The sequence below is a fragment of the Ambystoma mexicanum genome, chromosome 3p (genome assembly GCF_040938575.1).
Source record: "Ambystoma mexicanum isolate Mex_15411 chromosome 3p, UKY_AmexF1_1, whole genome shotgun sequence".
Taxonomy (NCBI): domain Eukaryota; kingdom Metazoa; phylum Chordata; class Amphibia; order Caudata; family Ambystomatidae; genus Ambystoma; species Ambystoma mexicanum.
In genome coordinates, this window is record NC_090925.1 from 595,160,229 (window position 1) to 595,304,407 (window position 144,179).

The 144,179-nt window shown below is 47.7% G+C and overlaps 1 protein-coding gene across 2 annotated transcripts; it reads left to right on the forward strand.

Annotated features, from left to right (window-relative positions):
* Positions 1 to 2,035: 2,035 nt before the first annotated feature.
* YWHAB (tyrosine 3-monooxygenase/tryptophan 5-monooxygenase activation protein beta) lies at positions 2,036 to 116,390 on the forward strand. 2 transcript variants are annotated; one of them, XM_069651350.1, is made up of 6 exons: positions 2,036 to 2,198; positions 24,575 to 24,876; positions 25,965 to 26,088; positions 67,661 to 67,824; positions 89,190 to 89,285; positions 114,069 to 116,390. In XM_069651350.1, the coding sequence occupies exons 2-6, from the start codon at positions 24,583 to 24,585 to the stop codon at positions 114,123 to 114,125; spliced, it is 735 nt and encodes a 244-aa protein (XP_069507451.1). In that variant the 5' UTR covers positions 2,036 to 2,198; positions 24,575 to 24,582; the 3' UTR covers positions 114,126 to 116,390. The 2 variants fall into 2 exon arrangements, with proteins under 2 accessions (XP_069507451.1, XP_069507452.1); XM_069651351.1 differs by lacking the exon at positions 2,036 to 2,198 and adding an exon at positions 2,291 to 2,398.
* The last annotated feature ends 27,789 nt before the right edge of the window (positions 116,391 to 144,179 follow it).

Genomic DNA, 144,179 nt, shown 5'->3' on the forward strand with positions numbered 1-144,179 from the left:
CAAGGAATATGGGCATCAGATGATGAAGTGTCAGATTTTTAACATACAGACATTTGGAGCAATACCCTATTTTCCGCTACTACCCCCCAGAACATACCACTGAGTCTTAACACCTCTTAAAATGTGCACAGAAAAATCACAGGAATAATCATATTATTTATATAATTTTGACAATTTTGTACTATGAGTTATCCATCTTTTTAAAATTATGCTCTAGCCCAGATGGGTGTGGTTAAGTCCCAAAGCACATGGGGGAATTTCTGATTTGTCCACTTCCTCCAAGCTCAGCTGGCTCACAGAGGCAGTGCCCCTCCCAGTTCCTTCCAAGAGGAAGCCATTTACGACCTCCTGATTTAGCAATTGCTTTGAGGCAAGGGAAGGTTATTGTTCTGTTTCCCTGCAGTCCCAGGAACCCCTCCCCTGATTCAATCAGAGAGGTGTAATCTCCTTTTGGTGGGGGCAGCAGAAGGCAGATCAGGCCTGTGAATGCAGTTGCTAGGCAAGTTTCAACTCCTGTCGGGGGTAGTTGCCGGGCAGAATTCAATCCCTTTAAGCCAGGCTTCAGCCAAAGGTCACTTTTGTTCCAATTTTATTTCATTCAAATCAAACTTACAATTTGTACACATGCAGCTAGAACGCTGATTCTAAGTTCAAAACTATGACATTTAAACAGCTACAACCTATGTGACACTCAAAAGTAGGTCACTCATTTATTTTAAACATTTTGATTTTTGTGGCTTTACATCCAATTTCACTTGAGCTGCTGACATCCACAGCTCAGCCATTTTTGTTATGAACATTATTTTAGGCTTTTAATCTTTCCAGATTTTGTATGCACACAAGACTTCATTCTACCAGACGTCTGCTGGTGTTCAGTAAGATTTTTGAATATCTTGCAATGTTTGAAATAGGCATTTTGAGCTTGCATTCAGAGAAACAAAAGGTGATTTCAAAGTGCTTTTTGACCTAACAGGCACTGCTGTTTTTCCTTTGGCACCACGTTTCACTCATGGCGCTTCTGGCCCATCACGCTCGCACTGGTGGGTGGCAGGTCAGGCGACCATTTTGGTGTGCGCAAAAACTGCGCGGTTTTCCTGGATTCTGGCGCAAATGTGGGCTTTTCAGCCATCTTGGATTTTCTAAGCCCGCAGCACCAAATGTTGCAGCATAATAACTCGAACATGGGTCAATACACCTGACAGTACTATCATCCAGAACGTTACCTACATTTTACAACAAATTGAATGTTTTCAATTGCAACCTGACGTAATGTGTACTCTTTTCATGCACTATGCCCTATGATATCCCATGCCCGCAGGGCCGGCCTTAAGGGCAGCAGCGCCCTGGGCGAATTGGCGCCCCCCCTCACCCACCACACCCCCCATGGTTAACAGGGGGTGGGGCGGAAGGGGGCGGGGCCAGGAAGGGCAACTTTTTTTTTTTTAACCTCTTACCGTTAGTACCCCATTGTCATTGAATGAGCCCGCTGCCGCAGGTTCATTCAATGACAATGAGGCGCCTGCCACTACACCAGCTCAGGGGAGCCCTTGAAAGACTCCCCCGAGCTGGCGTGGCGGGGCAAAAGGCGCCCTTGGGGGGCGTGGTGCCCAGGGCGGTCGCCCGTCTCGCCCCCCTAAGGACGGCTCTGCATGCCCGAACAAAAAAAAAATGTGTTGGTTTTGCCAATGCGTGTTATAAATTTCGTTTCCTTTTCATGGTATTCCATGTAACTCCATACCAAAACGTTTAGCTATTTAATAACACATCCACAAAGGATATCAGTTAGCTCCCCACAGCGAAATAAGCAAGACACTCGTAGCTTCGGAATGGCGCATGCGCTGCGGCAGTCACCAGACTCAAAATGTTACCTGAAGTACTGGGCTCCGTGCACATCAATGTACAGGCTGCTGCAACCCACTACTGGGGGATGAAGGATGGTGAGGACCCTCACATCTAACATGGCCGCCTCTGCTGTTATGGACCTGCGTCTGTTTCACGAGTCCCTTTTTTGTGTCACTACGTTCTTAGAACAGTCAGTTTCTCTTACTGTGGCAGGGCTCTGGGTGGAGTTTTCCGGAAGCGGAAGTGACGAGCTTAACGGAAGTAAGAAAACGACCGTAAGGCTGCCCGAGGACGGAAAGGCTACGGCTGTTTTTTTTGGGCGATTTGCCGTGAGGATTGTTAAACCGACTGCCGCGGTGAGTGTCGCTTTTTAACGCTGGGGCCTACAGATCAACTTGGGGTGACAGGTTTGGCGAGGTAGTTAGACCCGTGTGTATGCAGCGACATGTAAGATGCAAATTGGGAGGGGTGCGGCTAGAGGCGCGGCCGGTGCTGTGCGGGGGCGTGTGGCCTAGCCCAGTCTCTGAGCGCCATTAAAGCTGACGGTAACTGTGGGGTGAGCGTACATGTCTTTTAATAAAAGAAATCCTAGCTATTCTAAGACCTTGGATCTCGATTTCCACGGAGGGGTGGGGTGACATAGTGGTAGGCCCTGAGAGTAGTTTCTTTCTTTCCTTTATGCGCCTCCTCTCTATATGCCCGAATCTCTTTAGGCTGCTGATAATATCGATTTCAGTGTATTTGATCCAGTTTTCTGTGCGTTCCGAGAAACGAAGACTATTTTCTTATTTTTTTTTTTTTGAATGAACGCTCAGCTCGCAAACGTGCTCTATAGATGCGCCGCCCCACGCTGTCGATCTCCCTGATAATGATCGGCATTTCTTAAGCTTGTTTGCCGTTCAGACCGTTTTTGTCTACCACGAAAGGATTTTCATCTCTGGTCTCACATTCGTGCGTGATTTCCTATCAGCTTGCGGAACACAATGTGTCCTTTGTTGGGAATAGATTTTTGCTGTAAGGGTCTACGACATGGAAGCTTTGCTCCAGATCAATGATTTCGTTGTGAAGACTTGATTAACACTTGCTACCAGAAGATCTTGCCTTAAGTAAACCTCCACCAGAAGTCTTTTTTCTCTATTACGAAACAAACTGATTCCAACCTACAATTATACAGTCCCCCACACGCTTCCCTTAGAAAGATGTTCATTTTTTAAGCTGATAAACTTAATGTTTCGTCACGCACAACTGGAATCTTTAGCCATCGTCTTCAAACCAAAGCGCACCCCGCCCCCCTTTCCCCCTACTTATATTAGCGAGGGACGGTGGCGAGAAGTGTCCAGTTATATTTCGACTGCTGACTACTGGAAGCTTTTCTATCACTCGCCTCTTAACACTTTCCCAAACCCATTCTACACAAACATAGTGACCAGAATTGTTAAGCCCCAATGTATCCCTGGACCCCATGGGGTTTCACGGTAACCTATCCATTGCATAGTACAACTATGCTCACTTACATATTTGCGTTTTTTGACCCACACTTTTGTTACTGTGTTCACGTCATTTCTTTGATCAATGAAGATGCCTTATACATTATCTTTTGTCTAAGTTTGGTGTGCTTGTATAACGCATGCGGCAATCCTTTCCATTCTTCACTTTAATTTAATGTATGTACTTGTTTGGTTTATGGTTAGTATACTGAGGAAGGGGCTATTTTGAAACGGAGTTATACCGATTTGACCTGAGACAGATGGTGCATCAATTTTTTTTGTGTTTTTTTTACTTTCTCCTCACTGCAGCCCACCACTGAGGTAGCACATTTTCTGCTCACTGTCATCCATAACCGCCCATATTTTAATGGGTGTATGTAATTTAGTCCAAGAGTAATATTTTCATGGTGCCAATATGGTACGTGAGTAACTTGTAATATCTGATTAACAATTCAGTCAACATTTCTCACGGTCTGCAAAATCGTGGCGAGTGGTCGCAATAGATTTTCCTGAGGGCAATCCTCTCATTTTGAAACTAGGAATGTGTGAAAGGGAGAATTTAAATGCCTCGAAAAACAATTTTAAACCAATGGGATTTATATATAATGTGAAATATTGCAACTCATGTAGGACATGCATCTGCAGCAAGCTATGACTAACTCATTGTTTACCTTCAGAAGTTCCAGCTTACTGTATGATGCTGGATACCTAAAATCTGTCGTACTTTTACCCATGACCGACTATTTCGGTAATTGACACACCTGATGGGTGAGTGCCTGTGGTTTTGCTTACGTTGGCTGGCTCCCTGTTTTCTACGCTATAGTCCGGAGTTTAATCGCTGTGTAAACATTTCTCCCCCCCCCCCACCTCCCTCCAGTGGATCACCCAACTGTGGTAACCAGTCTTTATGGTCCGAGCAATGGACCAAAGGTGCTGGGGCCTTCCAATCGTACCTTAATTTTTTCTGGTTTGTTGGATGCAGGGAGCATGCTTAGTCTAGTTCGATTAGTACTGATAAGGAGTTCCATGTGATAATGGAGTCGTTTTTTGTGGCAACATTATCATAGGGAACCTGCGGACGACACCCCTGCTTCCATTTACCCCATATATGATGTGCTCAAAAACAAATGAGCAATGACATTGAACCCAAAGACACTCACTCCTATTATTGATTACCACATGGTGACAATGATTGCTGTTTGGCAAGTTTAATACACAAAAAAGCATTGATTATCAATTCACAATGTTACACAATGATACTCAACAACTTACATACAATATCTATACATGATATGTTTAGTGCTCAACCAGCTGGTCAAGTGGCACAGCGAGTAGAGCGCCCGCTTGGACATCCGTGCAGAGCCTGCTGACGCAGGTTCGAATCCCGGCAGGGCCAAACTCAGCCTTTCATCCTTCCGAGGTCGATAAATGAGCATCACACACCAGCCAGTATTTTGAATTCTGATTCTCTGCAGTCCTATCGGGATTAACAGTACAATTTTTTTGGCACTAATCTGCACAATGCGTAAATGGGGCACTGGCACTTAAGTCATATTGTCAACACGACTGTTTCGGCCTACGAGAGCTGGGTTAGTAAAGCTGCTGTTGGGTCGGCCTTCATCAGGACAGGGTACCTTTACTGTGGGAGTATCTTGTGGACTTGCATTTAGTTGATATAACTGTATGGAGGTAAGGGGGGGCGTGGCTTGGAAGCCATGTGAGAGGACGCGCTCTTGGAAGAGCTCCTGAAGATCCTGCATTTATCCTGTGTAAAAGTGCATTGAGACTAACTTTCGCGAGTCAGGAACGAAGGAACCCGTCCATGAATGTATGCTGCATAAATATTGAGGAGCTGAATCCTTCGTAAGCCCGGCAACAACAGAAAAATTGCGATCGAAGATCCGGGAGTCACGGCCCGGACGGAGGGAAGATGGCGGCCATGCCGGACAACGGAGGAGATACATGCGGGGCGATGAAGAGGCATTCTCGTAGTGATCGGTGGCAAAGTAAGCTGTGAAGTGTGAGAATGGCCTCTAGGAGAGAACCGGCGAGTCTCGGTGGGCACCGATTACTTATCACGGGCTTTGGACAGTGACGGTCAGTGGTCGGCACTAGGACCCACCCGAGCTGACCACCCGCCTTGGGTGCCGGAGCATCGCGTGCTGGTCAAGCGGCAGCCTTGGGACGGAGGGCCCACATTGTGTAGGAACTCGCTGGTAGGGACCCAGTCGAGTGGCGGAAGGAGTGACTGCGGAGGTACACTTGGTGCGGGAGAAGCGACTCGCTCCATTGCGAGCGGAAGGTGGGCTCCTCTCTCCCGGGGTGGGGGTGAGGCGGGAGTGTACGGGCCCGCGACATACAGTGGTGGTGGAATGGCGAATAAATCCGTCAGACAGAAAGTGAAACAACCCACATTGGATGAGTTTACCAAGACACCACCAGGCCCAGAAAGTGCTCGGAGCAAGGAGAAGCCATCTGCAGGCGGCATGGCCGCCGCTAGCCCAAATCAGGACGTGTTAGTTGCGCTCGCAGAATTGAAAGCGGATTTGAAAACCGCTTGGGAAGCCAAGCTCGAAATGGTGGTGGCGGACCTGAAAACAGTGCTTGACCTCAAAGTGGGAGAAGTTCGGGAGGAGGTGAACCTACTTCGACAAGATGTGAGGACTCTGTCGGAGCGCACGGAGAGCCTGGAAAAGGAGGGGAGCGCCAACACGGCAGATTGCGCCTCACACAAGGCCGACCTGCATGTCTTGGAACAGAAAGTGCGCAACCTGGAGAACAGGGCCGAAGAAGCAGAAGGGCGCGCCCGGAGGAATAATATCCGTGTAGTGGGCATCCCGGAAGGATTGGAGGGTCACAACCCCACGGACTTCATTGAGAATATGTTGCTCCAAGAGATCACTGGGGGAGTGCTGTCGCAGGGTTTTGCGGTGGAGCGAGCGCATAGAGCATTGGCCAGGAGGCCTCCGCCGGGCGGTCCGCCCAGGCCAATGATAGCCAAAATCCTTAACTACCGAGACAGAGAGAGGATTTTGGAGCATTTTCGCAAAGGAGGAACCATCAAGAGGGGGGAGGCCACCATAACGGCCTACCCAGACTACACCATGATGGTGCAGAGGAGTCGGATGAACTTTGCAGCGGTCAAAAGGAGACTTAGAGAGGCGGGGAAGAAGTATATGCTCCTCTACCCGGCCAAATTGAAGGTGATCCACAACAACAGATCCTTGTTTTTCGAGTCGCCTGAGGAAGCCATGGGTTGGTTGGACATGCAGGGCAGCCCCCAGGAGCCGGAGGTCCAGGCTGATGAAGGTGGCAATAAGAGTTAAGTGCGCTACGACGATAAAGAGTGCAGCCAGAAGACTATGGGACTTGAATATAGTTACTGTTATGGCCGGGGGAGGTCGGGCCTGGAACTGAATGATCAATGCACTGTTTGCACCGTACCTGTGGTTATACGAAGGAGCCTTTCGGGGCTAGTCCATTCACCCCCATTTAGTGTTTTTTAGTTAAGTGGCCGTTAGGGCGACTTTACCCTACTGGGCTCTGTGTGTAACAGCCAGAACTAGATGTGGGGGGGCCTGAGTTCCCGAGGTGGAGCTGGGCAACAGTTGGGGAGGGTGTTGGGGGGACGGGTGGGGGGAATGGGGGGTGCGGGGAAAGTTGGGGTGTACATAGCGTTGGGGAGTTTAAGTTTGACCGCGAGCCCTGGGAGTACATTTTGGATGAGATATCTGGACGGCACGGATGAGCGGGGTGGGTTGGGGGGGAGTGGGCAGGATACCAGTGAATTATGGGGGAGCTAAAATTGCTAACATGGAACGTCAGGGGTCTCAATAGCTATCTAAAACGGAATAAAGTCATGCTATACTTGAGAAGGCAAAAGATAGACATCGCATTGTTGCAAGAAACGCATTTGACCCGAGATAAACTGGAGCTGGTAAAGAAAAAGTGGGGTGGAACGGTGGTGGGATCCACGTACTCGGCTTATGCCAGAGGTGTACTGATCTGGGTGGCGCCACATGTCCCGTTTCAACTGAGGCAGGAAATCTTGGATACTGAGGGGCGCCTGGCTATGGTAAGAGGGGCAATCGAGAATAAAGAGATGTGTGTAGTGAACACGTATGCCCCGAACCAGGGCACGGCAGAGTACTATCGGACTATGAGTGCCAGCCTGAGCTGGTGTGTTGGGAGTGCGGTGTTCTGGGGAGGGGATTTTAACTGTGTGTTGGAGCCGGGGATGGATAGATCCGACGATAAAGTGACTAGGCCCGCCCCGGCAGCCCGGGCGCTGCGGACGCTGCTGCGAGACTTCGAGCTCGAGGATGTGTGGAGGACTAAGCACCCCAATGTGAGACAGTACTCACACTACTCGGCCCCGCAGCAGTTGCACACCAGGCTTGATTATATCTTTGCCACATCGGATGTCTTGACAGAGGTGTCCAGGGCGGAATATAAAGCGAGGGTCCTATCGGACCACTCGCCATTGGTGGTGGGTTGGCAATATGGCCGCCCCAGAGCGCGGATCCCGACGTGGCGTCTGCGCGCAGAGGCGCTTAAAGACCAGGTTTTCAGGGAAGATATGCGGGAGGAAATAGCTAGTTATTTCGATACCAATACTGGCAGCGTTGATTCGGCGGGAACTCTGTGGGAGGCTTTTAAGGTTGTGATGCGAGGGGTGGCGATTGCCAAATCGAAAGGCTTGCAGAATGGGGTCCTGGTTGATTTACAGAGGGCAGAAAGCCAGTTGGAACGGGCGTTGAAGAGCGAGCCCATAGACAACGAGCTGGTGCTTAAACTGCAACAGCAGTGTACGGAACATTGGGGGAGGCTCTGTAACCTAAACTATAAAAAATATATTGAGAGACAACACGCGGGAGGAGACAAAACGGGCCGTCTCCTGGCATGGCTATATAAGAAAGAAACCCCGAGACCCCCGATTAGGACGATTACTAGAGAGGATGGGAAGCAGATAGATACCCAAGAGGGCATAAACGAACAATTTGTGAATTACTATAGGGAATTGTACGGGGATCCGGGTGGCGGTGACCGGGAGGATATGCTGGAGACCCTGCAAGATATTGGGCTGCCCAGGATAAGCACGGAAGAAAGAGAGGAATTAGATGCCCCGATAACATTGGAGGAGTTGGAGGCGGTTGTCCGGCAACTACCCACTAGTAAGACCCCAGGGACGGACGGCCTGCCCAGCGAATTTTACAAAACCTTTGGAGCGGAAGTGCTCCCCCCGATGCTTGATATGCTCAATGAGGCGTTCGAGACGGGGAGGTTGCCGGAATCGCTCAGAGAGGCGGTCATTGTACCGCTCCCTAAGCCCAATAAACCCAGGCATAGTTGTGGGTCGTACAGGCCAGTATCTATGCTGAATCAGGACAGCAAGATACTAACGGCTGTCCTGGCAAACAGACTGCGGAGGGTGATAGGTAAACTGGTACACCCGGACCAAACAGGGTATGTCCCGGGGAGGAATATCACCCAAAACCACAGACGCCTCCACCGGGTGATAGAGATGGGATCCATTAGCGACGGGGAAATGGCGATAGTGTCGTTGGATGCTGTAAAGGCCTTCGATTCGGTTAATTGGGGGTGGCTGCTGACGGCCTTGAGAGAATACGGACTGGGTCCAAGATACGTTAGATGGGCGGAGCTGCTGTATAGTGCTCCACTGGCCAGGGTCCGGACGGGGGCAATCATATCCGAGAGATGGCAACTCAGCAGAGGCACTAGACAGGGGTGTCCTTGGTCCCCGATGCTGTATATCCTGGCCCTGGAACCCCTGGCACTGTACCTGCGGCAGCAGTACGACATTGTGGGTATTGAGATTGGGAGGGAAAAGCATCTGATATCCCTGTATGCGGACGACTTGTTATTGTACCTGAGTCATCCGGAGGAGAATTTACAGTATATCCTGGACGTGATGGGGAGATATGCGAGGTTGTCAGGCATAGCGGTCAACCCCCAGAAGTCGAACATTTTCCCATTGGGCTGCTATACGGGTGTCCCCATAGAGAGGCTGCCGGTGCTACAGGTGCCCTGGGCAGTTAACACGTTTCGTTACCTGGGAATAGATGTCTACCACACGGTAGAGAAAGAACATAAGTGTAACACTGAGATGGCTGTTGAGAAGATACGCGCATGCATGAGTTTCTGGCAGAAGTTGCCCCTGGCGATGATGGGGCGTGGAGCAATGATTAAAATGGTGGTTCTGCCTAGGCTGCTACACTACTTTAGTAACATCCCATATATGATCCCTAAGGGTTTTTTTGCTAAAATAAATGGGGTTTGCAGAGAGTTCCTGTGGCATGGCACTCGAAACAGGGTAGCACTCTGGAAGTTGCAGAACTCTCATGAAAAAGGGGGAGTTAGACTCCCAAACTTTGAGGCTTATTACATAGCGAGCCAACTACAGTTTGTATCCAAATGGCTTTCCGACGAAGAGACCCCAGAACTTAGATTATTCGGGCATGATTGTGCCCCATTTTTCCTGAAGGAAGTCATTTGGTTGCCAGAAACTGTTACGAGAAAGTACCCGGCGATGGTGAGGCTGGGATGGAAGATGTGGAGACGAGCATGCAAACTGATGGGAGACCCACTCCCGTGTTCTCCGCAGATTCCACTAGTTGCCCTGGCGGGGGTAGACGGACAGCTGAGGGGGATTATTAGGACCTATTGGGAATCTGTGGGGTTGGTGACATTGGGTGATGTGTGGCAGGAGGGTGCCATCAGAGCGTTTGAGGAACTTAGCGGGGAGGTTGGATTACATGGAGGCCAATATGTAACATACCACAGATTGGGGAGGAAAATTCGGGAACTATGGCCTGAATTTACCTTGGCAGACGAATCGGAGGTTATGCTGGAAGGGATATACGACACGACGGAAGGGGGACATGAGATCTCTAGGTTGTATGAGATGGTGATGTTGAAGGTTGGGAAGGAATTGACAGGCCTACGATCGGAATGGGAGTGCGAGGTGGGGACCCAGATGGGAGATGGGATGTGGGAACGGGCTCTAAGATACCACAGGAAAGTATCTCGAAATGCCAGACTGCAGCAGGTACAGCTATATGTCACGCACAGAGCGTATATGACCCCACTGCGGATATCCAAATTCCGGAATGCGGGCAGACAGGCGTGCCCTAAATGCGACGAAGAAAATGCGGACATGACGCATATGTTCTGGGCATGCCCAGTGATCGAGGGGTTCTGGAGGGAGGTGGCGCGCAAGCTAGGAGAGAAAGGGGTCACGCTTGCCATAGACACCGCCTGGGCATGCCTGCTGGGTGGGTTTTCCAGACCTAGGAAGCAGAAACATGTGTGTAAACTGAAAGACTTGGCGTATGTGCTGGCCAAACGGAGAATAGCCATGGGCTGGAAAAAATGTAGCAAGCCACGGGTTGAGGTGTGGTGGAATGACCTACAGAAATGGGCGGAGGCCGAGACAGCAGTGTGGCAGGAGGCGAGTTGTATGTCTTGGGAGGAGGAACTGGCCTCTTGGATGGCATGGAGGACTTTGATATCTTGCATATTTGGGACAGGGATGGCTTCGGGAGGGTCGGATGACAACGAGGCCCGCTCATGTGCGGCAGATACGGAATGTGACATGGAAACTGGCTCGCGAGGGGGGAGGGATCAGGGAGGTAGTGCGCACTAATGATTAAATGCTTTATTGTAATATTGTTAATTGCACTACGGTTTGGTTTGTATTGTTGTTTGTGTTGAAAAATCAATAAACTTTTTTAAAAAAAAAAAAAAAAAACTGTATGGAGGTAAGGTCTGGGTGTCCATATCGTCCGGACTGGGGGATGTAGGATTCGGTTACCCGATATGGGTCCAATCCGCTCTTCTGTCGACTGGATGAGTCGGTGTTACAGCATCAAGGTGCTGATTAGTCCAGAATGGATTGGTGCAACGTCCACATGGGATTGTCGGTACTGAAAAACGGGGGGGGCGGGCGTGGTAAGACTCCAGACCGCAGCATAGCCTGCAGTCGTGTGCCGAGTACACCAGGAGCCCCGTATTTTATAATATACCACGTATACAATGTGGCCTATGCCGTTTCCTGGCAACTATTTGTATGGGGACAATATCACCCGGGCGCTTGAGAAACTTGCTGCATAAACCTCTGTCAGATGACTGTTTTGTGTCAAATAAAAATGTATCTCCATATTATAGTTATCTTATGATGAATTGGGGGAATTTTGATATGTTCCAGCACTTTGGGTTGTAGAGGCGTTTATGCAGTGTACACAACTTTTACTCCTTTATGTGTACCTCATTTCATTTTTGCAATACTCATTTGGTATTGGATCCCTCACATGTCTTATGTTTTTATGTTTAATCCAGTGAAAACTGTTCATTCTGAATTGCTTAGACTGTTGTGCGCTTTTATTATAATTATGTTGATATTTTGCAGAATTCCCTGTCCTGGCTTTGTCTATCTCCGAGGCCCTTTTTGAATTGAAGTTATATACGTTTTGTCTGAATTTGCAGAGGTCCTTCACCTCCAGCGGGGTTCTGGCTACAAGTGCAGCAGGCAGATCTTGCTCCAGTAGCAGTTATGTGCCCAATGGATGGCTAGGGAGCAGTGCTTGTCCTCTTGGAGCTCTCATTTGCTTCACTGGCTGTGGACTTGATAAATGCTACCTCTCCCAAACTGTCCATATTCTTGAAATCCAGGAAGAAATTCAATCAAGGGAAGCCCCCCCCCCCCCCCCCCACCTCTCTTATAAAAGTCAGAGCCACTGGCGATAACCAGTCTAATACTTGTTGAGAACCTGTGATTGTTTGCATCACACCCAAAGTACTTTTCTGTGGCTTTTCCTTCCTCTCTCCTACCACTTCCTGCAATCTAAATGGATCCATTTTCCCTTGTGCAATGCCTGACTGCATAAACTCGCCCCTTCTCTAGCCTTGTAATTCAAAATCCCTTTGTGAAGGCCTCCGCAGTTATGTAATGGCCTCTTTGAAACCAGGATGCCAGGAGATCTGTTGAGTCGCTGGGAGTGAGGAGTTACCCATCCTCCCAATACCAAAGGGCGCAGGCATTCTGTCCTTTGTCCCATTCACTGGACTGCAGGCATGCAGGTGCTTGGAATCCTCATTGCCTGAGCTTACGGGGTTGGCAATTGAAATCAGATGGGGCTTGGATTGTGAGCCAATAGACCACCATACTAAACCCTAGGTATGGCTTATATTTCCAGATATCATGATTGTTTAGCAAAACTTAGATTTTTATGACAGAGATGCAGCTTTAAATACAGCCTCAGAGGTACAGGGCAGTTGTGATCTCTGAACATGGTATTTTCCACAGGAGAGCAAGAGCTGTACATGCGCTAGAGCACAGGTGCACACTTTCTATGGAGTTTCATTAGATGTGGTTCTGGTTAAGTGTACCCTTCCTTCCAGAGATGGACTACCTGCTTCGTTTTTTACTGTCACATTAACAAAAAAAGCCAGTTTCCCTGCCCCCACGAGGCGGCAATTGTTCTAAAAGGCTCTTGAACAAGTTAAAACTAAAAACATTGCATGTGGTGCAAAAGGAGGCTGACTTGTGTAATGTAGTGAAACGGCGCAGCGCTGTTCAAGGTTACATGTGGCAGAGGATAGGAATATACCTGCACTAGACTGGTGGATTTGTGATTCGCACTGCTCTTTTACAGAGTCCACAGTTACAAGTTAATGATCTGGCTTTTCTTGTCTAACAGTCAAAACCTGCAGGGACTTGTTATCCCTGGCTAACAACTATTTGTACTGTGCCGTTGGCAGGATTGTTCCACGCCCATGTTAACATTGTATGGCTCCAACTGACAAAAGACCCCCCCCTCCACTTACTACATTGTCTGGCGGTTTTTACTCTGGAGAAACTCTTACATTTCTGGTTAATAGCGATTGTACCATCCTGTAACACTCATTCTTCTTCTGGCTTAGAGTATTTACTGAAATAAAAGTACTATTTGGAAGCAATGCATTTACCATTGTGATGCATCTTCTGTGCAGGGCAGTCACAGCTATAGAAAATAATTACTTCTAGTTTCTAGTCTGACTGTTCTCAAAATTCTGAACTTGCACAAAGTTAATTTGTGGGAGTGTGACCTTGCTTTGACAGTGCTCTTGGGTTTTTAAAAATGACAGACGGGTGCATGTTTTCAAAATGTGTAGTTTCTGATCAGACCTATCCTTTTTGGCCAAAGGCTGTTTAAACGGGAGGGTCATCCAAGTGGAGTTTGACCCCTTTCCACCTGTTACTATTATATGGAGTCAGTTCAACAGTCAGCTTTGTCTGTTAAAACGTGTCCGTCAATGCTTGCTCTCCGGGTGGTATACTTCCTACTGTGACCACCTTCATAAAGCAATCCAATGGCTGACAGTTATGACGCTCCTACAGCTGTAAAATATCAGGAAGCTTGACCATTTCATGTGAAATTAATTTTGTTTTGTTTAATGCAATGTTTGCAGTTAAGGTGTACGCTAAAGTTTCACCATCACATTCTTAGCCATTCCCCTGCTTGAGACGGCATTGAAGCTACCACAAGAATGTTAACAAAACCCAGTGAGGTACACGATTTTTATTTGTGCTTCCTCCTAACAAAGCTGTACAAAATACACTTGGCTTTCTTTAACATTTATATTGATATTCTTTGGAAATGCAAGTGTCCCTCATTACAGTGGTATCTTTGGGTCTTATACCAAGGTGCCCTATCTAAATACCATACTAGTGGTGTTGCAGCGTAATGTGTTCATTTTAGTTGAAAGCATTCGACTGTTGAAAGTGGCATGCCCGTTAATGTGGTTAACAGTGCAGTTTGAATTGGCTTGACAGTGTAGTTGGTAGCATGGCCATCCAACATTGTTGTATGTCTGTATCTGGCAAAACTGTGTGATAATAAAACGCCTCCAAAAAAATCTGGTTTTGTTTTATATTTTAGTGCTAATTATGGAGCCCACATATAACTAGTGTACTGAGACCATTGTAGAAAGCTCACCCTGCAGAACCCACAGCACTATTTGATCAAACAAATTCTGCCACAAACTTACAACAAATGTGCGTGTGCATGTTTCCATTGGGCTTTGACTGATGTGTAACAACCCTTTTATTAAATCCAATGATGCAGGTAATTCTGTTTGAGGGGATCTGCTTATCGGGATCCAGCCCCAACTGCTCATAAATGCAATGCTCCCTGCTAACATTTATAGTGAATGCCTATGCATTTGCTGACACCCCAAGATGCTTGCCTGCCGTGTCACACCACAAGTTGTCGTATATGCAGTTCTCATAGCTGCAGGGACCGAATGTAAATACATCTAAATCAAATTAGAATTGTCTAACTGACTCAGTCTGGTGGTACATTGAACTTCACATGTACGTTTATGCTTTGTTGTGGCAAGGTGGCTGCTAGTGTCGCACAATTATACATCCACAGCAATTTAATCTAGTGTTCGATTTGTGAACACGGTTAGGCTGTCATGGGGTGGTGTGTGAGAGCTGTCTGGCCTGGATGACTCCAACTTCCACGTAGCACAATGGAAAGGAAGCTGCCTCTTTGATCCTCAGGTGTAAAGTGTAACACCTTCAATAGGAATCAGTTTTTCAAATGCAGCACTGAGATAACAAAGCCACGCGTGTACCATGGTGCAGGCCACTGGAGTTGATTTGAAGTCTGCAGACACCGGGAGGGGCAGAGAATAGCAAGGCGTGGAAGGTAGGCTGGGAGCGGGGTTCCACACTTCTTCCAGGTCTCTGTGAGACTTGTCTTCCCCATTAATCCCCCAATTTCCTGTAGGACACGCCACACTGATTATGTCTGAAAGCCAAAAGCTTTTGTTATAACACAAGACAGAATTACTTTGTCCCAATCGCTTGTGATATTGTGCCTTTAAGGGGGAGGTGGGGGTTCTTCAGTGATTTGTTTGGATTCTCAAGACGGGGAACTCTGGGGGTGCTACTACCTATTGCAAAGTCCTATGCTGTAGAGGTGAAGGCAGAGGGGTACTCTGCTCCTGGCCATCACCAGGGGACAGTGTTGATGTGGGACCACGGCCTCTGCTAGCTGAGCAATTATAACCAGCATCTCCTTAACCATTGGCAAATCACTGAGGGTGCAGGACCGAAGACTTTCCTGCACCCTCCATGTTGGCTAGCTTGAAGAACCATGCTAATACAAAATTCCACACGGGTGGTCCGCCTGACTATATACAGTATTCATGCTTGCATGTTGGTTAATTTACACTCAGCTCGCCTGCTCAAAATCAGAGACTGTCCTCAACTGGATCACTTCCTTGCTGTATGCCTATCTTCCTTCGATTTAATCCTCTCGCCTGTTGGTATCCGAGCCAGGCTGTCGCCAATTTAGGTTCTATTCCACACCTCCTGCCGAGTAAGGTTTTGCTATACACTAGTGGGAACTGGATTACCAAACAGCACTGCCAGCATGGAATACACATGGTCAACACATGATATGGTCTGTGGCGGTTGTTGGTCTCAGTAGAACACGTTGTCTTAAATTGTGTTTTTATGCCATCATACATCAGATTGAGGTATAGCTTGTTGGTCATATGGAACCACAAAGAAACCAGGGCTCAATGGTCACCTCCTGAACGGAAGGACACGTTGTAATGTATATGGTTGAAAGCTTTCACTGAGTTCTTTCTAATTTTCGTGTAAATAGTCTTAATTGGCTTTATTCTTTATATTCTGAGTAAGGCATGGTTTAGGCCTGGGTAAGGTATGATTTAGACCTTGAAAAAGCATTATTGTATTTGTCATTTATGTTGGCCCGTTTACCCGTTTGTATGGCCTCCATGCGCTGTGTGGTTGGAACTCCATCAGGGACCTAAGGCCACGTGGAGCAGATGAGTTAATTTCTAGATGCATGTGTGCATTTTACTAGGTTAGAACTTGGGTGGGCTGCCTAGGCTACAGTAAGCAGCCCAGAGGTCAGGCATGTGGGCTGGTGCTGTTGGTTGTTTACGGTGCTAATGCCAGTGCGTGTATGCTAATGGCAGAAGTGTTGTGATCCGTCGGGGGGTTTCAGTGTGGATGGCTGTGAGTGGCTAGCCTAAAATTCCATAGCCATAGCTGCATTCTATGGTACGTGGATGGGTTGCCGTGCCTGCGGCCTGTGTCCACGGACGTGGTGCAGGGTATGCATATCTTAAAACTTGGTTGGAGTTTATCTTCAATGCTGTTTTCCTAGGTCCCATGCGATTGGCTGGTCTCGCCAGCCGTGGTCTCCCTAGATTGAGAGCCTGAGCAGTGGAAGAGGTCCCTGGATGGATGGGGTGAGGGGGTAACACCTAGAAACGCCTAAAATGGGCACCCAGGAGTTATTGTAATGGTGCTTAATGGTTGAAGTGCAGCAGTGAGGGGGCTATTACTAGCAGGCCTTGATAAGCTATGTTATGAAGGTGAGAGTGGTGGGGGTGGGGGGGTTCTGGAATACAGTAATTGTATTCCCCACCCACCCAGGCCACTCTTAGTGTCAGTTGCTGCTGGCTGACGGCAGGCTTCCCTGGTCAGCACGGTCTGGGGCGGCTTCTACAGGAGCTGCCCTTCGCTGATGGGCTGTCCTATGTGGTTTAGCCAAGTGGATCTCTTCAACCAATCTGGGTGGGTTGGGAAGCAGGTCAGTAGGCAGGAGAAGAAATCGGGAGAAGAAAGCAGTTAACTATGGGGGCAACACACGGAGCGCAGAAGTGGGAAAATAAATCGCACAAAAACAAATTGGTACCAGGCATATACAAATGTCAGCTGCTTACTTGACATAGCAAGTTAAGTTGTTGTAGATAGGCATTATGCACACATTTACTTTTTTTGGGCTGTTGAAAACACTGCTACCCAGCCATCAGAAGTGCGTGACACTACCACGGACTGAGTAAGTCCCAGGCCATCATTTAGGCAAGATCATCCTGGCAATGTTCACCCCATATCTTTACCACTAGTACAGTGGTAATGATTTTTCATTACAGTATGGGCTTTGAAATTACTGCATTTAAATTTGTGAAGCATACCTCCATTTGACCATCAGTAGAGCAGAATGTTGCCATGTTTTTACCACTTATAGTAATGTAGAGATTTTTTTAAAAATAATTTGAACGGTTTATCGATACCCACCTGCATTCCTGTTATGTACTGCACACATCGCCACCTTAGGCACAGAACAGGCTATGTAGAGGAAGCCATTGACCACGTTCTTAGTGGCAACTGAGACTGGTGAGTGGGGGGCAGAGAGGAACTAGGCCATAGAGTGGGAAATGTCAGGGGGGGGGGCAAGCATTCAGATGTACCTTTTAACGTGTAGGGAAACGGCAACCTATGGGTGATTGTTTGTGAATGTATACTTTAGTGTTTTGAAACAGAAGAAAATATAATGGGGCGGTATTTAAGTCTTCATGGAGATCAGACTTGTGTGTTGGTGGTAAAACGTCGTATTGTAGGTGTGACCTGCTTAAAAGTATTCGTGGCTACATGCATGACAATCCTGTTTGATTGCGCCCTGATGACTAGATGGGGGTTCTAGTAAAGCCTAGCCTGCAGGTGGCGGTGTCGAAACCAGTGATTTGATGGGGGGAAGAATCACAAAGGGAGTTTTACAAGTATCCACTGCAGCTGTGCCATAGCAGATTGGCATCGGATGGGGAATAGTGAACGTTATTCACCTTGTATACGGTGAATTAATAAACAAGCCCCTGGAATGCAGTATTAAAAATGAGGTAACGTTTAAAAATCAAATCGTTCATATTTGGGACAATCCATATCAAAGGAGCACTTGCTTTCTGGGTGGTGGTGGACTGGAAAGCTGGGAGGCACTTCGGACACTCTTAAATGAGTGGGTCTAGGTCTGTTTTGCTGGGATCAACCAGACTGCCTGTAAGTACTTGGCGCTTCTAGAAGCGTTATGGGGATTGGGGATGTTGGTGGGGGTGTGCGTTTGGATTCCTTTTGGCTTGAGGTTTTCTTGGAACTAATCTGCAGAATCGAATCTTATCTGGCCACCACAAACTGGGCTGCAATTCCCGTGTCCTTTTCTTTAAGAAAAGGAAGCTGGGTATTGGTTCAGAAGCATTAGTCTGCTTTTTGTTTTTTTGGGCGGGGGAGGAGGGGGTGAAGGGTGGCTGCTTATGACCTTCCAGTTGCTTACAGCCTTTGTCAGCCTTGTACAAAACCACGATCATAATTTTCTTGTTTAACAAAACGGACATGGTGTCCAGCAATTGAAGTGCCGCTAGTTATGCAGACTAATGAGAAATGAGCGCCACTCCCATTAAAAAAAAAAAGTCCTTTGGTAAAAAATGAAATATGGAAGGTATTATTGAAATACAGGGACGGCAAGAAGTCCAGTCCGGAGCAGGGGGTTACACCCCTATCAAAGACGACCAGTGTACTCCATAAAATGGGAGAGAAGGATTAGGCATCGCACTCTATCAAATGCAGGACTGCAAGACGATGGAAAATCTTAATTTCCTCCACACCAAACTCTGAGGCTACGGTACTCCAGCAACCGAATAAATGGTGGCATTTGGAAGTAAATGGGGAGGTAAATCCAAAGTGGGAAGTCCGTTCATTTACTCCAACCTGGATCCTCAGAATGGGCATTTTTTTTGTTACGTGCGGATTCATTTAAAATATTTCCCAATACCCCTCCCCTTTGTTGGGGGTGGGGGGCGGGAGAGGTCGGATCGTGTGTCGAAGGCAGTCGGGGACTCATCCTTCCTTTTAATGTGACTCTTGTTCCTCGCGCATTAGTGCTTGAAATGGCCTTTTAAAATACTACTTTGTTGTGCATGTATTAGATTTGGTGTGCTGAAGACTAACATGGATGACCTGAGATTGGAGTCTGTTCCTTGAGGCCCAACTATCCTATTGGACCACTCGCTTTCTAATAACTCTCACTTGGATTCACTGTATTCAAATGCATTTTGTGTGGATATCATGAATTCTTGAGGGAATTGGCTCTTGAACTGGACTTGGTGACTCCTGCTCTAAAGCATGGACAGTGTGGGTCCAAGGTCTTGTCCTGCCATAGTTGGTGTTAAACTATTTACTGCTCGATTCCCTCAGTTTCTTTCAATGCACATAGCGGTCATGTGTACTTGAAAGCTTTGGGAAGCACCGTGGGGCCTTTGAAACGTGAAGGGGGTCTTAAACTGCCTCATTTTACGCGAACTGGCCCATCGATGCTGCCAAGTGGAGCGGGGGATAGGGAATATATATATTTAAAGGACCCGGTGGCGTCGGCACCGCCCCATGTAAGTGGGAAGAACTGTCGCTGCAGGTCTACAGGACGCCATACAGTGTGTTGCAGTACAGGTAAGTGGGGTGGTGGGTTGTAGTGTTGCAGGGCATGTGGGCAAACGTGATCTGATCCCTTTGCTGTGTCGTCATTGGCGTAGATGCTTTCTGCGGCGCGGTGATCACGTGGATTTGTCTTGAGTTCAGGGAGTTTTCCCGGGGATGCACCAAGTTACTACTGCTCAGGTGAGGTGCTGTTGGAGCCAATCTTAATCCCGCTGTATGCTACAGCAGGGGTGCCCTAGCGTTTTGTAGGCCCTGAGCAATACTCAAGAAATGAGCTGTATTTGAACCTCAGTAGAACATATCCACGTTCAGGTGTTAAAATGATTGCAATGCATTTTTGAAATATGGTACTAATGCAAATATTGATTCAGTTATAATTTCGATGCATTGAACCAGTTTCCAATTCATATTCAAAGCACGCCTTTTGCAGTTTACACGTGTTCGTGTAGCAATTCTGTAGGTTTGCTAATTAAATTTGCACGTGTATCAAACCTAGCTATTTAAGTTACCGTTTTCAATAAAAGCACAGATCGCCCTGCATTCCTCTTGCCTTTTTAGGGCTTCCCCCACCCTCCTTTCTCTGTTCGCTGCAAATTGAAAAGGGCACATGTAGAGAGAATGCAGCAGTCTCCTCCACCCATATGAGCCAAAGGCCCGTGTGAGTATGCTAGCAGGAATTGTGTTGCAAACCAGAAGTAATCGGGATAAAAATCTTTATTAAACTAAGCATATCCTGTGTGCCAAATAGTATGTGTTAACCTGTTACACTAACCTACACTTCGCTTTAAAGCAGTGTTTTGTATCGAAATATCAGCCAACTATATTGTGGAAGATCGATCATATTGACAAGTGGACACTTTTGAAAATGTACGATGACAAACCTAGTTCTGTAACATGTTCGTTACATGCAGCTTGCAACTTGTGCTAGTCTCGCAGCTGATCCCATACTCCTTGACATTCATGCATACGACAGAATTTGGTTTGAACATGGATCATGAAATGGGTTCTTTTATATAAGGCACTTCACAGAACAAAACATTTGAGGAGCTAACTCTGGCAGCAAGTACTTTCTGTAATTTCTTAGTGTGAGAACCTCTAAAATAAGCTTTAATTGTAATTTGAAAAAGCAATGCATAACTTCTTGACCCTAAACAAAAGGTCAGATGTCTAAATAATATCAAAAAACAGCAGTGGTAGCTAGACCTATGTAGGGACCATCGAACGAAGTTCCAAAAAGAAATCTTAAATGGTAGTTGGACCTACAATGAACTTAGTCTTTTCGCGCAGGATCTTTTAAGCATCAAAGTAGTTACCATGCACTATTACCTAATTGGGAATATTATTTTAGACAAATTATGGTGCATTGTTAGACAAAATTAAATAATATTTAAAATTCTTTTCCCCAACTTTATTTACGAAATGGCGATTTATAAACACCATAATTATGAATAAACCCACATTTGCTAATATTGGGACATGTTAGGGGGGGGGGGATTTCTAGGTATTTAGAGCTGCAGAAACTTGCTGAATCGACTCGTGAATGGTGACGTGTCACATGAGACATACCAGAAATATAAAAGGGAATTAACAAATGGTGACCGCATTGGAATTTAGACTCGTGCCACTAATAGGACTGGGCGTGAAGGCAAGATGCGCGTATTGGTCATTTTAAATAACAAATTAAACATGTGAGAAGGGCAATTGATACACTCAGCCAGTAAAGTATAGTGCAAGATGCATGCCGTTATATAGAGATTGTAATCTATTTTGAATTTAACAACTTGCTGACAGACAGGAGAAGCTGACCCTAAGAACCGTAGTTTACTGAATGCTATTTATACTAAACTCATGTACTAATTTGAATAATTAAGGTTTTTACTATGTATGGCTTTTTAATGAATTGACAAAACTGATGCGGACATGTTGTCGCTAACATGTTCGCAACATTGCTTTGATATAAGCAACGACTTTTTTGTATAAATATATAGATGGTAACTTATAAGTACGTCGACTACAATGTGAGTACTATACGGATAGTTTATTGATTAAACAATATATACAATGGAGAAATTGAGTGAATAATGGGAATTAAATTACACAAGCAGTGAGATCTAATGAATATAGAGATCATATTTTTTCAATGACTTACCATTGAAAATATTAAACTAATACGATATCGGCCCTTTGTCTCTTCCCTTATCAATCCTACCCACCACCAACCCCAACTTTCTGTTCATTTGATTTATGACGAACGTTTAAAAACTACCTGCACTTTTGGGCCTGCTGGCTGACGTGTAAACTGCAAAGGGCATGCTTTTAATATGAATTGGGTTCAATTAATCGAAACTGAAGAAACACATTTTTGAATTGGGGCCACGATACATTTTGGTTGGTGTCCGGTGCTACCTCAGAATACCAACACTGCTGAAATTTGACACACTAATGATGGGGCAATCCTTTTGTGTTTTGAAGTGCAACGGCCATCACTTATCTTCGGTCCTGGTCGCGGGGTGCCACTCTTTATATCCCACTACGAATCTCGTATCGGTTATTCTCAGACCTTCAGTACAATCCAAAACCACTAACTTGGCAAATGTATTGAGTAGCCTTCACCTAATTACTATATAACGAATACAAGCCTAACCCAACATACCATATATTACTGCCTAGCTAAAAGGATCACAAATTCATATCCTTAATGTCAAGGTTAATGGCTATGAGCCATACTAAAGCGTTTTAAGCAGTATTTGGGCTCCAATCTAGTAATGACCCAACTTTGTAAGTATTGCTCTGGATAAGATTTTCAATATTTTACTCCGTTTTTACTCCAATTCCCAATGGGCATATTTATAAGCGAATACACGTTTTTGTACTTTTTCACCTAGTAATTCTTACACATTATACTACTTCCAATCGGGCTGTAATGATAGTTTTAGTTTCTTCTTGTGGTACCATGCGAACTACTGGCCCACACATTTCCACCAGTGTGTGGGGGTGAAAGCAGGCACACACGGACCCACCAGATGTGTCAATTTACTGTATTTTGTAGGGAGTATTTTTACTGGTTTCATTTTTGTGAGCGTTTGCCAATTTTTAGTGAGCAAAAGTGGCCGATACACCCTTTATCTGTAGGGCTGATTGGAAGATGCATTTTGGGACCCAGCGAGGTGATCAATCCAGTTCATCCCAAAACTGATTTCCCTCAAGCTCACCCAAAACTAGCCCCCTTGATATCTTGGTATGAGATCAGTAGCTGGTGTAACGTCTTCACTACTTTTTAGCCTACATTGCTGGCATTCTTTTGCGATCAACATGTTCTGTTTCCAGCAAGGTCAAACTAATTTCATGAAACTTTTAACTCTACAGGGTAAAATGGTCCTGTATAGTTGTGGCTTCTGAATAGATAAACCCTCATGCTATCATGCAACAACGCGACACCAGACGTAGATTGGTTTATTTCTAAGATTTTTGCTATGCCAGTGTTCACTTTTTAAAAAATGGCATTCAATTTTTAGCCTCACATATCTTAATAAAAATACATTGCCTTTATGCAAATTTCACTCATGTAATTCCCTCCACATGGTGTCCCTATCTTTTTTTTCTTTGTGGGATGGACTTGCTATGAACAGTTATTATACAATAAGGTTATTAAGGGAAGGGAGATTCAGCCAAGTAATGTCCTTATGAGTTGCATCGCTGTGCCTTTTGCAGGACCCAAAACGCACTGACAAAATTGATCTTCCAGTTCAACCAGCGAAGTAATTAACACCAAATGGAGGCGAGCATTTGTCGCCATACAAAATAAACTGATACAATCTTTGCTTTATTTGGTGCCTATGTGCCGTTGGAGAAAATAACCCTCTTCTCCAAAAAACCTGCACTATGCGGTAAATGATGATCTTTGAAACTCTGCCGCTGTTGGTTTTTTCTAGCAACATAATATTATACTCCCAAATTAATGGAATCGAGCACCCGGGCATTTTAAGTGATCTTGGGAGTTTCCTGTAATCTGCAAGATGTCAATCTAACCAGGCTCTTCTAGGCTAAAGCAGTAGTTAAATGGCTCCCAGCTCCCCCCTCCATTTCGAACCCTGCCATGGAAATAAGGCCCCCCGCCCTCAAATCTGGCACTCATTTAGCTTTTAGCTTTTTCCAGAGATTAATCAGGATACCCCTGAGGTTGGGGGGGGGGGGGGGGGGAGATTAGGCCATTGTGCACAAGCGCTGGTACACTGAAACCACTACAGTGGTTATTTGGTGCAGCATAAAAGCATGTTCACCTAACATACCTCTATTTTATGGTGATATATTTTTGGCTGTAATTACACCTTTTGAAACCTTGACTCTAAATGGTAATAGAATGGTGCATGCCTGGGCCACTACTTTTTTCCTATATTTTTTTAGGTTGTTGCGGGGGGGGGGGGCGGTGTGTAACGTTTACTCTGATTCAGACTAGTTGGTGGAGCCCTGGGTTAAGTTTACCATGGTCCATTACTAAAGTTTGGTTGTCTGCTTGGCCAGCACTACCAGTGCTAGGCTTGTTGCATTAGTTTAAACAGTGAAAATCTAGTGTTCGCATTTTACCAATTGCAATTTCAAATCCCATCTCTGCAGGTATGTACAGACGGTGATGGTTAATTTATGATCAGTAAATAATTGACCATAGGGCAAAAGGAAATAAACGGGTACTGATCACAAGATACATATGCTCAGCCGCCACTCTTGGGTGTTTCTCCATGGTTCTTCAGCTTGCGTCAACAGAGCATATTCGTTTAATAAAGGTGTTTCTCAAGTTGGAAATGTAGTGAGTTTGCTGTATTTGAATTAGTGTGTTAATGGTTTCAACGTACAACTAGCAAAACTGTTATGAATAAATTCAGGAAGCCAGTTCATTTTTTACTTTTTTTTTTTTTTTTTCCTCTCCTTCCCTTCCTAGCTATCAATATGGACACAAGTGATCTCGTGCAGAAGGCCAAGCTTGCTGAACAGGCAGAGCGGTATGATGACATGGCTGCTGCGATGAAGCAGGTTACTGAATTTGGAAATGAACTCACAAACGAAGAAAGAAATCTCCTCTCAGTAGCTTATAAGAATGTTGTCGGGGCCCGTCGTTCTTCCTGGCGTGTCATCTCCAGCATTGAGCAAAAAACTGAGGGGAATGAGAAAAAACAGCAGATGTCTAGGGAATACCGAGATAAAATTGAAGTCGAATTGCAGGAGATATGCAAAGACGTTTTGGTAACTCACAATTTTCTTTTCTTGTTGCCTAGTAAATGCCAGTACATGTATAACTTACCCGTTTGTATAGAATGGCATTATAATGGTCCCTAACATTTGAATCTCAAACATTTTGCCATAACTTCGTTTTTGTAAATGTTTTAAGAAGTAACATTTTTAATGCTGTAATGAATAACTGCATGTTGGAGTTCTTGCAGCGTTTGCTTCTTTGAACCGTGAACTGATAGTGTTGTACGAGCAAAGTGCCCTAAACTTAAATTTGATTTGAGAACTTCGGATAAAGTTCGTGTGCTGTGAAAAGACCCTACTAGTTTTAGATTTGATATTTCTACAAATATTTGTGGGTGAAATTAAACATTAAATTAGCTCATGATGCTTTTGATCAATCTTTCACTGAGAGCCCATTCATTATCTGAAAGATAAAACTCCACCACAACTTTACTTCGGCTCAAAATGCTAGTGCATAAACAAATATTCGCTTTATTAGAAAATGTGGAGGTGGTGACACTTGATGAAATCAATTATGACAAATTAGATGTTGGAAACGAGCAAAGCTCCTTTTGCCTCTGAGACACGACCTGTATAATGCATCACCTCTGTGGTTTACTTGCTGTGCCTGGCCTGAGGGATAATGTGATGGTAAATACTAGACCTGCCTTTGGATGGCTGAAATGTTTATGGTGTTTGGATGCATGATGTGCTTAGGCAGACTGCCAGCTTGCCATGTAAGAAAGCATCACTATTCAGGAAGAGCAAGCTGTGCAGATGTCGATGCAACGATTTTGAGGATGTGATATATTGGTGTGATAGGCCAGGAGGAAACCATGCTAGACAGGAGTCCCGGTATGTTCAATTCGATAAGCATTGATCAACTCATGTTCAGAAGGCCCCTCTGAAGTTGCCGACTGTGCCTGTATTGCTGTCTCCTGTTAAATGATGTGGGCATTTTGCAGGTACATTTGGTCAGCATGCTCTTGAAGCACCTAACCAATTAATAAGATATTTGAAAAAATGGGAGACCATCCTGAATATCACGTGCAATAGGTTAAAATAACTTGTTTGCTTGACTGTTGGATTTTTCTTTTTAGTGCCTGCTTGATGATTATCTCATTAAAAATGCTACACAGCCAGAAAGCAAAGTGTTTTACTTGAAAATGAAAGGGGATTATTTCCGATATCTCTCTGAAGTAGCGGCAGGAGATAAAAAGAAAGGTACGTTTTACAATATATTGGCTTTATGCGACAAAAGTTTCAAATCAAGATCTCCATTTCAGGGTGCCTTTACACAGGTTCAATGATTACATGCTGTAGGTGGGCCAGGTAATGCATAGATGTGCAAGGGGGCGCTTGAGTGAGATATAAATACTGTTTATTTTGCCCATGAACATACAGCTCCTGAAATGTAAGTGGCAGTAATTTATTTTGGAGGTTTTTTGTTGCTTTAGTAGGAGTAATTTCCATTACAATAAGTATTAAGGGGCGTACATTGGATGTTGCCTAAAATACTGTAACCATACTACTTTGCAACTAGTAACTCCTGAGTATTGAAAGATAACTTTTCTTCTTTTTTACTTTACTTCGCATTTTCAATATAACAAAATTCAAGTAGGGGCACCACAAGCCTACAATTATATTCAGACCAAATCCTGACTGTATATTCAGCATGGTCAAGATTTAAATAACCGGCTGTGTCGGTTACCCACTTTCAGTCAGTTCACAATTCCCCATTGTATTATGCCCTTTGTGTTCGACTGGAATCCCTTCTCCACCCGCTTAGTTTATTCTTTTTAACTGGTGCCTTGTCCCCTACGCTTCAGTTGTCTGTTAGAATGAGATCTCTCTGGGTCTGTGGCTTGTTGGGTGCAGGGACAGATATCTAGTGTCATTGCTGTATCTCGCCCAGGGGAGCCATTGTCTTTGGGTAGGGTATTGTTTATGGTCGCCATGTTTTTTCCAACGCCCATATTTCCCAAACCTTGTGCCACCAGCAATTACTGGATTTCCATGTGTGTGCCAATGTTAGCCAGGCTGCTTGAAGCATGTGCATAATGATGGGTGTGAATCACCCCCACAATGTCAGAAGGGCCTTCCTGATCCATGTCCAAGTATAACTGTAAACGGTGTACCTATGGATTTGCACCCTCCTGTGGATGGGTGTCTTCTGTTTAGTTTATGCAAACTCTGCGTTGTAATATTACTTTGTAGGAGTTTTCTTTGGGTGTGCATCTGGAGCTTGTATGTGCCCTCGCCTAGTTATGCGTCCAAGATTCAAAAGGTATCATGTTGGAGGTCCCTGTCCCATGCCAATATATAGGAGTTGTCTGGATTGGGTCTATCCAGAATTCGGTCTGCTATACTCTGGCCTGGTAGACAGATGTATAGAAGGCCAACCTAGTTTAGTGACTGGTGACCTACGACTATTGACAACCGTAGCATCTGTAGCTAAATCGGTTCAAGGTAGCAAAGTGAGTGGTATTGGCTAAGTCTCAGGAGGGTTGAGCCTGGTAAGGGGTCCCAATGAGTACACAGTGAAAAGTCAAGGAGCACACTTGGGCAGTTATAAATATACGTATTTTTTACGTCCATAGAACAATATGAAAAATGTGTAATATTACGCAAGACTAAAAGATGCATACAATCACTGGAGTAGGGCAAAATACATAGACCCCTGCAACGGATGGTAAGTATTAGTATTGTTCACTTGTACAGGAAGTAAATACTATTTTAAATCACCCACAAAGCAACAGGGAATGGAAAGGGGATGAGAAACCTACTATGCCTCGAGTGTTCAGACAGTGCAAGTGCAGAAGGGAGAGGGCATGGGATAGGTGCTCATGGGTGCGCAACTGGTGAAGGACAGTGTAAGCTAAGTGCATGCCTCCAGGAGTGTAGGGTGCGCCAAGGCAAGTGCTGAGGATAGCCAGAAGCTGGCGCTATTCAGTGTAGGCCAGGGACTCGAGGATGAATAAGGGCCCTGAACACCAAACACACAGCTGAGATGAGCAGAGGAGGAAGGAAGGAGATCGAGGAGTCTTGAGGATCTTGAGTCCTGCTCAAGACAGAGGGCCGTTCCAAAGAAGGGATCCAGCTGAGGAAAGTGATCAGCCTCCTGCCCTCTGTTTGGCTGACAAGGAGTTGGTGCCAGAGCAGCATAGAGGCCGAAATGGGGAATATTTAGTAAGAGTTGCATATGGTGTCCCCTGACCCAGAAAGCCTTGTGGATGATGGAGGGATTTGAATTTAATCCATGAACTGGGAGCTAGTGAAGACTTTTGGGCAGGGGAGATGCAGTACCTGGGCTTGAGGCGACAGATAAGTAGGCAGCACTACAGGTCCACAGAGATGCAACACTAAAAAAGTCCATCCTTAAGAGGTATGGGGCCTTGTGCCCAAAAGTTCTTCCCAGTTTTGTCTGGGCTATTTGAGTAGCTAGAAGTTAATGTTTGCACGTTGGGGAACCCCTAGTTCACCCATGGCGGTGGAAAGATAAGGACCTTACAGAATATCTAGGGTATTTTTCTCTGCAAATTAAGTATTTTGTTGGATTCTCATTTGGATCGGGAAGCTATTGAACGTGTGTGTGTGTGAACCTGGGTAGTACTTCATGTCTGTGCTAATTCCTTCAACCTTAGAGACCCCCAGCTCTTTGTTGGACTTTGTTTAACCCCGGAGAGAGCCCATTCTCTCTCGTGGTCTGACCTGATTTGGATTGTTTCCTTTGTTTTTGCAGTCTGACAAAACTCTATAGGCACCTACTTTTTGTATGGTGACCCACTGCACCATCAGTGCAGTGTCACAGAGAAATCCTTTAGATTTCTCATACGGTTTAAATACCTTTTTTATTTTTGTGTGTACTACTCTTCCCAAGAATAGTAAAGTGAAACTGACTTACCTCTTCTCTTTGTAGGTCCAGCACACACCATCGTATGTAGCCCCTTATCCTGCCTACTCATGTATTTTTGTTACCCTCACTACTTTAAATGGCTGGTGGCAGTGGTTTAATTCTCCTACCATTGTGCTTTTCTACCGCAGGCTGAATCCTCTGGTGCATTATAGCACCCATGGGTGACTATTTTGTCGAAGGGCCCCTGCCTTCTTTATTAACCATTTTCTGTTTGTAGGATCCTTCTTGGTTTTATTCAGTGCGCCAAGCCAGGTTTCAGCCCTTTGTTCGTTTTGCCTTTGGCAGACCCGAGTACTGAAACCTTCCTCCGCGCTCCAGTGTGTCTGGGAGGGAGGTTTATGAAAATCCCCCCCCCAGTCCTTTGTCTTTAGGAATGCCTGAATGCACCCAGTCCTTACTGCCACCCTGCTGTTTGTTACAGCTTAGGCTGTGCATGAATGGGAGAGACATGCTTAAAAAGCGAGGGGTTTGGGACTGTAGAGGCAGTCGACCACTGCGAGGAACACCCAACGAAGAGACCATGAACGAAGCTTGCTGCATCCTCCTGAGCGATAAGATGCTCCGGAATGGTCGACTTGTTCCCTTTGGTTAGTGGGACCAACTCACCCAGAGACTAACTCCACTGCACCATCTTCCCTGACTGGCTGTACTTGCTTGCTGCTGCAGGAACCAAGTGCCAGTGGTCGAGAAATCCAGTCTAGTATGTTGTCTGCAATACAGCTGTAAGCTCCTGGAGTCTCCTAAGGACCCTCCAGAAGTGGGACAACCAGAGATCAGTCCCCTCATCAGAGTGCAGGACTAGAGGCCCAACCTGTCCCAAGATCCACGGTGGTGCCGTTTACTGAGCGCTGAAACCGCAAAGTGCTGCTGTTCTGAAAAGAGCCTGTAGCTGCCACCAACCTATGAATTGCTGCTGCATGGGGTCCTCACTCTTGCCCCCACGATTGAGGCCCAGGAACCCAGGATCTGCATTGCTGCAACCAGACAGAAGCCAGCTGGGCCACTCTTCTAACCAAAGGTACTGTTCTGACTTGGGGTTCTTACCTTAGTGTTGGCTCCGCTCTTCTCCATTGACACTGCAGTAGCTACTTTGCTAGAGTTGATTTTCAGCTCTACCCTGCACAAGTGTTGCTTGTAACCCTACAGTGATTTTTCTTCAACAAACTAACTTTTTGCAAGACTGTTATCTAATAAGTCTCTGCTCCATAAGCTGTGCTCCATTTTACTTTGGCTGTCCTGGCTTCCTGCAGACTCCTCGTCTACTTGACTGATATTTACTGTCCCTCGGAGGTGATAACATGGCTTTAAACTACTATTGCTGGGAAAGGTTTTTGTCTAGACTTCATTGGAACATTTAAGTGCTCACATAGCCTTGAGAACCTGTTTCCTTCCTGCTCAAATCCTGGCTCTTCACTTTGTAACTAGAAGACTGCCCATGTGGGTGGGGGGGGGCGGGGTCGGCACACGCACACACCCCCTCGGATTCCCACCAAGCAATCGACAACTGAAAAAGGAATCTAAGGAAGACACTCAATGACATACTGAATGACTAACCGAGAGAGCCATGATAGGACACTAATGACCGAATACATAGCCAGACCAAGACGGAAGTACTAGGATGATTCAATAGCACCCTGGCCCTAAACCACACCCAAGCTCCAACAGACCCATGTCACGATGGATAGCAAGGGAACAGATAAAAAACGACCCTCGGCTCCAACACCAGAGAAATGGACAAACCCAATCCTATAAGGCTCATTGGGATACAGCAGGGAGCGTGCCGCGCCATCACTACAGTCATAAAATCTGCAACAACCCCACCAACAGATACTCAAATGGAACAAGATGTATTAGAACCAGGATACAAACCAACTTTCAAATCTCTACTTACCCAAAAAATTCACAACCATCTCTCGCCCAGCAAACCACACGCACTTTACCACACTGCATCAACGATTAACACAAACCGCACCTACAGCACTCTCTCACCTGGTCAGATAATTGCACCAAAGCTCAGCGCACGGTGTATACCGAACTGAAGCCACTAACAGCACACGCCTTCACTCTCCCCACCCCCCCTCCCTCCCCCTCCTAGTTTATTTGTATAGCGCAGCCAAACCCTGGGGTAACTGGGTTACAGATGTTACATAGGTTATACATGTAGTACATAACAGTAGTACATAACAGAGGACAGGAAATAAATGCCAAAAATAGACCAGGTTACAGAATGGTTAGTCCAAAGGTAGCACAATTATGGTATTGGAGCGAGTAGCCAATTATTGCTGAGATGTGAGCAAAGCCTTCACCTTAGTTCTGAATGACCAGAATGAGGAATCTGATCAGATTTCCATAGGGAGTGTGTTGCAATGTTTTGCGGCTAGTACAGGGAAGCTTGCTCCCCCTGCTATTTTCAGGTTGAACCTAGGGATGTTTAGTTGGTGCAGGTATGGAGATCTAGTCGGTCTGGATGTGCTGTATCTAGTAAATTTGTCTGATAAGTAACGTGGGGCTGTCAGGGATAGGAATTTATCTCCCTCCACCCGACTAACCCTACCCACCCTCCTTGCCTACAGATCCGCCTGAGTGCCTGGGGACCAACTCTGTTGGTGACAGGATCTACAAAGTGTACTAGTGATATATAAATGCCATTAATGTCCTAGTTGGTGAAGTAACCTCAGGGTGTAGGAAATGTGTAAAAAGCATCTCTAAAGAGTATCTACTAGATTTGTGTTCTGGAAAAGTATTTTAAAGTAGATTTTACCTATATTCTCCTTTTTGGAGAATGCTCATTTAAAAACCGATAAATAAAACTATTTAACTAAAACCATGAGTGTAAGTGTTGGTTACTTGTATTTGTGAATTTCATTGCTACCGCTCACATTTACCCCTCTTAAGATGAGCCTGCCTGCGCAGTCACACTACCAACTTGTGTAGTACAGGCTATACCAAAAGGTGGGTTACCTAATCCCAATAGGACTAGTGTTGTGTACCACAGGGTTACATCAATTCTTGCCTAACACTCCCCAACTCAGTGCTCTAGTGGGAGCCATCTGGTTAGGTCCACTGTCAGCATTTTCAAGAGGGGAGGAATATTGTCTGAACAGGTTGCTGTGTCTCGGGGTTAGTGAGATGCTCAAGAATGCAATTGCCTTGGCAGACCACTGACAGGGATATTTTCTTCCACCTTGTGAATAGTGGGTCCTGAGATATTTAGGCCTTGTGATTTTCCTTAATTAACGCTGACACTTTGAATGCATTAAGTCCCCAGAGTGCTGTTGGTAATGAGTGCTCAGTCTCATAGAGAAGATAACTTCTCTGGGTACAGGGCTATCTTGTGCTGCTAGGATACTCCATACCCTCAAACCCCTGGTTAGTCCTGATGTGGCACGCTGTGGCTCCATGACTCAAGCGAATGGGGGAGGGAGAGCGGCAGCGACTGCCTGGAAGGGTCCCTTTCGTCCTATATGTTGGGATACTTAACCCATATCTTGGTATTTGGGGCTGCCCGAACATCCTGTGGTCAAGTTTTAATTTTGGGCCCGAACCCAAAAATCGTGCATACATCACATGTCGGCCACTTGTTTTGTCGGCCACTTGTTTTTGTTCACTAACGGCCATGTGGTTTTGTATACTGACAGTCAAAATGTTAAAATTGAAAAGGTGCTATATATCTAAACGTTAATCTTATCATATTATGTTGTACTTTCCTTACGGTTTGGTCTCAGCTCATGGTGCATACATGGGGGTGGCGGGGGCGGGGGGTGAGCAGGCCTTAAACACACAATTCATTTGTATACATGAAGATAAAGTTTAATGTTAACGTTTTCTGATGCAGTTTATTCCTTTCGTTTCCCTGTATGTGCCTCTGATTACTTTGCATTGTGGTTCTTCGGATGTATTGTTTGTACTACCACAAGTGTTAAGTCTTGAATTGTTAGCTAGTTATTACATGTTTAACATTAATCAAAGCTCTAAGGTAGCATTCACTATTGTACTATCTGAAATGACTAGATTATAAATATTGTACTTCTATGGTGCATTCCGCAGTCATTGCCTATGTTCATATATGATTAGGTTTCTGTATAACATTCCAATGATTTTAGAGTACATTCTTTAATAAAGTAGTTCATGATAGGTCTCCCGATCACCCCTGACGTCTTGTTACTTGTTACCAACAATATAAACACAACCCCTTGTAGGGACTTCATCAAAATGAATTTCACATGATGTCATCAATGACATTTGTGATGTCATCTTTGATGTCCTGGCTGCTAATCTTAGCAGTGCAGAGTGATGGCGTGAGTTATGGTTGCTTGGCTTACCATATCTGGCGCATTTCCAGGGTTTTTCAGTTTTGCTTGTAACCATAATGTCCCTTTACGTTTTTTTCATTGAATTTCATAGGTTATTTGCATTTTTAAAGCGCTCACACAGCCCACGGGCATCGAGGCGCTGTTACAGGAATTGTTTTGGTTGCATAGTTTGCCTTAGTTGCATATTTATAACGCGCTTAAATACCCAGAGCTTTCTAAGCGCGGACCCGGGGATCGAACCGGTGTTGCTTCGCGTCTTGCTTCCAAGGTGAGCACGTTGCCGCTGAGCTACTCTCCTGGGTGCAACTTATCCAGAACGTCCCTTTAAAAACCCATGAAATTCACTGAAAAAATTGTTAGCAGTACGTGCTATTTTCCTACTAATATACTTGCCCAATCTAGCACTAATTATGTCCAATTTACAAAGTATCACATTAAAACTCGGCCATTTTCCACTTTTTTGCAACCATTTCAACTGATTTTTGCATCCGTAGACTTCTACAAACGTCTGACTTCATTGTGTACTTTCCAGGCAGTGCCACATGGCCATATGCTGGCGTGCGGCATGACGTGTCTGAGAACCAGTCTGCACTTTGCGATAAGATTTGCTTCGTGGACAGTTCGGAACTGCATTTTCTACTGATGTAGGAACTTTGAACTTCAACATTTCCTTTGCTTCTACACCTATTCCTACTCATTATCCATTAACAATCATAGTACACAGTACATAAATGTTAACAAAACTGCGATTCATCTTAAAAATGGCATCCGCTAATGCCATCCCTCCTCCCCAAGAGCCACCACCAGCTGGAGGACCTTCAAAACAAAAAAAGTGCATGACTTTGTAGACCGTGAAGATGCGGTTGAGGAAGTGCCTACCTCTAGCCCCCAGAGAATCATGGGTGTGGCTGTTATTTACCACTGTTGGAATGTACCAAAGGCAAAAGCTACCAAAATAAAATGCACTGAGTGCAACTTTGTTTTCAGTCGCGGACTCCCCGGACAGTAATCCTACGGGACCACGTCCATGTGCTGCCACACCAAATCCAATGACTGCAATGCTCTCCGGAAGGCTGTCCCTTTCTTAGCAAGTAGGAGGCTGTCTTCCTCCACCTCATCTTCCTCAACCAATACTGTAACTACACAGCCTAAATCCCACCAGCTACCTTGCAAGCAACAAAAGAGGCTCTTGATCCATTTTTTTTTCGAAGACCACAGTCCTCTGTACATGCAACAAAATATTCTGCAGAGAGAAGCACTTTCAAAGTGCTTTTGAAGCTGTAATCAAGGAGCATGAGAAACTGTCCCCTACCTTAGAAATGACACCCACAGCATTTTCCACTGTCCACCCGTCACTCCATATTAGTGTTTGGTGCCTCTTTCCTCATTTCCCTCCCCACCTTTCGTTCTAAGCGCTCCTGCTAAAAAAAAAATGCATCCAAAAACAACAAAAGAAATGTTACTTTAGGAACCACCGTTCAGTTAAAAACATAGAACTAAAAAAACTTAGCCTCCATCTACTTTATATTTCTCAGTAAAGTACATAGACTCAATAAGATTTTACAATATTTCCATTTTGTTATGCTAATGGAAATATTGTGGCGTTCATCCCCTGTTCCAGGGACTGGAACGGTGGATACCGGCCCAGCAGCCCAATGTTATCATCCCAAGCGAAGCAAGGGTGGATAACTAGGTGGTCTGACCATTATTTCACACCCCCACCCCAATTCGAGCCCCTGTAATGAAGGATGAATGCCATTGGCACCCTAAGTTCCCAAAGCGGGTTCCATACAGGGCCCCTCTTTGCTTTCCATGGCAGTCTGCAGAAGGCGAAGAGAACCCTATGACCATAATATTACTAATGGCACCCTACAGTGATTTTTCTTCAACAAACTAACTTTTTGCAAGACTTATCTAATAAGTCTCGGCTCCATAAGCTGTGCTCCATTTTACTTTGGCTGTCCTGGCTTCCTGCAGACTCCTCGTCTACTTGACTGATATTTACTGTCCCTCGGAGATGATAACGTGGCTTTAAACTACTATTGCTGAGAGGTTTGTCTAGACTTCATTGGAACATTTAAGTGCTCACATACCCTTGAGAACCTGTTTCCTGCCTGCTCAAATCCTGGTTCTTCACTTTGTAACTAGAAGACTGCCCACGGGGGTGGGGGGCGGGGTCGGCACACGCACACACCCCCTCTGATTCCCACCAAGCAATCGACAACTGAAAAAGGAATCTAAGGAAGACACTCGATGACATACTGAATGACTAACCGAGAGCCATGATAGGACACTAATGACCAAATACATAGCCAGACCAAGACGGAAGTACTAGGATGATTCAATAGCACCCTGGCCCTAAACCACACCCAAGCTCCAACAGACCCTTCAAACCTATCCCAATTTTGAACGCCTTTACCACAAAGGCGCTCCCATGTGGACATGGCCACTTTGACCCAATGTGTTGTCCCTCGTGGTCATGGCCAGTTGCCAGATTGTCCGGATCATGACCTGGGCATTCTGGCCACTGCCCTTGGCTACCGGCTATACCGTGACATCACTATTTTGTACCTACATTATTGTTCAAAAATAAAACACAGGCACATTTGCAAAACCATGCTTTCATATCCTTGCCAAGGCTCCTTGGGAAATCCACCCATGTTTTAATGTATGCACATACAATAGTCAAATAACCTAGCCCCCACTTGACAAAACCATTCAGACTTAATTTATATCTAGATCTTAAATATTTTAGCAAACCTTCGTGTAGATTCGTCAAATGGCACCTAATTTATAAGCCTTTATAATAATTTGGGACCCCATCTAATTTCACCCCCCCTTGACAGAATCCCACCAAACTTTGCAGACTCATTCGGAATTGGGTCAAGAATAGAAGTGCAACATTTAATGCACTTTAAGTGCCGCCAATGTTATAAGCCATCCAAGAACTGTTTTTCACCAACCCTGTAATGCAGCGGTCTCTGAACTTCACAGGACTGTTTGCGAACATCCAAACTGTTTGCAGACTTTTACGACGAAAAACACCTGTTTTTTTTTTTTGCTTCTTGCAGCCATATCCATCCTCATCACCACTCGCCTCCCCAGAGATTATTTGATTTATGCCTTTTTTTTTTTAAACCCACAACATAATGGACTTCGTTGTGTGCAAATCAATGGTCTAGTCACAAGTAGGTCCGTCTGTACCACACTTGTGAGTGTATTGTGTATGGATGTTGGTCAGCATCCTTGAGTGACTTTGGATGTTAAATAAATGGCTTTTTCGGTGGCTCTGAAACAGAAACTTAAAGGTATGATTACTGCGTGCTGCTGTGGCTTATAAGTGAAATGGTGTAGTAGGCTGAGTTTTGTGTAATATTGTTATGTGTAAGTATATACATAGTCAAGGAAAAAACAATTTGCAGGGATGTTAATGAGCAATACATTTTAACCCGAAACTTGAAATTCAAGGGGAAAACCTGCAATTCAGCTTAAGTCATCTAAACTTTGTGCCCCCTTTTGTGCAGCCTATGAACACAATGATTTTACAGATTATCACTAATTACATTACAATTTAAATGGGCAGCTGGAAGAGTTGAAGTAGCGGAAGATGCAATTTCTTAGCTAGTAGCTGGCTCAGCCATAGTTGGATTTAAAAGGTCAGTGAAAACCAGTGCAGGCTATGCACCAAGAAGTAGCTGGTGTGCTGACTATGGTAGGAAGTACTTGGTACATGTAGCTGGTGTATAGTGTCCAGTCTGTATAAGGAGTAATGTGACTGGTTTGACATGGACCAGGGGGTGGCTTATAATTTTGGAATAGTGAGCGGTATGGTGCTTACAGAAAATGTAGGTTGATCCTGTTTGTGGTGGCAGTGATTTAGTTTGTCAGAAAATCCCAGGGTTGCAAGATCTGGATTTCTGAAACCATATCAACTTAACATTACCTTGAATGAGAATTTATGGTAGGAGTATTAGTGTTGGTGTAAAATTGATTTGGGGGAGGAAGGGCTTGGGCATTCATTTTAAACATTGCTAACACTTCTTGCAGTCCTCAAATGCATCTAAATTTGTGTATAAAGTGCTTCTTCAGACTGGTTGTATTGATGCTCATTGCTCTGGGTGCTTTGCTTGTACCCCTGATGGGAAAAAAAGAAATCGATTTGTGGCCCGAAGCATGTGTGCGCGTTCTCGTGATTTTTTTCATTTTTTATTGGCTTTACACATCCCCCTCCTATAATACAAGAGTTCAAATCTTCAAGGACCCATGGAAAATACCTAGGATAATTGCAGGAATGTTCGCTCACCAACCTGCAACCGCATGTGTGGATACGCCAGTGGTTACAACGGTTGAGAATGCACACTGTTTGGTAAGATTCTCATCTTTATAATGGATCTTCTAACCTGTGTCAACCCCAGAAAAATTGTTTTGCCTGGAGTTGCTAATTATGTCCCTAGGTGAGTGGGACTTTTGCATTTTATTTTTATTTCCCCTTTCTCTGACCTAGTTTTGTACTTTATTTTTATGGGTGACCTTATGTCTCTCCATAGAGTGAGATTGGAGTTTGGACTGGCTAATGAACTGTGGCATCGCACTGAATTTTAAATGCAGTGGATTCCTTTTAATTCTGAGTTCCCGGGTGAACTACTGTGCCCAAGAGGAAAAGTGGGATTCACATCCCCATTAAGTTAATTTAGTGAGACCGCACACCCCACCTTATGTGCTGGGGATACAACATGTCCTCTTTCTTATCTGGTAACATTGTTGTAACTATTTCCAGTTTACTTGAATGGCTGGTGGCAGTGTTTTACTTGGTCATAATTTGCAGTCTGTCGCTTCAGCCTCTGTAATGCACAGCAGGGCCCCTAATCTGCTTGAATGGTGGGCTCCTTTTTTTGGCAATTTCTCATTTGCTTGTTTCCTACGTCTTCTGCTGTTTCAGGCAGGAACGACCTTAGTTGAAGTTTTGTCTTTGGCAGGAATCATTTACCAGCCGAGGCTGGAGTGTCTGAGAAGGCAGAAGGCGAGGGAGGAGTCAAACACTGCAGCCCTTTGTCTTTTTCATTGCTTGAAAGGAACCAGTTCCGAATGGGGAGCTGGCTGTTCGGCCAGACCACCCCTCGAGTTTGCAGAAGTTGTGCTGTAGTTACTGATACTCCGAACCTGGAAGCTGCTGACAAGTTGACCACTGGAGTTTAATCCAAAGAGAAAGATGAACAATGGGCGTCTAGCGATTTCTAGCGACCGGAGAGCCTGCTGTGTAACCGGAGCCTGATGCCTTCCTTCCAATCAACCTGTGGATACTGAATGCGACAACTCCTACCAGAGGCTGATTAGATTCACTAGTCTCAAGACCGGCATTTTGATCATTCCATGGCCTGCTGGGATTCAAACCGGTATTGGGCTGTTTTTAAATAGTCACTGTAGTGACTACCTTACTCCTAGTCCATAGTCCCCTTTCCTTCATACTTGTGGGACATCCCGTCCTTCGGGCGGTACCGGAGCACTTTTGTAAAAAAAAAAGCAATAACTTGTTTTGTCCTTATTTTTACACAGGGCACCACAAGCCCGCCCTCCTGAGCTCCGCATCACCCTTCAGCCCTTTTCTATCGCCAGGTTTGAGACCATTAAGCAAGAATAGAGGGTACTTTTTAGAGGGGACGGCGGGCCGCACGGTAGTCACTACGGTGAGTAACTTTGTTATACTCCTACTCCCCTTGCCTCATACTTGTGGGAGATTTCCAAGCACACCTCACAGGTAATACAGGTGGATGGAAATTACTGGAATAGGTTCTTAACAGCCTGGCAGAATTGGGCATCAGCCCTGGAGCTCAGGTCCAAGCAGTAATGCTTACAAAAAGCTAATGGGGAAGCCCACGTAGCCGCCTTGGCAAAGGTTTCCCATGGGACATACTTTTGGAAGGCAGCAGCAGCCTCTTTGCCACATATATAAGATGAGCATGGATGCCTTTCGGAGGTTGAAGGCCCTGAATGCTGTAGGCTTCTGAAATGCAGGAGGCAATCAATCGGGAGATAGTTTCTTTGGAAGCCGGTTAACCCTTGTTCTCCGAATGTGACCGTTGTGAGGAGCCCCTGAGTTCACTCATTCTATCAAGGTAGAACTTCAGTGCTTGCCGAATGTCCTAGTTGTGTAAAAAGCTCTCGCATCAGATGCCGGATTAGGAAAAAAGGCAGGTTAAGAGATCGATTGGTTCAAGTGAAAATCTGTAACCACCTTAGGCAGGAAGGAAGTGCGAAGCACAACCTTATCTTATTGAAAGTGAGGAGCAGATGTTCCACAGAGCTTGAGCTTACTTACTCGTGTCGCCGATGTTACTGCGATCAGAAAGGCGACTTTCCGAGAAAAGAATTTCAAATCTGTAGTAGCCATGGGTTCAAAGGGTTTATGGCATAATGTGGTGATCACCACATTCAAATTCGATTTGGGATGAAGGGTGCGCACCTGCAGGAAGATGCGCAAAATGTCTTTTAATTACCTGGTTAGACAATGACCAAGAACAGTTGTCTGTGGGCATGTAGGCCGCAATGGCAGATGCTAAAGTTGCAAGGAGCTATGCAGAGGAGTGCCATTTGATGTTTCTGAGCTTGCAGAGTGACAGATGAATCTGAGGCAATGGAGGAAAAGCGTAAGCCTTGATGTTGTGCCACAAAATCCAATTTCTAGTGCCTCTCCCAAGGAGGACACCCCAAGGCCATCCCTTGATGCATAAAGAGGAAGTTTCCGGTTGGTAAATGTCGCAAATAGGTACACTTCTAGAGTGCCCATTGGTGGAAAATTTTGGAGAAACATTGTTCAATTCCCACTCGTAACTGCCAGCCGACTGAGTGAGTTGGCAGTTACATTGTAACCCGGGATGTGTACAGCCTGGGGCCAAACCTTGTGTTGAATGGCCCAGTCCCAAATTTGTATGGCTAGGGGCACCAGGAGAGGTGACTTGGTGCCATCCTGTTTAAACATTGCAAAATAATTGTCTGTGCGAATACGGACTACCTTGTTGGCAGAAAGCCAGGAGCTCCAGATAATTGATGTGGAACTGCATGTCCTGAAGCGTCCATGGGTTGAATACTTTGAGGTGACCAGCGTCGCTCCCCACCCCAGATAGGAGTCTGTGGTAACCATCTCTTGTGGGCAGGGCTCCCAAAAGGAGGCCACTAAAAGGTTGCTGGTTGAGGACCACCATTGCAGATCAGTCATCATGCAGGATGGAACTAGGATCATCTTGGCATCCGGATCCAAAGAGCCAGCTGAGGACGCCTCCTCTTCAGACGTGCAATTGGCAGGGCTAGCACGCAAGAAGCCATGAGACACGTCTTTGTAACCACCAAGCAGTCATGCGCGAGGACTGGGGAAGAGCTGACACTTGGTCGTTAGGTCTGCAATCCTGTCTGTCGTTGGGAACACCTGGTACTGTCGGGTCTTGTGACCATCATGGAAGAGTTCCACCAGCTCGACAGCCCAAGATGGAACCGGAGCTGAAGGCGAGACCGAAGATTGGCCGTGGCTGTCTCTGCGCAAGGACTGTGCGATAGCCAATCGTCCAGATATGGGTATACATGAATCCCCTGCAGTCTGAGGAAAGCTGCAATGACCGTTGCTGAGACCAAAAGGAGCATTCCTCTCCCAGGGAGAACCGCAGATATTTCCGATGATGGCTCCATATCGGAATGTGCATGTATGCGTCCTAAAGGTCCACTACGTTGAGCCAGTCTCTCTTCTGAAGAGAGGCTTTTATTTGGCAAGACATGATAATCTAATTTCTCTTGGGAAAGATTGATCGTAGTGCGCAGGCCAGCCTGGGTGGGTTTGGGCACCGTGAACAGACGGGAATAGTAGCCCTCTCTTGCTCACTGAGGGGAACATGCTCCACCGCTCTTGAGGTCTAGACGTTTCTGTACCTCTGCTCTGAGAAAGGGCGACCCAGTCTGCTGGAAGGGAGGGTTGAAGGGTGTGGTACATGGGAGGGGCAAGCAGAAGCTCGCCTGAGCGATGGACAAAACCCACTGGTCTTTGGTGATCTGCCAAGTCTCCAGATGAGATTCACCCTCCCACCTGAGTCTTGTGCGATAAATTATCATTTGGTTGATTTGTTGGCAGGGAGACTACCTGCCCCTGGAGAGGAGGCTAATGGGCGAGAGAAAAATCTGCCCCATGGTGCTGTTGCTTACAGCGGGGCCTGCCAACCGGAGCTTCAGATCAGCATGCACGGCAATCCTGATCCACCCCCCACCCATCCCCCTGAACCCAAATAAGAGTTTGGGACCCTGACCTCTGTGAATAAGGGACCTTAGCTGGAGCTTTCGCCAGGACTGAGTACTCGCCTTAGTCTTTGTGGGATCCTCATATGTGGAGGAATGGAACAACTTGCCATCAAGAGGAAGGTCTGGAACTTTGTCCCGCTCTTCTTTTGAAAATGTCACATGGAGCCACGCTTTGCGGGAGATGTCGACCCCGCCATAACACCTTGATCTTCGGTATCTACATGGTGTGCCGCAGATTCCAGTAGATCCTTTTGCATCCGACAAACCGGGTTTGAAGTCTAGCTTGTCTCCAATCGACTAGCTCCTTCCACAGCCTAATATTGGCTGCTGCCAGGATGAACTCAGTGTTAGCTTGACAAAGTTGGGGCGCCGAATTGGAATATACTTTCTTGCCAATGGTGTAAGAAGCTTGGAGAGGATTTGGGCTGCGGTGGATGCCGATGCCGGCTTGGACTGCAGAGTGGCAGCTGCCACTACCATGGACGATGGGAGCAGGCAAGCCGACAAGACTATCTTCCGAGGTGTGAAACTTGTATCGAGCATCTCCTTGAGATGCAGCCCGGTATGGGGTTTGTCCCAGACTTTACGTGCTCAGCCAAGATGGCCTTCTGGAGGAACATGCCGGTGCACTCCTGTAGCAATAGGGTAAAGGCTCCCAAAAGGACCACCCCACCCCTCCCCTCCCTGCGGAGCGGGGACCTACAGTACAGGCGGCACACACTGAGTCAACTAACCCAGACATTCCCACCAACACTTTCGTCCATCCGCCCTGTAATTTAATTACTGCCAGATACCACGTTGGTGTGGAATTATCGAGACATTGGCAATCTCCCCACTACCTGAGAGGTTGTCATTGGCAGATGCACTGGTCACTAGAGTCTAACTGGAGCATAAGGGGAGCTATGAGAGAGCATGTTAGAGGCGAGGACTAGAGGAGTATGGAACCTGTATGCCAGTCAGACCCAGATCAGGACAGAGCCACAAGAGGGGAGAATATGCAAGCCGAGCGCTTCAATTCAGGATAGTTGCAAATTAACCAACCCTACTAACAATTTTCCCTTTCTGCATACACCTCTCAAACTCCAAACCAAAACCTACAGCACAACAAACCGCACAAACTTCACTACATTGCAACAACCAAACAAACACACATAGCCTTGCACAACAGTACACGACTACCGGCTGCAAACACCCGAGGCCCAGCCAACGGACCCACCTCCTGCTTCCTCCCACTAACTCAACCTCCCCTCTTTCAGAGCTGCCAGAGCGCCGAGGGACCACTACGGTGGTGATAGTGCGCGGTACAAATGTCCTTCAACATTAACCTATCCAGCACCCAGTCATGGAATGCTCGGATAGAGCTGGGCTGTTCATTGCTGTCCTGGTCCGCCTAGTCCTCCAGTGAAGCGGGAACATGGGGCTGATCCGCTGCACGTGGTGCTGCAAGTTTTGACGTGTTGTCTAGGGGCGCACCCAATGTTTTCTTTATCCGGGATAGCAGAGGAGGTGGTGTGATGGGTGGAAGGAGGTGGCACCACCGGGACCAGACTGGGGTACAGTTCCTAAGGCCCTTAAAGTATGCCCTCATGGGATCAGAGTGCACGAGTGTCTGAAAATCTCCCAAAAACATCCTGACTAAGGTCTAGGCGCTGGAGTAGGTAGAGGAAGCTCTTGAGGGACATAACCCTGTGAGCGCAATGGGGGTGGACGGGCCAGCGCAGGCTGGGTCCATGTAAATCGGTGTTGCGGAACCAGGAGGAAGCAAGACTGTATGAGGCAGCGGTGCCCGAGCACACCAATCTGTAAAAGGGCGTGACAAGTTTTTGGTGTCCATGTGGCATGGAAAAAACTGCTCAGCCCCAAAGGGAATGCTCCCAGCACCTGTCGTGAACGCTAGTGTAAGAGGTATCCAAAATGGCCAGCGTGGACCATGGAGGTTGAGCTACCATTTTGACACCTGAGAACTGTCACAGGAAAGTGAGGCGACCGTCTCCTCGGGTCTAGAGTGGCATTTTAGCCTTGAAACAAGGATCCTCTAGGATGTTTACTGGACAACCTCAATACTGTCGCAGGATTAGACTCCAGTGGCAGAACCTCAGCAGAACAGCTAAGGCCTGTGGCGCGTGACCACCTTCTTTGCCCCCTCGACAGAATCAATACTCGCACGCCGAGCGTGGGAAGGGCGAGTAATAAACCTCGCCGTCCGGACCTTCAAAGAAGGTCCCTCTTTTCTGCCGGTACTCTATTTAGCCCCAAGAAGAGGAACCTCTATTTTTAATCTCGGACGTATAGCTCCTTAACAGGGGCCGCTAGTCGTGACTCGGTATGGAAAGCTCCAGAAATGGAGACCTCGGGGCGAACCCCGGTATCCAGAGCCACAGAAAAACTGGGCTGAACTTTAGGGGAACCTCGGAAGAATGTCCGGTTTCTGGCAGGCCTGCTACGGGATCCCTCAGGGATGTCCCCGGTAGAAGAGCTACACAAGCTCCTTCCGGCCCCTGAAGACCACGGGAAGGAGTCACCATGCTGGGATGTCCTAAGAAGTAACTTACCAGGCGTTTCTTCATTTCATCGATTAAGAGCTGCAAATGCAGTGGAGGAACGTGTTACACCACCTCCCACTGAAGAAGACACTGGAGTACCCAGACGGGACAGGAAGTTGCAATGAAGACAGTCCCCGCGATGTTTCGGGCCTAGGCACTCAAGGCCCGAAACAGGATGAGGATCCACCCCTGCGAAATAACGTTTGCATAAACAGGACATGAACCCCAGGCGCACTGGCATAGAGTGCAGACCGGACGACTGGGGAACCGGAGCAAGAAGTAAGGACAACAGGACTAAACTCCCAGAGATGCAAGTGCAGCCATCCCCGACCACGTGGAGAAAAGTCTGAAGGGCGATGGAGGGCAGGGTCATGGCCGCGTGTGGTGCCCCATGGAAAAATTAAAAGGACAAAGTTTGATTGGGTGCTCCCATCGCAAAGGACAGAATGTCCCACAAGTATGGAGGAAAGGGGAACGTATGAGTATTTGATTTGTCTTCCATTGTGAGCGTGTGCAGGTGAGTTTCCTTGGCCAGCAACACTCCTGGGCCTCGCTGTGGTGCCTCTGGCCCAGCCCGCACCCCTCACTTTCCCCAGCTCCTCCACGTCCCTCTCCCAGCCCGCCCCAGACCCTGATTGCCCAGTTCGGGACTCAATACACACCTTTCCAGGGCAGCCCCAGCAGCTAGCAGCTAGGTGCCCTGGGGCAAAGGGTGGCACCAACCGAGGAGTCTCCAGTAGGTGTATGCACGGGAAGCCAATGGCCAGCCATCAGCCAGCAACGACTAGTATGGTAGGACTGGCCTGAGTGAGGAGTAGAGCAATTACTCTACCCTTGAAGCCCAGCCACTCAGCAAACTTACCTACACCTGTACAATACTCTGCCTCCCTCTCTACCACTATGCAGGACCCTCAAATCTAGCTGTTTAGTCCTGTAATCAAACTGCATTGCTAGATGTAGGTCTCTCTACCAGATTCTCAAATAGAGCCGTCTTGTACTCCACGCCATCTTTGTTTAATATATGCAGATACCTGCTATAGTATTAAAGCTAGGCCCATTGGTATAGGACTCAATTCTAGACCTGGAATCTTGCCCCAGCCGCGCAATCTCGCAGCCTATGCTACGTATATCTCTCACCATAGTGTGGACACATCCGGTCTAGTTTCATACCGAACCATCCAGACTGAACTACCGAAAACACCACTGCCACTAGCATTTGGTCCACCACCCGAAAGGAAACCATATTGTTGAGTTTGTGCGGCCTGCTATACTATATCCAACCCTTAACAGCACCCACCATGTGCCTGACCCCTCTTGGATTCTTAGTTGAGCCTTGCCATTCGGCCAAGTCTTAGAACAGCAACATGCATCTCCTCGGCTAAACTCCCTAGAATCTCCGACCACGTAGACTATGGTCACCGTGGGTGCTCCAAACGAGGAAAAAGCACATTTAGCCACACAAGTGGGGAAAAGGCACTATATAAATAAACCCAATACAATGTCGTAGTACTTAATTCCCCAAGATATATCTGGGCCTACTGGATTGTAAATCCTTTATTTACAATACATATCAGTGTTGCTTTGGACCATATGTATGCTACATACTGCCCACTCTCTCATATAAAATGAGCCTGGACTTGTCCTTAGGCTGGATTTATGTAGTTTAATTTGTGCAAAAAAAACTTGCTCCCAAATTTAAGTACTGCCAAACATAAATGCCATCTTTAATGCTTCCCATGACTGATTGGGGAATTGAGCATTGTCCTGAGACTGATGGAAGGCTAATAAAGGCATATCTCTGTACTTATTTTTGAGGGCACTACAGCATTGAAGTTCAATCACTTCCAGTTCATTTTGCACACTGAACATCAGCAGACAATGGGTCTGCAAAAAGATTAAAAGACTCGGTTTTATTTGAATTGTGTGGAACGATTATCAAACATTTTGCAGTTCCTTCACATGCCGATACAATCCTACGTACTTGTCATGGGGGGGACAACCTCTGCACATGCGGGGTAGTGTACAAGCATCCCTTTCTCCAGTTGGGCTGTCAGAAGCCTTAACTTTGTTTCAAAGGCTCAAACGGATCCAATATTAAATTTTGGCTTCCTTTCAACTTTAAATTTAAATAATTCAAATGGCGGTCAGTCAGAAAAGCAGTCGGCTACCCAGCCAATATCTTGCATGAGTGTCCATTCCCTTTTCATCATGGAATGCGTGCCGTAAAGCAAAGAATCGCTTTTACCTCTTCTAAAAACGCCTGAAGCAATCTGATTTAAAGAGCGTGCAGACAAAATGCGAATTTCAAATATTTTGCACATAATGCCTCTGGTATATGATGCAGTGTCCAACATCCTTCTCGCCCAAATTTCTTTTCAAGCTGCCAATAAGTTTTCCAACCATGGCTGGCGCCCCATCAGTCATTAGGCCTATCGGAGTATCCCATGGCAAATTTTAAAGTTGACCTTTTGAAAGGCATTAAAAATGTCAGCACCAGTAGTCCTGCCATGCAAAGGTACCAGGGAAGCCAGTGCCTGAAATACTTTGCATTCGTTATTGACCCAATCCCCACCCCCCTAAATGAAAGAGTTGGGCTGTGTCACTCGCATCTGTGCTCAAGGGCATGTTCAGTTGGCTGTAACAAATGTCAGCCAACTCTACAATAAGTCGCTGGATACTGTGAAAGGGGAACATTATGTAAAGCATTTTTTTTTTCTTTACAGACTGCCTCACAAATCTCCATCAGGCAGTCTTTTACAAAATCCCCATCTGTGAAAGGACGTGCTGACCTTGCAATAAGCTGTGCAACCGTAACTCACAAAAAGGTGACACTAAACAAAAAAACAAAGCTCAAAACCTTCTACATACTTATCTCACTCAAACTAACACAACCACCTCTTGCACTGATCTGCATGCGCTTCACCACACTGCTACAACACATAAAGCGCACCAACAGCACACGAGGACTGACATCAACCCGCTACTTGCACCAAAAGCTCAGCACCTGGTGTATAACAAGTTGAAGCTGCCAACAGAACACAACTCCTCTCACTATCATACTCCCTCTTCACCCTACTAACCCATCCCACCTTCTCGTTTGCAGATCCGCCAGAGTGCCTTGGGACCAACGCCATTGGTGACGGTGCGCGGCACAAATATCTTTAACAATCGATTCTTTTTTTTCCTGGGCAAAAACACCCTGTTGCTTAGGCTGCTGTGTTTAACTCCCCATCTTTCTTAATTCTCGCTTCCCCACTCAACCCCCTTTCAAATCGTTATATTGTGAATGTTTCGTTTCACAATCACGCCAGATATTCTATTCCTTGGAGTGCTATGCGTTCAAGACAAATGAGACACAAGTACACATTCGGTTTGGACTCAATGAAAAAAGGCTTAAGTCCACTCATCCTTAAATTGACGGTGCTCCTGGTCAATCTTTCTTGTAACTGCAATGGACATTGTGCTCCAACAATGTCCCTGCCAAACAGTGATGCAATGCACCCTGGGGCATGTGTACTGAGATAACCAATGCTAAAGGGCAGGTTCAAAAGTACCTCGGGGAAGATGCAAACTCCACTGTTGTATGCTCCCACTACGACGGTCCAAGTCTAGAGTATATGCAAATGATATACTTTTTAGAAGCCTACAAGTGACAAAGAAGACCTAACCTTGCCAGCATACCTTTTTCATGCACTTATTGATGGATACTTGCTTCAGTAATAACGGGCTGCAAAGCTTATCAAACTGCTATGCTTGATGAAGGTGGTAAATGCAGGGATTGGCTGGCCCTACTACAGTAGCCATTTGAAATTGTGGCAGAGCTGCACCGTACACATCCCACATTCAGAACATTCAGCCAGAGCACAAAATATAGAAACGGGCACAATCTAGAAAAGTCATTTTTGCAAAACTAAAACTGCCATAAGATGTACACTGGAAAGTTAGTGCTCAATGTAGTAGGGCAGTGGCGGGACAGTATTTTGGACTGCTATACTGCTGTTTGGGTCGGCCATACTCTTGGGACTATAGCCTTCGTTGGGTCATGTTTCAACAAAAGGTGAAGGATTCTGATTCTAATTGTCTGGAGAGGCAATAGAGCAGGGCTTCCTCCCTGCTGCACACAGGTCACTGGAAAGGCTCCACTAATCCAGCACTCGCTTCTGCCGTTCAAGCTGTCTGAGGAGGCCAAACTGAGCAATGGACGCTTACTATGAGGGTCAACAGAGAGACTGTGTCTGCACAATTATTATTCTGGAGTACCCCAAACATGTCGCAAGCATGTCCAATCTTAAATAGCTTCACATTCTGCAAACATACAAATTAAGTGATTTGGCCAGGATCAGTGTGGTTGTAAGGGGAAGCCGCGATTAGAATGTACATCTTGTGCTTCCAAGATGGATAATTTAGGCAAAATTGAACCACTCACCCCTGAGATTCATAGGTGGGAGTCAAATGGATGTGAGTGATGGGTGGGGCCAGGACAGCAAGAAGACCCAAACATGTACGTACCCAAAGAATTTCTGGATGTTTTATGTACAGATCTCAAGGAACAGTGGAGTGACAGAGCCCTGGTAATGTGGCTGGAAGGCAGCACCAGATCCCAAGTTATTCTTTAGAAATCTGTGTAACCTGCTACAAATGCAGACTTAATAATTCCGCCCTGGATATATTGAGTTGGGTAGTAATAGAAGCCATCAAAGTGCTTAGAAGCCGGGAGAATCCACCCTCTATTATATATTCTGTATTAAGTGCTGGGGGGGTCCCTGTGGAGACCAGCTACCCATTCCATAACTGCCCAACTTTGACTGTACATTCTCCACTGCCTAACCACCTCGACTCCCCCAAAAACTCAATTTTGTGAAGGTGCATACTTTGCTTTTCTTAAGTGCTAATGCTGGATATTTATGAAGGTGCTTTATACAAACTCTCGTAAACATTAAGAGCTATATTAATCCTGGATCCTGTATTGCACGAGGCCGATGTTAGAAAGCAGGCGAAGTGGCACGAGAGGCTCTTAACCCTACCGCTGCTCATTATCGAAGTTACTTGCATACATTGCTTTTGTTGCTGTTTGTGCATAAGTGAATGAGGCAAGCACGCAGCGATTGGTTTTCAGAGTTGCACCCATCACCCCCCACCTGCATCGCCACACAAACGAACATGCAGGCAGACCCGACACATCTCCCCCAGACGTGCTGGAACGCTGGTGAGGTTTCTGGTACTATGGCTGGTGTGGCAAGGCTGAAATGCCCTTCGGCATCAAGCCTTATTGACCATGCCAGCCGTAGTGCTGGACCTCCATTGGTGCAGCACACATGCAGACTGCATGGTGCGTCTGCACTGAGCCAATGAGGGCTGGTGTTTTGTCCGTGCCGGGAGACGGACAAAGACTTTCCTTATGGAGGGCGGCTAATGTTGCTTACGGGCCGCACTCCGTTAGGATAATCTTTGTTGCTGGTGGACTGGACAAAACCGCATGTTGGCTGCAACTGGCCCGCGTGCCGTAGTTGTGCACCCATGCCCTACGAGCTCCCCTTTAACGTCTCTGGCTAACCTTGTAAAAACTACTGTTCCCAAGGGTAGAAAGGATCTTTGGGTCACTTTGACATTTTATGAGGTGAGACCAGCACCGCCCACCTTACGTGGAGTGCTGGGGAGATGCTGAGTATCCTTTCTCATTTTTAAATGTAACATTTGTTACAAGGACAAACTTCTATTTAATGGCTGGTGGCTGTGGACCTTTTTTAATAATTTGGTCCACCTTTACCACGGGCGGTTTGCACAGCCCTAGTTAAGGCACCCTTTTTACTAAAATGGCCCCTGTATCCTTTCCCTTTTTAGTTTGTCTGTTCTTGTGCCTTCCCCTGGCCTCAAGGCAGGAAATTTCCTTTGTGGTTTTATCTACAGCGGGAGCCCCATGCTTGCTCCAGACTTCCAGACTATCTGAAGACTGGGTGAGGGACGTGTCGAACTCTGCATTCCTGAAAGGATTGCCAACCCCCCAAGTTTCAATGTTGCATGGCTGTTTGGTCGCTGGAAATAGTTTCAACCATGAATCTTCCTCTTTGGTTCCAGTGGTCTACTACCGCCTCAGACTTTTATGCGGGAACCCAGCCAATCGGAGAGCCTGCTTCCAAACGACGACCTCCCTATCCCACCCCAAACCAGAATCTCGTGAGACCCACTAGACCAGTGGTCTTTTTTTTTTTGGCCTGCACCCCACTTGACAGAATTTGGGCAGGCTGGTCCCCCCAAAATGCCAAATGGACAGTATGTATTGCGTGCTGTCACTGCACCCTACTCCTAGAGTCCCTGGGCTCCCACACCTGCTCCCATCAGTTGCTGGGCTCCCTCATCCCACTCTTACCCAGACCATGGGCTCTACCCACCCCATCGCACACCCTGGGCTCTCCCCACCCTGGTCCGACCACTATCCCATGGTTCCTGCCCATCCTGTTCCCAACACAGCCCATAGGCTCCCCCATCCCATTCCCAACAGTCCAAGGGCCAGTGGAAGCTGGTGAATTTTTAAGTGGAGGGGCATAACTTTTTCCCCCAAAAATGGCATGGGGACCAAGCACAGTGAGCTCTAACCAATCGGGGGGGGGGGGGGTCCCCCCATGATTTCTTTATTAAATGGGATAAAATGTTGCATTGTAGAGCATACTGGGTGAATGGTCAAATGGTGAATGGTCAAACAGTTTACAATTAGTGCTCCCCCTCCTGCCCACCCACACAATCAACATGATTTGTAGGCACTGGGGTGCAAAGGGGAAAGCATGGTATTTTTTTTGACTGGACATCTGATAGAAATCCAGTTAAAAAACATCCCTGTCCCCTTGGCTCCACAGCGCCTCAGGAGAGCTGATTTTGGCAGGTGGGTAGGGGATTGTGCACTCACCACAAGCATACACAGATCCATACACACGTTTAAATAAAAAAAGAACATAAACTGTCCATTGGGGTGCTGAAACGCCCTGCTCCAGGCTACTCTGTCTGCGATCAGGCGCAGGAGCTCCCCCAAGCACATAGACATGCAGTGCCTCAGCCAGCATTTCCAATGAGCTAAGCAATGCTGGCGAAGCAAAACCCCCAGCCTTGCATAGCTCAGTGGGCATGCGCAACTGGGGAACTGAACTGTCAACAAGATAGTGTTTCCCTTTGACAGTTCCGCCAGCCGAGGAGCACTCCCTCAGCTGGAAAAAGCAGCTGAAGGAGTGCTCATTGTTTCACTGGGCTGGCTCCTCCATAATGGGTGAGTGGGCCACTGGGTGTGCATCCCCTCGTCATTATGGATGAGACGCCAGACTCGGACTGGCCGATAGGGCAATGCATGTAACAAAAATGCTAGTGTGGGCCAGTCAAAATGGGCCAGAGTTCCTTTGCTATGCGGTTAGTAATTTTGACCATTGTGGCTGAATAAAAGTTCTTTAAATATCACAATTTATTTTTAACACTACTCAGTCTCTGACTAAAGGAATGAATATCCATTTACAATTGCAGGCCACTTTTTCATTCATTGGCGCCGGAGTTTCATGCTTCAGCCCGACCATGTGAGCCGGCCGAGCCCATTTCTTCTATTTTTATTTCATGCTGGGTTCTCGCAGCCCCCTGCGGGGGCGTGCCCACTATTTGAATACCACAGCACTAGACTAATTACCTGGTTGGTCAATGCTAATGTGCGGTGCAGTCTTCCGAATCTTTGTGGGCATCCTGCTGGACCCCCAGACACGTGAATCGAGTGAGTCCCCTCACCAGGGTGCTGGGCCTTGCAAACGATATTGTCGTCTTTGCTCCTGAAAATGCGCCAAATCCCCAGGGCTGCATCCAGCTGTGAGGAAAACCTTGTCTAGAAACTTCCCTGTGATCCTTGCTGCAAAAGTCCTTCCAGTGGCATTCAGTCTTCTTAATTAAAGAATTCAACGACTGTTTTTGGCTGCAGATCCTGAAGTCCTCTACCTGCAAAATCTCCTGTACCGAGGTACTGTGCTGGCTTGGGTATTTTCTTACCATAAGTCTCTTGCGATTCCTGTGTAGTTTTGGTGTTTTCTGTGATTGGGAGGTCTACACCCAGGCGCACTGCTGGAATCCTAGGTTGTCTTCTCTGAAGTCCCTGAACCCTCTGTTCAAACTAAGTACTTTATTTTAGATTGAGTCTTTCTTTGGAACTCTGAACTTTGCCTGCAACTGGGCCCTATCTCACCCTGCCTACAGCTGGCTCCTAACTGGGGTCCTTCTGCCTCTGAGAACTCATGTACTACAATTGGGAAGGGCTGCATACTTTAAGGGGTGTATCTTTACTTGTGAAGGAATTGATTGGTAACTCTTCTGTGTATAGTAAAAGTTATTACTTGGCGTAGATTTACTAAGCCGTGTGCCTTCTTAAATTCGCCAGCATGGGGTCTTGCATGGATTTGCATGCTTCTCCTAATAACCAATAGCTGATCTCTGGGCCATACTGCCCCATCCAATGACTGCCCGCTACGGCAGCCATCGTCAGATTTTTACTACCCGGTGCAAGTGTCGGAAGTCCTCGTGCTTAGCTCTCAGGCTTTTACTGCGTTTTACGCTTTTTCTAAGAGCTTTACTCCATTTCTTCTTCGCTCAATCGAGCCTCAAGCTCCATCGATCTACCTCTGATTAACAGACCCGTTTTCGGATTCTTCAGCGCACCTCAAGGGCGAATTTCATCAAGTTTACTACTGGACGATTCCAGAAGCTTCTTCAAGGCCTACGTCGCGTGGGCATGGCGGATGAGGACTCGGCACCCCTGTTCAAGATTTGTCCATGCTGTGGCCTGCCAAACACCTTTTCGCAGGGCGGTCATTCCCTGCGCCTCTACTCCCAGCACTTGGACCTGAAGCATGTGGATGATTGTTTTTTGTCGCTCCTCCCACGGAGGCCCAGCATAAGGCTAAGCACTGCAAGTCCGCTGTCACCGGCAGCACTGTTGGGACTGGGTCTTTGGTGGCCAGATCAGTACAGCAGTCCCAACTGCTTCTACCACGAGCCAACGCTCAGGATCTTCAAAGAGAAGTCGGACTGTCCGGGCAAGCTCTTGGAGAAGACCCATACAGGCCCTGTGGAGAAGGCCAAGGCTGACCAAGGTTCAGACATCACTCTAAGGTGAAGGCTGTGGGCTCAACCAAGGCCGTTCAGGCCCAGGTACATCTGACGAAGGCCCAACCTTCCATCGAAAGAATTGTGGCTTCCTCGCCAAACTGCCCTGGCGGATCCACAGGGCGCAGCCCCAAAGGCAAGAGTATCAATGCCTATCGGTCAGGGCTAAGGACTCCCTCGAGAAATCCATGGAGTTTTGGAGTAGACTTGCGCTCTGTGGCCGGAAGGGCAGGCCTCCTCAAGATGGTGGCACTCCCCCCGCCTCTTACATTACTTCACTAACGTCCCCTTTAACATGTCCCCTCATTCTTCAAAAACATTAATAAACTTTGCAGGAGAGTCCCATGGCTGAGCGGTAGGCACAAAGTAGCGTTAGAAACGCTCTAAAGACCCTACGAGAGAGGAGGAATGAAAGTCCCCAACTTTGAGGTATACTACCTTGCTAGCCAGCTTAGGCACGTGATGCAATGGATGGCCGACGGGAGTACAGCAGACTCTCCTCCAACCCGCCCTGCCTCACCTGCTACTGAGACCTGCTCTGGACCGAAGAGAGCACTACGCGACACTGCCCATACATGGCCAAGCTGGGAATCCGGCTCTGGAAACGAGCCTGCAAAACAGTCGGAGCAATAGACCCATACTCACCACAAATTCCCATAGCAGCGATTATGACAAAACTAGCATGGGGACACATAGAAGTTCGTACCCAAGGGGTAGCTACGCTGGGAGACTTGGTTCATGAACAAGAGATCTTAACGTTGCCTGAAAAGTGAGGCCACAGGGCTACCTTCAGGACAGTTCTTGCTCCATAGGGCAGTAATGCTGGCCATGCAGGGAAGATGACCTGAAGCCACTAACCCCGTTATAGAACACGAGACCATCGAAACTATGCTAAATGCTGCTGAAGGAGGCCACGAAACTTCATGCCTCTACGAGGCCTTGATGCAAAGTACGACCAGAAATGAGCTCAAATGCAAGGTTAAATGGGAAGGAGAATTGGGACTGCAATTTGGAGATGAGGAATGGGAAGAGATAACCCACTACCACAAGATCATCTCCAGGAATGCCCACCTACAACTCATCCAATTATACATTATTAATGGGGCCTACCTCACGCCAGAAGCCACTTCAAAGTTCAAGGGCGCAAAAACCCAAGTGTGCCCCAAATGCAACAAGCCCAATGCAGGAATGACTCGCATGTTCTGGGGCTGCCCAGTAATATTAGATTTCTGGACCCGAATAAGAGTTGCTGAGGCGGACATTGAAGTGGAAGTACACAGGCCAGCGGCTTCTATATTGGGCAATAACAGGCGCAGCAGGAAAAACAAACCTCTCAATAGACTTAAAGACCTAATATATATCACAGCGAAAAGACGTATAGGAAAAGCCCAAAAGGTGGGGAGATCTTAGTAAGTGGATAACAGCTCAGACTGGAGCTTGGGGGAACGGCAATACAAGAACAAAGACTTGACTGTAGTGAAGAAGTACAGCGTTGGGTAGCGCTGCCGGTACCGTTGCTACTGCTACACCCCAGAACACCTGATGGCGCCTCAGACGGAAGCAACAGCACCGGCTCGTAAGCTGATATGAAGGTCACTGATGCTTTTCCCGTGGTCTTGAGAGGGGGGGAGGGGGGAAAGGCGGGAGGAAGGGGAAGAACAGACACCAGATATACAATTGTGAATGTCTTATTGATTATGAGGTGCCTTGTTTATTTTGTTCAAAACCAACAGTTATTCAAAAAAATAAAATAAATCATCGATGCCTATCGGGGGGGGGGGCACAGTAGCCCTCCAGAGGAGGAGCTTACCAACCTCCAGACCTTCCAGGAGGAACGATCCGTCAAGCAGACCCTACGGGAAGGATCTGGACTAGGGCGACTACGAGACCGACTAGAAGCAGCAGGGCGTTGAGGGTTTGGGAACAGCCTAAGCTGCAAATGCCCTTACCTCTGTCGCCTCTGCAACCACCCAGGGATATCCCAGACATTCTTGCTGCTCTGCATACCCTATGCTCGTAGATCCGGGCGAGGATGCCTCTTTTCGCTGGCGGCCCCTCCCATGGCGCCAGTACCATCGGGGGGAACCACCATCCAAGGAGATTTTACCCTACGGATTCGGGGGAACCACCATCCAAGGAGATTTTACCCTACGGATCCTGGCATAACGGGCACTGGCGACAGCGGGTTGGGAGATCCCCCGTCTTCCCCCCTCCCAAATCTTCGACACCCGACGAGATTCCATACCATGATCTCCAGGGCATCGGAGCTGTTCCAGCTTGTCCCTGAGGAGAAGAGGGTTTCCAGCGAGACGAAGAGGAAGACAGCACTTTTCCGTTGTGGGATGACATTTGGGACGAGGGGTTGTCCCTCATGAAGTACCCTTCCCCGGCAAAGAGGGACGGTTATGAGATGGTATACAGGGTGCTGGACTCTGCACCCAAGTGCTTGCATTCCCAACTGTGTCTGGACTCGGTGCAGCGGCCAAGAAGAAATCTTCGGGATCCTCCTTTGGCCGCCCCAACCCCCCCGCCCCAACTGCACAGTGAGCGGAAGACGTTGGATAACTTTGGGCGAAGAGTCAGCAGTGAATTCCATCAAGGCCACAATGCCCTCGCCATTGTGGCACAACGGGGAGCTCTGGTTCGCTTCCCTGCTGGACTTCCTGACAAGAGGGCGGAATCTTTGAAGGCAAGGTGGCATCGGACCATGCTATTACAGTGGTCAGACATTGCCGACATGGGGTTCTGCCAAATGGGCAACTGCGTTTGCCTTCAGTGGGGCTAGCTGAGGGCCACTAATGTTCGCCAGGATGTTTAGTCGAGGGTGTTGGGCAGGCCCTTAGGCAGGGACAATTTGTTGGGAAGACTGTGGATGAGTCTCTTCAGGCCATCAAGGCGGACACTGACGGCTTGTGCCTTGGGTGAGGTGCTTCGTCCTACCATCAACCCCCTCCTGCCCACCCACAGTTCACCCCCCACCAAAAAAATCCCACCCACCCATCATCCTCCTCCTTCTGCTGCTGCTGGAGGTGTGGGCCATGCTACGAAAGGGCATGCTAGAGCTCGTCCCAAGGGTCTAGGGTTCCGAAGTGTACTCTTGTTAGTTCCTCATCAAAGACTGTCGGATGGAGGCCCATCCTAGACCTTTTACTTTGGCCCTTTGAACCATAGGAAGGCCTTCTCCAAGTTTTCCATTTCCAGATGGCTCTCGGGCTGCATCATCCATTGTCACCAGTTGTCAAACTGACTGTTGCCTGACCTTCCGAGAGCCCATTCGCCAGAGTAATCGCTGCAACTATGGTGTTCGTCTATGCCTCTGATTTACATTTGCAGGGCTGCTACATGGAGGTCGATGCACACCTTCACAAGTTCTACTGCGTCGACAGGGATTCCAGGGAGGAGCCCAGAGTCAGCCAGGCAGTGCTGCACAACCTGTTTGATAGAAGGCGAGTCTGGTGAGGAGGTAAGAGATACTTAATGCTGAGATGCTTAATGTTCAGCCTTGCTACCTCCCTTGGTTGCTTGTGTGTACTGCCATGTGAATCCATGCCAGACCCCATGCTGGAGAAGGAACAAGTTACCTACCTGTAACTTTTCTCCGGCATGGATTAACATGCAAACCCTCCCGCCTACCCCTTTTGCGACTACATTTCCCCCCCTCCCCCCCCCTTTGGTCCTACTGCCACTTAACGTGCTACCAAATCTGAAGATGGCTGCCAGGGGGGCTTCGGTAGAGGGCAGTCATTGGCTGTGGGCAGTATGATCCATCGATCAGTGATTGGTTGTTAGAAGACTGTTCAGAAATTAAATCTTTTTACGAGGATTTTCAGCCTGGTGACTGATAATATTCATGAGCATGTGAATCCATGCCAGACCCATGCTGGAGAACAGTTACAAACTTGTTCCTTATTTTACTTAAACTGTTTTGTCATTCTAACAGAGTAGGTAAAGGGTTAACTTACCTGTGAATTGGGTTCCCCAATGCTGTTGGTTTTCATTTTATTATTCCTGTTAGGATAATTGATTGAGTGTCCCCAATTGGGTCTTGCTTCCTTGGACTTGCTGTTGGCCTGTCCAGAATGTCTGCCTAGGTCATACTTAGGTTGATGGTAGCACCTTACTCAAAGTAAACCCTTTATCCTTTTGTATGCTTTCCTTAATCTGGGAACTGAAAAGCAACTAATTGAAAATGACAGCCGAAGGGCCAACTCCCCTAAAATATCCTGAATCGGAGTTCTAGGTGTTTACTAGAATAAGTGTTCCACTATTCTGAAAGGTATATTGGCCAGTCAGTTTACTAAGTGATTGCTTGATCAGTGTCACGGTATAACTGAAGGGGTCTACTACGCTTGTATTACTTTAAAGTAAGAATAGGTGTGCCCTATACTGAACTTGTATACAAAGGTCTGACTTACCTTAAGATTGTTGGAGAAGGTGTATGCTTTGGTCTATGTACTTAAAAGCATAGTGTTGTGTTTTTAGAATTGTGCTTATTTATAATGTGATGGTGCTTATTTCACTCAAGATTTATCTGGGTCTACTTGCATAGTGTTTCTTTGTACCATTTGTTTTACTTTCTTGATTCTACAGCCATTTCTCCCTCCTATGATGAGCTTGGCTGCTCTGTCTATGCTACCTTAAACTTCAGTAATAGCCTTATATTGAGTGGAGTCTTGTACTGCCTCAATTGAATGATATATGATTGGTTATTTATAACGCGCTTAATACCCAGAGGTTTGTAAGCCCGGACCCGGGGTTCGAGCGTGTGTTGCTCTGTCGTCTTGCTTCCAAGGCGAGCACGTTGCCCCTGAGCTATCCCCCTTTACTGGGCTTAAGAGAAACTGTCCTAACTCCACCGTTTAGTGCCGTCATTTATTTTCTCAGCATAAAGGTTTTTGACTCTGGGTCCAAGGACTTGAAATTGCATATGAGGTGCGTGGATTAAGCAGGTGCTAATAATGAACCTATACAGCCGTTGGGCCATGCAGAGAGAATCCAGACTTTCCTTTTGCAGGAAAGGATGGACGCTTTAAGGGTGATGGATCACCAATGGGCGATTTTCAACCTTCAGTTCAATCCTTTCAGGTGGAGGAAGATGTGATTTTGGGGTTTGGGAGATCTGGTGGCTCTGCACCCTAAGAGGAAGTATAAAATTGCACATAGTAGTGAGCTTGATCACGTCGCCTAGCTTGAGGGCACCCTCTGGCCGACTCTGGCCAATTCCACAGCGACTAAAACATTGAATGCTTGCAATCGCAGCAGCCTGATGGACTATGTACTAGTGAATCTGGAGAAATGGGCATTACTTTGTAGTGCTACCCAGACCTGCGTGACCACTAGCTAGTAACGGCAACTGCAGCTAGTGCCTTATTGGAAGTAGTTAAGGAGACACTGGAGAGCTCTACAGCTGCCATATCCCTTACAGGCCACTCCAGATGCTGAGAACATGAACCTCTGAACTACAGACAGACCCATAAGAGCGATACACAAACCAAATCACCATTCCTAAGACCCTGAGGACTTGCGCTGGAGGACCTAGCTTCCCTGTCATTTCTGCAACCCACTGGAACGCCATTCCACTGCACCTGAGAAGCATTGAATTGCACACAGTCTTCCCTGAAAGCCATCAGAACTGTTTGTATAAATTGTCCCTTGGTGCCTTCTAGTTTTGTATGCTACCTCTAACCATGCTTTGAAACCCTGTCTGCTAAGGTATATGTATGATATATGTAACCACGCAACCACCGAAGCACTTGCCTCACTTTATTCTGTTAGGCTTTCGCTCTCTGCAATCCTGAGCCAAAGCCTTCTTACCTGTGACGACTTTCTTGCAACAGTGCCTCGCTGCCCCTGTGTTGTAGTGTGCTTTACAAATTCAAAAATAAAATTCTTCCAGCAATATGTATTGGCATCTTGGCTACTTTAGAGGTTTTTTTCTATAGATAAAGGGAATGGCATGGAGATGCCAGCTGCCAATGAGGATCGGACTACCGACTCCCGGTTTTTCACTAAAACCAAGAGTACGTAGGTTGCACTGGTAGGGTGGGATGGTCGTCATGCTAAAGGTAGTCTGATCAGATAAGCTATACTGGTGGCTGTAGCAGTGTTGCATGAGGCCAGGAAAAACTGTTGTGCGATAATTACGGCTAAAACTGACCTATATGGAGGTCCTCTGGGGCTCATTGCTATTGGTGATCAATAACAAGGATTACAAAAAAGTTGGGCAATTATGGGATGGGTCGACCAGTGGATCAGAGCTCCATACCAGGCCCTAGCCCTGAATCCAGACGGACAGAGTATTTTGCGAATCTAACCTGAAACCAGGGATTTTGGTGGTTCTGGTGCAGAAAGCCAGAGGTGATGAAGGCACCCTGGTTGATTACCTGCTTTTGTTGCTGGGCGTGGGTGAAGTCAGGCTAGCCTTTCAGAATCAAACTGGTCAGGCAGCAGGCCCTGACAGTATTACCAATAGATAAGTATACCACATAGCTAGAGGCCCAATATTTGTGGCACTAGAATTCGACATGGGTTCCTGCCTCCTGGAACCAAGCTGTGAATGCTTATTTTTAAAGGGGATGGGTGGGGAGAGATGGGGAGCAAACCTTTAACTATAGGCTGATGTCCCTGCTGGATGCAGGAGCTACAACCTTTGCTATGGCGGTCCTGGCTAACTGGGTCATGGAATCAGGACAATGGGATTTTGAGCCACCTGCAAGCATGTTTTCAGAGCGCTGCCAGCACCTTGAATATCGTACGTGAGGCTCTGATCCAAACTTTTTTCATAGCTGGTTTTCCTCCCAACACTGAAAAGCATGCCACTCTGGTGGATGGGCTGCTCTACCAATTTGAAGGCTGGACCAAATTAATTTTTCTTCATCCATTCAACCCCAAATTTCCTAATTGAGGATCTAATGTCGTGGTCTTCAAACTCTGGTGTGGTCCTCCTAAGGAAGGATATCCAGGGGGGCCTCTGACTCATCAAAGCTATTAAGATGTGCAAGTTTGATATAAAATGAACTGGTATCACTCTCTATGGAACGGTAGGCACGCCTTCAAAACAATAAACATCCACACTGACCTGTTTACCTTTCACAATCTCTACTCTGACATGCACCCATAACATACACCTCCATCTAGAATACAACTGAGACCATGTAAAAATTTAGACCAACAGTTCACATAATCTGACCCACTCTATCTCACTAAGTCTCCACCTTGACAATTTGTCACAGCACCCTTTCTCTCACTGGAGAACTGCGGGTAGCCAACATGGACCTAGCCATCCAGACCCACCCTTGTGCAGGCTAATAATGGCACACGTGTTTTAGAATCCCTTCCTGCACCTCTAGTATATGCCAGGACAGTCTTTCAAAGGGCGTCAAATCCCACAGCGCTTCAAGGCCATTCCAATGGCAGTAGGGGGTGTTAAAGATTTCTCTTCCATTCTTTCATTACATTGCTATGGACCCACAAACATTTAGGTTCTATGTTTGAATCTAACCTGCTCTTTTTGCAGTGAAGCCTTCAACTTCACTACACTGGCTTTTGCTCATTTTGTCGTGGGTAAACACGTCCTTCCAGTTCAGTACTGGGAAACATTGTTTCCCTTAGTCTTGTTACTTTGCCACTTTGTGTTACCTTGTTATCACTTAAAATGCAGTACATTGGGGAACACTTGTGTTAGCCGTAACTAACATTCAGCAGATTTTTGGTTACTATAGGTATGCATAAAACAAGCGAGTTCTTTTGCAGTTAATTTTGCAAATTTGTAATTTACGTTAGCCGTAATGCGTTGGGAATACTAACTGTGGCTACTGCCCAAACATGGCCATGCCACAATGTTTTTCATTTGTTCCATGGCCATCTTGCCTTTAAGCCAGGAAAATCCTTGACTTGGCAGCCTACTGAAGGGCCAAGGGTGTTTGCTGCTTGGAAGTGGGTTGGGACTGTCTGGGCCCAATTCACAAACTGGTTTCGGTGTATCTGTGGTATTCATGAGTTGTGCCACCAGTGGTCCTGATTGGATCACTGCTTGTGGGTGTGTGGACCAAATCTGTAATTGGCTAATAGTTTCAGCATTGATGAAAGGACCCCTTCACCCACTCTGGAGATCTGGACCGCAAGGACCCTTTGGAATAAGGCCTGCTGACCAACTTCTGCAGCTGTCCTAGAAAAGACCTGTCTTTTGAAGATCTCCAGCAGTCATGTGAAGGAGCTGCAACCCTTGGAATAGAGGGAGCATTCATTGCTGACTTCCGCTCAAGAGTCCTGTGAAGAGCCTTCGATCGCCCAGTGGCTGACGAGCTCCATTTGGCCTACCATGCTGCAGACATCACCATTATGAGTTGAAGCCTGGAATTTGGGGGATCGCCAGCTTGTGCTATGAGACCCGCCTCTGCTAAATTTTGCGGTCCTAGCTTCAAGGTGGGGCCTGAGATGGGAGGCAAAGTCCGACTGTGGGAACCTGCATCGCCATGCCTCAGTGGTTGTCCGGCTTTCCTGCATGCACTTCAACTAGAAAAAAAACACACATAGCCTCGCACAACAGCACGCGATAACTACCGACCGAACTGATGCTGCCAACAGCACATTGTCTTGTGCTTTTTTTTTTCGCTCCGTCCCACTAACTTACCATGCCCTTTTGCTTTTCAGATCCACCAGAGGACCACTCCGGTGATAGTGCGCAGTATAAATATCCTTTAACATCACCTCCAGTGCTGGCCTGAGGGGCCCTACATCGAGACCTTGCATCAGCATTAGTCGCCAATTGGAGAAGTGCTTGACCCTGAAGCCTATGGGCATCAAGGGCTGAAGCTGATAAGTGACACTGGACCTTCTTCGGCAGACCTGCAAAGTCCTAAGAATCTGAGTATTGGGGGGGGGTGAGTTGTAATAATTACCTGAGCCCCTAACTACCTTTAAACATTCTAATAACTTTTAGAAACTATAATAGTTTGGCTTTGATATTGCTTGTACAAACATGCCAAAAGTTGGACAATTTAGTTAGTTGGAACAACTTATCCTCTACCACTTGGAACTGTTGATGGATCTCAGACCCTACACATTTATTCCAGCATCACAAAACTGTATGGAACTTGGTTAACTTTTGGGCACAAGGTACCATGCGTCTTAGGGATGGACTTCTGAAGTTAGTGCTGTCTCTCAGTGGACCGGTTCGGCTTCATACTATATTGCCCAACTCCAATGATTGTATATCTTTTATTTAGTGTTGTGATATTACATGCTAGTGGTCTTTTTTTTTCTCAGTGTTGTGGCCATAAAGAAATATGTATTTTTAAAACTAATTGTCGAAGTGTAATCCCTGACTTTGCGTTGTGTACTCATGCGCAACACCTCTTGAGACTTGGCCTAGACCACTCTCCTTGCTATCTTGAACTGGTTTGGCTACAGCTTCCAGGGTTGTCCCTGTCACTACACATCTGTCTACCAGACCATCAGTCCTGTGCTATACATGTAACGTAAAGCATTTAGGTGAATGCTTGTGAGCCATAGAACATATGCATATATTTTTGAGCCTGGATTTCCTTTGAGGTCAGGGACCATTTTGCCAGAAACAATAGTTTTACTTAAGGGGAGGGCTCGATGTGAATGTTTTCAATACCACTGAAGGAAAAGGAAAGTCTGCATTAGTCAACAATTAACTCTGGAAACAAATATTTCCAGAGATGTGCTAATAAGAATTGTATCAGAGAAATTGTAATGTATATTTGATTCAGATTGGAGTATGGGAGAGGTCCCCTCTAATCACCACGTGTTTTGTTGCATTCCTTTGAAAATGAACCCCATATTTACCTTTCTGTTAACTTCCCCATTAAATCTGGGTCTCCTATAGTGGCCTTAAGCATATTTACAATGTTTAGGCAGTTGGAACTAAGTCCCCTCCCCCAATTATAATTTCACTCAGTAAACCACTCGCTGAATACTCGTTACATCCGGGTGTAACGTTGTTCTTTCAACACTAGTGATATTGGACTATTGGTGCATAAGAAATGGTTTGCTGTGTATGTATAGAATGGAGCGGGCTACAGCAAAATGAGGTGATGGCTGGAAGGTTTAGAATTTAACCTCTGGCATTAATCTGGGCAACCCTCCAGCCCATCGTTTTTGGTCTGCCAAGCAATTTCAAAAGGGGAGACCTATACAAATCGGGCATGGTCCCACCACAAAAGGGGCGGTCCAGTCGGCTTGGTCACATCCCTTCTGCACAAGACCCCCAGCATCCCCAACATGTTGCAGCCTTGTTGTGCCTCATCAGTGAGGAGTAGCTTTTGTCTCCAGGCTCAGCAGGCTTGGGTTGTCTGGGCATACCTGTCCTACCTACTATGGGTGCCTATAGCAAAAGAGGTGATGGCTGGAAGGTTCAGAATTAATCTTAACCTCTGGCATTGCTCTGGGCAACCCTCAGACAATCTTTGTTTGCTTGCCAAAGCCAAAATCGGAACGAAATGAAATAATTTGGAGAAACCCGTGTCGAGGGTTTGCCTTTTTTCAATGTGATCAATTGAAGTGACCTTAATGTGAAATCGACCAAGTCTGCATTTTAACCAAAAGGTCTTTACATTATTTTGATGTGAACCAACATCCTGTTCAGTTTTTACTTTGAACCAAATGAAAAATATACTTGTTTCTTACTCAACCAGCTCAAGTCTCTTTAATTTTGGACCAACCATTCATCATTTGGAGGGCGCAGAATCTGTAAGTGTCTTCATTCAATTCAGTCAATGTTTAGAAGTCTTTGTACAATAAGAAGAAATCAAAGTAGGGCCACAAGCTGATTAGGCTTGTGAGGTAAAGGAGCTAAAGTATCCAAGGCAAGTCTCCAACGAGGACAAGTTACACAACTAAAGGTACGTTCTATTAGACTGTACAGTACATTTAGGTTGAAGAAAAGTTCAGCAGGTGGCTTCTGTTACTGTGCAGCTGTGCAGATCCTGGTGTTCCTGTACCTCAGTCGTAAGGAGGATTTCTGGGGACTCCCGCACTGCAACGCGACGGTCACTGACTGCAACCGGCAATCTTCAAACAAGTGGCACTTCGGTGTTTCCGCTCTGTGTCTACCGCAAATAGCAACACTGCGGTTCCTGGCTGTCGAGATGGGCTTTCCTTGCATCTGGGGTCCAGCACTCTGCTCAGGTGGCTCCTGCTCGGTCAGTCCTGCTTCCTGGGAGTCCGGAGGATCTTCCTGGAACTCTTGGCCAGCTTAAAAGCAACACACGGGATCTGTTCCTCTCCCTGGCTATTCGGTTCCAGCAGCGACTGCAGTGGAAATTCAACCAGCTTCGAGAGGATGTCTGGGTGGCTTACTTTGGAGTTGATTGGTACCACCAACTCAAGGGGAGAAGTCCTTGTGGGCTTCTTTAGTCTAGACTAATTTGGAGCTTCAGCACAGCATCAGGGCTTCACCGGGCGAACCAACGTTCCAGGTGTTGCCGCAGGCGCCTCTTCAAAGTTCTTCGGATTCCTTCGACTGGTGGTCGACACTGCCTTCCAAGGCAAAAATCCTCACCTTTTATGCAGCTTGCTCCCATTCCAGCCTAGCTGTGTCACTAAGCAGGGTGGCTGTCCTTGCCGGACATCCAGCTGGCCAATCACCTAAGTGCATTTCTGTCTGCTAGGAGACTAAGCACAGGGCGTTTCAAGCACCTCCTTCGCTTCCTGGCCCCGCCAGACACCCTGGAGCCAGAGGCGGGCTTCACTCGTGAAGACAAGTTGACCACTGGAACAGAGCATCTGCTGAAGAGATGCTTGCTGTGTAACTGCTGCTGGCCCCTTCTCTGAAGCCACAGAGGAGCCCCCAATACTCTGACCGAGAGACTGTTGAGACACTCATTCTTGAGACGATGTGAAGTTAGAGCCATCCACGGCAAGCTGTGCTGCAAACCGCCAATACCCTGGAACCTCGAGCCAGAGTGCTGTACAGTCTTCCCAAGAACGAATACTGCTGAAACTTGACTTGTGCTGGTCCTCCATTGATTCCCACTCTAAGTCCCCTCACCAAAGTCCTGGACGAAGGATTGGTGCAAATCTGGTTGACCGGCCTTCATCTGGTACCTTGAAAAGGATGCCAAATCCAAAGCGGCAAGAAGTGCAGTGGAGTCATGTGCTGCTCCATCGTGAAGGCATTGTCTGAAAGCTCTTCACTGCTGAGGTAGTCGGGCTGAGGGTAGTATTTAAATTCTTGTATTGCTCCGGTGTAGGTGAGTGGGTGTTTCGTTTGCTGGAATGCATCTAGGAGTGTTCTACGAATTCCCTGAACGCTTTCCAATAACTGGAACTCTGACTTTACTGCATCTGAGCCCTATCCTGACCTGCCTACTGTTGGCCTTTGGAACACCTGTGTCCCTCTTCTGGCTCTGAGATCGTACGGGGACAACTTGCCTTGGTTGTTGCCTGATTGCTACCAACTCTAGATTATTTTGCTTATTCTGTAGCTGTTTCTGATGTCCACACACCTGCCCAATCATGTTGGGTGTCCGTTTCTGAGGCATGGGCTCTGGATTCCTCCATAGGGAGGTCTAATCTGACACCCCAGTCCAACCTGCAGTTCTAATAAATAGTGCTGCCTCACTCTTTTAATATTCAGCACTGCAACGTTCTTTAAGGGCTGCAGCTTGCAAGCACTATTGTGTATATGGATACATTTTCAAAATGCTCATCTTCTGCAGTGTCGGACCTTGCGGGGCAGATTAGCATCGCTAAAGGCTTTACTCAACTGGTGAGAATACTTGCAGACTAACAAATGGCAGGATTCAAAGTCTTCACCCCTTCAAGTTGTGAAATGTGTAATTGGTGCCACCAGCACATAATCGCAACCTTGTGTGCCAGTGATGGGGGTTCAGGGGGGCAACATCTGGGGAACTCATTGAGCAGTCACCAATTGTCCCTCGGAGTAGCTCAGCGTTTGAATTTGGGAATTGTCAGTTACACATTAACCCCGCTATGCAACTAAAAATGTCCTTTCACATTATGCTGCAACGTTTCACTAGATTGCCACCTTCTGGAGAAAGCTATAGGTTTGTCTCACTTCATCAATGTATACTGCATTCGCCCATTGCTGAATTAGATGGTATGGAACCAGATGCCCTCTCATTAAGTAATTTACACCGAGGTAACCAGGACTATATATGAGTTTAGACCAATACCTTAGGGTATATATATTTTGTCTTCGCATGCCTTCTGCAAACATTACTTGCATTTTTTTTGGTTGCTGACGGGGCGGAGCGAGGGCTTCTTGCCTCAGACCTGTTCGATCCAACGTTTGTGAATTTCTTGCACCTTGCACTGATTCCCCTAGTTTAGATAGGAGTCCACATGACCCCAGTTCATTGTGCCTGATTTCCCGCACGGGTAGGGGGGGGGTCCAGATTTGATATACTATTTAGGTGCATCTTGCCTGCCCACATGCCAAATCACTTCCGCTGCACCCCCCACCACCCCTTGCTGTCATACATATTTGTTTGCCTTTTGGGAGGTTTTCCTGTTGCAGTGTTAGGGATGATTCCCTTTAACATTAGAGACCCCAAGCTCTTTTGCTGGACTCTGGGCTTTTGAATTTTTGCTCCTGAGTGGGACTCATTTCTTCTCCCCGCCACTACTCCATGTGTTTTTCTGACTAGGATTGTGTCTCGCTGTAGTCTGGTAAACTCCCTAGGCATCTGCTTATGCATGGTGACGCAGCACCTTTTGTGCAGTGCCACTGATGTTTAAATACATTTTCTTGGGCAGACTACTGTTCCCAAGAATAGAAATTTTTTTTTTTGTTCTGGCTCCATCACACCACCTAATATGAAGTGCTGGGGGAGGGTTACAGAATAGGGTGAGCACCACGTGTGTAAAGCTAAATAGTAATTAAATTTGCTGTGTTAATCAGAGCTTGCTTTGAAGCCTTGGTAAAAGGTAACATAATTCACAGAAGGATAACTAGAGGGGATTCCAGTTCAAGGTATGCTTGCTCTGCGCTCTTATAGAAAAGCTGCAATGTTAATTTAGGGTGGTGAGAACACAACCCCTAAGACGACTTGACCTTTAGAAGGACAATTTTCTTTGTCCCGATATGTTAACCGGTTTCATACATGTTAATGTTACGGTATGGTTTATCCTCAGTGTCCATTTTTGTTCAGCTTTTTCATTTCGAGTCTAGTGTATCACCCCTCCACCCTGTGTTAACCAGTTTCATACTTTTATCTAGGAACACCAAGCTAGACTTGTTTAGGAATACCATTTAGAAGCTAATTTGTGAAGCTTCTAAACCTTCACGACTGACCTTGTAGGCGGTGTGTTGCACAATACACAAGTTGCCCCATACACAAGTTGCCCCACTTAGTCTTGGCTGGGAAGGGGTTGAGAACTACAAATTGGTTGATGCAATGATCTGAATCTAGTTTTACCAAAGCAGCATAGCGTGTTCACCTTTTAGCATCAAAATAATTTGCTTTTCATTATAGCACTCTGTTGATGCTAATCTTTGTTCTGGTGAATTGATAATCTTATGTCGCCAGATTTTCTTTTTAGCACACTGTTTTCTATGCGCTTGTTCTGATAACAGTTTTGTGTATTTTGTGCACTTAATGATCCGTCTGTTCTATTTTTATTTTCCCCCCCCCCAGAAACTGTAGCAAGTTCCCAGGAGGCCTATCAGGCAGCATTTGAAATCAGCAAGCAGGAAATGCAGCCAACTCATCCCATTCGACTCGGATTGGCTCTAAATTTTTCTGTTTTTTACTATGAAATTCTTAATTCTCCCGAGAGAGCATGTCACCTCGCGAAAACGGTGAGTTTGTTGTAACATGTGCAACTGCCCACTTGTATGCTGCTTGGCCTACCATGCTGATTTTCTTCATAACCTTGGTGCGTTGGTCACCTCGAAGGAGCAATCACTTATCAAAAACCTATGCAAAGCCATAACATAGCCACCCAGAAGCCACTTTTCACAGCCTCTAAATAGTCTACTTTTCCTGGTTTTCTAGGTACCTCCATCCGTCCTCTTCCTTTGTCTTCTGAGTGTTTGCGTGCCCAAGAACACATTTTTGACATCTTGCATGTTTAGATGTGTGTTGTAATGGCTGGTTGCAACGATTTGTCAATTCCGACAAGTCTGGTGGGGCGTGAACGGAGCACAGATGTTAAAGTATTTGGTCATAGCCACTACCTCATAAGGGTTGCCGATCATGGCTAGATCTGTACAGCTGTCTGAATGGTACCTCACTTAAGCAGAATTTGCATTTTTGCCAAAGCCTAGTAGTGTTAATCTGGTGATCTTCTTTCAAAAGTGTGTACTGGACCCCCAATTGACATATTTAACCTGTGCATGCTTTCCTTTTCTATCAGTTGTAACAGAAGTTGGAGAGCACCCTTTGCAATGCAGTCTAGGCACCTAGAATCTGGGTACCACAAAGTGCTTGCTAAGAAGTTTGACTCTGCAAATCTCTGGACACTTGTCTGTATCCCAAGGTTCTAAACTTCGCTGCTTGTCACAAAGTGAAACCAGGCGCAGGAGTGTGGGGGAGGGCATTGCTTAGTCCCTAGTATGGACTGCATCTGACTTATTAAAAATGCCAAGAGTCCAAGAACATGAACTGTCTATTGTCTCATCTAGGGCAGCACTTTATTCAGTGCCTCTTAAGTAGTTTTGCTTGCCTGGGTGTGGTCACTGTAAGCTTTGCTGCCCAACTGGACACCTGGACTTCCATGGTAGCACTTTGCTGGCTGTGTAAGTTCCACACAGTCTGGACAAAACAAGCTTGCATTACTGCTGCCCGGCAAGATTTGGGCAGATCTTTGACATAGGTTTTCTAGGTTGGAGGGGATGGCAAGTCACAGCCTTATGGCCACATCCGGCTCAGTCCTAGAAGTTTAATCCCCAGAATCCAGTCTGTTCCGTCTATACATATACATTCTTATGAAACTACATATTGAGCAGGTACAGGAACCAAGGGTTGCCTTCATATCTTGGTATCGAAACTATTGGACAGTCTTAGTGACACTAACTTGTAGAATCACTACCCTGAGAAGTCTTGCTAGTTTAAATACCTACTAACTGCAAAACGTTTGAAGGCCCTCTTGAAGGAATAGGTTCTTAGTTATCAGACATACTATTAAGATTCTAGAGTTGGGGATAAGGGTGTAACAACTTAAATCTCAAACTTATTAGACTAAACCTAACTAAAGAGGCTTGCTGTGGGCAACAATGAGCCAAGTAAATTACTGAGGCACCCATTCCAGCTGCCTGCTGATCATGTGACTTCTCCAGCATGGGGTCTGTCATGGATTCACATGCTCAGCCATATTCCCCATCGTCTGGCTCGTAATCCTCGGTAAAACAAAAAATCAGTTTCAGTTCTGAACTGTCTTTCTAACAGCCAATCGCTGAGCTCGGGATCATACAACCTCCAGCCAATGACTAGCCTCTACCTAAGCCCCTCCTCGGGCAGCCATCTTCAGATTTATTCAGCACGTTCAAGTGTTGGGAGGCCTTGTTTAGCTCTCAAGCTTTTACTGCGTATTTTTATGGAGGAGTTTACTCAAGGTACTTCCTCGTACGAAAGGACTGGGGGCTGGAGGCCCATCCTCAACCTGCGAAGACTGAACAAATGCATAAAGTCCCAGAAGATCTGAATGGTCACTTTTAACACTTGCTCGGACAGCTGGAAGAGGGACTTCCTATTGAATCTATGATGCGTACTTCCACATCCCCATTCACAAAGGACACTTAGTTTCTGCGCTTTGTCGTTCAAGGCAACCACTACCAGTTCAAGGCCCTTCCCTTCGGACTGAAGTCGGCGCCCAGATTCTTCAGCAAGTGCCTGGCACCTGTGGCGACCCATCTACGACTACAAGGGATTCAGGTCTGCCCTCACTTGAACGACTGGCTCATCCAGGCCAGATCAAGAAAAATCGCTGTCGACCACACAGCGAGGACCGTCCACCATCTGATGGATCTGGGGTTCTCACTGAACTATGCAAAGTCCTGCTTGACTCCATCGCAGGACGCGTTGTTCCTGGGGTTGCGACTGAACACTGTGGCATGCCTGGCATCACCGTTGGAAAAAAATAGCAGCCATCCTGGGCAAGGTGCAGCGGCTGCTAGCACTGAAGATCGCAATGAGGGCCATCAAGTCTTTGCTCTGCCTGTCGTGCATTTACCTCCTCTGACTCTGCAGGGTACAGATGCACCCTCTGCAGGAGTTCCTCAATACCCGTTGGGTCCAAGTGTCGAAGTTTCCAAGACCGGATCGCGCTCAACAAGTGGTTTTGTCAAGCTATAGTGGGGCGTGCACGCTCATCTGACCGGAGGAGTGGGTTTCCAGGCCCCACCGCACCAGGAGACGGTCATAATGGAAGCTTCCCTGGAAGGATGGGGAGCCCACACCGAAGTTTTCACGGGCTGCCGGAGGAGAATACATTGCACATCAATTATCTGGAGCTGCGGGCAGTGTGGTGCGGGTCTTCAGACACTACCGCCACAATGTTTTACATCAGGAAACTGGGTGGCGCGGGGGTGCACCAGATCCCGAGCTCTCTACAAAGAGGCCCAGGGGATGTTCCTCATTCAGTTCCTCTGGCAGGGGTAAAGAACACGGTCGCCGACTCTCTGAGCAGGGAGCTTCGCTCTAGCCACAAGTGAGAACTTCGGCAGGACCTTGTGGAGAACCTTTTTGTCAAATGGGGGCAAACCCCAGATCGACTTGTTTGCGACGAACACCACGTGCCAGAGGTTTGCCAGCAGGGCAGCATGGGAGACTCCTTCTCATTCCCTTGGGAAGGCCTCTTTTTGTATGTGCTCCCTCCGTTGCCGTTACTTCGAATGGTGCTGGATGAACCTCGTCGCACCAGCATTGCCAAGGCAGATCTGGTACCCTGACTTTCTCAGCATGTCAGTCCCCACCAAGCTGCCAGTGTTTGCAGATCTTCTCGCCAGGGAAGGAGGCACCATTCTTCACCAGTCTCAACCTGAAGGCATGGCTCCTGCATTACTAGAATTTGGGGCTACAATCTCCCGCCGGACTGCAAGGAAGTTCTCACCAAGGCTAGAGCATAGTCTACTCTGAAATGCTACGGACACAAATGGAATTGTTTTGCAATTTGGTGCCCGTCTCAGAAGATTAACCCCTTTGCGGGTCACAGCTCTGCAAGTACTTCGATATTTGTTGTCATTGGCCAAATCGGAAATGGCCCATGCCTCCATTAAGGTACATCTGGCGGTTATATTCCACTACACCAGATCTCCAGGACTGTCTTTGTGGTTGCACCATTTGGTGAAGGAGTTTGTCAAAGGACTGCTGCCACTGGTGAAGGCTCCGGCCCCGGTGTGGGAACCCCATTTGAGCCTATGCATTCAGCTCTGCTTAAATTTCTGTTGTGGAATACAGCTTTTCCCATGGCCATCCCCTCTGCACAACGAGTGGATGAGATCCAGGCCCCATCATGCAAGCAGCCTTAACTTTTCACAAGACGAGGGTGGTGCTGCGGACGCACCCCTCCTTCATGCCAAAGGTTCCGTCGGAATTTAACATCAACGAGCCCTTGGTGTTGCCTGTATTTTTTTCCGACGCCTTTGTCGCCGGATTAAAGGGCTTTGCACTCGCTGGATGTGGCTAGAGTGCTTAAGTTTTGTGGCCCGCACAAACTGTTTCCGGAAATTGCTTTTTGTGCACTTTGGTCCTGCAAACCATGGGAAGGCCCTGTCGGGCTTCCATATCGCCTACTGTCAACAGTTGGCAAACCGACCGTTGCCTGACCGTCCGAGAGCCCATTCTACTAGAGCGAATCCTGCTACCAAGGTGTTCTTGTCTGGTGTGCCCCTGCTGGACATTTGCAGGGCTGCTATGTGGAGATTGACGCACACCTTCATGAAGGTCTACTGCGTCGACATGTATTCCAGGGATAAGTCGAGAGTCAGCCAAGCACTGCTGCGCAACCTGTTTGCTTAAGGAGCTAAGAGATTGCTTCTGTTGAGCCTTGCCACCTCCTGTGGTTGTGCGTGTACTGCTGCCTTTATTCATGAGCCTGTGAATCCATGCTAGACCCATGCTGGAGAAGAGTAAAGTAACTTGTTCCTTCTTTAACTGATCTGGCATTTATAACGCGCATATACACGTGTTTCAAGGTGCGACGATGCAAGGGAGGGGGAACCGAGGGGAGACAAACAATGATCCTGCTAGGCCAGGTGTCATTCAGATTGTGCAAGTGCATGGGGAGGGGCAGTGCAGTACATGGGATAAAAGAAAAAATAAACGAAGTACGGCCAGCTAGTGGCAAGTGCAGACATCAGGCGCTGGTAGTGGGACTGTGGGATACAGAAAAAAGTCCCCAAATGCGGGGGTTGCCAGGAAGGCAGTGCAGGTGTGCGACTGGCAGGAGAGGACCTGGGCCTGAGATCAGAGGGTGGCCAGGTAACCAGTGCAGTTTCAGCCACAAGTCAGCAGGGGAGAGGAGAAAAGGCAGAAGCAAAGAGAAAGGTTTCCCAGCCTGACGGACTATTCATGAGCATGGGAATGTATGCTGGGGAATAGTTACAAGTAATTTACTTGTCCTTTGTTCCATTCTTAAAGATCTACTCGGGAATATTGAATTCTTTAATTTAGACTTGCTGTGCCTGGTTTGTTTCCTTATAAGGTGTATGGTGTGGTTCAATCCTTATTTTTGAGATGTGCCTTGCTCTCTTGGTAGTTTCCACTGTTGACATCTCAACTGCTTAGGTTACTGCTATGATTGATAAATGGTTTACCAAGTATCGATGGACGAGTGCCTTCACTATCTGGGTTATTAGAGGACCTATCCAACTGCTATGATCCGAAGGGAGTCCATTCATAAAAACATGAGCATGTTGATTCTCCCAAAGATAATTTTTGATTGTCCTCCCACGTATTCCTCATTTTAGATATATCCTTACCTTTAGGTTTCGCCTCAGAATTTTTTTTTCCTCCAGCAGAGGGCGCTCCACTCGAGGCCACGACGTTGGTGGCCCTCGGCGGCATCCGTCGAGCACTGACTTCATCCACTGTAAAAGCCTTGGGCACGCCCGTTGGCTTTTTTCGTTAGCTTCGCTTCAGATCGAAATTAAACCGCTTCAGTCTTTACTGTGAAAAAAGCGATGTCGTCTTCAAACCCTTCCACACCGAAGACGGGCTTTAAAAAATGCCTAAAATGTGGAGATGTCCTTGACGGACCCACATAAATTGTCTTTGGTGCCTCTGGTCCGACCACCGTACTGAAGATTGTGGTTCGTGCCAGTCGATGACCCACAAAGCCTTAAAAGAGCGTAGAGGTAAACTGGCAATGGGGGAGGGTTTATCGAAGTCTAATTTACAAAAAGACTCAGCCGAGTCTTCAAAAAAGTATTATAAAAATTAGTTCGAGGAGTATTTTGAGAGTCTTCTTCGTCATCTAAAAAGGCTAAGACAACATCGATCTCCCTCCGACTTCTTCAGAGGAGGTTATAGCACGTCTATCAAAGCATGACTCTCAGAGTAAATGGGAAGCTTTTCGAGTTTCCATGCAAACATTTTTTGAGGAAGTGACCCAGACCCCCCTCTCCCCCCTAAAAAAAAAAAGAAAAGCTAAAGACCATGCTCCTGGTCACAAGAAAGTGACAGAGGTCCAAAACAAGGAAGGCTGATAAAGACGTCGAGAGCGTCATCGAGACTCTTCTCGATCACCTCGTAAAACAGATCCTTCGGTGCATAAATTGAAGGCAGAGGGAAACAAAATGGCGTCGAAAGAACATATGCCATTGCAGTCATCGAAGAATTCGAAGGTCCTCAAGTCGACGACTCCCTCGAAGGAAGCTGCGTCGAGTTTCCGCTCAAACCACGAAAGCTCCTTAGACGGTTTCCACGGCTCCCTCAACGATTGCATCGAGGTCGTCGAAAGCTCACTCAACGATGTCTTAAGGATGTGATTAAAACGTCAGCGCCATCGATGTTTTCGTCGACGCCCAAGCCTTTAATAAGGGAAAAACCTGTATTGCCTGAAAAGGTTTTTCACCCTGAGAGTCGACGTGATTTTTTCAGAACCATGTCATCCATCTGGGGAGATTCATCAGAAGAGGAATAAGTCACCTCTGCTGGTGTCAAATTTGGCACAGGATCTGTTCCAGAGGAGTTAATTAACCCTCAATCAAGAATACAAGATCTGCAAGAATGTTTGCAAACAGCAAGTGGCCTGGACACTTCTCCAGAGTATGAATTTGACAAACCAGATCCATCAGAACAGGTTGATATGAGTTATAGAAAACTCATGAGCAGGGTTACAGAATGTATGGGGTGGGGTAGGAGTTCACCAGTCTGTCAAGATGATGACATGACAGATATATATTATCTGGACACACCCCAACAAGACCCCATTCTACCCTTTCATATTGCCTTACAGAGAAGGGTAAATAGAAAGTTTGTGGCAAAATATAGACCCTGCACATCTGATCCAGAATACCTCAGCAAACGCCCAACTCCGGAAAGTTTGGTAGTACAGGTAGCCACTTCCGCAAAGAATGCAGCATACCTTACAGCATACCTTACAATCCCTCCAGATGGGGACGATGAAGAGGTGGATGCATGGTCTAGAAAAATCTTTACGTCTGGCAGTATGGCTTTGAAGTCTACTAATGTAACTTGTACCTTGGCATGGTTCACATATTCCCTGTGGGACTGCATGTCAGCGGAACACATCCCGGAAGGTGAAGAACGTGGTGGCTTTCTAGCTATTATAAGGGATGGAAAAAAAGCGTTGGGAGAATGCCTTCAATCAGGTTTGGACACAGCTGACAGTGTCAGCAGGTCCATGGCGACTAGCACAGTGTTACGTAGATTTGCATGGCTAAGAAAGTCTGGGTGCTCTTGATGTGCAGTCCAGGCTTCTTAATATGCCCTTTGATGGCTCGAGGTTGTTTGGTAGCAAGGCGGATGAAAGTTTGGAAAAGCTAGACCTCCAAAGCGGCGGCAAAATCTCAGTGCCGCTATAAAACCACCTCGGTAACGCCCCTACACAAGCTCATTTTCCTGGAGGGGTCGTCCTTTTCGCTATTATTCCTCAATTGGAAAAGGAAGAGGGCAGGCCAATCGGAGATAAGAAAATGTCCTCGGGGCGAGGAAAAGGTGCTAGATCTACCCCAGCAACGGCATCTGTACCTGCAGCTGCCGCAAAACCACTGAGGTTTTGACCCACAAGACCCTGGTGGTAGGCAGGATCTCGCAGCATCTAGAAGAATGACGGGGCATTACTTCAGATGGTTGGGCACTGGAAGCAGTATCCCAAGGTTACTGCCTTACGTTTCTAAAGAAACCTCAGAATCACCCCCCGGAATACAACTGCCAAACATCCGGATCCGCTCCTGTTGCGGGAAGTTTTGACCCTGCTACAGAAAGGTGCAATAGAACATGTGCCTGTAGCGGAGAGGAACAAGGGTTGGTATTCCCCATATTTCCTTATTGCAAAGAAAGACGGAGGACTGAAACCCATCTTGGACTTGAGAAACTTGAAGGACAAATTCAAGATGGTCACACACTCAGATCTTTCTCCAACTCCAGGATTGGTTGGTATCATTGGACCTTCAGGATGCTTACTTTTATGTGCCAAGCCATAACAAGCACAGAAAGTACCTGAGGTTAGCGATTGGCAATTCTCATTTTCAGTTTCGGGTTCTGCCATTCAGGATAACCTCCGCCCCAAGAGTTTTCACCAAGTTGGTGGTGGTGACAGCGAGTCTCAGAAGTGGGGGGGTTCATGTCTACCCCTGTCTAGACGATTGGATGATCAGGGCGCGTTCTCCAGAACAAGCCCTAGATCGTCTGTCCAAGACTTGTCATTTCCTTCACAAACTAGGTTTTTCTCTGAACTTAAAGTCAAACATGATACCATCCCAGAAACTCTAGTTTATAGGAGCAGTCCTGGATACTTACTCGGGCAAAGCTTCGCCTCCTGAAGAGAGCTCACCACATTCTGCAGATGGTAACAAAATTCCAGAATGCCCAGTATCTTCCGGCCTTCGATTTTTCAGGTTGCTCGGTCTGTTGGCATCCTGCATTTTTCTGGTGCCGGAAGCCAGATTGAGATCTCTTCAATGAGCTCTCAGAACTCAATGGTCTCAATTCTCAGGGGAAATGTCAGATCTGCTGCAGGTTCCAGCCAATGTAGCACAGGATCTGCAATGGTGGGCTTGCAGACATCATACCTTCAGAGGAGAATCTTTTTGGCAGCCATGGCCAGAGATGACAGTAGTGACGGATGCCTCACTCACGGGGGTGGGGAGCCCATATCAACGATCTGACAATCAGCGGACGTTGGTCTCCATCGGAGTCCAAACTACACATCAATCTTTTGGAGTTGAGGGCAATCAGACCAGCGCTGAAGGCCTTCCTGCCCTCTGCATGGGGAAAGAATGTTCTGATAATGACACAACACAGTGGCCATGTACTACCTCAAGAGTGGAGTGGGGTCACTGCCGCTGTGCAGAGAGGCGATGCAACTCTGGTTCTGGGCAATACAAGAAGGGATCTCAATCGGCAATTCATCTAGCCGGAGAGAAACACAACAGCGGACACTTTGAGCAGGCAGAGCACAGTCTTTCATGAGTGGGAGATAGCTCAGGAAGTCATTCAAGAGATCTTCACCCTTTGGGGAACCCCTCAAGTGGATCTGTTTGCGACAGGGGCCAACCGGAAGTGCGAACTGTACTGCTCAAGGGAATTTCCCCCGAGAGGAGCTCTAGGAGACGCGTTCTTGGTGGAATGGGAGTTTCCACTTCTGTATGAGTTCTTCCAATCCCTGTGATCCCTCAAGTAATCGGGAGGTTGAGAAAGTTCGGAAAACATGATCCTAATTGCCCCGGATTGGGCCAGGAGAATGTGGTACCCGGACCTTCTGGACATGTCCATCTGCCCTCCAATACGTCTTCCAAGAATATCTTCTCTCGTGACAGGAAGGTCATGTTCTCCATCTGGAGGTCAACACACTCAAACTTCACGCATGGCTGCTGAAAGGCTGAGATGCAAGGATTGGGATTTTCCGGATGACGTGATGGAGATTTTGCTTTCGGCCAGACGGCCAGCAACCAAATCTCTGTATCTGTGTCGTTGGTACCAGTTCAGTAACTGGTGCAGAGAAAAGAATGTGTATCCATTTCAAGTAATATCCCCACAATTTTCTCTTTTCTGTTACATTTAGCCAATCTGGGGCTCCATGTTGGGACGATGAAGGGATACTTGGCAGCGCTATCCATCTTTAAACGCTCTTCTGAAGAAGAATCTTATTTCAAAATACCCTTGATTCAATTCCTAAAAGGTTTAAATGTTTTTCCTCATACCTTTCCAGGTTCCAGTGTGGGATCTGAATTTGGTTCTAAAGTTTCTCACATGTATTCTGTTTGAGCCTTTACATTCTTGTCCACGAAGGCTCCTTACTTTGAAAACAATACTCCTTGTAGCATTGACATCAGCCCGCAGTGTAAGTGAGTTGCAGGTGCTTTCGAGCGGTACTCCTCACACCATCTTTTATAAGGACAAAGTAGTTCTTACGGTTAAACCTTCTTTTTTGCCAAGAATTGTTTCGGATTTTCATCTGTCACAGAAAATAACTTTACCTACTTTTTACCCTCCTCCGCATGCAAGCAAGAGGAGCAGCTTCATAGACTAGATCCCAGGAGAGCTCCTAGTTTTTACATCTCAAGATTGGCAAAAATTTGTCAGTGTGAGCAACTTTTCGTGGGATACACTGATGCAAACTGGGCCTTCCGGTAACTAAACAAACATTATCCGGATGGATAATTTTAGCCATAACGTTAGATCGGCTGGGAAAGAACCACCTGATGGACTGAGAGCTCATTCAACCAGGTGCGTGGCAACTTCAGCAGCACTAAAAAGGGGTGTCCCTGTACAAGATATTTGTGCAGCAGCCACATGATCATTCATCCATGCTCACCTTTATAAAACATTATGCACTGGACTCGACTTCTCAAGGAAGTCTGTTTGCTAAATCTGTTCCCATTCTGTACACGATTAAAAAAAATACTGTACTCAAACTGCTTTGGAAGTCTATCTAAGGTGAGGACTACGTGGGAGCACACAATCCATTCGAAGAACAAGTAACCTTCTTTCGATTGGATGTTCATCCCACGTATTCCTCATCGATCCTCCCAACCAACCCCACAGTACAGTTACGTGAATTACACAACTCTTTTGGCTTGGGTCAAAAGAAGCACGCCATTAACTAATTAAAATATGTGGACTATAATATACGAAAAAACAGAACTGAAGCCAACGTGCGCGCTCGAGGCTCTTATACAGTGGATGACGTCGGTGCTCGACGGATGCTGCCGAGGGACATAGACGTTACGGCCTCGAGTGGAGCGCCCTCTGCTGGAAAGAAACATTTTTCCGGGACGAAACCTAAAAGTAAGGATATATCTAAGATGAGGAATACGTGGGAGGAACATCCAATCGAAAACGTTACATTTGGTAAGTAACTTGTTCATCTAGGGCAGGGGTGCTCAACTGATTTTGAGGGCTGAATGTACCTTACATGATGGCTATAGTGGGCCGAAAAGTAAATGTGGGTAAGGCGGTAGGCACGGTGGAGCGCTGCAGGAGGCTTTTTCAACCCCAATTCTTATTAAAACATGGAAAGAATATTTTTGAGGTGTAATGATTTTATTTGTATTTCAAACTTATATTTTGTACTACACATTTTCCATTGTTTTATTTCTATTTAGTTATTGAATATAGTCTGTTTAATTGATATATATTTTTATTGAAACTTGGACATTCCATTATTTTGCACTGCTATACTTTGCTGTTTGGATTGCCCAAGAGGAGGATGGCCTTCGTTGAGTCAGGTTTTCACAAAAAGCAAAGGATGTAAATCTGCTAACTGTGCCTGCTTTAGCTTTATTTTTGGGTTCACTCTTGGAGTGCGACACTATGCCCCATAGCCCCCACCCCTCAAGCAAACACTATGCCCCAAGGCATCCACCCCTCAAGCAAACACTATGCCCCAAGGCATCCACCCCTCAAGCAAACACTATGCCCCAAGGCGAACACCAGTGTTAATCTGGGGATTACTCCTCAGTCAGTGCAGGAGGTTAATCTGATCTTCATTTTGTGTCAGTACTTGGATATTTCTTTCCCTCCCTGATCCATTTTTGGATTATACTTTATGCAATATAAAGTAAGTGCATGAATATGGATGCACTGAATTACTGATCTATTAGAATAGAACACTGAATTTGTATTCTGCTTGTATAATTGTATACATGTTTCTTGTAAATGTTGTAAATCTTAATAGATATGATTATAGAAGCTTATTTATTTGCAGTCGTCAGTAAACACTGGGCATTAAACATTGGACCAATCTTTTTTGTTTTAGCTTTAATTGGATTAATGTGTTGTGCTTTGGTGTCAAGTAACTGCACAAGTTATGATTTGCCCCGGATCACAAGATTTTACTGAGTACAGAATTTGATCTTGTGGTTGTGCCTATTTCAGAATTAGAAATCTCCACCAGCGTATTGCATGTGTTGCAAGTGACTTGTGTGGCAGTGTCTTTCAGCTTGAAATGTAGCACCCTGCCTAGTTTCATCATAGTACCCAAGTTTTACGTGCTTTGTGGTAGCAAAGTACTTTCCCCATGTTGGAGAATTCTCAAAAGTGCTATTTCCCTTCACCTTGGAGACCCCCAGCAACTTTGCTGGATTTTGAGGACTTGATTTTTTTTCCCCACTCGTGTTTTGAAATGTGTTTTACTCTTGTGTTTCTTTGGTTAGGGAGTTTTAGACCACTCCCTAGGCATCTTCATTTGTCACACCACACCCTCAGTGCAGTGAGACAGGAACCTTTTCAGGCTCCCAAGGTTTAAATACCTTCTCTGGGACAAACTACTGCTGGAGGGTTACTTAGTATGCGTTGTGTCTAGATACTCATGTAGCAGTCAAATGCTAGCCTTTCATCTCAAAATGGCTGGTGGCAGTGGTTTTACGACCTACCATGATTTTTCCCCAACTGCAAACACTGGTAGCGTTAAATCGCCAGTCATGTTTTTCAAGATGGGGTGTCTGGTCCCGGTCTTTTTTCTGCATTTCTTTGTGGAAAGATCCTTCTAGAGTTTTGCTCTGCATGCCACTCCGGGGTTGGTTCCTTTGTTCATTAGCCTTACCTCTGGCGCCCAAGTGTTTGGGGTGGGCAGGAAGTGAGGTAGGTGCCTGAAACTCCCTCTGCTTGGTCTCCTAGGAGACCAAAATTCACTCTGTGGTGATTGGCTGACTGTCTGGCAAGGACAGCCAACCTGCTGGGTGAGCGACAGCTAGGCTGGAATGAATGGGAGAGAACTGAATAAAAGGCTAGTCCCTTGGCTTGGAAGGCAGTCGAACACTGGAACGAAAGAACCAAAGACGAGCTTGAAGAGGACAGCTGCTGCAACTCCTGGACCGTTTGTTTGCCCGGTGAAGCATTGCTGCAGGTCCGAATCGCTAAGTCCATCTCGATAGAGAAGCCCAGCAAGGATGACTTCTCCCTTTGAGTTGATGAGACCAATCTTCTCGACACTAAGCCACCTGGATACCATTCTCAGAGCTGGTTGTACTTTCCTCAGAGTACTGCAGGAAACAAATAACCAGGAAGAGGGACACCAGCTTGTGCTTGACTACAGCTACCGGAATTGAAGATTTGCCAGTTGCCAGATTTTTGACCAGTCCCAGTGCAGGAGTCCCCTGACGTCCTTCCTCTTGTCCCCATGACTAAGGCCCAGGAACAGCGAGATCTGCAGGAACAGAGTTCACCAGCTGCATCTTTCTTCATTTGTAAAGGTACTATACAACCAGACTGACTACTTACCTTTAGTGGCGAAAGTGCTTGAAACTTTCCCAACTCGCAGGCATTTTCTCCTCCTTGTCAACTGACCTTCACCTAAAACTCTCTTCCTGCCTTACTGCCATTAAGAACTGGATGTCCTCCCGCTTTCCCTCAACACTGATAAAACCAGTCCTTTTCTTTCCCTCCAACTCTCTCCCCTCTCCTCCCCCTTTCATTCACTTTCCTCCCTCCAATCTCTGTATCTCTCCCCAAGCTCGTAACTTAGGGGTTCTCTTTGACTCCTCCTTCTCCCAGCACATTCACTCACCTCTCGCACTTGCCGATACCACCTCTACAATATTCGCAAAATACGTCCCTCCCCCACTTTCCACACTACCAAACTCCTAATCTCCTATCTCCTTTTCTCGCCTCTTCTATTGCTCCTCTACTCTCTGGACTACCAGCATCCCATCTTGTCCCCCTTAAATCCATCTACCACTCTGCTGTTCGTACCCTTTGTCTCCTCACCTCCCGAGACTCCATCTCTACTTCACTCTTACCTTGGCTGGCTACCATTTCACTCGCAGCTAAAATTTTACTTTCTGTGCCTTGTCTTCAAATCCCTCCATGGTCTTACTCCTCCTTATCTCTCCTCCCTTCTCTGCTTCTAGCCCTCCCTTTTCCTTGGTTCCGCTGACTACTTCCTTCTCACTGTACTGCCATCCCCCTGTGCTTCCTCCCATTTCCACTCCTTCCAACTCCTTGCACCCCTGCACTGGAACTCACTCCCACAATCCGCTCTACCACAACCTTCCCCTCATTCCGCACTTCACTTAAATCCCTCCTCCATTCTACTCCTTGAAACCTTCCCCTCTCCTACCCTCCTCTCTCCCACCCTCCTCTCTCCCTTAAATTCCCTCTTCCAACTCTTCACCACCCCTACCCCACCCACCTAATCCCACTCCCCTATTCCCCCTCCCCTTCAGTTAATTGCTCTTCTCACTGTTTTATCGAATGATTCATGATGTAATTTTGCTTCCTGTTACATTGCTGATGTTTATTATGATGTTCCACTGTACAGCGCCTTGGTGTAAAGCACTCTATAAATCCAATTGGCTTGTGGCCCAACATGATTCTTCTTTTTACAATCTATTCCTGAGAACTTTTGCAGACTTTTCCATTGATCTACCAGAACTGCTTTATCCTGACCAAGACTTTAGCCCATTGAATTTGGCCTAGCCTATTGAATTGACTCTTCTGGTGAAGTCAAAATATCTGCAAGCCTAAGAATTAACTGTATTATAACCTATGCTGTTTTGCTCCTCCAAGTCTTCTGTATGCCTGAGACTTAAAGTGTACAGTACTGGAGTATATTTGTGATTATATTGCCTCCTTATGAATGTTTTATAACCGAGTGTTAAGTTAATAAGAATTTAACAAACCTTGAGTGTAAGATTATTTGAACACCTGTGTTTGTAGACCTCTGTTTAACATCATTACAGCTCACATTCCCTCTTGAGATGAGCCTGGCTGCTCAGCTCCGATACCAGAAACTGTGTAGGACACACACACTTGTACCAAAGCTTGTTTTGACTTACACCTGTAGTCTTAGTTGTGTGTAGTGGTCCCAAAGTGTACTGCATACAAACTTTTCCTAACGCCCCAGAATGCGCTACGAGCTAGTAATCGCTAACCATTTTCATTGCGTTAGATTTTTACGTTTTGTGGAAGTTTCTAGTTGGACAGTAGCCATACTGTGGCTGGATGTGCTCTCAATTTTATCCTGCTCAGCATTCCTTCTGTTGAGTAGAGACAAATTATTTACAGAAAGGGACTTTGAAGATGTTAAATTAATGTAGCTACTGTGGACATAGAGGTCAAGTGGAAATGTTTTGTTTGTATAGCATCCCCTGATTGCACAATTACTCTGGTAAATCTTTGTGATTTATTAAATCCCATACGTTTTACCAACATTCTAATAAAGGCACTTTAGTGCATGCTCGTCGTTGGCCCCCTTTGCCCAACATGGGACGCTTATTCACTACATGGATATATAGATCACATCCAGGAATAATCACGCGCCACATCAAAGAACGGGGAAATTTAGCACAAATCACTTCTAGATAGCGAGGCCAATAACCAACCCACTAACATTTCAACCCTCTGCATACACCTCAAACTCTAACCAACCACAACCCTAAAGCACAACTGCACAAACTTCACCACACTGCAACAAAACACATAGCTTTGCAAAACAGCACATGGCGGCTACTGCCGGGAAAGCACCCCCAAGCTCAGCGAGCGGTGTTAACCGAACTGAAGCTTCCAACAGCACATTACTGCTCTCTTGCACCTATCCCGCTCGTTCCCATTAACTCGCTGCCCCTCCCCCCAGCCCCATCCCCCTCCACCCCTTTCCTTTTCAGGTCCAGCAGGGAACCACTCTGGTGATCGTGCGCGGTACAAATATCCTTTAACATGAACTACATCAAAATTGACGTTTCCCTGTCCTGAAAGACATGCAGCCTCTATTAACCCATGTCTCCAGATTAGAGCCCTACTGTGACTTTTTATGCATTAAAATCTTGTATATCTGACGCCGTTTATCGTGCTATTCGTACCGAATATGCACTAGTTGACAGGGTGCAATGCAAAGGGCAAGTGACTTGATGGCAACCGGAACACCACTTTTGATCCAGATCTGCATGGGTGACATTGCAGACCATGTAGGAGCAGTTCACATTTTCCTGTGCTACACGAACTGAACCTGTCCAACCGCACACAGTGGGAGGAGGATGGTTTCTTTCTGTTCTTCTCCTGCCTTTCGAGTCTGTAAATTAAGCATTTGATAATGCTTGCAGATTTATTTTTCCGAACATTTTAGGATAGCGGGTCTAAGATTGAAAACTTCATACAATTGGGAAGTATTCTTTAAACAAATTATGCTTTTTAGTGAATGCTTGCATTGCACCAAGTTTTTCCACAGTTCCTGTTTTATGTATATTCATCAATGTTGATGTGGTTTTTTATATAGGGCTTTCGAAAAGAACTGTACATATGATAGATTTACCATCTCAGAAGGATTAAAGGCAGAGTTTGCTTTGCTGGGATTCGAACCTGCAGATCACTGACATCACAGCGAGTGCTCAACCTGCTGAGATGTTACCAGTACATGATGCATCTCTGGTGTGTTCATACATATCGATGTGTGGAGGTTTTTCACAAATGTAGTTGCTTGTTTGAAGGCAGAAATCTTTGCTACACAATTTTTTTCTATTCATTTTCAAGTTTAGTTATGTCTGGTTGCCCGTTCACATAATTTCATTCTTGCTAAGGCAAATAAGTTACTCTTTTACAATTTTAATTTACTCCATTAAAACAATTAAGGATCTTGCACATGGGAGCGGGTTGGGGGTGCTCACAGCCTCTTTCAAATCTTCAAAACTACACTAACATTCCTGACTCTTGTCGGCGCAATTTGTAATGAATTGGAAACTTGCGTCATAATCCACATAGGTGTTTGACTGTTTTATGTAGTGCTTCATCCAACTTCTAAGCAGTGAGTATTACCTCAATCGCTAGTTTAGTGACTTTGGAAATATCTAGGGTAACTCGGGGCAGCCAACATTTGACAGTGAGATTAGATGGCTTTTAGCATTAAGCACTTCAACTCTCTGCACTATTGAATCACAACACTGGCATAGCATTAAGTAGAACTAGTTCCAGTAAATACGTCCTAAGACTAATTTTACCATAAAACCACAGAATACAAGTCTTTGCTTTACTGCGTAATTGGCCAGGTTTGCCTGCATCGTAAAAATTAAAGTGAGATCAGATGTGCAGGAATAATTAGTCTTATTGAGTGATTTATCCTTTTGTAATAACCACCACCTGCGTTAGAAAATTAACTAGCTGAATATTGGTTGGCGGAATTGGCACACAATTCTAAGGCTGAATTCCTTCTAATTCTGGTATGCTAACGTCCTACTTTGAAGTGATTCTGAAAGCAGTTGGCCTTTGTATTTGAACGAGTAGCTTTCAATGCTGTTGTCAGGCTGGGAATCGTTAGTAAAAGAAAACTGAGTTTTGTTTCTAAACCGTCTTTCTCGTATAAACCAATCCCTGAGCTCTGGGTCTTACTGCCCCAGCCAATGACTGCCCTCTACCCCCTCTTCTGGTAGCAATCTTCAGATTTTTACTGCACATTCAGGTGTTGGGAGTCCTTGTGGTGTTCAAGTTTGTGTTTTATATTTTTTTCTTGCTTTTATGATGGAAAATTCTATTTCGGTCAATCGAGCCTGTATTCATCAGAAATCGTAGTGTTCCAGAAGTCTTCAGGCCTACACTGCGCCGGATCATGTCTGAGAAGGACCGGCACCTTCAAGCTGTACACTAGCTGTGGTTTCCGGAATGTTTTCGAATGACTAGCATTCCCAGTGCCTGTATTGTCTACACCCGGCGCATAAAGATTGATCTGCCATGGCTTCACCAAGCACACGATAAAGGATTGACCTGTCCAGGGCCTCTACCCCGGGTGATTCTCGGGGGCATGCCTCTTCCGAATCGGGCTTCTTAGTCCTTTGAGGGCGCTCCATCCATGGGGCCCAACACAAGGACAAGCACTGTGAGTCCGCTTCAGTCTGGGTTGCTGCGCCAGCGGGTCCCGCGATGGTCAGGGTGCGTTCGTCTCCATCTGCCTCTATCTCCAGCCACCGCTCCAGCTCTTCATCCGAGAGGAAGTTAGCTACCCCAGGGAAGCTGCGGGAAACACCAGGTGAGGCCAAGCAGGACTAGGTGTCCGAGCTGCCCGTGAAGAAGGCTCGGGTGGTCCAGGTCGAATCATCCTCGATCGAGATGGCGGTGGCCTTCCTTTCGAAGGCAAAGGGGCTGACCCCGTCTAGGGTGCCCCAGCGGCAGCCAGAATCTCTCCTGGCCCGGAGCGTCTTTGTTCAAGCCGATAGTAAAGACCCAGACCTCCGCCCAAGACCGACCCCTTGGGATCCGGGGGTGGGGGTGGAGGGTGGAAGCTGCAGGCAATGTTTTGGGCTCTTGTCATTTCTTCTGTCTGGGCAAGGTTGTGAGTGTCTTCACAGAGAATATCACCAGTGTTTTTTACATCTGGAAGCAGGGGGGCAGCAGATCCCCCAGCGCTCTCCAGAGGCGCAGGAACTGTGGCACTGGGCCGTCACCCAGGGGATGTTTATCATTCCTTTTCACATGGCAGGAGTAAAGAAAACTGTTGCTGACTCTCAGCAGGGAGCTGTGCTCTCGCCACAAGTGAGCTTTGGCAGGATCAAGTGTACTTCCTCTGGTGGGACGGACCCCAGATCGATTTATTTGTGACTTCGACATATGGTAGTGGTGGGGGGTGGGGGGGTCCTGTACGTGTTGCGTTTTGAGTCATCGGTCAACTCAGACAGTGTTGGTGCCGAATGATCCTGATCACACCAGCAAGGCCTAGGCAGATCTGGTACCCGGACCCAACGGAAGCATTTTGTGACTTTGCGCTGGTCACAGAAGATTTAACCCTCTGTGGGTCACGGCCCACCAAGTCCTCATGTACTTGTTGGCTAAGTCGGGGCTGGCGCACACCTCCATTAAAGTGCATCTGGTAGATATCTCCCGCTATACCAGGTTTCCGGGGTGGTCTTCTCTTTGGTCACACTGTCTAGTCAAGGAGTGCATTAAAGGACTATTCCGATCGTACGTGCCAGTGAAGGCGCCTGCCCAGGTGGGGAAACCAGCCCTCCAGATAAGGAGCGTATTGCTGCTTTTTACGCATTAAAATAATGTAAATATGCCACTTTTTATTTTCGTACCATTTACGCAGGCTGGCCACAGTGCTTTGTTGAGAATTCCCCTATTCTTTCATTCCAGTAGATGGCGCTGGAACACATATTTAGCAAATGCTAGCTTTCATTTCCTCCTTCAGCGAACAATGCATTCCTCTTCACATCCTGAGGCCCTGCATTAACATCTGTAGGTAAGCCCCCTTCTGGGCTCTGTTCCAGTGCACGATGGCGCCACAGTTGACTGACTCTGGCTAAATTGAACTGAGGTGTGGCATCTGCTTCATGTTATGATTGTGTACTTTTTTAGAATTTTGTCAGTCGTGTGTCTGCTGATGTGCTTTTTTTGTGTGCTGGCCTTGCTGACCCCACGAGGCATAACCATTCCAAGATGGCAGTTTCCTTTCATCAGCGCTGGTGTGCTTTTGTTTTCAACGCTGGGTGCCTGTGATTGGGCATGGCCTCTTACAACTTGGCCAATGAGGAGGCCGGCAGGCTTGGCCTGCCCTCCTCACAAGGCCCACTTGGACACTCCTGGCCCGGTCTACCCCTGTCCACCAAGGTATGCCGCTATACCGCCCCGTAAGTGCCTGTGCCCCCACTGCCCCGTAAGTGCCTGTGTGCCCCCACTGCCCCACGTGTCTGTGCCCCCTCAGGGCACCTTCCACCCTTCCCCCCCCCTTTTCTCTTAAAGTCCACCTCTCACCCCCCCTGCCCTCTGTGATGTTTCCCTTTCCCCCTCACCCCCTTCCTGCCTTGCATCCTTCCCCCTCGTCTCTCTGCCCCTCTCTACATCACCTTCCCTCCCTTCTGTAATCTCCAGCATTACCCCAATTGCCGTCAGGCATAGTAAATTGTAGTAGCCTGTCTTTTTGCAGCCTCTCCCCTGCCCCCCTCATCTGTAACATTGAAGCTGCACTGGAATAGTCTCATTGCAGTGAGTAATGTAGTTAGATGCCCCTACACAAGTAAGTTTGCCACTTCTCCACCGTCTCTAAAGTTGGTGCCCCTCCCAACATTTGAAGGGTTAGCCCCGCCTAAATTCTAGCCTAGGTGCACCCCTGGATGTGCGCACTTGCATTTTGTTAGGCAGAGCAGAGAGGCAAGGGAAGCCTTTCCCCGAAGCTGGCAGTGTTGACGTTTTACTGTATTTGTTCAGAAAAATGTACTTGGAACAAGCGCAGTAAAACTTTAAAGCTGTTACTTTCAAGAAAGACTTCATCACCTCTCTGCATATTGCGCTTTAAAATATACTATTCGATAGTATGTGTTGGATACGTTTTACTCTCTTGCAGAGGAGAAAACACATTTTTACTCTCTTGATATTGCATTTACACATTTGAAAAAGCATGCGTAAAATACTCCCATCTCAATTTTATCTGGAGCACTGGGGGGAACGCAACGTGGTGCTGACTAGGCTCATGGGAGTGGGGTGCCTTTTGAGCCTATGCATCAAGCTCCTCTCAGTTCCTTTCTTGGAAGACTGCTTTCCTCATGGCATCACCTCTGCCAGGAGAGTTGGTGAGATCCAGGCCTTGTCCTGTAAGCAGCCCTATTTGACTTTCCACAAGAATTAGGTGGTGCTGCGGACTCACCCCTCCTTCATTCCAAGGTTCCTTCGGAATTTCATCTCAACTAACCCTTGGTGTTGCCTGTGTTTTCCCGACTCCATCGCTGGCTGAAAGGACTTTGCACTCGCTGGATGTGGCTCGATCTCTAAGTTTTATGTGGCCCGCACGAGTTTCCGCAAGACTTTTTGTCAACTTTGGTCCTGTGAGCCATGGAAGGCCTTGTCCAAGGCTTCCATCTCTAGATGGCTCTCCTGCTGCATCACTCATTGTCACCGGTTGGCAAACCGACACTGCCTGGCTGTCCGAGAGCCCATCCTACCAGAGTGGTTGCTGCTACAACGGCATTCCTGTCTGGTGTGCCCCTGCTAGACATCTGCTGGGCTGCTACATGGAGGTCTGCGCACACCTTCACGACATTCTACTGCATTGACAGGGAATCCAGGGAGGAGTCCAGAGTCGGCCAAGCAGTGCTATGCAACCTGTTCAATTGAAGGTGACCCTGGTGAGGAGGTAAGTAATTGCTTCTGAGCCTTACCACCGCCCATGGTTGTGTAGGTGCTATGTATTTATTCATGAGCATGTGAATCCATGCTGGAGAACCGTTACGGGGAAGTTCCTTATTAATCCTTGAATTGTCTGTTAATACTGCTTAGCTCATTGCATACCAGACAGGTCTCAAAATGGTCTCGCAACTAGCCATCAAGAATTTTCTCTTGCCGAGTACGAAATGGTTTGCAGTCTGAAACTTGAGGGGCAAGTGACTTTTTATGCCTGGCAAGGGACTTTTGTCTGGTTTCTTTTTTGTTTATTGGCGCATATACAAAGTGTGAGCAGTTTGGGAAAATGATAGTGATTTTCTGGTTTATTAGAAACGCATGCTGAGCACAAATCCACATTTCTGAGTGAGCCATTTTTAGAACTTGTGCTAAAACGTGACCTTTAGTTTACTATACTTGCATTTGAGTGGAACAGTTAAAAATATTTTTCCTGTCTTGACAGGCGTTTGATGAGGCAATTGCAGAGCTGGACACACTCAATGAAGAGTCGTACAAAGACAGCACTCTTATCATGCAACTGCTGAGGGATAACCTCACTGTAAGTATTACCTATAATGTTGATGCAACTAATGTATGGTTCCTATTTTGTCAGGTTAAGACGGGCAACTAGCTTCTTTACCACTGATACCCTTCCACTGAACAAGTTGGTGCTTAAATATTTCCTGGTACTTGCAGATTACCCTATCAAACTGGAGAATGCTGCTTAAACTGCATTATAAAAAAGCAGTTTGACTCTGCATACTGAGTTGCAATCCTTTATGGGACAGCACTTCAGTGCTGCTGTTAGACTTTATAGTGTGTACACTGCCCTGTGGCAGCTTTACATTGCTAGTGTTTGTGGGAGTGGAATATGGAAATAAAGTAAATCTGTGTGGCAAGCTGCATTGGAAGCTACACTCAACCAAACCATGTATCTTTTCTCTATTGCTAGACTGGAGTTAATCTGCACTTCGGATATCACTTAATTAGGAAGATGAAGTACATCTCCACCACCTACAGTTTTATACGGGTGTCTGGGAGGGTGTTAAGGGTGGTTATTAAGGTTTGATGGCAATTATTTCTTCCTGAACTGTCTACTCCAGCACTTTTTGCTTTACTCTTTTAGGGGCGTAATTTTTAAGACTCTCCATAGACTTGGTATCCTCTTTGACAACTTTTGGTACAGACTGCCTATTGGACAGTATGCAATAAAATAAACTTTTTGTCAAAAGCGCAAAAACCGTAGACCAACTCCACCGAGCAAAACACAAGGACTCCCAACACTTGAACGTGCAGTAAAAATCTGAAGACGGCTGCCAGAGGAGGGGATTGGGGAGAGGCAGTCATTGGCTGGGGCAGTATGACCCAGAGTTCAGTGATAGAGGACGGTTTCAAACTTGTCTTTTTACGGTGCGCTTTGCCCAGCCTAACTGGGAATATTCATGAGCATGTGAATCCATGCCATGCTGAAGAATTAAGAATCCTTTGACGAGATTCCTTTAAACTGCTGCTGCAAAATCCCTTCCAGAGTACCTCCTTGCGTCACCACGACCAAGAAACCAGATCCACTGTTGCTGCAATGTGAAATAACCCAGCTGCATCTTCACCTCTCCTCGTACTGTGGACTCTGAGGCAGTACTGCTTCTGGTGTTTTGTTCACCCATACCCGGCCACCCAGGCCTAATGTTGTGCGCCTATAGGGAGCCTTTCCCCGAAGGTCCCCGACACCTTTTTGACCCACAAAAGCATCTTAATTGTAATTGACAAATACTCTGGAACTTTGCCTCTTCTGCTTCTGTCCCTTGCCTGCTTCCCCTCCAATCTGACTTTGAAGAACTCCTTACTATATAGGTATGGACTACTAAAGCCTAAAAGCATCGGAAACGTATTTTACTGCTATTACTGATGTTGAATTGTCCAAGTTTGTACAACAAGCGATTTTACTTGCCGTTGAACTGTGTTCATGATCTCTAATTCCCCATTATTTGCTTACTCATGTATTGCCTTGGTTTTCTATTGTTTGAGATAATACTTAAATGGATATAACTAACTTGCGTAGATGAAATATCTATTTTACTACAAGTGTAAGTTTCTTTGTGCCTATGTATGTATCGATATAATTGTACTTTCCTACAGCTCACATCTCCATCCTTGGATAAACCTGGCTGCTCTGCCATACTACCAGAACCTTTAGTACAAGGCTCCAGTGTGCGACTCCTCCCCTGGCTTCCTGTCCTTGCAAACTCCCCTATCCTTTGTCTGATGTTGTTTGACACTTTTATAGCGCTCTATATATCATTAGTATGACCTCAAAGCGCTTGTGGATTGAAACCCTTGGGGACCATAGTCCAGATCAATAGAGAGTAGGGGGCTTGGGTGCACACATTATGTGCGCAGCTGATGAGCTTGCCTGATGGTAGCTGCATGTTAGCATTAGGTGTGGCGGTATTGAGATCAGTTGAATGTGTGCAGTCAGAGGTTCATCTGAGGCTGGATTCTTGCTGCGTTAGGCCTGTGTAGGACGCTTATGTGTGCAGCTAGGCTGATTTTTCGTGGGGGTATAGCTGCGTTCTAGCAGGATGTTGAGGTGTTTGTGGGGTATTGTTCGTATGTGAGCAGCTAGGCCGAAATTGATCGAGGGGTGTAGCTACTCTCTATTCTGTGTTGGTGTAGTAAGCATAGTGATAGGAGAGGCAAGTGTCTGGTTTTATTCTTACGAGCCCACAGTTCAGGGTTTCAATATGCGTTTTTGCAATTGCTGCATACACAGTGGCTTTAGTCTTATTCAGTGGTGTCACTGCTCAGTATTTCATTGCACGTTTGTCTGCAGGTTATAAGGTCTTCGCGGCCTTCAAAGGTCTTAAGCGGCATTATGGAAAGAGCCAGGTCTTGGGAGCTTTGTGGCAGGGCATGTAGTCTTGGGTGTGTTGAATGTGTGGAGGGAGTGAGTTCCACAAAGTTGGGGCCAAGGTTGAGAAGGCAAATCCTCCAATCCTGGCAGATTGGAAGAGACCGTGCTCTATCTTAGGTGCGCGATGGGAGGTAGCGTTTCGCTGGTTAATGCATAGGGTTTTGAAGGTGGCCCTACGTCAGACAGGGAGCCAGTGGAGTGTGCAGAGAGTAGGGAAGATGTGGCCTGTGTCCCAGGGCAAGAAGGAGTTTGGCGGCAGTGTTTTGGGTTCTTTGTAGTTTGTTAGGTTGGTATGCCGATGCTCCAGGTATAGGGAGTTGGTATAGTCCAGTCTATAACTATAGACATAACAGCAAGTCTGTTGGATAGGTTAATGTTAAAGGATATTTGTACCGCTATCACCACCAGAGTGGTCCCCTGGCAGATCTGAAAAGGAATGGGTCTGGGGGTGGAGTTGGTGGGAACGAGCAGGATAAGTGCAAGAGAGCAGTTATGTCCTGTTTGCAGTTGAGCTTGGGGGGGGGGGTGCTTTCCAGTCGGTAGCCATTGTGCTGTGGTGCGAAGCGGTGTGTGTGTGTGTTGCGGTGTAGTGAAGTTTGTGCTTTAGTGTTGTGATTGTTAGGTTGGCGTTTGAGAGGTGCATGCAGGGGTGTGAAAGTTAGTGGGTTGGTTATTGGCCTTGCTATCTACAAGTGATAAGTGCTTAATTTACACCACCTTTCTAGATGTGCTGCGTGAATCTCTGCATTTGTTTAGATCTGGCACTGGCTAATCACAATCCTGTCTATACGACGCACGCCAATAATAATTCTAGCCAAATGTGGCACTTGCCCACATTCAAAATCCTGTCTGGATGCAAAGCAAGCTAGCATTCACAAGTCATCTAAATGTTGCATTGATAATATTCATAATGCAGTCTAGATGTGGCACTGGCCGACATTGATGATGCTGTCTAGATGTGACGCAGGCTAACATTTACATTCCTATGTGCCTGAATATGGAACCAGTTCCACTGAGGGCTGGCTGTCCTGATTGGACAGCCAAAACCCCTTTCTGTAAACTGCAGGTAGTTTAAAGAGGAATGAAATGGGGGGGGGGGGGGGGGGGGGGGGGGGGGGAGATCCTGATAAATGGTGAAGTTCCTGGGGCAGAAGTCTAGTCAACCACTGGAACAGAAGATCTGAAGCAGAAGACATGCTGACAGACCCTTTCAAGAACCATGAAGAGACTACTGCTGTCCTGACCCTGTTTTCTAATCAACAGGAGTTCCAAAGACTACCACTTCCCTTTTGCTGGTGGGACCAACTAGCCCCAAGATGACCTGCAGAACAAACCACCCACCTCCTCCCCTGACATGCTGCAAACCACCAATACCAGGGGATTTCTGACCCAATTGCAGCGCTTAGTCCTCACGTGAACTAATTCCCCCCCTTAACTCCCACCACTCCTCACCTCCCCCCAGTCCCCTCACCAGAGTGCTGTAGAATGAACCCAGATCAACCACAGCTTTAACAAGGCGCCAAAACCGCAGACAGACTTGGGAGTATAAATTCCTTGCCTAGGTTCCTTTCTCACGACTGATGCTGTGCCACCCCCTTAAGAGTCCCTTTCATCACAACAACCAAGCAACAGGAGACCGGGTCCACCTCTTCTGCACAGGAAAGGATCCAGCAGCATTTTCTTCAATGCTCTAAAGGTACTGTGGGCTTCTTAACTCAAGCCAACTTGTCACTCCTACTATATTCAGAGGTTGGGTGTTAACCCTTGCCCACGCCCAACAGCTTGTAAACCTAGAGGGCGTCCTTTCCAAGGGTCCTACTAACTTTTATTCCACTAAAGCATTCTACTTTAAAAGTTTCTAAAGTTAGCAACTATGTCTTTTCTGCTGCAGCATATGACTGTGCACCCTTCAACTGACTGAAGACCTCCATTAGGGAATGAACTGCTAAACTTGTAATGATTGAAAAATATTACAAAGTAGTGGATTGCTGGTGCTGAACCATTCTCCAGCATTGGATCTTTCATGGATTCACATGTTGTGAATCTTTCCCGTCAGGCTGGGAAACCTCAGTAAGTTTAACCTAGCCAACTGTCCTATCGACATCCTTTTTGGGTGCTTTAGGCTACACCAATAGGACGTCTGGTATAAATAGCCTGCCCCTGTGGCTTTCCTTTGGATTTCCTACCGTCTCCAAACAGTTGGATCACCTAGTGTCTACTCTTGGTATTCTAGACGTGCTTTCGTACTTGGGCGATAATGTTTGTGAGCCAGAACCTGCGGCCTAAAGGTCTTCGAGGTTGACAGCCATGCAGATTGCCTGTATTGTATTTACCCCAATTATTCGGCGGACGCCTGTGAGATCTGTCGTGGGTTTTTGCAGAAAAACCGCCGGCTGATTTGTTGGCTCAACGAGGGCACTTAACTGGGTTCGGAGGTTTCGTCCTGGGGAAGCTAATCTTCGGCTCCAGCGGTGTGGTTGTCTATGCAGCAGAGGACCGTGTCCGTGGAACCCCCTGCCAAGAAGCAACTGATGGAGGTGCCAGCATCGTAGGTAGGCAAAGGTGGTTCCTCTGAATCCAGGTTGCATCGTTCCAAAGTTGTGAGTAGCTTTTCGCTCTCCAGGTTGGCGAGACCAGACAAGTCAAGGGGTCGAGTGATAGGCCCGCAAAGTCTGCGTAGAAGTCTGCGTCTGTGGAGAGGGTGAGGGTCTTTTTCGAAGCACTCTTCTAAGGACCAGCATGGGTCCCCTTCCAGCCGAGACTCGTCCAAACACCGTTCCGGCGATTCAACCACTCTCATGCGTTGCCGGAGAATGCTAGGACTGAAGAGGCCTTTGTGTTGGCGAGGTCATCAACAGAGGTTCCGTCTAGTGTGGTGAAATCCTCACCCCCTTCGTTGCCGGGTGTCACCGGCTCCGTCTACGGCAGTGACTGTCAGTGGTCCTCAATTGCTGTTGATGACGCAGCTGGAGGCGGATGGTGGGTTGTTGCCGACAAGGGGAGCTGTGGCAGTCTGGGGCCAGCTTCGAGGCGCTGCTCCCAGTGGACATTCAACAAAATCCAGCTTCATATTCAGTGTCCTCAGGGTCTGGAGGAGCATGAACCAGGTTTCCAGCAGTTAGCACTGGGTCTGTGGGAGGCAGGTCCGTCTACGTTGAGTGGGGCTGGGGCGCCCCTGTACCCCTTGGTGAACCCTGACTCTGCTGTCCATGCAGGTGTTTAGTACGCTCCAGTCGCTGTTGGGACAATTGGATGCACGACTTCAGCGGCTCCGAACCCAGTGGCTCCAGTGGTGCATAGTGTGCCCGTCGCCCGAGTCTCCCCAGGAATTCGCCTCAGGTGCGGCTGCCATTGCCCAGGCCGGTGGGGTTGGAGCTGGTCGATTTGGATCGCCTAGGTGAGACGATAAGTGGGTTGTGGAACCATAGGGCATTTCATCCTAGGATGGCGAAGGCATGCCAAGAATTTAGCATTGCTCCTGAGGATGAGCGTAAAGACTGTTTTTAATCACATCGGGAAGAGACGGAAGGCAGTCCTTTAGGTCCCCATTTTGGACCATGTGTGGCAGGAGTGCCTGCGCATGATGCGCCACCCTTTTTCGGAACCAGCAGTGAAGGGGCTTCTGGAGAAGTTTAAGGCACCTTACTCGACCCCCATTATGGCCAGGTATGACGGGGAGATATGGCACCAGTTGGCCCGATATTGGAACATCTCCCGGAAACGACGCAAAGAGGCTATGCTGCTGGTTCGGAAGGGGGAGGGGGGCCTCCAACCACAGCATCGACATTGCAGTGGACTTGGCAAAGTCGGGCGTCAAGCAAATCAATATTGGCAGTGTTCTCCAGCGGCAGGTGTGGTTGCGCTGCACTGACTTTCGTCCTGAGGTCCAGCATAAAGTAGTGGATATGCCCTGTGAAGGGGAACAGCTCTTTGCCAAAAAATTGATAAGGCGCTCAAGGAATGAATGACCCCGAGCCGGCAAAATCCTTGGTGGTGGGGGGCCCCTCTGCAAACGGGCTGTTCTTCTCATCCCTTTCGGGTGTTTCGAGGGGCCTCTGGTAATGCCAGATTTGCCGCTTCCCACAGTTGGGTGCCCTGGTTACTCTTCCCAAGGCTTCAGGCGCTCGTTCAGCCAGCGCAGAAAAGCAGACTACCAGACGCAGCAAAGGGTCCTGCCTCCTCAACTTTAAGGGATGGCAGTCTAATAAGTCTCACCATTGGCTGCCATGCAGGCAGTCAACTTGGGGGCAGTGTCTCGACACGCAGACCACTGGGTACTGGATACGGCACGTCTCGGCCACTCTGGAGTTTTGGCATCCTCAACTCACAATTCCTCGGTGCATGTGGTGCAGCTGCACCTGCCTGTCCTAAGGCAGGAGGTTGAACTCATGTTGGCGAAAGGGGTGATGGAACTGGTGTTGGAGCGGGGCCAAGGGGTGTACTCCGGTATTGTCTTATCAATAATCCCAATGGAAAGTGGAGATCTATTCTTCAGCTGTTGAACAAAAATCTGCAACGCCTGAAGTTCAAGATGCTTACGCTGCAAGATGGGCTCCGGGCGGTGCCATCGGGAGTTCCTGGCGTAGTTCATTTGGAGGACGCTTACTTGCACATCCCAATAAGGCCAGGGGGGGGTGCCATCATGTGCACCTGTATCTTGACTGGTACGGAGACTGTCACCGGAAAGGGCGTTGGGAGTCTCTCCAGGCGTCCATGAACCTGTTACAACGGCTGGTGTTCGCAGTAAATTTCACAAAATCCTTTCTGATGCCCTCCAGGGAGTTGGTTTTGTTGCAGTCCAGAGCAGCCGAATGGGGCCAAGGAACTGATCTCGGTCTGCCGTTACATGTTGCTGCTGGGGTCCATGGCATCATGCACCCCCCCCCTAGCCCGAACTGTCGCTTGTTCATGCAACTGGTGCAGGAATTTCTCTTGACAGGTGGTCGCAGAGTCAAGGGTTATGGTCGGACAAGGTGGTCATCTCCCAGGGACTAGTGGAAGCCCTGAGATGGTGGGCAAGCAAAGACCATCTTGTACGGGGCATGCTCCTGCTGGAGCCGAATTTTCAGTTCACACGCCTTCCAGGTGGGTTGGCAGGGTCTTGCACCTCAACCAGTCGTAGGTCCAAGGCTTGTGTTCCCAAGAGGAGGCAGTGTTGCACATCAACATACTGGAGTTGAGTAGTGCACTGGGCCCTGAAATCCTTTCTACCGCTCATCCAAGGGGCGGTGGTTCGAGTGGTGACAGACAATACCACCCCAATGGTCTATTCAAGGAGGGAGGGGGGCGGCACGCATTCGCAGATCCTGTCCAAAGAGGCTCAGGAGGTGTGGCATTGGGCCATTGCTCGGGGAATTCACATTTTCGCAGGGCAGTGAGGAGCCAGAGGACATAACGTCACTGCCATTGCCCCCGTTGCAGCCACCACAGCAACCTCCACATCCGGCAGACCTCCTACAGGCACTGCACACCTTGTGTTCAGAGATCCAGACGAGGATGGGCTTGTCGCTGGCAGGAGATCCCATGGCACCTGGGCTGTTGGAGGGAGGGGGGGGGTGTATACCCCCTGTCAGTACATCCTCTCCCTCCTTGCCACCCTTCACCACCATCCCCCTCCGAGGGACGATGCAGAACCAGATATGGCGACGACTGGTATGGATGACTGAGTGGACCTCCTGTCGCCATGCTAGGGCCTAAGAGCTGTTTGTACTAGCCCCTGAGGAGGAGGCCAAGAGGAAGACAATACTTTCTATCCCTCTATTGGATGACATTTGGGACGAAGGGCTGCGTCTCGGCAGCGTATCTTTGATGTCCTCTTCCGCGCCCACACCCTGGACGGTGAGGGAAAGAAGCTGGACGCCATGGGGCGGCGGGTCATCTCGTCGTCCAATGCCTTAGCCATCGTGGCCCGCTATGACTGGGCGCTGTGGTTCAAGATCGCTCTGGACTTACGGCAAGAGGGCGGAAGCGCTGGAGATCCTTCAAGAAGGTGAGGTGGCATCGGACCATGCCATCCCGGTGGCCACGGACATGGCCGATACAGACTTCTGTCAGATGGGCAACAGCATTTGCCTTCGGCGTTGGTTGAAGGCCACTAGCTTCCGCCAGGATGTACAGTCGAGGGTGTTGGACATGCTCTTCGACGGGGACAACTTATTTGGCATGACAGTGGATGCATCGTTTCAGGCCATCAAGGCGGATACCGAGACGGCTCGGGTGTTGGCACGCTCCAGCAACTACGACTGTCCTTTCGAACCTCAGGAGGGAAGGCCAGGGATACTCTAAAGGGTTTGGTGGTTGCTCGTCGTCCTACTGTCAACCGTCCCACTCTTCTGCTCAGGAGGCCTACAGGGGGTGCAGCAAGTCCAGAGGTCACTGTTGTCGCCAAGGTGGCGGGCCCACAGCAAAGCAGGATTGAACTGGGTGGGAGGCCAGCTGGAGATCTTCATCAGCGTGTGGAAGTCCATCTCCGACCGTTGGGTGCTCGACGCCCTGGCCCATGGGCACACCCTGGAATTTCTAAGTGCCTGCGCATTCCACCGGTGGCCAGGTAGGAAATCCACATCCCTCAACTTCTGCTGGAGGTATGGGACATGCTGAAGGGCGCAATAGAACTTGTCCCCAAAAGGCTTGAGTGTACTCCTGGCACTTCGTCAGAAAAACCACCAGTGGTTGGAGACCCATATTAGACCTCTGCCGCCTCAAGGTCATCGGGTCCCAGAAGGTTTGGATGGTCAACCTTCAGCACGTGCTGGTACAACTGGAAGAAGGGATTTCATATTGTTGCTGGACCTGGAGGATGCCTATTTCCACATCCCCATTCACAAAGGACACCAAGTTTCTGTGCTTCGTGGTCCAAGGACAGCATTACCAATTCAAGGCCCTTCCCTTCGGATTGAAGTCGGCACCAATGGTTTTCATCAAGTGTATGGCCCCAGGGTAGGCTGCGCCTGCAATGGATTCACATCTACCCCTACCTGGACGATTGGCTCATCCGAGCGAAGATGATGGAGACCGCCTTCAAGCACACCGCAGGCACCGTCTGGCTACTCGCAGAACTAGGGTTCTTGGTGCCATCATAGGACGTGCCGTTTCTGGGATCCCGGCTCAACACTGTCTTGTCTGGCGTCTCCGGAGAATAGCGGCCATCCTGGGCAAGGTACAACGGCTGTTGACCCTTCAGATCGCAAGTGTAGGTCCAAGTCCCTTCTTGGCATGATATCGTCGTGCATTTACCTTGTGCGCCTATGCAGGCTGCAGATGCGACCACTACAGGAGTTTCTCGATGCCTCTTGGATCCAGGTATTGGGAAGCTTCGAGGACAAGATCACCCTAGACTGAGTTTATGTTGAGCGATCCAGTGGTGGTGTGTGCATCTGTCGGCGAGTGAGGATTTCCAGACCCCTTCAACCGGAGACGGTTGCAATGGACGCATCCGGCAACTGTTTCCAAGAGCAGTGAAGTGAAATTGACTTTTTGTAACTTTCTAGACCCATCACACCCCATCTTGCAATAGGGTGCTGGAGGGATTACTTGGTAACCCCTTTGTCTAGTTTCTTATGTAACATTTCTTAACCATTTTTACAATTAATGGCTGGTGGCAGTGGTTTACTTTTTTTCTACCATTGTGTTTCTACTGCGGGCTGCAATTGCAGCTGCAGTAAAACACCCCTGGGTGCTTTATTTTTTTATTTCTTGTTGGAAAGGTCCTTCTTGAGATTTACTCTGTGCGCCAAACCAGGTTTGGTCCCTTTGTTCATTTTTGGTTTTGGCGGCATTCACTGGTGAAGCCTGCCTCTGGCTTCTGTCTGGCAGGGCAGGAAGCAAGGTAGTAGCTGCCAGACTCCATGTGATCTCCTTGGTTACAGGAATGCACCCAAAGGTGATTGGCTAGCTGTCCTTGGAGGACAGCCACCCTGCTGTGAGTGACCGCTAGGCTGCAAATGAATGGGAGAAACCTGCATAAAATAGGCTTTTTGCTTGGAAGGCAGTCGACCACTGGACAAAAGGAATCCGAAGAGACTCTTTCTGCATCTCCTGGACCGTTGGGTTTGCTCTGTGAAACCCTGCTGCATTGCTGACGCTCCAAATTTGCCTCGGCTAGAGAAGCCCTGCAACAGACTCCTCCTCCGGTTGGAGGGACCAATCCACCCCAAAGTTTAACTCTTCTGGACATCCTCTCGGAGCTGGCTGTACTGCCATTACTGCTGCAGGAACCGATTGCCAGGGAGCGGAACACTAGAATAGAGTCTAGTTTTTAAGTTGGACCTGAGCTACAGGAAGATCCTCCACTCCATGAAGCAGAACTGACCAAGCCTGCGCCACCTCAACAGTGCTAGACCCCAGATGTGGGGGAAAGTGAGGAAAGTCCCTAAAGGTATCCGATAACCGGGGTGGTATTACTTGCAAGAGCCACGAGGAGCTGAAGTTTCCCTTTGCTGCCGCCGACCTTCCATTAGTGCAGGAGTTCCCAATGTCGTCCTTGTCCCCACTACTGAGGCCAGGAACAGAAGCCAGCTGGAACCAATTTCTTCAAACCAGAGGTACTGTAAAACTAAGGGGACTTGCCTCTTGTGTAGACTTGCTTGTTCTCAGTTGAGGCTTGTCATGGTTGCTTTTGCAGAGTTTGCAGCTTTGCCCCTCACAAGCCTCCCAGCTTGTGGCCCTACAGTGATTTCATTTTAAACAAAGCCTTTTAAAATATTGTGATTTTTACTCCACTACAAGAAGTGCTTCAGCTCAATTAATGTTCGCTGGCTTGGCTCCCTGAAAGCATCTTCTTAACTCTGACTTTGTGCTTTAAATGTTCTTCAGGAAAGCGTTCAAAAGTACTTACACGCTTAAGAATATTTGTTAACCTTCGTTTTATTCCCTAAAACCTTTTCCTTTTACACTAACCTCAGTATTGCTCTGAATGTTCCAATGATATATCTGTCCAGTGTCCTAGTTATTTAAGTAACCTCAGGGTGTACGTAGTCTGTGTGTCATCCCAAATGGCTATCTATTGAAACTGAGTGTATTTTGTAAGTATGTTACCGATATAGTAGCTCCCTAAGGAAGGCTTTTTCAACCGACTGTGAAATTAATAAATAATTGTTTAATCAAGAAACCTTGAGAGGAAGTGTTTATTTGGATACTTGTCACTGTGAATCTGTGTAATGATCCTACAACTCACACTGATCCCTCTTGAGATGAGCCTGGCTGCTTAGGCACTCTATCACCTTGTCCAGTACATGCTTATACCAAAGGTTGGGTTAACTATTGCCAAGAGGACAAGCAAGGCTGGTGCAGTATCCCACAGGGTACTGCATACAATCTTCCATAACCTGCAAAGTAAAAAGTTAAGTAGGATCAATTACACCTTGCTATTCTTGGGAACAGTAGTTCACCCAAGAAAATGTATTTAACCCTTAAGAGAACGCTGGGGGGTGCTGTTGCGTGGCTGCCTGAGATGGCTGCCACATGAGAGGCTCCGGCCAATGCCTTTCTATCCTGATCGTTATCCTATACCTTCGGGGCCCGCTCTTGTGCGGCTGATCGCCAGATTGCTGAAATGGTGGGGCACCCATTGCTCTGGGTTTCCCAGGCGTGTTGGGTGCTGGCTGCGGCCTTGCTGGAGGTGTTGGACTGCGGGCGGGAGAGGGGTGGTCCCCGCCGCCTCTTGCTTGCTACCCGCGGCTGTGGTGCCTGGGGCTGCACCCGATTGCTGCAAATGTCGCCGGACCTGTCTGGAGTGTCCTTCTGGTATTCTGCGCTGGGCTGGTCGGCTCCATGTTAAGGCTGTCGCGGACTTCGATCGCTCGGCCCCGGCCTTCTAGACTCTGGTTGGCAGATCCTACTTGTGCTGCCCTGCCCCTGCTGCCTGCGGAGGCTCGTCGCCTGCTCGCTGCTGCCCCCGGGGCCTGAGAGGGACTCTCCTGCAGGTCGTGGTGTAAAGTGGCACTTGGGGACCTCGGCAGATCCTCGGCTCCTCCCTGGATAAGGTGTAGCTGCCAGCCGCCTGCCATCGACCCCTTGGATCTGCTCAGTGGTCGCTGCTGGTGTTGGCTGTGTGGCTCACTTTGCGGCAGGCCAATGCTCAGCCCACTCTGAAGACTGGTTGATACTGGGGTCGGATCCTCCTTGGAGGGTGCCCTCCTGCTAACATCACCCCAGTTGGCTGCACTCTCCCAACTCCAGACTGATATCAACGTGGAAGCTGCTCTAACTGGGTTTGAGCGCCTGGAACCATCTCTCTGGCAGATCAGCACTCGACTACTACTGGCGCACCTGGCTTGGCTTGCGGGGGACACAGTGTATAAGATCCTGATTGCCTGGGCTGCGCGGGACGGTACTGTGGGCTCCAGTCTCGGGTGACGCTGAATGGCCTAGTCTTCATTAGACAACTGCGCAGATCGCGGGGAATTAAACCATCTGCACTCCCGATCTGCTGCTGGCTCCATGTCTCCCAGTCCCCACCCCATTATGGGAAATCACAAGCAGGCCAAAATGGAGCAATTTGACCGCGCCGACCAACCTTCAAGGCCACCATCTCCCTCAAGCCAACCCCATCCCAAAATGATGTTGCGACCCTAAACTGAAGAGCAGTACTGACAGCCTGGGTGCAAAAGCAGACTCCTTAACCAATAAGGTGGACACCTCGACCATACGGATTGACAAGCTGTGCGGGCGCATGGCTGAAGCGGAGCAGCGCATAGGGGAGGCCGAAGACAAAGGTTCTCCAGCATGGGGTCTGGCATGGATTCACATGCTCATGAATATTCCCCGTCGTCAGGCTGGGAATCCTCGGTAAAGAAAAAACCAGTATCAGTTTCGTTTCTGATCTGTCTTTCGTAGTAATAACCAATCACTGGTCTCTGCGTCATACTGACCACAGCCAATGACTGCCCTCTACCTAAGCACCGCCTCTGGCAGCCATCTTCAGATTTTTACCGCACGTTCATGTGTTGGGATCCTCGTGCTATTGCTCTCGAGCGTTAGTGCTATTTTTTCGCGCTTTTTCACAAAAACTTCGATTCTTTCGGTCAAAAGAGCCTCAAGCTCCACCGATCCTACATCCGATCAACGGGGACCCGTGTCGGATTCATCTGTGCCCCTCAAGGGTGAAGATTTCGTCGAGCTACACTTCGGAGGACTCCAGAAGCTTCTCAGGCCCGGTCTCGGAGATGGCCCAGGAGAAGGGAAGCTCGACGCCCGGAAAGCTGTTCAGGGCCTGCCCTGGATGCCAGCTGCAGAACGTCTTCAAGGAGGACGAACACTCTTTCTGCCTTTACTGCCTTCATGGGGACAAGACGCACGTGGAGAAGGACTGTGCGTTTTGCGGCAACATGTCGGAACGGACCATGAAGGACCGCCATCAACGTCTCGCCAGCTGGCTGGAGGGTAAGAGCCCGTCTGGCGAGAAGAAGAAGAAATCTGAGCGGTCTTCTAAGACCTTTGAGGGCGCCCCGGCGACGGGGGCCCAACATAAGGCCAAGCACCGCGAGTCCGCTGGCACCGGGAGCGCCGAACGGTCGGGCTCTACGGGCGCCAGGCAGGGCGCACCCTCCCCGGCACCATCAACCACGAGCCAACGCTCTGGGTCGGGTAAGAGGAAGGCCGAGCACCCGGCGAAGCTCCTGGAGAGACCCCGGTCGAGCTCTAAGGCAGAGGAGGAGCGTGGCAGTGCCCCCTCCCTCAAGGATAAGGCGGTGAGCGCACCTAAGGTGGTGAAGGCCTTGATCCATTCGACCAAGCCCTCTATCGAAACGGTCGCGGCGGCCCTGGCCCAGCCTGTGGAGGCTGCACCAGTGGTGGCGGCCTCGGGGCCCAGAATCTCCCTGCCTCCTCGGAGGGAGTCTTCTTTCGTGCCCATCGATAGGACCCCCGTGAAACCCTCCGTGGGGAAGAAGGGGGGGGCAGGGCGTCGTCGGAGATTCGGCCTCAACCTCAGAAGAGGAACTGATCGAGGTCTTAAGCCACGGCCTAGGCGTGGAACAAGACCAGCCCGTCGGAATGGGCCCCGACGCAGGTGACGACGACGACATCGTCGAGGATACCGACGGGGCCCCTGCTCGCCCGTCGGATTCCCCTCTGCCAGCGCCGCAGGACAACTCAGCGGCCATTTTGTTGGCTATACAGTCCTTATGCTCCGAGATAAGGACGAGACTACCGTTACCGACGGAGGAACCTCTCCCGTCGGGGGATCCAGAACCGGGACCTTCTGGTGTTCCCCCTACCAAGAAAAGAAGGATCCATCCACCGCCTCCTTTTCAACCATCGCGCCCCATCCAGCCCTCCTCCCCGTCCACCCGAGGGGAGGATACGGGGACTGACACGGCAGCGACGGGTACGGACGACGAGGCATACGACGAGGATTTTCCGTCGTCGCCTCCCCCCAGGGCTTCTCCGCCCGACGAGATTGGATCGTTCCACTCAATGATCGCCAGGGCATCCGAGCTTTTCCAACTCTGCCCTGAGGAGAAGAAAAAGGAAGGCTTCCTTTACCAACGGCGCGAGACCAAGAGGAAGACGGTCCTCGCAGTGCCTCTGTTGGACGACATTTGGGATGAGGGCCTTTCCCTCCTCAAGAACCCTTCCACGACGCCAGCGAAAAGAGACCGGTACGAGAAAAGGTACCGGGTCCCGGACGCGGCCCCCCTATGCCTCCGGGCGCAGCCTAACCCGGACTCCGTCGTCTCCGCGGCAGCCAGGAAGAAAGCGGGGGGGGGTGCGGCCTCCACGTCGACTTCCCCGCCGGACGGCGAGGGAAAGAAATTGGATGCCATGGGACGCAGAGTCATCTCGTCGGCGGCGACGACGATTAAAGCGGCCAACGCCTTGGCTATCGTGGCCCGCTACGACAGGGAACTCTGGTACAAGATAGCTCCCCTGCTGGATTTTCTGCCGGACGACAAGAGGGCGGAGGCCCTTGAGATCCTGCAGGAAGGTGAGGTGGCCTCGGACCACGCCATCACCGTGGCGACGGACATCGCCGACACTGGGTTCCGCCAGATGGGCAACGGCGTTTGCCTTCGACGGCGCGGATGGCTCAAGGCTACGGACTTTCGGCAGGACGTCCAGAACAGGGTCCTGGACATGCCCTTCGACGGGAACAACCTGTTTGGGAAGACAGTGGACGATTCCCTTCAGGCCATCAAGGCGGATACGGAGACGGCCCGGGCCCTGGGAGTGCTGCAGCAACGGCGGACGCCCTTTCGGAGCGGCGGAGGCAAGGGCGCCTCCAAAGGTTCCGGCGGCGGTTTCGCTTCCTACCGTCAAGCGGCCCGCTCGTCGTCGCAAGAGGCCTACAGAGGACGAGGCAAGTCTGGCGGCCCCCGCCGTCGTCGCCAAGGGGGCCAAGGCGGCAAGGCCGCGTCCAAGCAGGATTGAACCGGCCGTGGGGTCGGGCCCCCACCGAAGCACCCCGGTGGGAGGCCGGCTGGCGGGCTTCGTCAGCGTGTGGGAGTCCATCTCCACCGACCGTTGGGTGCTGGACGCCCTGGCCCGGGGCCACGCGCTCGAGTTTCAAAGAAGGTGCCCGCGCGTCCCCCCCGTGGCCAGGAAAGAACTTCACGTCCCTCAACTTCTCCTGGAGGTAAAGGCGATGCTCAGGAAGGGCGCCATCGAACTCGTCCCAAAGAGGCTTCGGGGCTCCGGAGTCTACTCGCGTTACTTCCTCGTGAAGAAGACGGGAGGATGGCGCCCCATCCTGGACCTGCGACGCCTGAACAAGTTCATCAAGGCGCAGAAGTTCCGGATGGTCACCCTCCAGCACGTCCTGGGTCAGCTGGAGGAAGGAGACTTCCTATCGTCGTTGGATTTGGAGGATGCCTACTTCCACATTCCCATCCTAAAGGGGCACCGAAAATTCCTCAGATTCGTGGTCCAAGGGCGTCATTACCAGTTCAAAGCCCTTCCCTTCGGACTGCGGTCGGCACCCAGGGTTTTCACCAAGTGCCTCGCACCGGTGGCGGCGCAGCTGCGCCGCGAGGGGATTCACGTCTACCCCTACCTGGACGACTGGCTCATCCGCGCCAAGACGAGGGAGCTCGCCGTGGTCCACACGGCAAGGACCGTCCAACTCCTCACGGACCTGGGATTCTCTGTGAACTACGCCAAATCCCACCTGGTGCCCGCGCAAGTCGCACTGTTTCTGGGAGCGAGGCTCGACACAGTGTCCCTTCTGGCCTCCCCGTCGGAGGAGAGGACCAGGACCATCTTGGGCAAGGTGCAACGGATGTTGGTGGCCGACGCGGCCAAGGTGAGGTCCATCAAGTCCCTCCTCGGGATGATGTCTTCCTGCATCTACCTCATTCCCATGTGCAGGCTCCGGATGCGCCCGTTGCAAGAGTTCCTGGATGCGCGCTGGATCCAGACGACGGGCAGCTTCGAGGAAAGGATCAAGCTCGACGAGAGTTTCCGACGAGCGATACGGTGGTGGGGCACCCGCGCGCATCTGACGGCGGGCATGGACTTCCAGACCCCAGCCCACCAGGTGACTGTGACCACGGATGCCTCCCTAGAAGGGTGGGGAGCGCACACCGAAAATCTGCACGCAAGGGGACTCTGGCTCCCGACGGAGAAGTCCCTGCATATCAACGTCCTGGAGCTCCGTGCAGTGTTTTGGGCCCTCAGGTCCTTCCTTCCGTCCCTCAAGGGCAAGGTGGTGAGGATCTTCACCGACAACACCACCACCATGTTTTACATCAGGAAACAGGGCGGAACCAGGTCCCCAGCGCTGTCCAAGGAGGCGCAGGACCTGTGGCATTGGGCCGTCGCCCAAGGGATTCTTCTGGTGCCGTTTCATCTGGCAGGGATAAAAAACACCATCGCCGACTCACTCAGCAGGGAGCTGCGCTCGTGCCACGAGTGGGAACTACGGCAGGATCTGGTGGATCGCCTCTTCCGACGGTGGGGCACACCCCAGATCGACCTGTTCGCGACGGCGACGAACACCAAGTGCCGGAGGTTCGCCAGCAGGTTTCCCCAGACGAGGAGCATGGGCGATGCTTTCTCGTTCCCCTGGGAGGGCCTGTTCCTCTACGCGTTCCCTCCCTTGCCTCTGCTAATCCGGCTCGTCAACCAGCTCAAGAGGTCACGGTGCAGGATGATCCTCGTCGCACCTGCGTGGCCGAGGCAGATATGGTTCCCGGACCTTCTGGACTTGTCGGCGTCCCCGCCAATCAAGCTGCCGGCGGACGCGGATCTACTCTCCAGGGAAGGAGGCGCCATCCTCCACCACGACCCGAAGTCGCTGAACTTGCAGGCCTGGCTCCTGCAGCGCTAGAGTTTGGAGGATACGACATACCGGCCGACTGCAGAGAGGTTCTTGCAAAGGCCAGGGCGTCCTCGACTCTTAAATGCTACGGACACAAATGGAAGAGGTTCTCTGTCTGGTGCCACGCACAGAAGATTAACCCTCTACGGATTACGGCTCCCCAAGTGCTGCCGTACCTGCTGACGCTGGCCAAAGCTGGTCTGGCACACGCGTCCATCAAGATTCATCTTGCTGCGATCTCCCGATACACCAGAACCACGGGCAGGACGTCCTTGTGGTCTCATCGTCTGGTGAAAGAGTTCATGAAGGGACTGTTCAGATCGTTCCCGCCGGTGAAGGCTCCGGCCCCGGCGTGGGAGCTCAACGTGGTACTGACCAAACTCATGGGACCTCCGTTCGAGCCTCTGCACTCGGCCCCGTTGAAGTTTCTATCGTGGAAAACAGCTTTTCTCGTGGCCATCACCTCCGCACGACGAGTGGGAGAGATCCAGGCCCTTTCCTGCAAGGCACCGTACTTGACTTTCCACGACACGAGGGTAGTGCTCAGGACGCACCCCTCCTTCATGCCCAAGGTACCGTCGGACTTTCATCTCAACGAACCCTTGGTGTTACCTGTGTTCTTCCCGTCGCCTTCGTCGCCGGCTGAGAGGACTTTGCACTCGCTGGATGTAGCTAGAGCGCTGAAGTTCTACGTGGACCGCACGAAAGGTTTTCGGAAGACGTCACAACTCTTTGAACTTTGGACCTGTCAATCAGGGGAAGGCTCTCTCGAAGGCTTCCATCTCCAGATGGCTCTCCGGCTGTATCATGTACTGTCACCGGTTGGCAAACCGACCGCTGCCTGGCCGTCCGAGAGCCCATTCCACCAGAGCGATCGCAGCTACCACGGCGTTCCTATCTGGTGTGCCCCTGCTGGACATATGCAGGGCTGCTACGTGGAGGTCGACGCACACCTTCACGAAATTCTACTGCGTCGACCGGGATTCCAGGGAGGAGTCCAGGGTCGGCCAAGCAGTGCTGCGCAACCTGTTCGCCTGAGGTGAGCCTGGTGAGGAGGTAAGATGCTTAATGTTGAGTTGATGTGATGCTTAATGTTGAGCCTTTGCCACCTCCCGTGGTTGTGCATGTGTGTACTGCTATGTATTCTTTATTCATGAGCATGTGAATCCATGCCAGACCCCATGCTGGAGAAGGAACAAGTTACTTACCTGTAACTGTTGTTCTCCAGCATGGGTCTGGCATGGATTCACATGCGAACCCTCCCGCCTACCCCTCTGCGGCTCTTCACTTGGTCATACTGCCACTTCACGTGCTTCCAAATCTGAAGATGGCTGCCAGAGGCGGTGCTTAGGTAGAGGGCAGTCATTGGCTGTGGTCAGTATGACGCAGAGACCAGTGATTGGTTATTACTACGAAAGACAGATCAGAAACGAAACTGATACTGGTTTTTTCTTTACCGAGGATTCCCAGCCTGACGACGGGGAATATTCATGAGCATGTGAATCCATGCCAGACCCATGCTGGAGAACAACAGTTACAGGTAAGTAACTTGTTCCTTCCGCATTGCAGCGTGAGGTAGCAGACCTGCTATTATTCAGGGCCCAGATCGAGGACTTGGATGGTCTCAGACAGAACATACGCATACTGAGTACCGGAATCCACAGCAATTGACAGTATGGAGAAGTCCACGGAAACACTCCTTACTGAAATCCTGAGCCATCCCCCCACTCACATCGATGTTCATGGTAAAGTGAGCGCACCGCTCCCTTGCGGCGAGGCCTCGCCCCGAAACGTCCGATCATAGCTAGAATTTTCAATTATCGAGATGTCATTTTGCGCTCTGCGAGGGAGAAGGGTGAATTGCGATGGGACTCATCCGTGATCCAACTGTTCCCGGACTTAAGCCCTGCGGTCCAAGATCAGCGCAAAAACGTTCCAAGCTGTTAAAACCGTCCTCAGACGAAAAGGGATCAAATATGCAATGCTCTACCCAACTAAGCTTCGTGTTCAACATAACTGGTCTGTGGTTTTCTTCACCTCCCATGAGGCTGCTGAGTGCTTTGCCGGACCCTGTGTGCCGTCTGGGACGCTCTCCTCACTCCAGCGGTGCGATTAGACCCGTCGCAATGGCGATCACCGACCCGCAAGGTCTGGTCCTAGAGACATCTGAGGCCTTTAGAGCGCGCTGACCGCGCTCCATTACCTGCAGGCACTGCGGTTTGATAATTATCGGGTTTACTTGGGATAGGGTTGCTAGTAGGTTCTGGTTTCTGGCGGGGGGGTGTGTGTGTGTGTGTGTGTGTGTGTGTGTGTGTGTGTGGTGGAGGGTGGGGGGGGGCGGAGAGCCAGGGCTCTGGCTGGGTTGTTCTTGGTTCTGGGTTACCTCAGCGCTCAATCGGTCTTTTGACCACCCATGCAGACAAAACCGGTCAGTAATTGTTGAATGTACAATACTCCATCACAATGTCCCTCCGGTTGATATGTTCGCACATATGAGGGGCGGGGGCAGGCAACACTTTCGGTTCTCTTGGAATATAAGGGGATTTACCAATCTAAGAAGTCCTGCTTGATTGTCAATTTCTGCAGGAACCAGGGGGGGGTCAACATGCTTTGCATTCAAGAAACCCACCTTCTTAAGGGCCCCCCTTTCCTAGGCTTGCTGGGTGTGGTATCCATAGGTATGAATCATCCTACACGTCCCATTCCAGAGGGGTGGCCATTTACATCCACGGCTCTTTGCAATTTAGGCTACACGAGCAACTTAGGGATGAGGGTAGATTTGTGATTCAGGCCGGGGAGCTACATGGTATTAAGATGTTGCTCATCAATGTGAACGCGCCGAACACTGACTCCCCGAGTTCTTCCATCGTTGTGCGGCGCACAGTCATAAATTCCCAGGTTACGTGATTTTGTGGTCTGGTGATTTTAACTTGGCCCTCACGCTGGAATTGGATAGATCAGCGACTAGTCAAACTTCCCTCCCTCTGGCGGCTAAAGCTTGGGCCGCCATCTCACAGTATCACGCCCTGTATGATACGTGGAGATCCCTGCATCCTGACACGAGTATACATTCTTCTCGGGGGTACATGGCTGTTCAAGAATTATGTTATGGTCACTCCTTACTATCGTGGCTTCTATCCTCCCTCATACCCTTTCTGATAATTCTCCTGTTCTGGTGTGCATCACTGTCCTTGCGGATCCCCCAGGTCATCTCAAGTGGGGATTCAGGGCCTGCTCCCTGGAGGACGTGGCCTTCCAGTCGGAGATCGGGCAAGATATCCAAATGTTCTTTAAATTTAATGCAGATTCTGTCCCAGATCAGAGTAGTTTGGGAAGTATTTAAAGTCTACCTGCGAGGTTGTTGTATTTCTAGGGAAAACGGGGTGCTTAAGGCCGTCAGAAGATCTATGCGAGCCCTCGAAGGCAAGATCGGGGAAAAGGAGAACCTGTAGGGCGGAGCCGACACCCCTGAGCTCCATCGTGAATTGCTGGTCCTCAGTGAGGAATTACTCCTGAGTGGTCACCACCGAGGAGATGCATAGGGATCCTATCCTAGCACAAAGATATGGTGAAGGGGATCGTCTGAGCCAAACCCTGGCATGGGCCATTCGGAAGGAGCATCAATCTACCGTTGTGTCAGAGGTTGTGTGGCGTGATGGAACCTTGGTTAAAGACATGCACGGGATTAATGCGGAATTCCATGAATATTAGTCATTTATACACGTCGTGCCCACACGTGGGGCATGATGTGTTGACCCAGTATCTGGACGAGGTGGCACTGGGCTGGCTGGATCCGGAGCAAGGCGCTCTGATCAATGATCATATCGCAGAGGAGGAAATCCGCAAGGCTATAAATTCTCTTACGAATGGTAGGGCTCCTGGGCCGGACGGAATAACAGCAGAACGTTACTATAATATAAATATAATGGCGTACGCAGACCTGGTGCTTTCCCATGTACGACAGTGCCTTTTCAAGCGTTTCGCTCCCGGAATCCACAAGATCAGCCCTGGTGAAGTGCTTCTTAAGCCCGGGCGTGGCACCCGACAACTGTCCTCATATCGACCATTGTACCTTATCACTGACAATAAAATCCTTGCAAAAATACTCACTGACGGTATCCTTCCCCACATGCCAGCTTTGGTCCTTCCAGACCAAGCTGGTTTTTATCCCTAGCCGCTCCACTCAGTTTAATCTGAAGCGCTTATTCACCTTAATGCACAATGTTAACCCAGAGGTCCCAATTGCCATAGCGGCGCTCGATGTGGAGAAGGCCTTCGATTCTATCGAATGGTCCTTTTTCGAAGTGCTCCTCCGATCCGGGTTCGGATTGACGTTCATTGAGTGGGTTTAAAATACTATACACCGCCCCCAAGGCAGCAATATTTACTAACTGTATTTTCTCGGAACATATCTACCCTACGCGGGCTACCTGCCAGGGTGCCCCCTTTTCACCTGTCCTATTCGCTCTTGCAATGGAGCCATTGGCATTTCACTTCTGGGAACACGCGCACAGTGTGGTGGTGCGCATGCACCGAGCTGTTATATCCTTGTACGCTGACAACATCCTTTTGTATGTTAAATAGCCTCATGTTAAATAGCCTCTGCAAAATTTAAATCCCCTGACTCAAGAGGTGGTCCGGTTTGGTGAGCTGTCTGGTCTTGGAATCAATTGGACCAAATCAGAGGTCCTCCCCTGACTCACTCCGTGCGACAAGTTGATTTTTGGGGGGGGTTTTCGTTGGTGCCCACAGGGGATATGTTACCTAGGAGTGAGGGTCTCCACCATGCCAGCCGCCCTCTATAGGGAAACCTACATACAAACAATAGAGGAACTGGAGCAGAGGGTTGAGTCTTGGACACTACTTCCTGTAACTCAGACGGCCCGTATTGCATTGTCTAAGATGGTCATCCGTCCTAAACTATTATATATTTTTAACAACGTTCCACTTTGGCCTCCGATATGCTTTTGGGCTTGTCAGGAAGATGAGATTAGCCTGGGCTGGTAAACAGCCTAGGGTGGCGTACGAAACTCTCACTCGGCCGTATGATCAGGGTGGCTTGGAATGCCCCAATATGTTATCTCACGGCAGAGGCACAATATATCCGGCTGGAGTTATCCGGGCCCTGAGATCCCACATAACCACCTTGCGTCGGCAATCATTTCTCCTAACGCACTCATGGGGTTGTTGTGGGGTAACGGGGATACCATTCCGAAGGGGGAGGTTCAACCGCTAGCTGTGACATGTAAAGCCTGGGATAGGATCTGTCTGCTGCTTGAATCCACTTCCCGATACCAGCCCCCCCCCCTTTCCCGATCTACACTATAGTTTGGATCCCACTCCCACATGAAAAAATCCTTCAAGGAACTTTTTCTACGACTGAGGGTGCAGGCCCTGTGATCTAGTCCATAATGACCCGATGGTGTCCTGGGAGCAACTTAAATCCAGAGGAGTCCATAATTCAGTGTCTCTACTCTATTACGACAGTCTTCGAAGCGCACTTAAGGGTACATGGCTGGAATTCCCCCGAGCTCCCTCTCCTCATCTGGCCTTGAGCTTTATCATACAACCACAGGCATCTGGTAAGCTTGTTTCCACTATTTACAAATAGATCAAGGCTGGGACTGCATGTGGTAATCGCAGGCACGAGCGCATATGGCAGTCAGCCCTGGGAGTGCCTTTGAGTGAGAATCAATAGAAGGCAATTGCCATGCAAACCTGATATATATCCTTGAATTCCCCGTAATAGGTTGGTTCAGTTCAAATTTATTCATCAGGCCTATTACTCGCCCGCCGCCCTTGGCAGGTTCTTCCCTGGGAGATCTTCTGCATGTAAGAGATTTGGGAACACGGACACTTTTTTTCTTTTTTTTTTAGAACCAATTTATTAAATTTTAACTATCATTACAAAACAGATTTCAGCAAAATGCACATATCCATGAAAAAATAGCAGTAAGTATAACTAAAAAAAGGGGTGGGAGTGAAAGAAGAAATGAAAAATAAAACACACACCATCACCCCAAAACAAACAAGAATAAATGACACAAAGCATTGAGGATGTCCAGAATGCATATACCAAGAGAGCTGTTGAAAACATCGAATTAAAAAATATCCACATGGTAATATGAAACATGTCGCTTGGTATTGCCCTTGTATTAGGCTCTTTTGGTCCAGCATTGAGGCGGCAATGAATGTAATGCTTCCTTCGCCACAAACTTATTCTCCCAAACTGTTGCTGGCACTGATGGAAGGTGGCAATCGCTCAGAAGAAACTTAGTATGGCATCTGTGCTGGCTAGGTACCTAGTAGCTAGACATTGGGGGAGATCTAACCCTCCACTGTTACTAAATGGCTGGAAATTGTGAACACATCGAAGCGAAGAGACTAGGTACGCTTCCACATTACCGGCCTCCAGCCGCCCTCTTGATTACTGGCATCCTCTGAGACAGTATATGGCGGATATGTCCGACTGCACAATCCCCTAACCCCGCCCTGGACCAAGCTTAACAGTACAAGCCTGTGGCCGACTGGCCTTCCATCCCGGAGCCTGGAGGAGTGGGGGGGGGGGGCAGCAGAGTGAACATTTCCTTCTACTGTATAGTGCTAACTACCTGGAACTGTAAGTCCATACTGGGTGCTAATGTTTTTTTTGTGCCAGGGATGGAGAGTGGGTGGGAGGGTCCGTGGGCGAGAGGTAATCTGTTTATTTGAAAACTTAATAAAGAAAGTTTTAAAAAAAAAAAACCTTAAGAGAAAGCCAAAGGACTAATCCGTGACACTGCACTGTGGAGCAAAAGAGTTGGGATCTCTCTGTGGGAGGAAATTGTGCCCAACAGTGTGTACTACTATGTGAGTTGGTCTTTTGCAACAGGAGTACAGAAAAGCAAGTCTGTAACCTATTTTGCTTTCAAAATGTCGGAAAGAAAAATATACAAAACGTGCATCCAACTTAAAATGTGCTTATTAAGCCACGCTATCCATGATTTCTTTTTAACCTAACTACTGTAGTGGTGGTAATGCGGAAAAGTGTATTGGATCCTTTCAGGCTTCCAGCATAGTGACTCAAAGGCACAAATTAAAATCTAATGCTATTGTGAATACCTGATTTTGCACTGTCATCTTCCAGTACTGTAGCCGACGTCCTAATAGTAAGCTTACACTTCTTTTTACAGTTGTGGACATCCGAAAATCAAGGAGAGGAGGTTGAGACTGCAGAAGGGGACAACTAAAGACCGCCACAGTTGACTATCTGTTCACCGTCACTCAATTTCCTACACATGTATTCCCCTTGTGCAACAAGTAAAGAGAATAGTACATCGACTTTCACAACCTCTGTGTAGCTAAAATTTGTGGGAATGAAGAAATATTTGGTTGGTGTTTGTGTAATTTAAAATGCGATCCAAGTTAAACAGATACACTTGAATTCAAAATGTTCTTCTCTTCATTTCCATTTCCCCTTAAATATATGGTTACTGTGGGTTTTTACATTTTTTTTTAATGAAACACTGTGATTAAAAATGGGGTTTTGTGAATGCCGTTGGTTTAACAAACTTGCAGGTAGAAAAAGTAAACGGACATTTTTATTTTTAATCCAGTATCAAAACCATTAAGTCGAAGTACGATTCTGCTGTCTAACTTGTACAGAACGTTTTAGAGCTCATACTGTGACCCTGGAGAGGGTGGTGGTTGAGGAAATATGACCCACTGTCATTTGGCAAGTGACAAATGTACATACATCTGATCCACTTCCAGAATAACGCTACATGCACAATTTTAAACTGCTGCTTTCAGTAGAGTTGTAAAAAGGTATCAATAGATAAAGGTATAAACATTTGGGACCACAGCAACTTGTTTCCAAATTAAAATAGTGATGGATTACTAAAGTGATGCATTTTTTTTGGCATCTGCAACAAAGCTCAATCCATATCGTAACATGACTGAAACTTTGAGCATGCTTTCTGGTACTATTCAGTGTATTTGAACAGTTGTAAATTATACATGGCGGTGGCAAGATAAGCATTTTTGGTTTTCAGGTGATACTGGTAATTGTAGATAACGTATTGAATTAATTTCTGCTCCAACAATTCTAATTATATATTTTTTTCTTCATTTTTGGGTATTTCTTTAGATTTCCTGTTTTGAAAACCTGGTGGCATTTTCTTGTATCTGTTCAGTCGTTGTCCTCCCCTTTCTTTTTTGCACTTTCTTTCCAACTAAGCCTTTGCACACTTTCTGATTCATTTTTCATTTCTGCAATGAAAGTACCTCAAGCTTTATTTCAGTCATGAATTCAAGGCATTTGGAAGAATTATCTTTGCTGCTGTGAAAGTCTTCCTTCACTTCCATGTGTATTAGATTTCCATTACACGACTATTGACATTAAAGTACTTGAAAGGAATTCCTGTTCCTCAGTAATTTGTAGCTTTATTTTATTTCTAACTTTATAGTCCAACTGGTGATGCTTAGTCAAGTGAGAGTAATTGGATCCATCACAACTTCAACAATGCAGTGGGTAGACCTCTGTTGTAATTGGGGACCCCAACCTCCCAGCATCACAGTATTATCCCTCGATCTTCGCCTTCAATTTAGCTGTAGCTTTGTCTGTACCTCTATCTGCCGACGAGGAATCCATGCACTGATTTTAAACCCCCTCCTTCTCCCCGGCCCCCCTTCACCAACTGTACAAAATGTGCAGTTAATACTTTTGGCGCTTGATAAATGCAGTAGTGAATGTGGAACCGAGCCTGTCTGTATATCTGGTAGCTCTTTTTCGCTTTGTTTTTACTGACCAGTATTCTGCCTAAAATTTGCTTCTGTGGTGGTTTTATTGCCTAGCACACGTGGTTGTGAAAATAGTATAGCAAAACGAAATACCTGGTTATTGATGTACTAGATTCGTGTATGTCTTTTAAACAGTTCTAGGTTCACCTTGCATAAAATAATCAGGAATGTGTAAAAACTTAAGTGGAATAAAAATGTTTGAGTTCCAACGTGTTCTGTTATTTTATAAGTCCAAATTACTTTCAATGTATGGTATTTGATGTAAAAGTTAGACTTTTCGGAGTACTATACAGGTTTTTTGCATTTGCAGCCTTAGCGATTTTTGCTTTGTAATGTCAGGTGTTTTTCAAAGTGCAGTTGTGGGCTGCATTTTCTGCTAATTAGTAAAAAGCTGTGTGAACGCAGCAAAAGGGTAACGGACCCATCACCCACATTCCAATTTGGCATACATTGCTAGTGAGTCATTATTTTTTAAAACTATTTTGTGATCTTGCATAGTAGGTGGTTTTATTCATTCACTTTACGGCTATATGCCTAAAATCACGCTAAATCAATGGCTCTAACAGCCCAAAAATGTACCAGTTATGGGAATATTGTATAGCAAGAAAGTGCCACGTTAACGTGGGTATAGGGTTATGGTTGTAATGTTGACCATGATGTGTCCTTACTGCCACATCTTTACTCCAGTTCACAATAAATGGTATCTGTGAAAATGAACGTGTCTGTGAATTAGTGGCATTATGAAATGCGGTGGGGGGTGCGGGGGTACAGTAAAAGGCCTTAACACTGCAAAACCTTACAACTTCCGCTTTTGTCATGCATGGAATCTTCCAACATTTCTTGTTGAACATGTAACAAATGGCTATTTTTGCAACCTGTCCTCAATCTGTCAAGAGCTGATTAGCAGGTGTAAGAGTGGGTGTATCTGTACGGATATGGAATGACTAGCCTAAGTAGCTAATGGGGTCAAAGTGATGTCTGCGTGGTTTCCTTGTTAATTGGGGTGCAGCTGGTTCCGTTTTTGCCAGAAAAATCAGTGGGATAAGTGAGGCAAGTAGATTGCATCAAACAGTTCCTGTATTGGTAATATGCAGGACTCGTATGTGCACTCACTAGCCTTTGTCTGATGATTGACTATTGGCAAATGGTGTGCTTTGTGTAGAATGGCAGTGGTGACTGGCTAGTTGCTTGCAACTTACCCCCATTAAGTGCCTACTGAAAGCCAAGTAATCTTCTGTTCTCCCAGATGTGGAGTGGTAAATTGTCACGGTACTCTAGCTTGAATGAGTTTGCCACCAATTGGCTCCTTCTGGCAAGTGGAATCTTGTGGCTTGTGGAAAGCATGTGGCTATTCCAGGTCTGAGTTGGCCGGTTTCTATTTTTCCTCAGTTTGTGTTCCAATGTACCAAGACAAGAGCCCAGAATTACTCCATGCAGTGCTCCAGATAAGATTTTAAGTGTACAATATATTTTAGTGAGGAAAAACAGGAGTCCCATCTGAATGGGAGTATTTTATGAACAAGTACAAATATGTTCACCTGTAAAACACATTTTTGTGAGATACGATTTTTTTGCACCAAGTTATTCATGCACATTAGATAAATGTGCCCTCTTCCATAACTATAGTTAGTTCCTGTAGTACTACTGTTAGTGCGCGGTACAAATGTCCTTTAACATTCTCACCACCGGAGTGGTCCCTTGGCGCTCTGGAGGCTCAAACAGGAGGGGAGGTTGAGTTAGTGGGAGGAAGCAGGAAAAGTGCACGAGAGCAGTGATGTGCTGCTGGCGGCTTCAGCCCTGTGGGTCCGTTGGCTGGGCCTGGGGTATTGGCGGCGGTAGTCATTGTGTACTGTTGTGCAAGGCTATGTGTAATTTTGTTGCAGTGAAGTTTGTGCTGTAGGTTTTGGTTGTGTTTGGTTTGGAGTTTGAGAGGTGTATGCAGAAGGGGAAATTGTTAGTAGGGGTTGGTTAGTTTGCGTCTGTCCTGAATATTCATACTCCTGTGGCCATTGCACCTGCCAATGACAACCTCTCAGGTAGTGGGGTGATTGCCAATATCTCTAATTACACACCCATGTGGTACTTGGCGGTAAATAATTAAGGGGCGGGCGAAAGTGTTGGTGGGGTAGTTGACTCGGTCTCCATGTGTATCGCCTGTGTTCCGGTGTCACCCGTCCAGGTGCTCGGGTCCGCAATGTCTGTCTTTTTGGTTGTCATCCTTTTCCAGTTTTGGTCTCCTGGTTTAGCCTGTGGTGTTGTAGAGCCAGGTTTTTAGTGATTTCCTGAATTTTAGGTGATCTTCAGTGTTATTTCTTTTGGGATGTTCCAGGTTTTTGTGGCTAAGTGGTAGAAGGAGGTGCCTCCAAGTTTTTTCGTATGGTTTGAGTTCCAGGCAGATTTCGTTGCTTGATCGGAGGGGGTCTCGTTGGTTTGTACACTGTTATTTTCTTTTGTAGGAATTCTGCTCCTTGTCCACTGATTGCCCTGTGCGTTATGCACATTGTTTTGAAGGTGAGGCGATGTTTTACTGAGAGCCAGTTTAATGTTTTTAGGGCTGGAGCGATGTGGCCTCTTCTGGAGAGTTTGAGGAGTAGTCTTGTTGCTGCATTTTGGATCCGTTGCAGTTTCTTCAGGAAGTATTCTGGTATTCCGAGGTAGAGGCTGTTTGCATAGTCTATTTTAGACATGATTAGGGTGACGATAGTGTGTTTTGTGCGTGAAGGAGAGGAAAGGTAGAATTCTTCTTGCCGTGCGGAGGAGGAAAAAGCATTTCTTCGCTGCAACATTTATTTGTTGTTCCAGGGTTAGGTTGTTGTCCATCATTAGAACTCCCAGATTTTTTTACTACCTTCGATGGTGTTGGTGCGTTTCCCATTTCTGTTGGCCATGGGATGGTGTTTTCGTTCTCTTGGTCTTCGGATACAATCATGATTTCTGTCTTTCCTGGGTTGATTTTCAGGTTGTCATCATCCAGTTGAAGACTTCTCATAGACAGTCGATTAGGGTTGGATGCGTCTCTACTACTGGTCCAAACGCATCCATGGATCTGTTTCAATGAAGACGGGGGCCCAAGCTCCTGTCAATTTCCCTTTTTAAAAAAATGTTTTATTGGGAGTATTTCACCCTATTTTTGGGAGAATCTGACTATTTTAAGGGAGTACAACTGGCTGATAAACCCCATCTGTAGGGTTGAGTCTTAAGTAGGCTACATAAATGAGGAGCACCCCGTAGTGGTGGTGAGTCGAATTGGAAGTCTAGCCCTTGCGTTCAGTGTAAAACGTCTTCACCCATTTGTAAAATTTCAGAAGTGTTAGCTGTCATTAATCTTCCCAACTTTCGTCTTTCCAGATCGGCAACATGCAGCCGTCGATGCCATATTAGCATTATATAGTTTGTGTACATAAATGTTGCAGACAATAAAGCAAGTCAATAAGAGTTCTAACTTTAAGGGTGACTGTTAGTCAAGATTGTATGTAGTAACCCTGGGTGAGACTACACCAGCCTTGTCCTCTTGTCAATGGGTAACCCAACTATTGGTATAGGTCTGTACTACAGAAGTTAGCAGAGTTGATGAGCAGCCAGACTTGTGTCAAGAGGGGTAACTGAGCTGTAGAGATGTAACATGGAGGTTAGCCAATACACGTATTCTAAAAAAAAAAAAACTCACTCGGTTTTCTAGTAAAATAATTACTTAACAGCCAGTTTTAAATAAGCCTTCTTTTGGAAAGGGCAATTGGCAACAATAAAAATACACTTCCAACACACTCCCTTAGATATTAGTTAAACAAGTAGGTGCCCTTTTGGGATGTCAAAAAGGTTAACGGGTACTCAGAATAAGTGAATACTTTGCAATCTTCCCAATGCAGTGTAGGTTGACACTTTCCCAGCAATACAAGTCATTTATGCACCACCTATGAGGGACAGTCAATTGGTCCGAGTTTGCAGTGAGCAGGACAGTCAGTCAATTGGGACAATGTCTAGGAAGCTGAGGCACTTCTTCAGATAGCACAATGTTATTAAGGGAGTTTGTAGAAAACGAATTACTGTAGGGGCACAAGCTGTAAAACCTTTGAAGGCAAAGCTGCATGCACCTCTGCAGGATAAGCAGCTACTGCAAGTCTCCAGTGAGACAAACTACAGACCATAAAGGTAGTACCCCTTTAGTCACGAAAGTACCTTTGGTTGGAAGAAGAGAATCCAGCTGGCTTCTGTTCTGGTTGCAGTCTTGCAGGTCCTGGGTTCCTATGCCTCAGTTGTGGTGATAAGGGGTAGGACGTCTGGCGGACTCCGGCACTGCAGCTCAAAGGTCGTTGGCGGCTATGGGCTCTTTCCAAATCAGTGGCACTTCAGCTACCGGTCAATAGCACCAGCGCGGTTCTTGGACACTTTGTGGGCTCCCCTTGCTTCTGGGGTCAGCACTCTGTTGAGGTGGCTCGGGTTGGGTTGTCCTGCTTTGAGGGTCCTTGGGATCTTTGCAGAGCTCGGGTCCGGCTTAAAAATGATGCACTAGTTTCTTGTGTTCCTGCCCCCTGGCACTCTGTTCCAGCAACAGCAAGGAAGTACAGCCAGCAGGGAGATGGGTTCCAGCAAAGTTCGTCTTGGGGTCAGTTGGGCCCACAAACCCAAGGGAAGAAGTGGTCAGTTTCTGGGATTCTCTAATCAATAAGAAATGTGGAGCTTCAGCAGGGCTTCGCTGGGCAAACCAATGGTCCAGGAGGGTGCAGCAAGCTTCTCTCCCAGTTTTTCTTCGGCTGCTTCTTCCAGTGGTTGACTCTGCCTTCTGTTCAAGAGACCTCACCTTTTTTGCAGGTTTTTCCCATTCAAGCACAGCCTAGCGGTCACTCACAAAGCAAGGTGGCTGTCCTCAGAGGACAGCCAGCCTATCACCTTAAGAGCTTTCGGGTAACCAAGCAGTTTAAGGACAGAGTTTCGGGCACCTACCTCGCCAGACACACTGGAGCTGGAGGCAAAACTAACACAGGGGCAGACCTGGTTAGGTTCACAGAGTAAAACGCAAGAAAGACCTCACAAGCAAATGCTGAAAAGGGACTGGGGCCATTTGGACAAAATGGGCACCCATGGGTGCAATACTGCAGCTGAGGATTCAGCCTGCAGTAAAATGCACAATGGTAGGAAAAATAATCCCCTGCCACCAGCCATTAAATGTAGTGAGGGTAACCTAAAGAATGTTACATGAGTAGGTAGGAAAAGGGGCTACCAAGTAACCATGCAGTACTTCTACTTAAGATGGGCTGTACTGGACGTACATAGTAAAACAGGTAAGTAAAGTACACTTACTATTCTTGGGAACAGTAGTTTACGCAAGTGAAGGTATTTAAACCTTATGAGAAATCAAAGGACTTCTGACACTGCACTGAAGGGGTGGGGGGGGGTCTCTAAAGTTGAAGAGAATTAGCACAGAAATGAGAATTCTCCCCAACATCTGTCAGTGTAGTTATAGCATGATATGGTAAAGGTGCCAATCGAGCAGATTAGATTGTGTCTGTAGCACTTCAAAGTAGACTACGCCTTGGCGAGTGCCTCCCTGAAGTCTGTCGGAAGATCATAGCCACCGAACTCTAATGCTGCAGAAGCCAAGCCTTCAGGTTCAGTAACCCAGGGTTGTGGGGCAGAATCACACCTCCTTCCCTAGGGAGAAGATCCGAGACCACTGAGCTTGACTGGAGGGACGCCGACGTTGCATGAGACGGTCCCTTTTACCAGATCTGCCTAGGCCGCGCTGGTGCGATGAGGATAATCCTGCACCAGGACCGTCTGAGTTGAAAAGTAGTAGCGGCAACGGAAGGAACGCATACAGAAACCGGCATCCAAGGGAATGAGTCCCCCGTGCTCCACGGTTGGGGGAACCTGCTGGCGAACCTCTGGCATCTTGTTTTTGTCGCCAACAGATCAACCTGGGACTGCCATTTGAGGAAAAGATGGTCTACTTTATCCTGCCGAAGCTCCCACTCGCACACCCCCTGGGTGACGGCCCAGTGCCACAAGTCCTGCACCTGTTTGGAGAGTGATGATCTGGTGTGCCCCCCACCCTCCCCCACTTCCAGATTTAAAACATTGTGGCGGTCCATGAAGACCCTCACCACTTATCCCTTTAGGGATAGCAGCAAGACCCGAGGGCCCAAAACACCTGTAGGTCCAGGATGTTGATGTGTAGTGTCCTCTTCCGGCAACCAGAGACCTCTGACGTGAAGGCGTCCAGTGTGGGCTCCCCATCCTTCCAGGGAAGCTTCCGTCTTGACCGTCTCCAGGTACGGAGGCTCTTGAAATCCGTGCCACGGCAGATCTCACCATCTTCTATGTGTCGTGTGTAGACCATACATGAACTGGGAATGCCCGTCATCCGTAAAAACATTCCACAAACTGCAGCTGGTGCTCCGTCCTCCTGCGACATGATACAGCGCTGTGTAGGCCTGAAGAACTGCTGGAAGCTTCCAAGAAAAACACTATGATTTCTGCCCTTGAGAGGCAATTAAAGATGCCAAAAAATGTCCCTGTTAATCGGAAAAATAAGCGACGGAGCACATAGGCTCTTACAAAAAAAACACAAAGCTCGAAGAGTGAAACGCAAGAACTCCCAACACTTGAACGTGCATAAAAATCTGAAGATGGCTGCCAGGGGAGGGGCTTGGGGTAGAGGGCAGTCATTGGCTGGGGCAGTATGACCCAGAGATCAGTTAATGGTTTATAGGAGAGTTTAGAAACTGAACTTTAACGCGGATTTGCAGCCTAACAAGGAATATTCATGAGCAGGTGAATCCATGCCAGCCCCCATGCTGGAGAAGCTGTGTATCCCTCATGCCATTTCTCCACATCTCTACTCTAATGCTAGTTTCGGCTTATAGGTGAAACTAATGGCCCAAATTAAAAATTTGTTTCGTGGAGTTCATGGGCAGACACCCAGACCAATTAACAGTACTTGAGATTCCTCACAGCTAAGGGCATCAGCAGAACCTCCCCCCTGCCAAAAAGTCTCGCCTTGAGCCACAGCCCAGCACCTCTGCTCTGGGCATTCCGGCCTTGGCATCCCCATCACTCAGTACCAAGACCCATCTCAAGACTCTATGATCACCAAGCAGAGTCTCGGGATCTCTATAAATAATATTGTCGTAGTACTGGTCTTGAGCCTGGCTGTATAATATTGTTGCAGACTCGCCAGTTGACAGCCAACTACAGTATAACATTGTTACTGAAGGTGGCACAACATTTCAACATTGTCACTGAGTAGACACAAGTCGATAAGGACTTTGTGGAAAACATCCTGGGGGACGGTGGCCACATAATTCATACTGAGTGGGAGGGGGCACTTTGGACCATCGCCCTCCCCTATTCCTACACTTCCTGGGTAGGCCCAGCCACGGCTGCTTTGGGTCCAGGGCCCCAGGCACTCGTGCAGGAACACCTCGGAACTGTGAACCCTTTCGTACGGGAATATCCCCAGGAACTCTGACCTCCTTGTACACACCCTTTATATCAAAATCAGAGGTGAATAAGACTCCATTTTGAAAGCCACTGACTCCATTTGGCAATATTAAAACTGCCATGAAGGTTTCACTCCAGCCTGCAGCCCTCCCCGTTAAGCACGCACAGTAAGGGAGTTCCTCCCCTCCCCAGCCTGGTTCATCGCCACAACTGCTCGGTTCCCATGAGAAGGCTGGCTGCAAGAATGCAACAAAATCCACACATCGGCCTTCCGACTCCCTTCACTGACTCAGATGCAACCCAGAGCAGGGGCCAAAGCAAGAGCTATACATAAACCTGCCCCACACCCCCTGGCCATAAAAAATAATCCCAGTGCCCTCCAGGGCAAAACCAACAGTTGAAAAAGACCCTTAAGCCGGTGAGCCTATTTTTCCTTTGACATGGATAAAAGAAAGTGTACTTTTCTTTTTATACAAAAATTGTACAAACCTGATTATAGATTAAGGAGGCCTATGAGTTAACAATATATGTATGTAACTGGAAATTCATATATCCGCCTATGTTGAAAGCACAATGTATGTTGATCTGATTCTGAAATGCTCATAACAATAATTGCAACATTACAATGCTAAACTATAAATCCCTATAGCTCAATTGAGAAGGGAGCAAAAAACACATGTAGAGTGAGTTTTAGCTTATTTATTTAGCCAAAGTCAAGGAAGTGCGGATTTGATTCCACATAGTATTTTGTTTGTGTTCTGCCTGTTATTTGGCAGACCTATTAGCAAAACAAGAAAAAGCAAAAAAACAAGACATAAATGTGTTCAAACTACTCATAAAATAACATTAACATGACAGTGCACGCACATAAAACCAAAAAAGCAAGACAGTTATTCAGCAGTAAATGCTTCTGGAATGAGTCAACTGTAAGAAATGGGTTCAAAATAGTCTTCACTAGTACATCCTCCTTGTTACTTCCGAGGTGTACTACAAATTGGGAGGTAACCTAGTATTTGGTCTACGTCTAGATGTAGATCAGGTGATGGAACGGGACAGGGATGGCATGCCCACGTGTTGCAATGTCCCGTGATGTTTCAGAGAAAAAGCCTTCTTCATGGGCCTGGACCGGGTCTCCCTGGACAGAAGGAGGTAGGGTGTTACCTGATCAGCTGAGTGGGCTCAAATTGAAGGTCTGGGCTCGACAGCTGCCAGGAAACAAATGCCTCCACGGGGAGGAGCAAATGCAGGGTTGGGGGGATGGTTAAAAAAAAAAAGCAATAGAGGCACATGTGGTAAGGCTCCCGTGTGGTTGGCGCAAGGCAGAGGGAGAGGACATACCTGGTGGTAGGGTAATAAATGTACCCTGCTGCAATCGTCAGTGTGCCCAGTAGAAATTGCTGATTTCAAAATGGTGTCAGATCATGGATCTGCATAAGAGAAATACAAAACGGAGGGGGGCAAATGTGAGAAGCCGTATTGTGACAACCACAGTGAAGGTGGCCTTGCTCCCAGTCCTGTGGGCCAGGGTGCTGGCAAGTTTAGGAAGGGCATGGACGTGGGGCCAAGCTTACCCAAAGATTTGCGTGGGAGGCACGATATCGGCGCTCCCTCACGGCGACTGCTGATGCTGTGTAGCTCGCCCAGCGTCAGGAAAGGTGCTGTGTGGATGTCGGGACAGCGCATGCGTGGGAGATTAGTGTTCTCGTGGGCCGCGCATGTGTACTAACGTGTGTCTCGTGGTTGTCAAGGAGACACAAGACTTACTCCGTTGTCAAGGAGACACAGACATCCTTCAGGCTGGCCGGAGGAGGAGGAGGAGCTTTTTCTTGTTTTACATATGTCTGCCAAATAACAGGCAGACAACACTAAAAAAACTATGCGGCATCAAATCCGCACTTACTTGATTTTGGCTAAATAGATAAGCTAAACTTCACACTACGTGTGTGTGTTTTTTTTTTTTTTTTTTTTTTTTGCGCTCCCTTCTCAATTGAGCTAAAGTATACAGCTCCACTGATACTAAGCATGTTAAATGTGAAAAGCTTTGCAGAAAATGTGTATGTAAAGTAACACCTTTGGGGTAGGGCGCCACCCCCCCTGTTTCAATAGTTCATAGCTCACAAGTCCTTCCACAACCCTTGAGCAGTCCCTTTTGTTACCCAGCCACGTGCTAAGAGCGGTATGTTAAATTGTGTTTTGAAAGACCCTGAACTATTGTATAATATGGAACCAGATTGCAACAGGGGCCTCAATTCGTCTCAGTCCATCTGGGTGTCGACAATTAGTTTTGTTTGGACATTCGATCACTGAATTCCCCCCCCCCCCCCCAGTACACCTAGACATGCTCACGCAATAGGGCGTGCGGGTACGGGATCCCTCTTAACAAAACCCAAAACGTACCACTCGCCGGAGCTGGGTGTGGTCTTTGAGTGAGAAGTGGGGCACTGACCGATCGGTCCAGAGGGTCTTGGATCAAAACGGGCATGAGTATCAAGTGCGGCTGATATTAAAGGTACGGGTGGGAGTCAGATTAGGTGGCCTTGGGATAAACGGCACAAGTTTGGTAAAACAAGGTGTAGAGGGTTGCAGCAGAAGGGGAGTCTGTTTTTTTTTTTTTTTTCTATATTCCATACTATTCTCATTCTATCGCATATGGCCATAAGGACAGTGAAGTACAAGGTGAAAAGAGGTTGACGGGGATCCTATCTCCGTTGGGGGGGAGGCAGCGCCACATAGTGCTATCTCGACTAGTACAGGATATATGGGTATGAGGAATTGAGGTAAAATAAGATAATGTAGGGATCCAAAGGGGAGACCCAGAGTAGTATTTAAAAATGCTTTTTTTTCTCTCCAACTTTATCTATCCTGTCCTGTCTCAAGTGGGTAAACTAGAGTAAGGTGGAGGGAGAGAATGAATACAGAAAAGGACGGGGGCTAGGCAAGAGTGAAGTGGGTATTGGGGACGGTGAAATATATCTGTTTTTCTGTTGTCCATGTGAACTGTTAAACGTCCGTTTTTGTGGAAAGTCTTTTGCGCATGAACAGTAATGAACTAATTTGGCATTATATGAAAAGAGATGCATGCATGTTAATGCGGTTTTAAGGCATTGAAAGGTAAGTGAACATTCCATTTTGGTTGAGCAGGATTGTAAAGTGCATTAAATTGGTTATATGAGAAGTAAACGGATATATAAATAGTGTCAGGTAAAGTGTATTGATAGTAAAAGTGCAAAGGGTGCAGAAACACCCTTTGCCCACATTTGTAACACTCTCTCGGGGTATGCGGATAAGATTAATAAGTACCACGATCAGTGGGTCGTGGAGTTGAAGGGAGAAGTATTACCCCAAGTGTGGCCTGAGGGAGGGTCCTTTGATAGGATGGTGTTAGACATGGTTGCCACCTGCTTGTCTATTAAATATAAGGGGAAGCAGTTGCAGAATAGGAGAGAGATATTGGACTTGTGGCGCTTATTTGAAGAGGTGCCTCCAGGGAAAAGCAGCTAACACAATGCATCTCCCCTGACGACAACTGGCAGTACAGGGCCGACCAAACAAGATGAAAAAACAGGTCACACGTGTTTATCCTTTATTATCAAAGCCAGTGCCTGCAGAACGATAGTGATCCTGAGTATGTAGCACAGCCCACAGCGCCCCCCACAATTAAGCCATCCAGCACAGCGCCACCTCCCTATGAGAGCCAGGGGAAAATCAGACGGGTAAGTACCCCCGCAATCGATATCGACAAACTTACACAGGATCTAGATTTGCGGCTAACGATGGCTCGAGCTGAGCTATCTCGTTTAAGAGCTATGGGTGAGCAAAAGGGAGGGGTGTCACTTACCCCTGAGCAGAAGGTGATGAGATGCCCCAACCTAGTGTAAGGGCAGAGGAAGATGGGTGGAAAAAGGGTGAGATAGTATTTTGGATAAATGACTCACCTACACGAATCATAGAAATAAATACAGCTGACATTGAACGGGGGAATAGAAGAAGGTGGGGTAGTGTCAGATTTAAGAATATAGGAGCGGTCTAGAAGAGCAGGAGGAAGAGGGGGGGAGAAGGCTGGGAATAGCCACTGGTGGGGCCTTGATTGGGGAGGGGTTGTATCCCATGGAAGAATGGAGGGGGAGGTTGGGAAACGGAACAGGGTGCATGGCTGTGATTGTGAAGAAAGGAAAGGAATCCTAAGGGGGGGTGGGAATTTGCAGCTGCCACTAATACACAGGGGCGGGAAGGCCAAACTACATACCAGGGGCTCAAATGGACAAGGCTAAATTACTCTGCTACCCCCAATATCAGGAGGCGCCAGTAAGTGGATATGTGCATTTGAGAAACACACGGCAGGAGTGCACTGGGGGGTGGTGTGGTGGGGGGGGGGAGGGGCACAATGTTAAGTCTGCTTGTATCTGCGGAGGGAGACCAGGCCAACAGAGTTTGGGCAAAGGCTGGGTTCCCAGGAATAACATTAGATTGTGACCGCCATGATGGGGCCTCGTTCAACACAGTACGAGCGCGCGTGTGGGATGCGTTGAGGGAAACCATCCCAGACACTCCCGATCTACAGTCAGTGATGCAATGAATGATGAGGAAGATGCAATCATTCTCCGGGTGCAAGACCTGTGGAGAGCGGAAATGAGTACGGCCTGGGACCAATCGACATCCCTGTTTTACTTGATTATAAAAGGGGGCTCCCAAAGGAAGTGCAGAAGGCCCTTGATAAAATAGCTGGGATAGAAGCCAATGGGTGGCCTGAAATTCAAAGCATCATAGTGCACCACTGCAAGAGGATCAAAGAGAAGGAAAAGGAGATAGCTCAGCAGTGGTTTGTAGACAAAGATAAATTAGGGCAAAGCAAACTACTGAAGGTCAGTGCAGTAGCAGCTACCAGCGCAGCAGGAAGGGAGCGAGAGGAGGAAGACGGACAACTGGGAATACCAATGCAGATGGTGGCAAACTGGACAGGTAACGGCCAGGACCAATGGTCAGGGGAAAACCAATGAGGGACCACAGTGGCCAAACAAAGGGGGGTGGGGCAATAGAGGATTATTCAGGGGATCAAGAGGAGGGGGTGTGGGGGTATGGAGGGCCTTGGGGGGGGGGGGGGGGGGGGGAAATGCAAGGGCAATGCTGGAATTGTGGGAGGTGGGGTCATTTTCATGAGAGAATGTCGAAGCAGACCCAATATTAATATCCTGATGAACATCAGATCGGACACCCCCACCTGGGAAGCCCTTATGGGCTACCAATGGGTGGAAACAGACAGGATAGCCAGATCGACCCAAGATATATGAATGAGCGCCCATTACCCCCGTAAGACACATCCTCACACCCCCAGTGTTGAGGCAATACCGCCTCCATATGCAATAACACTTATGTTACTACGGCAAGTGGGGCACCAACCACACCGTGTAGGGGGACAGCTGTGGTGACGGAATGTTTTTAATATAGATGAACTCCCATGGCACTCAGCATAGGACAGCCCACAGAGAGCACTTGCGTGTCCAGTACTGTCGACCCGTAACGCAGCAGAGGGACCATTCGTGGGGGCGGCGATAGTAAACAATTCATTTTTATGGTGGATTCGGGAGCGGAAAAATCATGCCTTAAAGAAGGTAGGTTCCCGCTTTCTAATCGGACTTTGGAAAAGCAGGAGTTCTCTGGGGCGGTAGTCCAGGTTCCATACACTGAAGATCTACAGATAACAGGGGGAGGGAAGACTGTACATGCCCCCATGTTGTATTACGAGGAGTCGCCCATCAACTGGCTGGGAAGGGACCTTCTCAGCAAACTCAACATGACCATCTCTTTTACTGATAGAGGAATAGTGTGTTCCACGCCAGGAATATGCACGGTTAGTGATACACACTCAGGCAGGTTTTCCACAAACACGCGGCATACCTGTAAATCCCGACATGTTCATACAAGGTTTGAGAATACTAGCGCGGGTAGCGCCAGGATTGAAAAAATAGAAAATGAGGGTCCCCTCAGTTTTCATCCAATAGCAGACCCAGAAGTAGTGCCAGGGTCCATCGTGTACCTGGATATACACGCAGTGCAGGTGTCAGCTCAGAGAATAACAGTAATAGCAATGGACATGCAGGGATGTCAGTGGAGAACAGTGCTGTGCATCGACGCCAATAAGGCCCTGCGAAACTTGACAGATGAGGAACTTTTCTGTGACACAGCAGATGATGGGGGGGAAATAGTGATGGAAATTGCAATCCCCTGTGATGTCATGATCCAAAAAGGAGGTGCCGCTACCTCTCATGGCAATGATCAAAGCTCCCCAGCATACTTTGAGGAACACCTGTCCCAAGTGCCACAGCAGCTGTGGACTACAGGCCCACACGATGTAGGGCTACTACACGAAGTGACACCAGTAAAGATCAAGCTCAAACCCTGAGCCATTCTACCGTGGGTGAAGCAATGCCCCATATCGAGGGAAGCCGAGGAAGGAATAAGACACGATATATGCATTAATGGTACATGGCATAATGGGTCCATCTAACTCGCCCTGCAACATGTGCATTTACCCGATCAAAAAAGACAAGGGAGGGGCATGGTCAGGATTTATGCCCACATAACGTAGTACAGAAGAAGTTCCCTCTTCTCCCAAATCCTGCCTCAATTCTATGTAGCATCCCAACAGAAGCCACTCATTTCACGGTAGTGGATCTAAAAAAATGCATTCTTTTCAATCCCACTTGATCAAGGTTCTTGGTACCGAACAGCATTCACACTAGGGTGGGGGGTTGGGGGGAATGAACATTGCAGACTGCCCCAAGGGTACTGTGAAAGCCCCAGCATTTTTAACAGAATATTGCATGAAGACCTCAAATGTACACACAAAGAGCCCCATAATTCAGTACGTAGACTATTTCCTAGTCTGCGGGAGAAGTGAAAACGAGTGCAGAGAAGACTCCCATCACCCTGCTATCACATCTTGCACAGAAAGGGTACAAAGTAGACCGACAGAAGCTGCAATACTGCTTGACGGAGGTATTGCATTTAGGACAATTGATTTCCAAAGATGATAAAAGAATCATACCAGACAGCAGCAGCAAGAGCAGTGAAAGAGCCCAATGCAGTTCGAGATGCAGAAGTTCCTCGGCATGTGTAATTACTGCCGCGCCTGGATATTGGACTGCATCATACACTAGACCCCTGCTACAAGCACTCGAGGAAGCACAGAGAAAATACCAACCTACAATGGTAACAGGAAATGCACAGCGCCTTTGACACACTTAAGGAACTGATATCCCCTGCCCCAGTTCTCGCAACCCTTAACTATAAGCAGGAGTTTTATTTATTCTCACATTGCAATGGCACACTCGTGACAACCGTGCTGACACAAGACGTCCTTGGGCCATAAGCCCTTGGCATTCTACAGCGGGACACTCTATGTAGTGATGCAGGTACATCTCGCATGCAAACAGGCTCTTGCAGCCGCCGCGTTCGCGATAGAGAAAAGCTCTACGATCGTGATGGGATGCCCCGTCATGTTATGCGTAGAACACTGTTTGCCATTTTTGAAAGATCAAAGAGCACATTGACCTCTCAAAGAGCCACAGCATATGAATTGATTATCTCTAGTGCTAATAGTCATATTGTGCGGTGTAAAAGCGCAAACCCAGCCACATTTATCAGAGGCGTGCATGGTAGAAGACATGCAGCAGCACAACTGCGCCACATACACAGAAGATGACCCGCCCAAAGCACATGAAAATGCACTGTCAGAAGGGGAAATTTACTTCGTGGATGGGTCTGCCTCTATAGATTGTGAAACGGGAGAAAAACATGTAGGACCAGCAGTAGTTCAGGTGGAAGATGGGGAATTTGAAATAATTGTGCAGAAAAGGTTGCCACCACACTTCTCGGCCCAGGTAGCAGAATTATTAGCACTCATAGAGGCACTTCACACTGCAAAGGGGTGTAAAGTCACCATCTATACAGATTCAGCATATATGGCTACGACAGTACATGGAGTACATTCCATGCGTATCTCAGAAATTTGACAAAAGCAGCACGAGCCATAGCAAAGCAAATAGCCCCCCCGCCCCCTTAGCACAGGACAACTCCACCGACAGGAATTTCAGACTGCCAGTTGATGACGGGTGACATGGTATACGTGAGGTTTTGTGAGGAGGTGGAACGGGCCAAGATTTCATGGCCCATATAAAGTGATCTGTTGCACGCCCACGGCGGTTAAAGTGCAGGGACTACGATACTGGGTACATTTGACAGATGTGCGTAGGGCCTGTGGGAATGTAAATGGTACAGACACCAAAGGAGAGGACGAGGGTAGTGCACAAACCTAGAAAGTAAGAATACCGACACAGTTGCCAAATAAAGCCTGAGGAAAACTCAGGAATGGTAAAACGTTTAAGTAATTGTATAGATAATGTTTTGATGTTCGCATGACAGAGCACGTTAACTGTGAATTGCCTATTCGTTCTCCCCCTATTCATTTCCTCCGCCTTACTTTTCAGTTGAAACGTGCATATGAATAACATTTTATTCCTCCCCTAGCAATGAATTGAATTGACAGTCTTTTGCCTCCCTCAGTTCTCTTCCCCCAGACTTGAGGTGTGGGGGGAGGGAAACGGAAGGATGCGGAAAAACAGAGAATTGTATACATAAAGATGATTATGAAGCGGACTATGAGTGATAATGACCCGAAAAAGAGAATTTAAAATGTACGAAATAAAGGTTGTAAAAAACACACCCGACTAATATGCATGATTAACAAATGCTTATATTTTGTTTATTAGGAGCCTCAATGGGCATGGACGAGGCCCCAGCAGCAGCAAGTGCTAGTGTAGCTAAGAGTAGACGGAGGAGGGATGCGTATCCAAGTTATTCGTGTTTGTGTGTGCAGTAGTATTCTTTTTAACATTGTTTGGCCTGTTTCTCTACTGGTAATTGTCAATTGGTGTCAGCCAGGGGGGGTATGGGCATGGAAACAATCAAGAAAGGTACCCATCTAATTTGGGATGGCGCCAAGTTAATATGGGGTCATGGGACTCCCGAGGATGAACACAATAATAATGACTCAAGAATTCCCCATATCGCAACAATGCAAGTTACCCCACAGTCTCAAAAAAGGAATGATTCCCGTTTTAATGACAGAACCTCTTCAGAACTCACGTCAGTGCAGAACCATCCTTAACCAACCACTGTCAATTTCAGAAGTAGCAACGTCCACTGGCCCAACCATTAAAGAAGGGGGTAGTAGGAGTGAACGAACTCATGTCAAGTACTTATTACAAGTTATATATTCAATGGGATGACTAGCAGGGCCCGGGAGACGAGCCCAGAAGAAAAAGGAGGGAAACGGTACAAAAAAATTGGGAAGAGCATTATAAATTCGGCTTGGAAAGTTGATGATCCACAGCACTCCAACCCCCCCCCCCACCGTCACCCCCCGATCAACAAGTGGCATGCAGATCTGAGCAACACGCCAAAACAAACAGAGCTGCTATGTCTGCTCACTTATACCCCATGCCTCAGGCACTCCCACGGTACTATTACCACAAGAAATTCCATTTGAAGGGGCCCAATGTCTCTTACATTTCACTGTGCCGAATTAAAAATACTTTTCAAGATCAGTGTCCTTCGAACTTCTGCAGAACGAACGAACATGTTACTCCCGGCCTCAAGGAGTGATGTGTGTGAAGGAGCCTTTTCTGGTAATAAAGGGGGGGGGACATTTAAACTTGGACAATAAGTGGCAGAAGGAAGAGCTATTGTGCAGAGCAGAAGCGTTACGAGGATTGTCTGAAGAAAAACTGTCATGGGTACAGAGAACATGCGCTCCCATATGGACTGAACACCTAAGCAAACCTGTGTGGGTCACTGCCATCGAGAAACCCTTCAAGCTACAGAAAAACATTTCATATGAACTGTGCTTCCATGGAGAAGGGAAAAAGGGACGTGGAACAAAAACTGCAGCAAAACCCTCATAATACCTGACATGAAGAATGGAACAGCAGCAATGATGGACACATATTGGGTTTGCGGCAACATGGCATACCTGCATCTCCCGCAATCATGGAGAGAAACTTGTTCCTTGGCAACGCCTCATTCGGCACTTATGGTAATCCCTGAGAGCCACATCCATGGAGGGAGTAAGCATGCGGCAATCCAAGAGGAACCATCCCTGGCGCCGCTTGAGACAGTACCTGCGTATTCCATGGGCGAGGAAGGCGTCCAATATCCACTCCGGATAAAGAAGCGATATTCAAACTACATCTCAGCCAAGTCCTCAGAACTTTTGGCCCAAATACCCGACTGATTTTGACTATTTAGCTCCATGGAGAAATGTTTTTGCGTCCCTCATTCCCAGCATCCAGGCGAGAGCAAATGCCAAGTGGCTCCAAATTACCAGATGGGAGCTCATCCAATTGGCCAACAACATGGAAGAAGTGTTCAATGTTATCAAGGTAGAACTCCGAACCTTGTGGTTTATGACGATGCAGAATCGATACGTGCTGGACCTGCTAACGGCTATCTTCTGCAGATGCTGAGAACGGTTCCCTGTCACACGTCATAGCAGCAGTGCATGACCTTGGCGAGTGGATGAAGAACGAAGGAGGAGCACAGCCCAGCACCTGGTTCGACAATCTTTTTTCATGGGTACCCTTATGCTTGGAATGACAGTAAAGCTCCTTGTACCACTCGTCTTTTTGCACCTCATTTTATGTGTCTCAATTGGGACTCCGGTGCTGGGCGAATGCAGTACCAAATGGTGCACTGATGATGGTGACAATGGGAATTGCAAATGGTGTAGCACAAATTAAACATGAGGCATATGTTACTCACCACTCCGAAATAGGCCGAAGATGCAGAGAAAATGACCTTGGAGATGTTGGTGGTATAAGATTCGAAATTCAGCCTTCCATCCCAGCTCCCCTGAGTACCAGACTCTGGCTTCCTCAAAGAGGGGCTCTTTTCGACAATGTACCTCTCTGCTGTTTCAATTGGGACAGGTGTCAATTGAATAAAAGAGCGGGGAGAACACACACACTGCCAATACCAATGCTGCAAAGGAATACAAAGATATTAGACAGTGTTGAGATTATGCAAGTGATTAGAACAGTTGAAGTAATTGGACAACTACCTAGATAGATATTGGAGTGGAGTTTCCCCGGGATGATCTACAAAGAATAACACAAATGAGTGGAAATGATCTAAATCCGTATCGGTTCCAACTATAGCTATAGATTTGATAACAACTGACCTGAGTAAAGATAAATGGAGGAAGAGGAGTCCAGGATTCTGAAGACGACGGGAGAAAATAACAAACAGGGAAGGTTAGTATAGAGAAGTAACCCCGAACGGCACGAGGGACGCACTAGTGCCGGGTTGGTGCAGTTCAGGAAAGCGTTTATATGCACTTAAGAGCAATTTCGCAGGCAAGTCACTCAATGTCCCAAAATCCAACAGAAGACAAATATCCAAACTTGAGATGATCCGGATAATAGACAGCAATTTGGTGTGCAGAGCGGCAACCAGGAATAAGAACCGCAAGACACAGAAGAGAGCTGGATCCAGTAGCGTTCCGAGTCCAACAACCAGGCGAGCACGACAGGAACAAAGGAGGAGACGAGGCAATCCAAAAGTCAGGCAAGGGTCAAAACCAGGAGTTCAGATGAGGAATCGGGTAGGGAAACGCGAAGAGGAAACGGACGAAACCGCCCCTCGGAAGACGGTGGTTTTATAGTCGTAAGAGGGGCATGGCTTGCTGTACGTCTTCCACGTACAAGACGTGTCAGGTGACCCGGAGTGCGTCGACGTTTGTACAGACGCCATGGTAGCTTGTACCTGGACCATAGAGGAGCCTGCAAAGAAGTCGTATTCTGCAAGGAGGTCCGCGGGGAAGCCTGAAGTGTAACAGCAGAGGTACAAACGGGAGATGGTACAGAGCCCAAATACAGGATGACTGCCATATACAACACAGGGCATATAGTAGATAGTTTGTATCACACGACCATAAAAGAGCCCAGAGAATTACAATGGTATAAGGAAGCATGGGTAGACCTGGAGGGTGTATCTATATGAGCTGCACTGAATGCGCTAGAAGGGGACACGGTCTCGGAGCGGTATGCAGGGCATGGGTGCCAATAAAAGGGACACCTGCATGGGATGAAGCCGTGGCAGAAGAGGAAGAGTGTAAGATTGGGACAGTTAAACTATTCGTTAAGTAACAAAAGGGAGGAATGAGTGGAAGGAAGGGGCACTTTGGACCACCCCTCCCTTATTCCTACACTTCCTGGGTAAGCCCAGCCACGGCTGCTTTGGGTCCAGGGCCCCGGCCCTGTGGCACTCGTGCGGGAACACCTCTAGGAACTGTGAACAGTTTTCGTACAGGAATATCCCCAGGAACTGTGACCCCCTTGTGCACACCCTTTATAACAAAACCAGAGGTGAATAAGACTCCATTTTGAAAGCCACTGACTCCATTTTGCAAAATGAGAAGGCTGGCTGCTAAAATGCAACAGAATCCACACTATCATCGGCCTCCCGACTCCCTTCACTGACTCGGATGCAACCCAGAGCAGGGGCCAAAACAAGAGCTATCCATCTCTATAAACCTGCCCCACACCCCCACAGACCCTGGCCATAAAAACATAATCCCAGTGCCCTCCAGGGCAAAACCAACAGTTGAAAAAGACCCTTAAGCCCGTTTTTCCTTTGACATGGATAAACGTAAGCGTGCTTTTCTTTTTATATAAAAATCGTTCAAACCTCATTATAGATTAAGGAGGCCTATGAGTTAACAATGTATATACATATATCTATGTAACTGGAAGTTCATATATCCGCCTATGTTGAAAGCACAATGTATGTCAACCTAGGATTCTGAAATGCTCATAACAATTGCAACATTACAATGTTTAACCAAATATAAATCTGTACGTACTAGCATCATGCTACCTCATTTTTGATGAAGTTGAATGTAAATACATGTATAGTGTCCTATAAACGTAATACAGAGGTAAACCACTCCTAGTTAGCTGCGCCCCCCCCAGCTAAAGGTGCTCCCATAGAGCCTTGCTGTGATTAGCACGGGTATGTACAAGTGAACCTCGAGTTAGACATGTGTAATCCTCAATTACTCCTTAATGAATCCTCTGCTTCCCTTTTTGCTATGAGTGTCTAGTTAAATGAAGTTGAAAGTATGTTCTAAACCTGTGTGATGTAAGTGTCAAACAGCCAGTCACGTGCTATGAGCGGTATGTTAAATTGTATTTTGAAAGACCCTGAACTATTGTATAATACGGAACCAGATTGCAACAGAGGCCTCAATTTGTCTCGGTCCATCTGGGCGTCGACGGAGAGTTAGTGAGTGATGTTTGGACTTTCGATCACTGAACCCCCACAATGAAATGTATGCTTATCATGATCTGTACCTTTTGTGACCTAGTCATCTCAGCCATATATTCTGAATTCCCCTTGTTGGTACCTAATGGACGCCTGCAACCATACACTGACCCCTTGAGCTCTACCCCCTAACCAATATATTCCTAAGTTGTTTGCACAAAGGGAGCAATACCTTTGAGGGACGGATAATTCATGACTGGCAATAAATAAACCTGCCTCAGAACCCTGTTTTCACAAGTGTTAAGATACAGGCCTTGTCGCCGGACGAGCAGGTCAGAGTTGTGAATGGATGAGAATTTGTGGCCAGAAGGGCAAATGTTGCGAAGATAGGATGTCAAAGAACGCACAAAGAATCAACATCAAATACCAGGCCGATGAGCCCGGCTGAACTATTGACCCCAAACACCATGTCATCGCATAACGTGCTTGTGGACCAATCAGCCATCTCTGACCTTAGCACCTATATGTGCCTACTCTTAGTACCCAATCCCAACCTCTCCTGTGCCCCCTAGGCCTTCCTACAGTGATGTTTTTTTGTAAATAAAATGAAAGTGTAACATGTTTTCTGCAGAGCGCTCTCGGCGTGAGCAGAGTAGATTCTGCTTGCGCTAACTTTAAATAAAAGCCTCTAATCTCACTCTCACTTGGTCTTGGTCTCATTCCCTCCTGGGATGTACTTTTGCCAGCAGTATTGGGAGTCTCGCGCTTTCAATACCTCTCCTGCAGTCAGTCCAGAGACTTATTCAACCATCCCTCTGAACTCCTAGTCTTCCAAGGCCGGTCAACCCAAGGATAGAAATGCAGTTGAGGCCCGCACCCACTGACCTTCTGTACATTAGGGACTGCTCAAACCAGATTCTCTGGTAGTTACCAGAGGGCAGGCACTCCTCTCCAGACATGGAGAGTAAAAAGATGTACACGTTTGGGAGAAAGGTAGCTTCCACTGCAGCGTACTAAACAAGAATTGCTAACGATGCAACCCTGTTAGCTAGTTACGACTACCACAAATGGGACGAGCTGGAACAACTATATGCCTTCCCCGAACCACTGAAAGCCCAACTGCTTAACTGTTTCAGAAGACAAACCAGTCTCGAGCTGCATCCTGAAAAACAACCCTGATGTGTTGGACAACGCAGGACGCATCATAGACTAAGGGATGCTCATTAAGCAGCATGCCTGGCTAAGGCAGTTGGGGTTTAAGCTAGAGACCCAAGCAACCCTGTCTAACATGCCAGTAGAACCAAATGTCCTATTTGGTAAGGCCATAGAGGATACCCTAAAGTGCCAGGGACGAGTGACTCTTGGGCAGCTGACTAACGGACCTTATTCCCAATGGAAAGATTTTGGTGCCAGTGGTCAACGTTTCTCCGGGTACTCTTGGGGAGGACAGTACTCATCCTGGAACCAGTCTCAAGGCCAAGATTCCTCATCTAGCTTTCAAAGGGGGGGGAGATCAGAGGCAGAACCACACCTGGGAGAGGCTCAGCCCCTCCCATACAATGACGCTGCTTCAAGTCCTCACCCATGCCACTACAGTAGGAGGCTGAATACCTGAATTCACCCACACATGGGAGGGGATAACATTGGACAAATTGGTGTTGCCCACCGTGGCAGGCACATACTGCATTGAGTTGCTTCAGAAACCACCTTACCACCTGCCAAGACAAAGTAAACGGCAGAAGAAACAGCCATACTGCTGGTGGTAATAAAGGCACTGCTCAAAGAACGCAATAGAAATTGTCCCTGTGAACCAGGTAAACCAGGATATGTATTTGATGGGGCGCTGTTGCTCACGGACCAAGATGGTGATCTCCGTGTGAGCTCTGCAAGGGCAAAATAGTCGGAGTAATTGCGCTGTGATCTCTACATGTTCCTGCATTAAATATTTCTGAGAGGTGAGATCCGGGCACTCGTACGCTGTTTTTTGGATTGTTTTCCCTGAGAACCGGTGGTTCGGCAAGCGCCTGTGGGGCCGAGGGGCCTGCCAACGAGGCCGCGGAGTCGGGAGCGAGTTGAGGAGGAGCCCGTCTGCCGTGCGACGGATGGCTGAGAACACTTACCCTGCCTGCACAATACTCGGCGCCTGGTGGATCTATCCTGTACAAGGAATTACCTGCAGTAACAAAATAAGGCTGCTGGCGCTCTGGTTGGTAACCGTTGAGTGCCCGCTCAAGCAGGCGGCTTGGCGGGAGTTGGATTCTGGATTACTGGGAACCATGGCCTGGCGACGTAGAGGTAGGGTCCCACTCCTCTGTGGGTGCAGGATTGCTGGTGCACTGTGATGATCCTGCTGGCGTGTGGACCTCTGGGTCTGGCGAGGGTGAACTCCGCTATCCACATACGCCCCATCATTACCGGCGATTGTATTTAATTCCATCATGGACCTCTGACTGGAAATTGGTGCTGGCAGCTCTGGGTGGGATTCGGATCCAGGGGACTGTTGCATCATATTAGCACTGCCCCCGTCTGGGCCCGCTGAGCGGTGCCGGGGCCACTTGGCGTGGGTGCTGAGCAGGGGTGTAGCCCCGGGTTTGCTTCGTGTGGCGCCCCTCGGGGTGTCTGTCTCCCCTGCGGCGGGTCAATGTGAATAGGGCTCGGCATATAATAAGGACAGCGGGGGGGGGCTCCTCTCGGGGAGCCTTGAGGCTGTTTGGAGGCACGGGGCTCACCTTGCACCGGTAGACGTGGGCCCCGCTGACAGAACGGCAACTGTCATACACCATTGGCTGTGGTGGCAGGGCAGCAAAATTACCGCAGATTGTACATATTGGCTCTGGTGCACTTTAAATAATAAACAGCAGCCGGGCACCGCACTATGCCCAAGGGTGGCATATCCAAGAAAATGAAAGGAACCATAGAAAAAATTACGACCCAACCCCCGAAGGCGAGCGACGCCGCCGGGACCAGTACTGAAGCGACCTCTTCTGTTACACTCGCAGCAGTGCCAACTATGGATCCTCATGTGGTGTTCGCTTCTATGCAGCAGGGCTTCGCAGGCTTGAATGATAAGCTTGATGGAATAAACGCCAATGTCTCCAATTAAAGGTCCGCTGGAAAAGGCTATCACCCGTATTAGAGGCGGAGACCCGGATTGGTACGACGGAGGACACTCTTGAGGCCCTGAAAAATACAGTAACTGAAATGGCCAAGGACCTGGGTGCTGTGAAGCTCAAATGTGAGGATTTGGGGGCGAGATCTCACCGGAACAATATTCGCATCATTGAGGTGCCCGAGGATTCCTTGAAGGGCCCCATGGAGGCCGCAGTAGAAAATCTTCTCAGAACTGCTGGGCGATCCCGGTTGGTCACCTTTGTTTTTAGTTGAAGGGGTCCACAGAGCCCTTGCTCCTCGCCCCAAGCCTGGAGCATTCCTGAGACCTATAATTGCCAGGTTGATGAATTACAGAGCTAGGGACCTAATACTCTGGGCGGCCAGAAGCAAACCAGATCTAAAATTGGGCTCAGCCACTATCCAGATTTTTCCAGACTATACCTTGGCGGTACAGCAGGAACGTCACTCCTTTACTGGAGTTAAAAAGATGCTGCAAGACAGAGGAGTCACATATGCTATGCTTTATCCCACCAGGTTTCAGCTACAACATAAGACTTATTTTTCCACGTTCCTGGAGGAAGCTGTCACCTTTGTAGAGTCCACTATTCCTATTCCTGCAGAGCAGCCACAGAAGGATACAGGGGCAGCTAATTTATTTATTTTCAAATTTGTTTATTGGCATTTTCAATAATATCAAACAAGTTATGTGCGGTAATGCCTTACTCAAATAGCAACAGCCATGCGTTTAACTTAACGTCAAGAAAATACAAATACAATACAAAAAAACTAAACTGTCTCCATATTCTGTTCGTATCATATAGCGTCATCTGCTATGGGGGAGGGTGGGAGTGAAGGGGAACCATCTGGTAACTTCAAAGGGGGAGGGCTTCCGAAAGGTCTCTATTGTCTGCAGCACTTCAGCTGCTGCTGGCTTTATGGTAGGTCCCTCATGGGCCTAGTTTGAGTTCCAATTCAAGGGGGTTTGTCATCCGAAGGGTGGAACATGTGTCTGGTGAGTTCCTTCCATGCCTCGAGTGTCATACTGCAGTCATCCGTGGATCTGGCCACACAGTCCACCCATGCCACGGTCTCGGCTAGCACCCATCGTTCAGTCTCTTTGTGCCATAGCTTGAACTGAGGGCCATAGGGTTTTTCCAAGCCATTGTGATAGTTCTTTTGGCCAGTATGCACGATATGTCCATGAGTCTTGTTGCATTCTTGAGTTTGGTTGGTCGCTGGTAGGTTCCCAAGAAGCACTCATCGGGTGTCCAGTTATATTTGCTCAGGCCTGCTTTTTCCGCAGGTTTGTTGACCTTTCTCCCACAGAGACCTTGTTTTGGGGCATTCCCATAGCATGTGGATCAGATCCGCTTCGCCCCCCCCCCCCCCCCCCCCCATGCACCAGTTGCAGGTCGATTGTGCTGGGGATTGAAGGTGGCTATGCGGCACGGGGTCAGGTAAGTTCTATGCAGAATGTTTAGCTGAATCTGATTCCTGGATACCGCTTTGGGGAATGTAAGAGCTCTGTTCCATTCCCCTTCAGACATTTCCCGGCCTATGTCCACCTCCCATTCTCTTTTCATTTCCATACTCCGAGGATTTAGCATGTCGATCAGGTGGCCATATATTTGCGATCTGGGTCTACCGCCCTCTCCTACGTTGTGCATCAGAGTGAGGAATGGGTCTGTAGCTGGTTCTTCAGGCCACGAGTCCCATTTGCGTCGGGCCACAGCACGGGTTCTTTGATACCATAGAAATTGGCCGGTATGTATGCCCTCCGTCTCCTGTAGCGAGGTGAACTCCCTAAAAGTGCTCTCGTCGTACAGGTCTCCCCAGGTGTAGACCCCTTCCCTCTCCCAAAGCCTGATGTGTTTCAAGTCTGAAAGTGTTGTGCTTAAGTCTGCGATCAGGGGAACGTCTGGGACATAGGGGTTCCGTGAGTTAGTGAGCATTTTCACCCTGTGCCAAATTTTTCTACCTTGGTCAGCCAAAAAGGGTAAAGTTCCCAGCAGTTTGGACGGTGCCCAGACCAGCTCTTTCAGATGGAATTGGGGCAGCATGGCCTGAAGCAGTGGTGTTTCAGATGTGGGTTCATCATCTAGCCATTTGGTCACAAAACTAAGCTGTGCTGCTAGGTAGTACCTTTCCAGATTTGGAAGTTGAATACTGCCTTGACTATATGTTAGGGTTGGCAACTGCAATGCTATCCTGTGCCTTCCTTTCCCCCATCAGAACTCTCACAGTATGGTCTCAAGCAGTCGGATGAAGGGTTTGTGTATATAGTAGTGTACATTTTGGAACCCATAAAGGAATTGTGGGAGAACGATCATTTTGATTATCGAAGCTCTGCCCATCATCGAAAGGGGGAGTTTCGCCCAAAATGTCATTGATTTGCATAGAGCTGGGAGTGCTGCCTTTGGGTTGCATTCGTGCATTAACTCTGGGATATGCATTATGTGCACTCCAAGGTAGCGGAAAGACGTATTCTGCCACTGGATCCCCACCTCAGGGAGTGCCTCCAAATTCACATCTTTCAGGGCCGCCAGGGGGAACATACAGGACTTCGACTTGCTAAAGCGGATCCCAGAGACCTTGGAATAATTGTCCAATACTTCTAGCATGGTTGGTACGTTGAGATTTGGGTCCCTGACGTATATGAGAACATCATCCACGTCTCCCAGCCTTATGCCTGCATCGAAAAACTGCTTCCTAAAGTAGACCGCTATGGGTTCTAGTCCCAAGATGTAAAGCATTGGGGATAGTGGACAGCCCTGTCTAGTCCCCCTGCATATATCCCAGGCCTCTGACACATGCTTCCCAGATTTCACCCTTGCTTTAAGCTTAGCATACAAGATGTTAATCCACCTGATAAACCCGGGGCCAAAGCCAAACTCCCTGAGCACTGCCACAAGCCACTCCCAATAGATGGAGTCAAACGCTTTAACTGCATCCAGAGACAGCAGTGCGTATGAGTCCTTGTCCTTATTGATTTGCGCTATATGTTGTAACCTGCGTAGGTTCATGGATGTGTTGCGGCCCGGTACGAAGCCGCACTGATCTGGGTGAACTATATCCCCTATTATTCTAGAGAGCCGCTTTGCTAAAATCGTAGTCAGGATTTGAACATCATAGTTTAACATTGCAATCGGGTGATATGAGTCACATTGGTCTGCCGGCTTGTTGGGCTTGAGGATCGGGATCACAAGCGTCTTCCCCTCATACTTTCGGGTAGTTTCCCTTCTTCGTATGCCTCCTGGTATACTGCGTGTAGTAGGGGGGGGGGGTCAGGGAGGACTCGTACGTTTTAAAAAAACTGTGGGTAACCCGGCAGTACCAGGTGCCTTGCCTGTGACCAGGAATCTAATTGCTTCAGTAATGTCTTTGGGTGTGATTTCTGTTTCAAGGGAGTCGGCTTGTTCAGGGGACAGCCTAGGGAGCCCTATCTCCTCTAATGTTTCTACCAACCGTTCATGGGGACCAGCTCCTCATGCGAGTACAGGTGTGTGTAAAAACGAGTGAAAGTGTCATTTATACCCTGCTGTGTGTAGTGTGTTCCCTTCCTCATCCTGTAGTGAGCTGGTGGGGTGTTTGGGGTGTTCTTTTCGACAGAGCCAGGCCAGTAACCTGCCCGGTTTGTCCACCTCAACATGTGCTCTGTTCGTCCTGGCAGTATAGTCAAACCTTTCCAGCCTGTTCCACGCAGTTATTTTTCTCTTAGTTTTACAAGCTCCCCCTCTCTGTTGGGTATCTACGGGGGTCGTTTCGAGTCGCTCAATTTGCCGCTCCACTAGGTCTAGTTCTTTCCTGAAGAGCTTCTTGATACCTCCCGCCTTTGCAATGATTTCTTCCCTGGTCACCACCTTTAGAGCCTCCCACACTGTGCTATTGTGTGCTACACTACCGGTGTTAACCTCTAGGTAGGCATCAATAGAATCACGTAATTCCTCCTGGAAGGCTGGGTCCTTCAGGGTGTCGGTGGGCATTTTCCACATGGGAATGGGGGGGGGGGGGGTGTCTGGCCCTTTGGGATTCCATGTCATCAGGAGTGGGGAGTGATCCGAGATAGTCCTCCCCAGGTATCGTGCTCCCTCCACCCGGGGCAAGTGTTCCCTGTCTGAGTATATAATCTAGTCTCTTGTGTATCTTATGCGGAGATTAGTATGAGTATTCGTGTGCTTCAGGATACTTTTTCCGCCATGTTTAGCCTCCCCAACATGGTGGTCAGTGCTGCCGTAGCAGTCGATAGGCCTCCCAACTGTGGTGTGGACCTGTCCAGAATTGGGTCGTGCACACAGTTAAAATCTCCCCCCCAAATAAAGATTGTTCCTATACTGTGCAACTCTGGGGTACAGTGTGTTCAGGTAGGACGGGATGTTATTATTAGGGAGATAGGAGTTCATGATGCATACTGCTTCCTGTTCAATGAATCCCCAAACCTACCTTCCGGGTCTATCTCTGTTTTGTCCACCCAGAATGGGAGCTATGGGTGGATCCAGGTGTAGACCCCTCTTGCGTATTTAGAGTAGGTAGTGCCAAATCCCTGTCCTCCCCAATGCGTTTGTAGTTTGGTCACAGAGTCCATCGTTTAGTGGGTCTCCTGCAGTAATGCTATCATTACCCCTTTTCTGTGC

Coding starts and splice junctions, on each gene's coding strand:
- YWHAB (XM_069651350.1), top strand. CDS start 24,583: ATGGACACAAGTGATCTCGTGCAGAAGGCCAAGCTTGCTGAACAGGCA. Junction 26,089..67,660: donor GGCAGGAGATAAAAAGAAAG/GTACGTTTTACA, acceptor CCCCCCCCCCAG/AAACTGTAGCAAGTTCCCAG. Junction 67,825..89,189: donor CATGTCACCTCGCGAAAACG/GTGAGTTTGTTG, acceptor CTGTCTTGACAG/GCGTTTGATGAGGCAATTGC.